The sequence below is a fragment of the Electrona antarctica genome (assembly GCF_951216825.1).
Source record: "Electrona antarctica genome assembly, chromosome: 9".
NCBI classification, from domain to species: domain Eukaryota; kingdom Metazoa; phylum Chordata; class Actinopteri; order Myctophiformes; family Myctophidae; genus Electrona; species Electrona antarctica.
Window position 1 is genome coordinate 11395455 of NC_136790.1, and position 144179 is coordinate 11539633.

Here is a 144179-nt window from a genome sequence, read left to right on the forward strand (position 1 = left end):
TATCAACCGAATGAGAGAGAGGGACACAGAGGAGAGCGGTGTCATTTTAAAACAAACCCATCATTGACTGGATGTGTTGAACCAAGAAAAGGCAGAATAATTTCATTGCTGTATATCTGTTGTAATTTAAAATAGATTACATTAAATTATATAGATCACGTGCTTGGAAACAAACTACTGTGTACTGGAGTAAAGCATACGCGATTAGCAACGATGGATATCAGCTTTCGACAGTCTTAAAGGTAGGCGTTTTTTTTTTTTACAGTGCTTCACTGATGATGAGCAGGTTATATGCTGTCACAATCACAACGAACAGGGGCAAGTGACGGCAGCCGACCTGATCACAACTTGACCATAACATGTTTCGCGTCTTGTTCTAAAATATAACGACTTAGCGGAAATATTTGCGGTTGTACGAACTAATGTTGACGGAGAATAATACTGCACCACACGGAGGTTCGATGAGAGCCACCGTTACGCACGATTAAAGCCCCCCATCCATCCATATCCATCCATCCATCCATCCATCCATCCCGTCCATCGTACATTCACAATGCACTGGCCTGTGACGGACCACCGCAGCCTCCCTGCATTTCGGCAGCTGATGCCCCTTTTACTAAAGTGAGGGGTTGACAAGATTATTAGGAGTCAAAATCAGTCGCATGTGGATGATATATGCTTATTTATTCCTGACTACAGACAAACAGATGTGTCTCAGCTCAGCTGTGAAGATCTTTTTTATATAATTAGCATCGCTCTTCGATCCAGACATTAAGCTTTGGATGTTTGTGAATTACCACAAACATCCTTTGAAATTTAGACTAGTATCGTATACCTCTGCTCAGACTGTATAAAATGTCCATTGTCCACAATGGAGACTATGCATCTTGCTATAGGGGCTATATAAGTATATAAGTATATAAGTTAAATCAATTCTGACTATTTTGCAGTGTCACAAGGTGTTTCTGTTGTGTCCAGCAGTATAGCCTACGTATAATATGTGTGTCCAACAGTGCTCAGGACCTATATGTCTAAGTTGACATTCAGGATGATAAAATAATAAGATACAGTATACAGTAGTTAGTACCATAGTGAGTGTGTGTGTGTGTGTGTGTGTGTGTGTGTGTGTGTGTGTGTGTGTGTGTGCGCGTGTGTGCGCGCGCGCGCGCGTGTGTGGGGTGCATGCTTGTGCGTGGTAACTGTGACTGGATATCATCACTTTGGAATGTACTTTGGAATTGTATACCATGATGATACTTATTCTACATATTAGGTAAACACCTCGCCCTGCCTACCGTAGTAGGCTAGGTTGTTATTATCATAGTGATAGTGAAGGTGTGGGTGGAAACATGTCACTGGAGTCTATACCATGAATATTCCTTTTCTGATCCTTGGAGAAATATCAGTCTTTGAAGATGCTTTGCAGCTCTCCCTCATTATTTTAACACCAACTCTTCATCTCATCCCCATTAACATAGCAGCTATATTCTATCACAGATATTGGATAGGAGATAAAGGATTGTGGCATAATTTGTGCCAAGTGAATGTCCTACTGGTGTTGTGATGTTATGTCTGGAATGTTCTGCAAAGCAGAATATTTTGAGGGATAATTTGATTCATTCACTGTGATGTTGTGCTGCCCACGGAGACAGTTGAGTTGATTTGATGGAGTTAATATGTAAACCGAGGTCTTCTCATAATTTATTTGTAATCCAATACTCTCATTCTATATACACTCTGGGCAGTAGCTTTGGTTTGATATCTCCAGCCACACAAAGATGTATTACCTTATCTCCAAAACTCAGTTGCAGAGTAGAGGCTATACATACAGTATGTAGAATGCCATCTACTCTTATTGTCATTACAGAATTCTGTAGACATGGCATAATTTGTGAACTGACCACAAAGCAATAACATTAATAAACACTAATACTCATGATAGTGCCAAATAATAATTACCTACCTTGTATTAAACTATATTAAAAAACAGAGCACTACTTTGCCTTGGCAGCATTTTCAAAATGTGTAGCTGGGTGAGACACAAATTATAAATGTCTCTTAGGAGAGACTGAATGTGCAACTTGTAATGAACTAGGTTTCCTTTTGATATTTCTATTAAAGAGTGCCCCTCTCCACAGAGGCCAGAAGACAAAACCTTACGTTACCAACTACCAAACCAACCTGACATCTGATTAGCAGGAAAATAATATGCAGCTGACAACAATTCCAAATACATGTCCAGAAAATGTAAGGTGGCACACTCTAACCAACTGCATCAATTGTATAGTTAAAAATGTTCTACTGTGAAATTAATTATAACCACGTGAAAGCTCACTACATCACATGATATAGTGATTAGTGAGCTTCCACATGGTAATAATTAAGATTGTCATCTTTTATATGGCTCTCATAATGCTCTCTCTCTCTCTCTCTCTCTCTCTCTCTTTCTCTGCTTGGCCATGTCAAGGCTCTTATAGTTCCTGGCTTGTTCCAATGACTGCAGCCCCCCATCATGGCACTGATCCTGCACGAATCCCGCGCCCCCTCTCCCTCCCTCTCCGCCTTCAACTCGCCACTCTCCGAGTCGCCTGCCTTTAGACGGGCCGAGACGCCCTGCACCCCGGACATGGACCTGACCCCCACCCAGTGTGTCATACGCAACATCCTCTCTATAGCTGGTGCGGTGGTGGAGCCGGAGGGTGGAGGCGGAGGAGGAGGAGAAGGTGGAGGTGGAGGAGGAGGTGGAGGAGGAGGGCACACCTGTGGACACAGCCCCACGCCAAGCGAGGAGCAGCAGGAGCAGTTCACCAACACCGTGCTGAAGCTCCACGAGAATGACGGCGGCAGCTCGGGGAGGACAGAGGGGGAGGGGAACGGCGGCGGCGGGGAGTGCAGCGCGGTCAGGAGCCAGGCGGGCGACGCCAGGCTACAGTGCCAGTCCACCGGAGGGGGAGGAGGCTTCCTGGAGGGACTGTTTGGGTGTCTGAGGCCTGTCTGGACTATGATTGGAAAAGCCTACTCCACCGAGCACAAACACAACCTGGAGGGTAAGAAGACGAGTTGACACACCGACGAACGCCCACAGACAGACAAGCACCACTTCCACCATTACATGCACACACACACACACACACCCACATACTGTACACACACAGATACACACACTCACACGTGTGTGTGTACGCGCACACACAGTGGAACTAATGATTGCTTTTACTTTAGCCTATATTAGCACCCCAAGAAAAGCAACCACCAGCTCGCCTTTAATTCCAGGCTGAAGCTTTGATATGGTAATTACGTGATTCTATCCTCCAATTTAATTACATTAACCAGTTGGTAGAGAAATTACTCCCACAAAAGCCATGTTGTAAACAAGCACTCTCTCTGACAGGAGAGACACACACACACACACACACACAGACGCACACACACGCACACACACACACAGAGAGAGAGAGAACACCTACTATTATTTTGCTCCCATCCTCTTCCCTGCCCCCACACTCTCCCTAGTGAAACCAGCTTGCCCGTGACGCTGTGTTGTTTATGTCTGCAGTCACTACAATGGTGCAGAGCTCCCCTGGGACCCCTCTGCCAAATCTGCTTCATGCATAATGTATGGCCACGCGCTGACCTGCGCACCTCTCATCTCTATTAACACAAACCTGGCACATGCGTGTGCGCACGCACGCGCACACACACTCACACTCACACATACACACACAGAGAGCTGAGGACACGCACGTATGCGACCGTGGCGCTAACGAGCATTGTACGCAACCACATAGATGTGCACTAGCAGGCCATGCATACACGCACGCATGCACACACACACACACACACTCACACTCACACACACACACACACACACACACACACACACACACACACACACACACACACACACACACACACACACACACACACACACACACACAGAGCATCACGTCGAGGAGGGTGGTGGCTGTTTCATACCTCTCTCTCTCTCTCGGCTGCTATTCCTCTGACGTTTTATCACCCAATTGACTCCAGCAGCAACCCCCCTCCCCTCCCCCTGCTCCATCTATATCTCCTTGTCGCCTTTCCCCTGCCTTTCATCCCTTCCCATTATCGCTCCGAGCCCATCTGCACCCGTGCTGTCTCTCAGACAGTCCCACTATTAGCATGGGCATGGCATTATAGTATGGAGTGTAAATAAACAAGGGGCTTTTAATGGAACATGTACACAGTAAAACCCTCCTCTGTGTTACAGTAATTTATCCATTTTGTGACGCAGAGACGGTAACCAAATCCATTTGGTTACAGTAGTACAGTCTCTGACGGTCTCCCACATCAGTGGAGAACTACCTTAATTAACACTGAGGGAGAGATAGACCTTTATTCTTTTCAGCTGTTATCGTGACAGGATCACACAGTTATGAAATACCGGACAATTACAGAAAAATATATACAAAATTATAATGACAATAGAAAGAGTAAACAGGTAGTACTAGTAACGCACAGGAATAAACAGTCCAAGTGCCTATCGCACTTGGACTGCCTGGGATTTGGCTGTTGTGGGCTACATTCAAAAGTAGTTAAAATGCACGAACAGTATATCAAGTATAGTATGAACAGTAGCATTCAGAGGTATAAATACAGGCATGGTGTACATAAACAAGCTATCTCCTGCGTGTGTGGGTAAACATGAATAGTCATTCCACAGTGGATAATGAGGAATATACAAAAGGATTGTACTGTGTAGACCGGAGCAGGATTCAGCTGCTCCGTTCGCCTTTCATTATTGATTCTAAAAAAAGAAAATGCAGGAGCTCTGTTTCTGTTAAATGTCTTAAAATGATTCCCGTTTATCGGATCAAAGACGACAGACGTGGGGAGGATGCTAGGGGTTTACATATCTGATGTATCTGATATAGCCTGATAGAACGCTTTATGGGCTCATTAGAGGCACAAAACACAATCAATCGCCAGAGATCATTAATCATTCATATCGCCCTGATTAATATGATGGATGCATTTCTATCTCCCCTCCCGTGGTGCAGGACAGCAGTGGTGCGTCTGCCCTCTGCCCTGGCCCGTGCTTCCTGCCTGTCTGTCTGTCTGTCTGTCTGTCTGTCTGTCTGTCTGTCTGTCTGTCTGTCTGTCTGTCTGTCTGTCTGTCTGTCTGTCTGTCTGTCTGTCTGTCTGTCTGTCTGTCTGTCTGTCTGTCTGTCTGTCTGTCTGTCTGCCTGTCTGTCTGTCTGTCTGTCTGCCCGCCCGCCTGTCTGCCTGTCTGCCTGTCTGTCTGCCTGTCTGCCTGTCTGTCTGTCTGCCCGCCCGCCCCCAAGCCTCACAGAACCCTGGTTGAGCTGTGGGGAATCTCCCTCTTGGCCCCTTCCCTTAACCACTTTAACACTGGCGTCATAATTGTGTTGTTTTCATACATATCAAATCTAGCAGATCTACAAGCTCACAACGCGTGGCAATATGGGCACATTGTGCGCTTGCAGATTGGCTATTATCGCCATGCGGCTACGTGTTTTGACAATTATTTGGGGGCCACTTACAATACCCTCCCGGCCCACCAGTGGGCCCCGGACCACAGGTTGAGAACCACTGCTCTAGTCTACACAGTACCATTTCTTCCATATACACCTAACGTTGGGCTCTCAAATCCCTTCTCCCACCTCAGTCCTTCCGCCCCCCTGCTGAGTGTTGGAATCATGTTTTGTGGCAGCCCCACAATGGTGCTAAGCAGGATTTAGGGGACTGAGCGAGTATTATCCACTGCAGATTAGAGCTCCCTGTCTGTCTGCACGCACGCGCGCACACACACACACACACACACACACACACACACACACACACACACACACACACACACACACACACACACACACACACACACACACACACACACACACACACACACACACCCATGTCTCAGGTTGAGGTGCAGCTAGGGTTCAAGTACAGAACAGGGGGGTCACACACGTGGTGTGTGTGTGTGTGTGTGTGTGTGTGTGTGTGTGTGTGTGTGTGTGTGTGTGTGTGTGTGACTGAGTTCATCCTGTAATTGCTTTACTGTACTGCACTGTTTTTAGCTATGACCACACACAACTAAGCCACTATCAGACAGTCCGTCTAAAATGTCAAGCACAAACCAAGAACTGGTTCAAAGCTGATCATGAAGCTTGTTTGTAAATCTATCTGCCTCCGAGACTTGTTTTAATGTATAAAACATTAATTTAACCACTAGAATCCTATATTTTTTGGTGACCGGGGTCCCTCAGGGGTCTGTACTTATTATTTTTCTCATAAGATTTTGTGTTAAAACTGTTATGAAGGGGTAGCATTAGCTTCTTACTTCTCCTTTTCGAACACATTATGATGTATTGTTCATTGACATAGTTGGATTGTTTTTAATATATTTTGTATTTTTACTAAACAAATAAAAAGAAAGGAAGAAATATGATTATGTTTATGCGGTCCACATGCAGTTCCAATATGATTATTTTGTGCGGTCCCCAGTTCAAATATGATTATTTTAGGCATCCCCAGTTCAAATACGATTGTTTTGGGGGGTCCCCAGTTCAAATACGATTGTTTTGGGGGGTCCCCAGTTCAAATACGATTATTTTGGGAGTCCCCAGTTCAAATACGATTGTTTTGGGGGGTCCCCAGTTCAAATACGATTATTTTGGGGGTTCACAGTTCAAATACGATTGTTTTGGGGGGGTCCCCAGTTCAAATACTATTATTTTGGGGGGTCCCCAGTTCAAATACGATTCTTTTGGGGGGTCCCCAGTTCAAATACGATTATTTTGGGGGGTCCCCAGTTCAAATACGATTGTTTTGGGGGGTCCCCAGTTCAAATACGATTGTTTTGGGAGGTCCCCAGTTCAAATATGATTGTTTTGGGAGGTCCCCAGTTCAAATATGATTGTTTTGGGAGGTCCCCAGTTCAAATATGATTGTTTTGGGGGGTCCCCAGTTCAAATATGAATATTGTGAAAGGTTGAGATCCACTGGGGTAGGACAGTGGCTGCTTGGCAGTGATAATAAAGTTATTTTAAGCAGACAGCATGGATTGGACACTAGATGCGCCGCCATCTTTATTGTAGGTCTGACATCGTTGAAATTAGCTCTCTCCGTCGGGAGAGACATAAAACCTACGGATTGTAACTGTAATGTATTTTTACAGCGTTGTGCCGAAGGGACCGGGCTGTCTAGAACAGGCTTTATCCCTATGCTTCTTAAGTCCACTGTTGCCAGATTTTGTGAGAGAAATAAGCGGACTGGTCTATGAAAGCAAGCCCAGGCTGCTTGGTCTCACACACACATAGGGGATCCCCAGTGTGTGTGAGGGTCTCACACACACATAGGGGGTCCCCAGTGTGTGGGGGGTCCCCAGCAAAATGACTTAATATAGCATCAAATTCAGCCACTCTAACCCTATATACAATACATCGATCGTCTATTTGAATAAGATCACTGCCATTCATTCCACTGTTATTTTGAAAAGAATCTTGGAAAAATAAACGGGGTATATTTTATAACAACACAAAACGTATGTACTTTTGCCGTATGTTAGCCTAACATGCGCAGAATAGGGATGCTAGGGTTCAAGTGATTTAGTAGTAGTAGTAGTAGTAGGCTATTAACGGGATTCTAGTTATCCAGATAATTGCTAATTGATTTTGCGAAATGTCTGAATTGTCTCAGTTTTACAGGGAAGCCACACTATTTTAGGATCACTTTTTTGCCAGCTGTTTACCCATCTCTCTAAATCGAGTGGCAAAGTTAGTTTAACGTTGTTTAATGCAATCAGACTTTTCTGCTTGGATGTACGGGCTGTCAAGGCCAGATTTATTAATTTATTTGCCACTCAGTAGGCGTTCCCGCATAACTTGTTCTGGGTATGATGATGATATCACGTGCAATGTGCATACCATCTATACCCCCTGCTAGCTCTCTCTCCTCTCTATATGCTGCGCACACACACACACACACGCACACGCACACACACACACACACACACACACACACACACACACACACACACACACACACACACACACACACACACACACACACACACACACACACACCCCATGTCTCAGGTTGAGGTGCAGCTAGGGTTCAAGTACAGAACAGGGGGGTCACACACGTGGTGTGTGTGTGTGTGTGTGTGTGTGTGTGTGTGTGTGTGTGTGTGTGTGTGTGACTGAGTTCATCCTGTAATTGCTTTACTGTACTGCACTGTTTTTAGCTATGACCACACACAACTAAGCCACTATCAGACAGTCCGTCTAAAATGTCAAGCACAAACCAAGAACTGGTTCAAAGCTGATCATGAAGCTTGTTTGTAAATCTATCTGCCTCCGAGACTTGTTTTAATGTATAAAACATTAATTTAACCACTAGAATCCTATATTTTTTGGTGACCGGGGTCCCTCAGGGGTCTGTACTTATTATTTTTCTCATAAGATTTTGTGTTAAAACTGTTATGAAGGGGTAGCATTAGCTTCTTACTTCTCCTTTTCGAACACATTATGATGTATTGTTCATTGACATAGTTGGATTGTTTTTAATATATTTTGTATTTTTACTAAACAAATAAAAAGAAAGGAAGAAATATGATTATGTTTATGCGGTCCACATGCAGTTCCAATATGATTATTTTGTGCGGTCCCCAGTTCAAATATGATTATTTTAGGCATCCCCAGTTCAAATACGATTGTTTTGGGGGGTCCCCAGTTCAAATACGATTGTTTTGGGGGGTCCCCAGTTCAAATACGATTATTTTGGGAGTCCCCAGTTCAAATACGATTGTTTTGGGGGGTCCCCAGTTCAAATACGATTATTTTGGGGGTTCACAGTTCAAATACGATTGTTTTGGGGGGGTCCCCAGTTCAAATACTATTATTTTGGGGGGTCCCCAGTTCAAATACGATTCTTTTGGGGGGTCCCCAGTTCAAATACGATTATTTTGGGGGGTCCCCAGTTCAAATACGATTGTTTTGGGGGGTCCCCAGTTCAAATACGATTGTTTTGGGAGGTCCCCAGTTCAAATATGATTGTTTTGGGAGGTCCCCAGTTCAAATATGATTGTTTTGGGAGGTCCCCAGTTCAAATATGATTGTTTTGGGGGGTCCCCAGTTCAAATATGAATATTGTGAAAGGTTGAGATCCACTGGGGTAGGACAGTGGCTGCTTGGCAGTGATAATAAAGTTATTTTAAGCAGACAGCATGGATTGGACACTAGATGCGCCGCCATCTTTATTGTAGGTCTGACATCGTTGAAATTAGCTCTCTCCGTCGGGAGAGACATAAAACCTACGGATTGTAACTGTAATGTATTTTTACAGCGTTGTGCCGAAGGGACCGGGCTGTCTAGAACAGGCTTTATCCCTATGCTTCTTAAGTCCACTGTTGCCAGATTTTGTGAGAGAAATAAGCGGACTGGTCTATGAAAGCAAGCCCAGGCTGCTTGGTCTCACACACACATAGGGGATCCCCAGTGTGTGTGAGGGTCTCACACACACATAGGGGGTCCCCAGTGTGTGGGGGGTCCCCAGCAAAATGACTTAATATAGCATCAAATTCAGCCACTCTAACCCTATATACAATACATCGATCGTCTATTTGAATAAGATCACTGCCATTCATTCCACTGTTATTTTGAAAAGAATCTTGGAAAAATAAACGGGGTATATTTTATAACAACACAAAACGTATGTACTTTTGCCGTATGTTAGCCTAACATGCGCAGAATAGGGATGCTAGGGTTCAAGTGATTTAGTAGTAGTAGTAGTAGTAGGCTATTAACGGGATTCTAGTTATCCAGATAATTGCTAATTGATTTTGCGAAATGTCTGAATTGTCTCAGTTTTACAGGGAAGCCACACTATTTTAGGATCACTTTTTTGCCAGCTGTTTACCCATCTCTCTAAATCGAGTGGCAAAGTTAGTTTAACGTTGTTTAATGCAATCAGACTTTTCTGCTTGGATGTACGGGCTGTCAAGGCCAGATTTATTAATTTATTTGCCACTCAGTAGGCGTTCCCGCATAACTTGTTCTGGGTATGATGATGATATCACGTGCAATGTGCATACCATCTATACCCCCTGCTAGCTCTCTCTCCTCTCTATATGCTGCGCACACACACACACACACACACACACGCACACGCACACGCACACGCACACACACACACACACACACACACACACACACACACACACACACACACACACACACACACACACACACACACACACACACACACTAACCTCTCTACCACCCCTGTCTTCTCTCCACGTCTCAGAGCTGTGGGAGGTGCCGTTTGAGGAGATCTCAGACCTGCAGTGGGTGGGCAGCGGGGCCCAGGGGGCCGTCTTCCTGGGCAAGCTGCACGGCAAGGAGGTGGCTGTGAAGAAAGTCAGAGACATCAAAGAGACAGACATCAAGCACTTACGCAAGCTCAAACACCCCAACATCATCACGTTCAAGTGAGTGCAGGATAGTCAGAGATCGATGCTAACTTTTTGTGTCCCTGTCCGCCTATAGGTTGTTACGCCACAAATACTTCATTTGTAATTAACGCTTCTGCACGTTATTGACTAGACATGTATGTGAACAACTCAGAGTTATTGGTGTGCCAAGTCTATATAGCCTTGCCTGGCTAGGTCTGCTGCTTGCTATGCATTTAAATCAAAGTAATTTATAACTTTGCACCATTGAGCCAGCTCTCTTGCTCTCTCTCTCTCTCTCTCTCTCTCTCTCTCTCTCTCTCTCTCTCTCTCTCTCTCTCTCTCTCTCTCTGCTGGCGTTCTCTTGGGTGTGTGTGTGTGTGCGTGCGTGCGTGTGCGGACAGGTCCACTATGCTACTATAAAGAGGAGCGATTTGAAAATTGGAATCACTTGCCAATCAATTAACTCTGGCACTGCTCCCCTGAATCACTTCCCCCCATCTCCACTCACAGCAGAGGCCAAATCACAAACCTACCACAGTCACCCGACAACCAACCGACAACCATATAAATCATATGGCGCGTCCCATCCGCCTGAGTTATGGGACCGCAACCACAACTACAGATCCCATAGCCTGGTGCAAAAATGCTTTTATGCTTTTATAGCACTTTTGTGTATGATGAAGTAGTGCATTAAAACTTGCATTTTTTTCAACATAAAAAAAGCCCCTCCCTTCCGTTCCCCTCCAAAAGCGGGAGGCATAATTTTCCATTCTTACCTCACGCTGGTCACGCTAAGGTCTCTCTAGAAGCGTTAATATTCCAAACGAGAGGCATGCTGAAGTCAGAAAATGAAGACAGAACATGGTACTTACTTACTTACTTACTGCCCTTTATGCCGGCTGGCATGTAGGGCAGCAACAAAGGATCTCCACTTCAGTCTGTCCTGGGCCAGCGTCTTTATAAATTATTATTATATTCCAAACGAGAGGCATGCTGAAGTCAGAAAATGAAGACAGAACATTGTACTTACTTACTTACTTACTGCCCTTTATGCCGGCTGGCATGTAGGGCAGCAACAAAGGATCTCCACTTCAGTCTGTCCAGGGCCAGCGTCTTTATAAATCCCCAGGTGTGATGCAGGGTCTTCAACTCTCCCTCCACTGTCCTACGCCAGGTGACAGAACATTGTCCTTCTGGTCAAAACCATGGAGAGCTCCCTAGATTAGGAGTTATGAGCCATTCTTTTGGAGCCGTAAACAAGGAAGTGAACGGCAGTGTGCATGCGCGAAACAGCAAGGAGTATGGTGCAGAAGGAGAGGCCAACCAAAAAATTATAACAATAAAAAAGACCTAAAGACGCCTACACGTCCAAGGCATAATTCGTGTTAATTTAGGAAAACACTTCAAAACTTGAAACATGGAGATAGTAGGTTTGTGCCTGTCAGTGGCGATATATGCTAATTAGGTCTGTGCAAAACTGTTGTCCCTCCCAGGTTTCAATACTGTTGTCCCTCCCAGGTTCAATACTGTTGTCCCTCCCAGGTTTCAATACTGTTGTCCCTCCCAGGTTCAATACTGTTGTCCCTCCCAGGTTCAATACTGTTGTCCCTCCCAGGTTCAATACTGTTGTCCCTCCCAGGTTCAATACTGTTGTCCCTCCCAGGTTCAATACTGTTGTCCCTCCCAGGTTCAATACTGTTGTCCCTCCCAGGTTCAATACTGTTGTCCCTCCCAGGATTCAATACTGTTGTCCCTCCCAGGTTAATACTGTTGTCCCTCCCAGGTTTCAATACTGTTGTCCCTCCCAGGTTTCCAGAAGGTGGCTGTTCTGGTCCAGTGTTCCATATAGATTTGTTTGATTGGCTCTGCAGCAGATTTAAACGGGAAACACAAATAATGATAATGATAATGAAATCTGCTGCTGAACTAATCAAATGAAGCTATGGGGAAATTAACTTCTGGAAACCTGGGACTCCCGCTATGCACAGAGCCTAGAGTTGATCGATTGGTCAAGGCACTGAGGACCAAAATCCATTTGAATGGATGAGGACGGGCAGATACATTGACAGTGACAGTCCACAAAAATGGCTATAAACAGCTTAAATTTGGGAAAAGTGAAAAATCTGCTTCCTCACATACAGTATGTCAATGACCATGTCCAAGTTCTCAGATCGGATGATCAACCCACTGAGGATAGAATTAAAATGAGTTTTCTAATAATAATAATAATAATAATAATAGCACTGAAGAGAGCTTTCAAAACACTGGCACACTGAAATGTCGGAAGAAAGCTTTTGAAATAAAACAATATTAATAAAACATTTGAAAGAAATTAAGCAGCTTTTTGAAACATTGATTTTATAACACTGTTCAGAAATTATTTGTCCACTTTGCACATATCTATTTTTAGGGGCAAAAGCGAGTGAAATATTCACACTGTAGAGCCCTGATGGTATTTACTTAAGAGTAAGAGTCTACCAATGAAACTGTATATCTCTGTATGCACTGATTGAATGATTGATTTATTTGAGAGAAAATAGAAAACATTTGACATGTTCATTGTACAATTTTTACTGTGATGGTTTTCGCTATGTTTTTGGCTGTGTATAGTATTCTGTAGCTCTGTTGTACTTTATTCTGTTCCACTCTTATCCCTGTGCTAAGCATTGTAGCATGCCAACTGCTGTACTAACATCCACTGTAACGCTCTGCTGTTTCAGGGGTATCTGTACCCAGGCTCCTTGTTACTGCATCATCATGGAATACTGTGCCCAGGGTCAACTGTACGAGGTGCTGAGGGCGGGCAGAAAGATCACCCCTGCCCTCTTGATGGAGTGGGCCATGGGTATCGCAGGGGGAATGAACTACCTGCACCTTCACAAGATTATCCACCGAGACCTCAAGTCACCCAAGTGAGTCTCTCATTGGCACTGGTGGAATAAGTCTATAACGGGCTGGGGGGGGGGGTTTGGGGGCACGGCCCCCCAAACAAACCCCCCCCACCCACTGTGCATTATGATGCAATATAATATATAAAACCCATCAAAGCTTGATGCTTTAAAACAAACACATCTGTGGGTCTTACAAGCTTTGGGTAATGCCGTTTTCTCTCACACACATTTTGAGACCATTTGAGAGTTAAGTGTTCAACACCACAGTGCAAGGCGGACCCACTTCAATTAATGAACTAAACTGTTTATAAGAATTGGCACGGCGGCCAAACAGTTCCAAGTACAAGAACTATTTAAGGGCATGATATAAGCAGGCTAAGTGAACTTCAATTTAATAACTGTTAATCACTTTCTTGTAGGCAGTGACAGTAACAGTACTGTACTGTAGCCTACCTGTTAATGCTTTTTTGGGCAGCTGTTGTTGATGATGATTTCACCAGCGTGAGCCACCATAAGACTTATACAATGAACTACTCACCTAATGCCACGGAGGTTCCATGTTTAATATACTTCCAAAGTGTGTACATTGTTTAAGTCACAGATGCAACCGAAACTGACTTCCTCTTCAAAATAAGAGCCACTTGTAATGAGTCTACTTACAGGATGTAGATAGACATTTGTAGCACCCTGAGATAATGCTTTGAATGGGCTCGCTGCCTGCTGCTGTGCCAAGAGGCAGGGCTTGCAAAGTGTGACCAAGTAAAGGTCTGTGACTGTGTCATCGTGATCATCTGACAGCTGGAAGGCCGATCCCCTGGAGTCCTGGGCCGGGGAAAGGCTGTACCCCCAGCTCCCACTGACGGAGGGGGGGCATATTTTTGGTCCAATGTACTAACATTCCGACACTACTTTGGTCCGTCGTCCTACCCCAAACCATAACTCTAACCGCACACGGAAGCCACGCATGTGTCTTAACCGGCCATGCATGTGTCATTAACCGGCCATGCATGTGTCCTAACCAGCCATGCATGTGTCCTAACCGGCCACGCATGTGTCTTAACCGGCCATGCATGTGTCCTAACCGGCCATGCATGTGTCATTAACCGGCCATGCATGTGTCCTAACCAGCCATGCATGTGTCCTAACCGGCCATGCATGTGTCCTAACCGGCCATGCATGTGTCTTAACCAGCCATGCATGTGTCCTAACCGGCCATGCATGTGTCCTAACCAGCCATGCATGTGTCATTAACCGGCCATGCATGTGTCCTAACCGGCCATGCATGTGTCCTAACCAGCCATGCATGTGTCATTAACCGGCCATGCATGTGTCCTAACCGGCCATGCATGTGTCATTAACCGGCCATGCATGTGTCCTAACCGGCCATGCATGTGTCCTAACCAGCCATGCATGTGTCATTAACCGGCCATGCATGTGTCCTAACCGGCCATGCATGTGTCCTAACCGGCCATGCATGTGTCATTAACCAGCCATGCATGTGTCCTAACCGGCCATGCATGTGTCCTAACCGGCCATGCATGTGTCTTAACCGGCCACGCATGTGTCTTAACCGGCCATGCATGTGTCTTAACCGGCCACGCATGTGTCTTAACCGGCCATGCATGTGTCTTAACCGGCCACGCATGTGTCTTAACCGGCCATGCATGTGTCATTAACCAGCCATGTACAGTATGTCGGGCGGTTGGCACGTCGGACTAATGTCTGCCCCCCCGACGGACCGCCCCTGCAAGGTGGACTAATGTCTGCCCCCCTGACGGACCGCCCCTGCAAGGTGGACCTGTGGTGATGTAGCTCCCACTGATACAACAAAGAGAAAAATGTTACACGAGTGATAACTAGACGATATAAGCCTCATCTATCAACCCAATCGCCAGAGAGGAAACGTTGCAGTATCACAACGAGTTGCAACTGCTAATTTCTGCAGAATATTGTGTTGTTCCATGCCCAGAATAGGGACACTAGGATCAAGCCCACTACTGCCGAGCGTGATTTGAGTTGCAGACGGACACATTTTCTTGGTTAATTTCTGAAGATCTGCCTTCTTCTGTGTGTAAGGATTGTATCTAGTGGCAGCATTAATGTATACTTATTGTAAAGATAAGTCAAAATGGCATTTATTTCATTTTAAATGTAGATGTTAAATAGATGAATAGATGTTTTAATATATCCATCCTTTACATTTGTCCATAGGTTGTTCTTTTGATCATACATCAGGTGTAAACTTCATGCATGTTTCTTTTTCTTTCAATTCTTTGCTTACAGCATGCTGATCACCTACGATGACGCAGTGAAGATCTCTGATTTCGGGACATCCAAGGAGCTTAGTGAAAGGAGCACCAAGATGTCCTTTGCTGGTACGGTGGCCTGGATGGCTCCAGAAGTCATACGCAATGAGCCTGTCTCAGAGAAGGTGGATATTTGGTAAGCACCCTTCTTGAATTACTTTCAACCTGCTGTCCCTATTGTGGGCCTATCATAATCTGCGAAATATTTATGATGTGACACGTGGGCTTGTAGATCTGATATTTTTGCTGTTGCTGTTGTCAAAATATTGATTTGCTATTTTATATGACAAAGTATAAATGTCGGTTTACATGGTAAGACTGCTTTTTTTCCCCTTCAAATTCTCTCCCCAAGATTAGTGTAATCTCTCATTAAATCAACATAGGATCCCATTAGTTATACTTTACTATACAGTTTGCTATCCTATTACCAGAAAAATCTATGTGGTATTATGTACAATATCTCATTACATGAAATCGTATAGGCCCACTACCCTATCAGATGGGTTGCCCTGAGTTTAGCACTAATCTCCTCTCTCTCTCTCTCTCTCTCTCTCTCTCTCTCTCTCTCTCTCTCTCTCTCTCTCTCTCGCGAAAGGAACGCTGGCTAATTTAATAATTGATTCACCAGATGCTGCAGTGCTCAGGAGAGGCTGGAGTAACCTTCCAAGCCTGCAGTGGGTTTGGCCACGGGCCAGCAGTGCATTAGCAGAGATGTGAAAATAGGATTAAAAAGCTTTTGATGTAGGAAAAGAAAATAAGAGAGGGTGTATAGAATTTAGTTTAATTTATGTAAATTACTGTACACAGCGTCAGAGAGAGGGAGAAAGAGAGAGAAAGAGGTTCTGGTTAGGTATTTTGTTGTACTGTATGTTGTTCATTTTATTTTGTACTAACATTCAACATGACAGCTCTACCAGAGTCCTGGATAATCCTGGAAAATAATGTATACAATAATTTATATCAATATGACATAACTCAATTATTTAAATGCAGTACAACATCCTGTAAGTTGACTATATGTAACCTTATTTTATTCAACCTAAAATAAAGCTAAAGCCTAGCTCAGTCGCACCCTCATAAACTGAATCGTACTTCCTCCTACTTCCTAATCTGTTTTCTGTTCTGGTGGCAGAATTGGCGAACTGGAAGTTATCATTCATTGAATGATACATTTCAATGTGAGCGCGTTTATCTTCCCAACTCACTAGCAAAGAACTTCCTTACTAAACGTAACTGTCGGTGCAATTACTGTACATAGACAGGTGACAGCTGACATTGCGCTTGAACTTGGTAAAAACATAGAGCGAGATTATATATATTTTGATTTGATATTATTTCCGGCGACACAATCATATACATTAGGTTAAGTCAGTCGGTCCATCAGTCGGTCAGGTCAGTACATCAGTTGGGACATTGACTATTCTAGTTGACCCCTGGGTCAGGTCAGGTCAGTACATCAGTTGGGACATTGACTATTCTAGTTGACCCCAGGGTCAGGTCAGGTCAGTATCAGTTGGGACATTGACTATTCTAGTTGACCCCAGGGTCAGGTCAGGTCAGTACATCAGTTGGGACATTGACTATTCTAGTTGACCCCAGGGTCAGGTCAGGTCAGTATCAGTTGGGACATTGACTATTCTAGTTGACCCCAGGGTCAGGTCAGTATCAGTTGGGACATTGACTATTCTAGTTGACCCCAGGGTCAGGTCAGGTCAGTACATCAGTTGGGACATTCACTATTCTAGTTGACCCCAGGGTCTGGAAACAAGAACCGTTTCTAAAGACTAAGTGGGGATCCTGGGACCCCTAAAAGGGTCCTTGTGGGGGTTACAAGGGCTCCCCAGCAAAATGAATAGCGGCACCAAAAAAAAAAAGAGAAAAAGGAAGAAAGAAAACATTGAAACATGTAAAAAAAAACATGACACAAATCTTCGGTGGGTCCCTGGGACAAGTTATTTTCAAATGGGCATCAACTCAGTGGCCTAATCAGTTCGGGGGTCCTTGACATGAAAGAGTTTGAGAACCACTGCAATACACAACAGTAAGATATACAACCAGCTAGTAGTGCCCACTTTATAGTATTTCCCAGCTCAGCACCAATAACTCAACTCTCCTGATTAAAAATTGAAGGACAAAATGAGCTGAGGCAGCAGAATGGGATCGGTGCGCCAATGAACATTCTCTCACTCTGTCATTCTGTAAGCCACATGCACTCCATTTCTCTCACATTAGACCAGTGCTGTCTGGGGACCCCCAGGGGTTCTTGAAGCGGTTCCAGGCGGTCCCCAGCAAAATGAGCTAATAGCATCAGTTTAACCACTTGAACCCTATTTTATGTTTGGCAATTACATTTTTTTTATATGAAATAATGTATACATTTTAAGTTCTGGGGTTCCCTGGCACAAAATCCTTTCTGGTGGGCGTCCGTGGCCAATTTGGGGGTCCTTGACATGAAAATGTTTGAGAACATTGCGCATATATTTCCAATGCAACCAACATCAAACCGATGCGAAATTAAATTACATGCATGGCTCTCTGTACTGTTAGAAAAGACCAAATCAATCGGAGTGAGTCACCAGTTAAATTATTGATGGATCCTTTACTGTACAGTGGTGGTGCAACATAATACCCATTAACAACCATCCATCATCTTTCTGACATCCATTAGGTCGTCTGCATACAGTAATAGATGTGGTACCGTACCACACAACCCCATGAAAACACAGAGGAAAGTTATGCCCCTCTATGAATGCTAAGCAAGGAGATGAAGAAACCGTAAACACGCACGTTAACACACGTTAACACACGTTCACACACACACACACACACACACACACACACACACACACACACACACACACACACACACACACACACACACACACACGTCCTCCATGCCGTGCAATGCTGTTGGCACCTATATGTGAGGTGGGTCACCATGGCGATTCATCAACAAGCCTTCCATAGTTACCGTCCCATGGGCCTGCAATGCATCACGGGTCCCCATGCAGACCAACAGTGATAGAGGCCATTTCAGGACATCTTCAGCCACCACACCTACTGTAGATGGAGTTGTGTTAACTGCTTGTTTACTGTAATGGCCTATTCATACTATTCATAGTTTTAGGTGATAGGGTGACCGGTTAGTAAAAACAGAGAGATGTGTTTGCGTGAGCGGTGACCACTGTGGCGTGAGCGGTGACCACTGTGGCGTGAGCGGTGACCACTGTGGCGTGAGCGGTGACCACTGTGGCGTGAGCGGTGACCACTGTGGTGTGACGTCAGATTAGTTTTCGGTGGTCACCTTCTCACCTAAAACTGGAGTATGAATAGGCCTTAAGAAGTGGAAGGGGAAATCACCTTATTTGGAGTAAACGACTATTGTAGATAGATACTATCTATTCTATTGTTCATTCTGTCGGGTAGATACTTTAGGTGACTATGAATTATGCATTATATCATGCGGCTTGTTATTGCAGTTCCAGCCTATATCCTTGTTATTGCAGTTCCAGCCTATATCCTTGTTATTGCAGTTCCAGCCTATATCCTTGTTATTGCCGTTCCAGCCTATATCCTTGTTATTGCAGTTCCAGCCTATATCCTTGTTATTGCAGTTCCAGCCTATATCCTTGTTATTGCAGTTCCAGCCTATATCCTTGTTATTGCAGTTCCAGCCTATATCCTTGTTATTGCAGTTCCAGCCTATATCCTTGTTATTGCAGTTCCAGCCTATATCCTTGGCACCAATCAGATCTCATACAGTAGCATAATTGCCTAAAGTCATTTTTGGCCAAATTCACATTTCTGCTTAAAGGGCTAGTTCAGATTTTTTGAACTTAAGTTGTATGAAATACTTGCCATTAATATAGTGGTTGCAACTGTATTAATTGATTGCCCGAGTCCTGTGGTGGGAGTTCTGCTCTGGTTTTGGTGAAATATCAAGTAGTTCCGGTCATTTTGTGGGGGGCACTGGGGGCCACGCAGTAAAAGTAAATTAATCCACAAAACTACTCATTTGTATTGTTGACCTATTTCTAAAATATTAGTGCAACTTCCGTTCTTTTTTTACCCCTCTATCACACAGAACTATGTTTTTTGTGTCCATATCACTACGCCCAAAAAATAGTTCCATGTGATAGAGGGGTCAAAGTTGAACGAAAGTCGCGCTAATATTTTAGAAATAGGTCAACAATACAAATTACGTTTAATTTACTTTTACTGCGTGGCCCCAGTGCCCCCCACAAAATGACCGGAACTACTTAATATTGACCAAAACCAGAGCAGAACTCCCACCATGGGACTCGGGCAATCAATTAATACAGTTGCAACCACTATATTAATGGCAAGTATTTCATACAACTTAAGTTCAAAAAATCTGAACTATCCCTTTAACTCTAATCTCTTAACGCTGCTGCTTCATTGTGCGTCATCGCCTACGTCCTTATCTTATCAGAACGCTTGTTACATTTTCAAAATGACTTATTCAGAAAGTGCTCTTAAATCAACTTTTTGAATGCAAGCATTCTGATAGGATGAGGACATATAGGCCTAGGGTGAATCAGCAGTGTTAGGACAGTAGAGTTAGGCAGAAATAAATAAAGGCAGACAAACATTACTAGTTTTTTGCTCATGATTGCCTAAGTCACCTAGATCAGTGGTTCCCAAACGTTTTGGCTCAAGACCCAAAAGAGAGTTTGACTTGCTTGGGACCCAAACTAGTACAAATAGCAGATCTACAAGCACACGACACATCACTTCGCGCCGCGAGCTTGTAGATCGTCTATTTTCCCTACTTAATTTTTTTTATTCATGGATTTCTTAGATTTGTTTTTGTTTTAAAATTCATTAAAAAAAAAACCTTTGAAATATATTTGTTCAAGTGTAGGAAAAGTCGTGACCCATAAAAATTGGTCCATGATGACCCACAAATTATTTTCATTTTTCATTTCTTCTATCCTGAAAACCTTAAAAATATGACTTAGGCAATTAAGCTAATGACATTACATTACATTACATTACAGTCATTTAGCAGACGCTTTTATCCAAAGCGACTTACAATAAGTGTATTCAACATAGGTAGGGAACAAAAACTACTAATCACCAGAAGTCTTTAGTGCATTTTCTGCAAAAATGCTAATGACAATCAAGTACCAGATATATAGTATGATGGTGTCGCACTCACTTGCCGAAAATGTGTTGCATCACGATGGAATGGAATACCCGCTCGCCAAAAATACATTTTCAGTGGAAAATAGATAAGAAGAAGGCATAATGTTAGCTTAACATGGTATGCATATGTTCGAAAAACAGCAACTGTCATGACCAGGTCAAAACTCTCTCTCCGCATTAAAAACAGGAGTAAAAGTTGAAAGGCTGCATTCCTGAGGCTGAGGTACTAAACTCTGGGACAAATATTCTACTGGTTCACAACTTTCTTCTCTGAACTTTTGAATCATGTTGTAGATTTTCTTTATATCTTATTCTAATGTCTTTATTGTATCTTATATAGGTAGAGGCCTCATATAAGCCCCTCCTTCTTGCCTTCTCCTGGCACTTTCCCTTTCTTTTTACTTTTTTGTATGCTTTATTGTATTGTTCTATACTGTGCTAAATAAAATCAAATAAAATCAAATGTCACGTCCGGCCAATTGGTTGTAAACGGCTAATGGTCCCCGGAACATCTCTGTGCAGGTCGTTTGGGGTGGTGCTGTGGGAGATGTTGACAGGAGAGGTGCCCTACAAAGATGTTGACTCATCGGCCATCATCTGGGGAGTGGGCAACAACAGCCTGTCCCTGCCTATCCCCGATAGCTGTCCAGATGGATTCAAGATCCTGCTACGACAATGCTGGTGAGTGGGAGGAGACAGAAGAATGGTGACTTAATGGGAAAAGGGAGCGAAAATGTCAGATCTGTGGCAAAAATAACAGGATCAATACAGAGAGACAAGAATGTCTTATAAAGTATACGGTATACATAATTATCGTTTTGTATATTACATACAAGTTTATAAATATTTTGTATACACGTTTTGTATTCATTATTTGTCTTTGGTTAGTATTTTTGTTATTTCCTTTTATGTGAATTATAAACAGTTTGACCTCGATTTGAAAAAAGAAACGTTTGACTTTGAGTTTGGGGTAGAGCGCAGTGAAATACATCCCTCCCCCTGTTCTGCATTCTGCATGTGTTACTTACTGACGACAACAAAAACACTTTTTCTGCCGACAGGAGCAGCAAACCCAGAAACAGACCCTCATTCCGACAGATTCTCTTACATTTGGACATTGCTGCTGCAGACATTATGTCCACGCCGCAAGAGACCTACTTCCATGCCCAGGTTGGTGACTCTATTTTCTGCCCAACGTTTCTTGCACATCACATCATAAAAGAATAGGGCAACATTCCCAAACATAACCACAGTCAACAAAGTATATAGGGGTTTAAGTGGTTAAGCAACATCTCCCGACAGGGACTGCTGTTATGGGCACATATTTGGCTCCATTTGGGGACCCCCAGAGGTCCTTGATGGAGTTCCAGGGGTCCCCCAGCGAAATGATAGTTTGGAACCAAATGGACCCTTATGGGTGTGTAACTCTGAGAGTGTACAAATGGAACCAAATGGACCCGGCAAATGGAACCAAATGGACCCGGGTCCATTTGGTTCCATTTGTACACTCTCAGAGTTAAAGTAACATTGATTTTACAATATAAATTGAGGGTCCCAGAGATAGAAATGCCATTAAATGAGGGTCCGTAGCCTAATGCATGTCAAACTGGGGGTCCTTGAAATTAAATGGGTTGAGAATCTCTGCTAGAGCTGTAAAAAAAATCTTCTCTTATCCTGACATATCTCTTCAAATGGTGGTCCGTGGGCTAATTAGTGTCAATTTGGGGGTCCTCGACATGAAAAGGTTTGGGAACCACTGGTCTAATGTATATCAAACTGGGGGTCCTTCAAATGAAAGAGAATCACAACTAACACACCCGTTGTGGTGTGTATATATAGCTCCCCCTCAACTCCAATCAGCCTGCTGTCTACCGCTACAAGATTTATCAGGCTAATAAAAGACTCACCGCTGAAGGACGAGGGCCTCGGAGATGTACATGTACATGTGGAGGACACGCATGTCATTACTCAGGCATCCATGTAGAACCACACATACGCACGCCCATTGCGATGCAGGGGCGACACATCATGCGCATGCTCACACACACGAAACGTACACATACGTATAATCAAGCTCACTTGCGCGCACGCTCACATGTACTGCAGACACCCGCGTGTAATACGCGTGTGCTACTACAAACTATCAGTGCGTCGTGCATTTCCTCTGCTTGCAGCAAAACCACTGTCCCTTCTTCACTTGATTATAGCTAATGACGCAAAACACAAATCATTCCTCCTCCCTCCCCTGTCTGCCGCGCAACCCTTCTACCCCATCCAATCCCTGTTCTCCTTGTGTAACCGACCCCCCCCCACCACACCACTTTTATTCCCTGCTCCCCCTATAATGGATTTTTCTTGTGACGTTAGTGAGAAGTATTTTCTGGGGAGAGGAGAGTATATTGATTATTTTAATGGTGGAGCGCAGAGGAACGAGAGACAGAAAGAGAAAGAGTGAGAGGAGGGGTAGAGGAAGACAGAGAGGGGGATAGGAGAGTGCTCACAAAGTCCATTAGCTTGATAAGAAGAGCAGAACACACACGCGCACACACACGCGCGCATGTGTACGCACGCACGCACACACACACACCTAAACCCCTTTATCCTTTGATTTGACAGCTAACAGCTAACGGCTGTCACGCTCCACTGTGTTCCACAAAATGCCCACACAGCACTTTTTGGTGTTTCTGTGTTGTGTCAGTTCAGCCAGTATCTCGGCTTGTCTTCCCAAAGCTATGATTTCTTTGGTCTGATTGACACACGCAGGCCTCATTTGCACAGCAGATGCATTTACCCAGGCGATTCTGAGGTGTATTGTACTACTGTCATCTGTCCTTTCTGAAGTGGAGCCCACTGCTATAAGGAGAATAGAAAATGTATATTAGTTTGTAGTATCAACCTACCAATTGCAGACCACCCTTATGGCTAATGTATATACTCCATCGGACAACGGTGTCCCGTTAGGGCTGGGCGATATGACCAAAATATCATATATACAGTATATCTCGATAACGACATACTGTACATCCAATCCAATCCAATCCAACTTTATTTATAGAGCACATTTAAAAACAACAGAGTTGACCAAAGTGCTTTACATAACATAACAAAAACACAAATAAAAGTGCACAAAATCGTCAAAGATAAAAAACATAGGCCTATTATAGAGATACAAATATACAACAGGGTGGGAAAAAAACAGTAAAACAAAAAATAACTCACTCTGGGTTAAAAGCTTGGGAATAAAAAAGTGTTTTAAGACGGGATTTAAAGATAGGGATAGAGGGGGACAGTTTTACAGAGAGGGGGGAGTTCATTCCAGAGTTTCGGGGCAGCTACAGAAAAGGCACGACCTCCCCTAAGTCTCAGCTTGGACTTCGGGACCTCCAGCAGGAGCTTGTCTGCCGATCTCAATGACCTTTCTGGGACGTACAATTTTAAAAGATCTGAAATATATGGAGGTGCTAGCCCATGAAATAGCACATTTTTAGTAAAGTCTGGCCAATTTTCTCAGGCCAAGTACAAGTAATTAATGTTGTTGTGTACTTGCCAATACAGAGGACAAAATAGGAAAAGAACACTTATGCCATATCACAATAGTACAATATCCCAAATCACAGACGAGATCAAGTCTAATGACATGGATATAATAATAATAGTGATGCACTGACCATGCACAGACAGGCATAATGGTCCCATGCCAAAAACAGCATAACATCTAAATTAGAAGCTCACAGCGCTTGTAAGCTTGTAGATCAACCATTTTCATACAGTCGGGACACACCAAGTACAAATCAGGATTCATAATCATCAACAACATGCAGAACAAATGCTAGTGTCGCTTGTATTTTTAAAATAATTTCCCCCTGAAACCTTTGAATATGATGTGCTGCTGGTTTGCTAGCTTTGTCTTGATGATGGCTATATGTGCTCTGATGGAGGCGTTGTGTGTTTTCACCATGCAGGCAGAGTGGAGAGAAGAGGTGAGGAGCCATTTTGAGAAGATTAAATCTGAGGGGACGTGCCTCCACAGGCTGGATGAGGAACTGATCATACGACGCAGAGAAGAACTCAGGTCAGGAACACAACTATCCAACCAGGGACCCATAAAGGGGACATAATAAAACATGAAGGGGGAGGATATAGGCCTACAGTCAAATCTGTGTTAACTTAAATCGACTCATAAGGTTAATTATGTTACACTTTCAGAGCCAATAAGTGTCTATGTGGCAAGATACTATAGGTTCTGTGTCCATTTCTCATTTTCTCAATAAAGTTGATATTTGTGGTTATTGTTTCTATAACACTGATATCATAAAAACACCCTAACTATATAAAATGCGTATACCATAATCTACTGTTTTGTCTACTTGCGCAAGCTAATTCATCATAACGTTATCAAATAATAGTGCTCTTGACCAAAGCGTTGCTCCGTGGTCCTTGGAACCAACATTCCCTGACATTTGTACACTAACAGGGGTCTAATTAACAGTGAGGATTTTACAGTGTAGACTGGGGTCCCAGAGATAACAAATTGTATCAAATGGGGCTAATGCATATTGAACTGGGGGTCCGTGAAAAAAGGTTTGAGAATCACTGGCATAAAGCATGAAAAACACAACTCGGAACAACGGAAAAAATGCATGTACTGACTACTGTACATATATGGGTGTGTGTTGACTGTACATGTCCTGTGCACGCAGACATGCGCTGGACATCCGGGAGCACTATGAGAGGAAGCTGGAGAGAGCCAACAACCTCTACATGGAACTGAATGCTGTCATGCTTCAGCTGGAACTCAAAGAGAAAGAACTGTTCAAGTATGGATGCTTTTAACTTAAAGCCTAAAGCCTGATTTATACTTATTTTCAGCACACAATGAGGTAGTGTGCAAAAAATTACACTTCATCATGACACCCCGTGAGCTTGTAGATATGCCACTTTCAGCGTGCTGCCCGGCCTGCCGTACGACAGTATAAATTCACTTGAAAATGTACAGTATTCTTTTCGACAAGCGAGACCGTCGCTCACTCCAGACTGGAAGTCAGTTTAAACCACAGCTCACTAACTATGTGAATAGAAGTCAGTAGAAATATGTGGACATGGCAGCCAAATTATCTCACCAAACTCATTTTCAAACTGCTTAGTTCTGTCCTTAAATACGAGAATATGAGGTAATGCAGTGGTGGCGCCAGTGGATTTTTATTGGGTGTGCTGAGGGGGAGCTTGAGTATTAATTGGGGTTGCTACAGAATTGGGGTTGACTTGACACACACACACACACACACACACACACACACACACACACACACACACACACACACACACACACACACACACACACACACACACACAAGGCACACACAATTATGTGTGACACCAAAATGCGTGTACGTGTGCACACCCCATATCTGCAGTAGGGCTGTCACACTTCCCCAAGAATAAAGTTCAAAATCTTTTATCCAAAGTTAAAGAGAAGTCGTTTGAAGTGAATCAATATTACGTATTGAATCTATCATATAAACAGGCATGGCAAGGCAAGGAAATTTTGTTTGTATACTTTTCAACATAAAGGGAATTCAAAGTGCTTTACACAAAACATCAAGCAAAGGACACACAATTATAAAATGACATTAAGATCCATAAAGAAATAAAAATACAATTACAGTGCAGAAGAAAAAGGAAAAATAACTCAATCAAAGGCAGCAGCAAACAGAAAGGTCTTAAGTTGTGATTTAAAAGAAATAAGAGTGGCAGCAGTACTGCAGTTTTGTTCCAGATATGTAGTGCATAAAAACTAAATGCTGCTTCCCCATGTCTTTTTATTTTAGCCAATTATTTTAATCAAGCAATCCCACAACAATTATTGTCATAATTAGGTAGTGTATTGCCACTGGAGCACCTGAGAGTGAAAAGGGGAAAGCGAGAGAGTGAGGTCAGGGAACATACCGTACCATGTCATATAAGAACTGTGTTAGGAGAAAATGTATTTATTTTCTTACTCTTTGGATAAATTACTAGTACTTTTTCATCATCAGGTGATGATGCTTCATATTCATATGAGTAAAATCACTGGGGTCATGTGTTTATTTTTGGAACACAGTTCTTATATGCCACAATGCTATTGAGACCCTCAAATATTTTCAATGACAAACATAAAGCCCAAACCACACCAATGGGTCGCCATGCAATTCCTTGCAACCAAACGGTTGCAAGTAGACCCATGATGTAGATGCATGTAGTTGCAAGCAACCATTGAATTGAACCAATTAAATCAGTTGCGTCGGCATGCGCCACCATGCGCCGACGCATTCGTTTGTTTAATTTGTTGTAGATGTAAACAAAGCGATCCAAGCACAGTTACTTAGAATAGAGGGTTTAAGTGGTTAAGTAAGTGTTGTCGGTGTGTTGTGTGTGTGTCTCTCAGGAGGGAGCAGTCTCTGGATAAGAAGTACCCCGGCTGCTTCAATAAGCACCAACACTCCCGACAGGGAGCCTCATCCAACTCCATGGAGAAACTCATGAAGAAACGCAACGTACCTCAGAAACTGCCATCACACAGTAAGAGGTGAGATGAGACGAAAGATTAGACTTTATTGTCACATCACAGGGTTTATGTGTAAAAAAAAAAAGTGTGTGAAATTCTACTTCTCTGTTGTACCAGCTCTGCTCATTATTTACGGTTTGAAAGTAGAAAGAAAGGGGTAAACAAGGAAAACAGGTCATAAAAGTATGTCAAATACGGTATCCTAATATAATAAGAGCAATTTCAGTATAAGGTGCATGGTTAAAAATAAAAAACGAGAGAGAGAGAGAGTTGTTGCAGAGCAAGGATAGAGAGAGGTAGGGAAAGTACAGGGAGAGGGAGCATCATCAAGGTTCTAGGAAAGCCACACTGTGGCCAGTAGTCTTAAGAGCCACCAAGCTGCGTTGAAAACACAATCAATCAGATTTATTGTCACTTCCACAATATACACTGGGCATACAGGGGAGCAAAATACCGTTCTCCACGGCTCACGATGCTTCACATTTAAAAACAATAGACACATTAAAAAGAGGCAAAGCCTTTTAAAAAAACATTAAACGGTAAAAGGAGCAGACAACATTTGGCAGAATAAAGTGCTGATGCATTCAAGTGGCGTATCACGGCTACAAAGCACAGGTGTGAACAGCACTTCCACTCTGCAAACGTCACAGTCACCTGACTCGGCGCACAAAGTTGTGCGCTCCATGGGCACAAATGAATTTGCAGTGTGGCCGTGGAATTCTCTCAATTGTAATAATAGATACTGTAGGTATCGCTTGCCTGACCATGACTGCAGCAGAAGCATTAAAATGATTTATTACAATGTATTAATCAGTGATTTTTGATGTTGTTTAATGTCTCTGTTTGTAAGGGTTAGGTTAACTTAGGTGTCACAGTAAACTTTGGTTGAACCTTTGATAGTGTTATGTCATCTTGACTATTGCTCTACGGTGTGGTTATCTGTTGTGACCTCAGGACACTCCAGGTTGTCCAGAACAGGGCAGCACGGTTGGTCCTGGGCTGCCCACTAAGGTCTAATGTGAGCCAGATGCATGCCAGCCTCTCCTGGCTTACAGTGGAGTCTAGAATAGGTTGTCTTTTAATACACTTGTACTGTTCAAGTCAGTCATAAGCAGTAAAACTCCTGTTTTTATTCATAGACAAATAGTTTGTAGTAATACTGTGCATGATCATAACACTAGAGGTTCCAGTAATGGACAGCTTGTATTACCTGGTCCCAAAAGCAATGCTTTAAAGAGATATTTTATTTATAGATCATTGTCTCGTTGGAATAACTTGCCTCGTAACCTCTGCTGCATTTACAGTAAATTCACTTTCAATTTCGCTTTTGTATTTTCGTTTTCTTTGCTTTTAACTTCCTGTAATCATGTAACTTCAGTTATTTTTATTTGTTAATTCAAGTTTTCTATTTTGTTTTGTTTGTTTTGAGTACTGACATTTAATAATTTTGTATTTTTAATTGTATTTGTATGTTTTGTATGTGGACCCCAGGAAGACTGCAATATAAACTACAAAAAAATCACACCTGTGTGAAGTGAGGGGCTCTAATATATTAAAGTCTAACTCATGTTGATTAGGTGATGTAATGGTGATGTAAAACAAACATTACATTCTCTTTATTGTCAATGGCAAACATTGAACTAAAAACAAACATTAAACCTGTATATAGGAGGGGCTAGCGCCCCTCCAAAAAGAGACATTCCACCAATGTTGAACCGAAATCTCATTGTTCTGATATGAGATCATATGTATAGTGTAGGGAAAATGGGATCAGAACAATCGGATTCAGGTAAAAAAATCAGCAAAAGTTCCCTTTAATGGCTACGCCCAATTGGTGTGCATCTCATATGTACTCACCCTTCTTGCATCGCTATCCAATCTCTTCTCATTCCAGGCCAGACTTACTGAAGTCAGAGGTCATCCTTCCCAAGCTGGACTCTTCCATGACCCAGGTCACCATCCCCACCAAGGGCTCCACGTCCCCCGGACGCTCACGGAGGGGGAAGCCACGCTACCGCAAGGCGGGCAAAGGCAGCAGCGGGGACTTGGCTCAGCTGAAAGCCACACTCTCCAATTCCTTAGCGCTGGTGAACACTACCTCCTCTGTCCCCACTCCCAGCAACAAGCAGCACCTGGACCCCAGCGCGGCCCTCCGCGGCTTGCAGCACGACCTCCTGCTCAAGAAGATGTCCTCATCCAGCCCCGACCTCATCTCCACCACCTTGGAGGCAGAGGGCCGCAGGAAGGGACAGGCCAGGCCAGGGCTGGAGAGGGGAGGTAGCCAGAGCGCGTCCGCGGGACTCGGGGCCTCCGGCACCGGAGGCCAAGGGACAGAGGAGGACGCGACAGACGTGGGCGTCGGGTGTGCCGACGATCTCACAGAGACTCCTCCGCGCAGTGACACGCCCAGCGAAGACGCGGCATCTATTCCGTTCTCCAGCAGCCCTGATTCGCCGTGCGGGAGGGGGGCGGCCGTGGGGAGGGGGTCGCTGCTGGGAACCCCCCGCGTGTCCCAGGATGGCGAGGAGAAGGAGGAAGCGACTGGGATCATGCGCTCGCCTAGAAGTCAACGCCTCACGCCCGCAGCGCTGCTCTACAGGGCCGCGGTCACACGCAGTCAGGTGACATTTCAGTTACTGTAAATCTGCTTTTAAGCCAGGTTCCCCAAAACAACTCAGTTCTTGGTTTCATACACGGGAGCAAACGATTATCTTCAAAGTAACATTTTGCTTGGATAAGCCAAATGCCTATAATATAGGCATTTGGCAGACACTCTTATCCAAGCAACATGTCAACCAATATTATTTACAATTGGTGTTTTTGGAAAGTTGTGTTGCCATTTAGTTGTCAGTACCAATTGGCTTACACACCAGTTATTTTGCTGGCAGAGTCCTGTCTGTATGCCGAGTGTTGTGGAGAAAACACAGTGATGGTTCTGAAAGCCTTAAGCTAACGTTTCTCCAAAGCATCAGAACATTATTATTGTTTAATGGAAAGGACGAACTATTACTGCGTTCAGGGGGTGTAATCACGGACTATCTAATGGGTGCATGTTGAAACTGATTGGTTGGTTCTCTGCAGAGGCGCGGCCTATCGTCAGAGGAGGAAGAAGGGGAAGTGGACAGCGAAGTGGAGTTGCCAAGGAGACGGTGAGTTCTGTTAACGATTCTACAAATGTATTCTAAATCCTGACAGTTTTCTGAATAAAAATAATTTTCAGGTTTTTCTTTTTTAATTCTTTATTTACCCAGGGAAGTAGCTGAGCACAGGTGCTCATTTTCAGCAACGCCCTGCACATTTAAAAAATAGCAGACCTACAATGTGTTTTCTGTTTAATAAAGAGCTGGAAAGACAGGAAGACCACTGTTATTGAACAAATACTCTGTCTATATGATTACCATCTCAGAATATAGGGCTGTAACGTGTTAACATAAATAATACCACAGCACCTTTGACTGTTTTGTGTTCCACCTCCTCCTCGTCCACCAGGCGTCCCGTGAGCATGACAAAGTGCCAGTCCCTGTCCACCTTCAGCTCAGAGAACCTGTCCGTCTCAGACGGCGAGGAGGGCAACACGACGGACCACTCCCACAGCGGCACACCCGACGTGGTCAGCACCAACACGGACGAGCGCCTGGACGACAAGAGTGACGACCTGCTCTCCCAGGGCTCCGAGATCCTCGCTGACCCCGCGGAGACGGCGCGGCTGGCCAACGACGGGCTCTCCGAGAAGGAGGCGGCCGTGCAGCAGGTCAAGACCCAGCTCAAAGACCCCGACCACAACAACTACGAGGTAGGGGTGGTCAATGAAGCCGACAGTAACCGCCACGTAGGTTAAGCAAATAATGGAGATGCAGGTTGATGATGTTTTATCGACAAATAGACACAAAAAGATTATAATAGATCTTTTTATAATCAGCGAACATAGTTGACACAACACATTGCGTTGTGGTGTGTTGAGCTTGTAGAATCTACAATGTAGATCGACTATTTTCGGTATAAATACATCGAGGCAAGGGTTTGAAATAATCGTGATATTGATTTGATCGGAGAAAGCCACCCATTTAACTGACAATCAGTAGTGGAAGAAGTAATCAGATTTTTACATAAAAAATACTCAAAGGTCCTGCATTCATGGCCTATATCACAATAATAATATTGGATTATAACGTAATCAATGGCTGATTTGAGTTACTTTGTGTTGCTAGGTAACTTGCCTCATAACAATCAGAACCTTAAAAGTGTATGTACTGTAGAGCTACGTAACACACAATCAATCTCCATGCTGTCTAACTCGTGGTTCTCAAAGTGGGGTGACCCTCGGGGGTTGCTTGAGGGGTTTCCAAATGGAACCTTACGGGAGTGTGTACAAATGGAACCGGGTCCATTTGTACACACTCAAAGTTATGGGAGTCTTTGAAATGAAAACGTTTGAGAGCCACTGCTCCACGTCAAACAAACCATAGTATTTCCTCTGAAACAGGGCCTGTATGATGATTCAGACTGCGACAGTGCTGAGCTGGATCACTCAGGCAGCGTAGAGGCCAGCCGTCTACCCAACAACTGGTGAGAACTCGACCCAAACCAGACCTACCAGAACCCCCCCAGTCTCCGACCATTGAATGGACCTCTCTATTTCACAGACATCGAAGCCCTTTACCGTGATGTGAAATGGAGGCACCAAATGAAGATCAACAGGAAAGAAAACCGGATTATTTTGATTTGAAGTTAGAGTGGGAGTGTTTAGGCCAAAAGCTTGAATCCCTGAGAAAATTACACAGAGAAAATCCCTTTCCTGGATAGGAATGCGTTAAGGGGATGTAAAACGGAACCCCCTTTAGTAGCCAGAGGGGCCAAGATCAACCTCCTTATTCTATGTCCCACTTTCCTGAACCCAGCTTTGCAAAAATGCATCACCCCAGCACACCTCACTGACAGACAGGAGGCCTCCGTTGAATCAGATCTCACCGTTCCTTCATTCATGTCACTTGTTTAACATACGTTTATCATTTCCTTGTTTCCCACGTGAAGAACGCGCGTATCGTTATTTCACGTCACATATTTGTGTAAAGATGTCTCCTTCAGTAGTGTTATGAAATCCTGTCAGCATTTCTGGGATGGCCCCTGATGTTGCTACTTCTGGGATGGCCCCTGATGTTGCTACTTCTGGGATGGCCCCTGATGTTGCTACTTGCACTTAGTGATTATTGTGTCATAGAGCATTTCCTACCAAAATGTTATGCACTGGCTCTTATTTATCATTAATTTATGAAGTTATTTTAGAGTATTAGAAACAAAAGCAGACACACACACACAGTTTACATTTTTGTTTTGGGTTTAAAGTTTACATTTATATTGTATTTATGTTTGCATCAGGGATTATGTTGTCATTTTTTTACAACCTGTGTTTTATTATCAGTGTAAATATCTGACATTGTAAAAGGAACATTTTTTTTTTTTTTAATGTGAGACTTTATAATTTTATGATGCTGATGTTATCGACTAGATGGCGCTACTGTATTTGACCACAAAGAGCTTATGGTACTAGAACTTAGCAGCTGTTCATGTTTAGGCATCAACATATAGGGGGGATGAGGAACAAATGTGAGCAATGAAAAAGCAATATGTCTGCTCTATCATGGATGCTCCGTTTTACTAACGGTGTATAATCCACAGCGGTCTGGTTTAGTTCAGGGCAGACTTGCTTTTGCTGGGTTTGCAGTGTTTACTGTATGAAGAGACTCAACACCAGTTTGTTGACCTCAACTGTGTACATCTGGAGGTGTACATAGAATCACACAAAGAAGCATGCCTGTAATTAAGATGTATGAGTAGTCCGTTGCGTACTTAATGACTCAAGTCATTGTCACCGTTTGTGACTCAGATCAAAGAGAAATATTAGCGCCATTCACGACACGAGAACAAATTCTACAGATCAAAAGAGATGCCTATAGTCTCTCACACTGAGTAGCCTAGAACTTGGGCAGATCTCGGTCAGCTGTTAAGCTCCTTCTGCAAACTTGAAGGCACATGGATGACAGGGAATGAAAACACAGGAAGACAGCCAAAAAGATCAAAACAACTTGGGTTTCCCAAAGTTACGAGAACACCTACCGGTATATCCTCACCAGTCTTTTCATGGAACACACTTTTGGCTAACATATAGGTGTAAATACATACATGTCTAGAACAAACGTCATACCTAGTGCAGGTATTACTGCATATTGTTGTTTTCGGTTGGAAACCCACATGCAAAACTGTTGCTTTTCAAAGTTCTAATTAAAAAATAGCACATCTACAAGCTCAAAATGTTTTGAGCTTGTAGAGTTAGTAGGGCATTAATGTAGGGCAAGAAACATAAAATATGGAAATAAGGTTTCTGCCTAACAGCAACAATATATAGACGGGGTTCAATTCATTGAAAATAAAATCTTAAACCAGCAAAACAGAGAAAATAGCTGATTTATAAGCTTGCAAGACTACAAGAGCTTGTAGAGCTGCTATTGAATTAAATAAAATATGTTACAAATATTGAGAATTTGCCCAATAGATCCTAGGGTTAACGTGGTTGAATAATTGAATGAATTTCATTACTTATATTATCAAACAAACATATCAAGTCTACATTTCCCAAGGAAATGCATGAATTCAATTCAATCTGACCAGAAGACCTATCTCTGCCGAAGTATGCGCAGAGGGGGGAATATCAAAAGCAGAGGCATGGTTTTTACACCCCACCCCAAGCAAATCGAACCCTTAACACAGTATAATGATGGCCTCGTTCAATTATCCAATGGGAAAGTATTGGTAGAACACGTACAACAAAATATGATGGAAAGGTTTTGGTGTTCATGTCCTTTTACCATATTAACTGATTCTTAAGGGCTTATACTGCATTGTGTCCATATCCCTTGACAGGTTTCCTTGTCGCAGAAGGCTCAACTATAGAGTTCTATAGAATGACTCAGCAGGTCAAACTCAATAAGCTAAAAATGGCAGCTTCTGTATTTTATAATGCTTCTGGTGTTCATTTTCAGATGAGTTTTAATTTCAAACAGCATTCAGGCCTGCTGTCTGCATTTGTCACAGCCCCAATTGAAAGATTATGAAATGTTGCCAAAAAGCAAGACTACTGCCCTCTAGTGTCTAAACTGTGGAGGCACTTGTATGTTACCCATTAAGCCGATTTAAGAGACACCTCCTTTAAACTGAACAATTCTTTTTTTCTTCTTCTTTTTTTATATATACAGTATATGGCATTATGTATTGTAACTGTGTACAATATATATATTTAAGAAAATTTAAAACAAAATGAAACAAATAAAATCTTTCAAAATCCAGAAATGTGCTTTTCAGTTTATTCTTTGGCAACTTAAAAGAGAATTCTCAGACGAAGTGTAGTTTGAGTATTTCACATCTTTATTTCTGTATTTCTTTTTTTTTTGTTTTTAACAATGTTGTGGCACCCAGGTCTACAGTCTCAAAAACGTGCATTTTGTTTTCCTGCAAATAATAAAAAATAAAATCTTGACTTGAGAAAAGCAAAGAGCAGGAAACTAGTGTTTAAGTCATATCTTTGTCTAGCTTTCAGAGCTTAATTATTCAGTTCTCAGCATCAACACATTTATACAGACCAGTCGATGTTCAGGAGTTGTTCCCCTTTTGTAGTAAAAAAAAATATTTCCTCCATTTAAAACAATATTTTGTTTTTTTTTTCTTCTTTTTTTTAAAGTAGTATATATATCAGTCTTTACAAAAGGTGCAGAGTACTCTCTGCTTTCTCAGCCAAAACCAACCCAAAAATCAAAATCAACAAATGATCACAGGGCAAAAATAGATGGTGGAAAATAAGGAATGACAAAGTGATAGAGTGGGAGGGGGCATTTGTTATACTGTACAGTAAAATCCTTTAACCACTTAAACCCTCTAGACTTAGTAAAACAGACCTGAGTTACACTATTTGGTGTTTTTTGTTTAAGTTATTTTTCTGTTCTGTTCTCCAAAAATAGCCAATCTACAAGGTCATTGTAGATGTTGGCGACTGCTCTACCCCATAATATGGATGCTGGGGTTCAAGTGGTTAATTTCACTGTAGTGTGTACAATTGCAACAATTTGTTCCATTTGTACACAAAGATCCATTTGGTTCCAACTAGTTACATTGATACTATGGATTTAATTGTTTTACTGTCGAGTACACCATTTAAATTATTTATAAGGAATTCAAACATGTGTTGGATCCATTTTTCATCATACGTCAAGATCAGTGACATACACCCCCCACTCCTCCAGTGACAAATGTGATGTGACTGAAATGAAGGGCTGATTGTGATTGGACAAGAGGGGGTTGTGGAATGAAGGGCTGATTGTGATTGGACAAGAGGGGGTTGTGGAATAAAGGTCTACGTGACTCATTATTGAAGGGATAAATTAGAGAGGGGGGGGGGGGGGGGGGGGGGGGGTAGAGGGATGGGGGGGACTAAATAACAATAAAGCAGTCAATTCTTATTTTTGATACTTTTTTAATTTTACATTTTTTTGTCTTTTCCTTTTTAAAGAAAAAAAAAAGCTGACTGTACAGAACTGAACCTATAATTTATGCCTATTTAAAGTTTTCCACCTCTATTCATCATGATAGCAAAGAAAGACAAAGGGTGAAGAGAGTTCCATCCAACGACAAAAAGAAAAGAACAAATGATTAAAAACTTTCAACTTGACTCAAGGGAATTAAAAACCAAATGGTTGTCTTTCTTTTTTAAACTAGAAATAAAAAACCCCAAATAAAAATAAATAAATGCAGCAGATCAAAACAATGGCAGTTGACATGGTTTCAACTGAGGAAGAGGCGGTGTCGTGTGTGTATATATATTTATATATAGATATATATATACTTATATATACACTTCTATATAAACTTATGTTGGATAGTTGCATTGACCGTTTATGGGAGCCGATGGTATACAAAGTGAGCTAATTTTTACTTTGTGGTAAGACAGTGTATCCCCGAAAATCGGTCATTTTCAGCGAACGACACCATCGCACAACAAAGTATAAACTAGGCTTTAGTGCAGATGCAGTGTCTTATCAGTTGGCCGTCAGTCCTGTCGCCTCAGAGGAAAGCCTGCAGAGAGACACATCGAGAAACCAGGGGAAAGAATAAGCCATGCAAATCAGACAATATTATCCCTTTCTTTACATTAGAATTATTTCATTTCACAGATACAGAGAAATTAACATGTTTCCCTGCTTTCAATGAGAACCTTTTAGTCGACTTAAAAAGAGTTGTGCAGCCCTCAAATTCATACCTTGGGTTTAGTAGGGGTGCAGGGGAACAGTGACCTGACTCCGCCAGATGGGGCAGCAGAGAGTACACCAGTGAACTCTCTGCTGCCCCATCTGGCGGAGTCAGGTTAGGGGAACAGTGACCTGACTCCGCCAGATGGGGCAGCAGACAGTACACTGGGTTCCCCCCACCTGCTCCCATCTGGGAACTCTCAGGCAGACTTGATGCCCGGCCACAAGACGGCCTGGCCAATCAGCGGCAGCTAGAGGCGGGATCAAGGCATACACAGTGCTGCCTTGATCCCGCCTCTAGCTGCCGCTGAGTGACAGCTCAACTAAAAGAGTGCCTGGTGTTTGGAGTACTTTGGGATTGAGACGATGAAAGCCCGAGTTAAACATAGTTGTGTACGGGTGACGCACACCAAAAACAGATGATCTATGAGCATGTAGATCAGCTATTTTTCAATAGCTAAAGCATCACATAATGCTAACACCAAAAGGGGTTCCCGCCCAAAATGGGTTAAACATAGTTGTGTACGGGTGACGCACACCAAAAACAGATGATCTATGAGCATGTAGATCAGCTATTTTTGGTGCAGGACACCATGCGCAAATAAGAGCCAGGCATAACAGGTCCGTTTTTTGGGGTCCCGATTTTTAATTATATATTCATTTTCTTTTTGCAGGTCTAACATCCAAAGGTAATTTGGTATAAACCTGAGGGCACTGGGCAGAATACTGATGCAGTCATCCTCGCTTGGGCAAAACTTGTGTATATAGTACTGTACATGTGTGTGTGTGTGTGTGTGTGTGTGTGTGTGTGTGTGTGTGTGTGTGTGTGTGTGTGTGTGTGTGTGTGTGTGTGTGTGTGTAAACAGACCGAGGTCTGTTTATTTTAACAGCTGACAATATTCACTAGGAAATTGGTTATCGAGGCGAGGTGTGTAATCCCAATTCCATGAACTGAATACAGCTTGACATCTTAAAGTGAGAGGCGCTACCTGAGCCGAACGTACACAAAGAGAACGAGAGCTATAGTAATTACTAGTCAATGTAGTCAAATAAATTATACCTGTGTCCATGCTTATTGAAGTATTAGTAGTCCCTTAAAAACACAATTAACTCATAATGCAGTCCTTTAGGAAGAGACAGGACAAACCAAGCGACCGGTTATTTACCCCAATAAATATGGCAGCAGCCATGTATTTCTGGTGGTGATGCAACCGTGTGTGTGTGTGTGTGTGTGTGTACGCGCAATAAATGAAGCATGGCACAGCCAGATACAAAAGCAAGTGCAGGTACAAGACAACAAGGGGCTATTGTCAGTACTTTTAGTATATGACTTTACATTTCCCAACATTAGTAAGGGGAGAGCCTTCGTCTTTTAGACTTGGACGTCAACTCGGGGACTATTTTTGGCTCGGGGGCCAGGGAGTGGGCGGGGTTATTGGCCCCGGTGCCGACAACATGGAGGGCCAGGAGGGGGAGGGGCTTGAGACTGAGCAGACTGGAGACACAGGCGGGAGAGGAGCCGGGGAGCGGGGATTCAGTGGAGGAAGAGTTAGAGGAGGAGGAGGGAGGAGGTGGAGGAGGCGGCCCTGGAGCCAACAAGGACAGAGGGATGGAGGCTGAGGGAGGCACCACACAGGAGGAAGAGGAGGAAGAGGAGGAAGGTGTAGCAGCGGAGGAGGAGGAGGTGGTGCTAGTAGTAGTGGTAGTAGTGGTGGTGGAGAGAGGGCACAGGCTGGTCTGTTCGGGGTTCAAGGAGGAGGGAGGAGGTTTAGAGGACTCTACACTGTAGAAGGAGAGAGGGAGACAAGGAGAGAGGGACACACAGTCGGGATGGGTTACAGGCCAGGGTAGGCTGGTGAGTGGGGGTGGGAGACGGGGGGGAGGGGGAGGAGGAATACACAACCACTCAAGGATGTGATTAGAACAACACAAAATAAGGAGGATAGTAGGAGTTAAGACTTACAACTGGGAACAAGGCAGTTAAAACGGCCCCAAATAAACAAACAATAGCGATGGATCAGCGCGCACGTGTGTGTGTGTGTGTGTGTGTGTGTGTGTGTGTGTGAACACGTGTGTCAAGAGGCGACATGTTCTCATCTCTATGGATCAAATTTTGCCACTTGCGATTGGGAAGGTATCTTTAGCATTCACATGCTGAGCATTGCTGACACACAAGGCAAGGCATCCTTTTGTGTATCATGTTGATGCCAAAGGAAGGCAGACCATTTGCAGATGGAAAGAGGACCATGTCAACTCAATATGCAATTCTAGATTAAGGTTAGGCACAGTTCAAAGGGTTTAGAGTAGGTGTCGGATTAGGAGTTAGGATTTGGGGAATGGTACAGTCCAAACGGACCATATTGAGACCTCATTGATAGGCCAATGGTCCACATTCTTCCAATGTTTAGCCACATGAACCCTAGCGTCTATCCTTATTCTCAGATAGTCTATTTTTGCAAATGGACGTATAACTATACCTGCCTAATATAGGGTTTAAGTGGTTAACACAGAATGCAAAAGGTTGCTGTCCGCAACAGCATGCAGGCACTGGGCAACAAAGACACCTACCTAAACAATAAATACGATGAGCAACAAAGAAAGGTAATATGTCTGACATAACATGGAAAGGATAACGAAGCATAGCTGTATGAAGTAAAACCAAAATGGCAGCCATAGTCAATTGGCAGGAGTAAATGGACCATTTTTATAGGAGACATTTTGATGGGTAAACATAGCGTAGGGTCATAATAATAACGTTTACACCAGTGACACACACTCAATTAACTTAATTACATTTAGCCGTGTGTACTGATGTGGAAATCATAGCGGAAGGCACGCTGCCACTCAAGTGACTATTGGCCAATCACAGCTCGTCTTTTCCGGGAGTTATCAATTCAATGGAGCTTTATTAGCATGAGAAAACAAACGTTTACATTGCCTCTGATTCAGGCCTACCGAACGTCCCCTTCTGTGAGGCACGTGGAAGCTTGCCCGAGATACAGACGCCCCAGAGCTGAAGGTCTATGGTGGATTTCTAATGAAATGACCATCATAGAACTGGAACCCAATTAACCAAGTAGTAGTTAATCCAGTGGTTCTCAAAGTGGGGTCCGGTGACGCCCAAGGGTCCTTGAGGTGGTTCCAGGGGGTCCCTGGCTAAATGACTTAATGGCGTCAAAATCATTTCAGCCAACCTAATAATTTCAACCAACCTATATACACACATCGACTTTTTGAAAATAGCCAATCTACAACGGCGTTGTGAGCTTCTCGGTCTGGTCTATATATATATATATATATATATATATATATATATATATAGCCGTTTTATTGTATTTCTCTAAACTCAATAGGAAGGCATGCTGAAGGCACGTCTGCTGAGGTAGAGTGTCTGGCAGAGATGAGGGGGGGAAGAAGTGACAGCCAAGCAGAGCAACACATGACCCAGGCCAGCAAGATGAAAATGGCCACATTTGGGGAATAAATAAATACAAAAAAAAAGTGTGGGTTAGGGCTAGTGAAGTCTGAAAATGAATAAAAGCACCTTGGGTAAGACAATGCTCTCCCAACATCTCACCTGGCATTGATGAGGTACTCGGCCAGGCTGATGCTGGCAGGGGAGCCAGTGATGGTGACCTGGCGGTCTGCAGATCCGTCCACCGGATTGGCGATCTTGATCTGGGCGCCCGACATCTGCCTAATCTCATTGATCTTGGCCCCCTGACGGCCGATGATGCAGCCAATCAGCTAGAGCGGAGGGATGAGCATTGTAAGGCACTGATTTACATAACCGTCATGTTAATAATATATTATTTATCAACCTCATGAATATATCTGCGAACTTGGAAGTCGTTTGCGCAACTGAACCCTATAACATATGTACAGTACAATCTATGATATTTGTGATCTAATCTATATGATTTGGACTACGACATCACATTCGCAAACTTCCGTATTTTGCTGTAAATATAAATATGCTGTATATAGACATATGATCACCTCAATGGGAACAATGGGATTTAGGTTCAAAATCTGTAATGTATTTGTGCCACGTTCAGCGTGACCACCAATATAAATATTTATTGCCATTAAACGTCACCCTATCATTTTTTTCCCTGATGCCAACAACTGGAATTAAAGTGTGCCAACATTGTGATTTTGTCAGAGGACTGAGCAGTCCTAAATGGTGCATACTTTTGCAAATACTTACATCATTTGGAATGGTCATCTCATGGGAACTGGTTTGGGCATTGGCGTCCATACCTGATAAGAAATGTACACCATTTTCTTTTTAAATCAAGTGTGAAGTGAAGTGTGCTCTTATCATCATACATCATCTCATTCTGGCCAATCACAATTTGCGTCCTCACTTTTGTCTTCAATGTTTGTGTTTACACAAACCCGTAAAGCTGGGCATAGCCTCAAAAATAATCACACCTGTGTGAAGTGAGGGGCGCTCTTATAATATAATATAATATAATATAATAATAATATCTAATTCTGGCCAATGACAAGTTGCATCCTCACTTTTGTCTCACAAACACTCAAAAAAAGGACATAGGAGCCCTCAATAACCCAGACCCATCAAAGACATCTTATCGATTCAGGCCATTGTCTTATGCATCACTCAATTCTGTAAAACTATAAATAGGGGTGGCAAGGACATGTCTAAAATGACAAAATAATATGTAATCAGTCTTCAAGGATGAGAGACTATTTTAAAGTATCCCATTCATTGGTATGGGATATGTCACAATATATGCTGATTTGTATCATTTGATTTGATTAATGTCACAATAATGCTGATCTACAAGCTTCTGTTGCAATCCAAATGTGATGCGGTGTGAGCTTTGTAGATTGGCTACTTTCAGTGTACGACAAAGTACAATTGGGCTTAAGCAGCCCAGCCACTCTGGTGCGTACCAGTGAATCCCTGGTTGCTGGCTGCAATGGGGAAGGGGCTCTGCTGCATAGCCAGCTGGTGAAGCTTGGTAAGCTGTGGAGAGATAGCAGCAGAGGAAGACTGTGAGAGCGAGAGGGGGGGGTGGGGCGGGGAGGAGTAGAAATGGAGGAAAAAACAAAGGAAGAGGAAAGATGGGAACAAGAACTGTAGTGAGTACAGATTAATGTAGAATACACAACACGGATTTTCAAACAAATCACACAATGATTTTGACGTTCTGTGCTCTCATCCTATCTGAAAGGTGCAACATTGCCGTGTTCTCCATGTTGGGTAATGGGTACCAGAGAGGTATTCCTCGAATGTGCAGGTTGCTTCCATTCATTAGGCCGTCTTGAAGTCTTCTGGCTCGGGCCGGAGCCACAAAGCACAACGTAGATTGGTATGCAGAGGACCTCCTACCCAACATCAATACAAGGTCCACAACATAACTGAAATGGTCAGTTAACATCACTCTATTGCAGTCAACAAAGCATAGGCAGGGGGTGTTTTGAGGAGGGGATGAGAGGGTATTTCATCAAAACACCATCCCCTAGATACATTAGGCCTGACCTCGTAGTCGAATACTCGATCGAGGGAGTCTTTGTTGACTATACCCATCTCTTGGTTGATTAGTCAATGTTTCTTATTTTTGCTTTGGCTGTACTTTGCTCAGCCAATCAAATCATTGCTATGGGGTGATCAGCCAATTACAAGCCAATGTTTGTGGTTAGACAAACCCGGAAAGCTGGGCATAGGAGGGGCTAGTGAACCTCAAACAATATCATGATTTATTGGGAGAAACCAAGCAATTAAATGTTAAATCAGACATTAAGCACCCCCCACAGGCCAAATGGAATGATCCTCTATTGAATAACATTTTTATGACTGATTTGACTGCCACTCTGTCATTATCACTTCCAATGCTGATGGAGGAAATTCTAATGCTCATTTAAAGAGAAAAGGATTAGGTGAAAACATGGGGCGAGAACAGGGAACATCATAATACTGAAGAGTTACCAGAGCAAAAGAGAAGGCTGCGTTTATCTGGGCTGCACTAGACGTTTCAAAAAGTATTTATTTAAAGACCTGTAAGCCTCAGACAAGGCCAACTCGGATCGTGACAAAACACAATTTTTGGGGCCGAACAAATAATTAGAAAGAAGAAGTTGTTTTTCTTCTTTGTAATCATTTGTTCGGCCCAAAATATTGTGTTTATTGTCATGATGTGTTTGACTTTGTCCAAGGCTTACAGATCTTTAAATAAATACTTTTTGAAACGTCTATGGGAAAAATGCATGGGAAATTCTTTTCCGGGCCCGTCGTCGTGAAAGGGGGCAGGACTGCGACGCTCTATATTTAATGACACACAAACAGAACCCCCCCCCAAAAAAAGGAGAGAAAGGCTAAGCAACAGAAACAGATTGTTATTTGGAAGGGTGGAGAGTAAATAGTTTTGAGCCATTACATTTTTGGCCAGAACATAGGAAATATTAAAACAAAAGATAAATAAGTACCACTATAGATGCATAAGGGTTCAAATATTTACAAGGGATACATCCAAGTCTTCAGACCCTTTCAGGTTTTCCACATTGTATATTCGTTAGTTTTGTCCCCTCATCAAGCTACACACGTTACTAAAACAAAATCAGTTGGTGTTTTGCTAAATAAAATATTCAAACCATTTGTCATGACACTCGCAAATGAGCTTTGGTTCATCCTACTACTTCTTTTAGAGGCTTCCTCAACTTGAGTGGAATCTACCGGTGCCTAAATGAATTCATTTGAAAATTGAAGACCCATGTAGAGATGTCTACCACACTTACATCTGGCTGTGGAATCGCGTGCTGTCCTTGTACGGCATACGCCTGAAACAAATGGAAACAAAGACTTTCATAGACCTCATGTCACTTAAATGTTCAATTCACGTTTTACAGGGAAACATTTTACTTTACGTCCCTTGATTAAAACATCCAGCATGCAGAATATCTATTGAATAATATGGTTTTGTCCAAAGTCTCCACATTATTAGAAGAGAGAAGTCAAAGTGAAATCAAGGAAAACCAGTAGAATGAAAGGAGATTTAGTAAGATAACAGAGTTGTGTTATCATAAACAGTACTAGAAAACTACTCTTTAGAATGTCAGTTTGGGTGAATAATGGACGTTGGGAAGTCGGTTGCCTAGATTCTGAACTTAATACATGAAACATAAAACCCAAACCTGGAGATGCACAAAGATAAAACAGCGCTCTGCTGCACAGAACCATTACAGCTATTGTTCTCTTTTAACACAAGTTGCACTGGGAGCATCTAAAATGAATACTAGCACCTGACAGTTAAGGTCTTTTGCAGTCAAATTCAAGGACAATACAGACATGTTTCTTATCCAAGTGTTCAGTCCATGCTGAAACATCTCATACATGCATTGTTTTCATGTTGATAGTGTTAAATAAACAGACCCATAAGGGTACCTGTATTGTCATTTGTACACTCTCAGAGATAAAGCAACACTGAAGATTTTACTGTGCAGAGCATGAGTATTCTCAAAGGTCTCTTGACCCACCACACTGCTGTTTAAGAATAAGTACCTGTCCGCCTGCGAAGATGACAGGAGATCCTGAAGGTTTGGGTCGGTAGGGGATGGTGACCCCCTTAGGGGGCGACTGTATAGCAGAGGAGAACAGATGGGCACATGGTCACATTACAACGAACAGATGTCTCCTCAAAGTACTGTATGCAATACTAGTAAGGTGACGGTTCTACCTTTTAGGCATCAAATAACATTCACAAATGTTACTTAGAGGAAAAGCATTCAACATGGCATATATTTAACTAATGTTATGCAATGCTTGAAGCTCAGTGGAAATAACTTGATAGTAACTAGTAAGTAGGACATAGTAACATTGTTTCCCCTTTGATCTCCTCAATTTAGTAATATGTTGATTCCTGATATCCCCATCCCCAGAAGCTTTAGTGATGTAGAACATCCTATTCCTCACAGCTCAACAACCCTGCTGACAGGCACCATTGACCGGCAAAATGTGTTCGTATGGATACCCGGACGAGCCCGATGCACTGCAAAGTATTCAAACCCCTAGAGCCCGATCTTGCATGCCGGACACAATCATTTTGCATGTCCGCATCAGACTTCATCCTACATTAAAAACAATAAAATCCATGTAGAAACACGATCAATTCGAAATGATAAAATACATGGGCGCTGCGTTGACCAAATTATTTTTGTTCTTCTTGTTTGAGTATAACAGCTACAGCTGAGCGAAGCATAGAGGAGCGAAGCGGGCAAGTAGCAGACCTCCCCTCTTTTCACTGAACACACACACACTTCTCTCTCACAGCTACAACAAACGTTGCTACAGAGGAGTCGCGGACAGACTTTCATTTGCGAGCCATGTGAGGTTCCAATCCAAACGGGGCTAGCGTTTGCCTACGATGTTTAGGCTATTCATTGTCGCGATGCAAACTGCGTTGGGTCTGTGAGTGCGAGGAATAAGACTTTAGCTTCTGTACAGTCAGTGTTACTCATTGATGCAAAAGAGCACATGCATCGTCGCCTAATATGCAATCTCTCCAAGGGTCAGAAAGTATGACAGACCAGTAAAACCACACAAGCCGGTCGGGACAAATAATATTTCTCTCTATATGGAAAAGGGGGACTGTGTGTGTGTGTGTGTGTCGTCTGTGAGTCTGTCGTCAGAGGAATACACCTAAAAATATTTATAACAGTGCAAAGTATAGACCAGCGGGTGGCGGATTTAGCCGCGGTTGCCGCGGGTGAACCGCAGTTTAGGGTGGATTAGGGTCAATTCAATATATTATAAATTAATATCGGATAAACCGCGGGTGAAATAATGCTGGAAATAAATTAATGGCATCTATCTATAGGCTTTATAACTTTTAAAACGGAAATAAATTAATGATATCTATCTATAGTCTTATAATATAGTTTTTAAAAGGCGCAAATCCTCGGCGTGCGTGCGTTAGTAGTATTTTAATATTTTTCATCAGGCACAAATTAGACGCCTAAGGAAGGACCACAACAACGGTGTAGAGCCTAGAGCGAGTGGTCTGCTAGCTGCTAGGCTAACAGGCAGCTGAGAGTGTGAAAGAAACTTACAACTAACTGAAACAAAAGGGAAGAATATAAATTTGGCGTGGGACTCGGTGCCATGGGATTGCATGGGGGCGAGGGTTGGACTTGGATATGCCACATGAAAAGACGTTCGTTGCGATGCGAGAACGTGCAACGGACGGCAGCCTTGTTGCCATGGAAATGGGAATATACAACCGTAACTGTCGGCAGTGGTGAGTGACACAACTTATAAATAGCCGATCTACAAGCTCACAACGCGTCGCAGTGAGCCAGCGACGCGTTGTGAGCTTGTAGATCGGCTATACTACTGTATACACTTTTGTATAGCAGCGGATTTCGGGTGGTTGCGGATATATAAATTGGATTAATTAATTAATTTGGGCAGATAACGGGCGGATTATAAATATGCACACTCGGATTCGGGTGACAAATAAGCTCGTCCGCTGTTCTCTAGTGCAAAGTATATATATTTTATAATTTGCACTGTTGTTTGCATAATACTTTGCAAATATTCAAGTTGTCAGATTTGGAATTGTGTATATTTTTTTCAGATAGGCTACAATATGAAATGGGAGTTAAATGCAATATATGGCTCGTAACGTTGTTGAAGTGGGACTCATAAAATGTCCCTGGATTGGAACCCATCTAAAACCCTATTTACATCACTGCAAGTCCATTGAAATTATTGTAGTCAGGAGTCCACGTACCTCAAGCATAACCACACAGATTTGCTTCACGCATTCTATGATGGACTGAGGAGTCCCGGCAATGGTGATGGCACGCTCCGTGGAATTAGGAAGCATGTCACCTGCTACTTGTACCTGAGCACCTGTTGACTTTAGTACACAAAAAGAGACGAGTGAGTGAGGGCACTACAAGACCCTAGTAATTATGCGCCCCAATTCCATAGGCAGCCAGTACAGTATCAACACTGAACAAAAACTTTTACACGCTCTACGTTGTCCTGCACTTTAACTACTTTCAACCTGGGATCACTATTTTGCACACGTAATTATAGGAAAAAAACTTTTCAAATAGCTGATCAACAAGCTCACAGCATATCGTTTGTGAGCTTGTAGATCGGCTATTTTCAGCTTGCGACACCATCATATGATGAAGTATAAAATAAGGCTTACATGGTACATACTGTAAGGTTAATGGCATCATCCTACATCAATTTAATTAGACATTTAGTATACCTCTCGAATTTCCTTGATTTTGCAGCCACCTTTCCCGATTAGGGACCCACACTGACTTGCAGGAACCACAATGCGCAGCGTCACTGGTGGCTTACTAGTAGCTGTGCTGTTTGTCATTGAGCTGCTAATATCCTGGGGGAAAAGATGGTGACAGAGATAAGTACATACTTTACACGGTTGGCTGGATTGTGTAATATGATCTCATCCCTTCCCTTTTCTAATTTGTAATACTATCTGACCAACAAAAAAAAATACTTTTGGGTAATCAAATTTTACCTGATTTAGGACACAAAATAAATAGTTAATGCCAACATGGGTTGGCCAAAAGAAAGAACCACCACAAGAAAAAAAAAAATCTGGTTCTGCACTAGTCTATGCCAGGGGTTCAACGTTTTTGGCTGGCCGTCATTACTAGTCAAACTTGCTCACGGTCAGGGAAATATTGCTGTTGCATGGCTCACAGTACTGAGGAATCTCAGCAATGACTGAAGATTTTGTTAGTGCCTGCATGGAACTGGGAGAAAACAGTGCGCTGAGTAATTGTCGGCCCAAGTGCACCTGTTCACCACCCTCAAACGAGTAGTGACCTTACGTTTTATTGCCTTTGTTGTCCGATACAAAGCAACCATAAAGAGTTCTACATCTTCTTTATTTCAGACTAGAGCCATGGTTAATCTATCCATAATGGGGCGAAGTAAGTAGTCCCTACCTCTTCCAACTTTTCAATGATCATGGAGAATGCTTTGAAGATGGCTGTGGTTGGTCCTGCCAGGGTGATGATCCTCTCAGGACAGTTTCCCTCAGAGATGTTGATACGAGCCCCACTCTGAAAGCAGGAAAAAAACATTATAATTTTGGCCCAGTTCGCTTGATGGCGTATGGTGGCACTGGGAACTTCATCAATGCTAACAGCCTCGTGGAGCTTGGATGTTTTTTCCTCTTCTTTGATGTTTGCTTTGATGCCTGACATCCAGCACCTGACCTAAATAATAGGCATTGAGATGTGCACAATCTTCTCTGTGAGGTATTTTATCATGAACATTTGTGAGGACCAATTATATGAAGATAGGTTGAAAAGTGGTGAAGTGGACCTTTAAGGCTACATGTCCGTTAGTGCAGTGTGTACTCTCGTGTGACTCGCTACATACTAAGCCAAAGTGAGGGAGATCACGGAGTTCAATAAAACGACGAAAGGATATGATCAGTCAAACTTTTCATACGGAAGACGTTACGATAAACCGTGTAGCACAACTAACATTCCATTAATTACAATGCAATGTAACAACTTTTGCCTTCAAATATTAGTAATGTAATAAAGTCTCACCTCTTCTCTCATCTTCTTCACAGATTCTCCTTTCTATAAGTAGAGTAAAGTCAGTTTCAGCTTTATTGATGGTGAATATAATTGTAGACATTACATTTAGCTTATTTGGAAGAACCCACCTTGCCGATAATGCTTCCAACTTCCTGAAATAAAGTAATGGAAAAGTGTGAATGTTAAAACCCTTTTTTATGATCATGTCATGAATTAATTTGCATTTCAAAACAGCTAACAGACTAAAATCTCCACATTGTTCATTAAAAGTCAGATGCCCTTTCTGTTATCAGTCATCTTAACACATTTTCCGCCAACAGCGCCATCTGGTGGATGGCTCAGGGCACCATCCAGTCATTTAATAGGCAAAGCATCTTATTCTGAAAGCCGTTTCACTCAGAAACCGAAAATCAGGAAGAAAACATCCGCTATGTAACATGTCCCGCAATTGTCATTTAATCCACCCACAACATAGTTGTAACCATATCGTTGAGAGAAATGAGCTGCAAATCAAGCTTGTTTTGACCTAAAAAAGAAGAATCTGCGAAATTAGGATTTTTTTTTTTTTTTATATATAATTTTTATCCCACGATTTTGTAACCCATTTTTCACCCGTGTCAATTATCTAATGTGATCCTGGGCTCTACACACCCTCCGCCAACCTGGGGAGAGCAACGGACTTGAACTCATGCTTCCTTCATGCATGAGTGTCCAAGTCGCTCCTTTACACCTGACATGGGGGAGTTTCCCTGGTGGGCGCGTGGAAGGAACACGTTATTCCAACCAGTTCGAAATTAGGATTTTAAAATCTGTGTCCCGCATAAGCCAGCGGAAATTTCATTTCCGTTTATTTCTTCATCGCACCCGAACCGGAGTCTTATGAGCACGTACAGGACACAGTTGTGAACCGTAGTCAATTCATATTAAAAAAGGCATGAAAAGGCATCAGCGTGGAAAAACATATGAAAGTAGGCACCAAAAGGCGCCGGGTGAGTTAAAGTTCTTTCAACACAAAAACTGCCTTAAAATCCCATAAACAATGTTTATTGAGTTAATATAGGCTGCAGCTGCTTCACGATCTTGGACAGCCAGTGGTTTGTATGTGAACCAATAAAATGATTGTGACTAATGTAAATTACAACCATATATTAGTCTGAATATTATACATGCTCTGTCTTACATCACGGCATCACAGACCAAAAATAGGCGATCTATAAGATCAACACAGTGCGGATGCGATGCATTCGGCTATTTATGGTCCATGACACCGCCGTGACAATGTATAAATCCGGCTCATGGAAGTGGGCACATCTGAGGCCTATTATAAAACACACCACTGTCTAACCATCTCATCACCCCAGCCACATGTAGGATCGTTCTAGCCTGGCTAATAAGCCAGACCGAATCAGCCGTTGGCAAAGAAAAAATTGCCTGCTGGCGGATTACGGTCTGGAGAGGCTCAATTGTACGCCCATTTCCTACACCAGAGAACTGGTGTGGCCAATCGGGACACGGTATGCAATATGGGCGGGCTTTGGTACAGTGACGTTCAATGCTTGAGACCTTTGACTGACAGTAGTTCTGACCAATTGCGTCAAAGAGAAAATGTTTGAACCCGCCCCCCCAGGAAACAAGATCCATACACAGCATCTCCAGACTCAAATACCGCACCAGTGTGATTTGAGTCTGGCTTATTAGCCAGGCTAGGATCGTTCATCTTTGCCATCACCAACTCAAGATTGTCATTCGTCATATAAAACTCTACCCTTGATAAGTGGCTTTCACTCAGTGATTCCATTTCCTAAATATGAAGTTGAAGATAATTTATGGCAGTGGTTTTCAACCCTTTTCATATCAAGGTCAATTATTTATTCAGCGTTTGAGCCACGGACCACCATATGCTGAGATCTAGCAGAATAAAACAGGATATGTTGTTGTGGTTGGATACGATTTTGTCCACAAATGCATGCTGTATTGATGTGGTACCATAGGAGAGATAATAGGCAAACATTGATCAAAATAACAATCTGCATTCTCCAATTGTGTTAAAAATCTAATAGGGGTCCATTTGGTTACCAATCATTTAGGTGGGGATCACCTGGAACCCCCTCAAGGACCACTGGTTGGGAACCAATGATTTATGGGCAACCTCACCTTGCCATGCATGAGCAGCCTGATGGTAAGAGTGACATTGAGTCCTCCTTCAATCACACCGGAGTCCATTTCGGTCACTGAATGGGGGCGTAGATGTCTGAGCAGAACTGGGGTCTTTGGTCACTGAGATGAATCTATGGAGGGAGGTTGATGAGCGAATATAGAAAAGGAAGGGTGGAGATGGTATGACAAAATTAAAAGGTGACTTGAGAGTAAAACACAATGGGACAGAGTAGACACAGGATGCCTGCTGATTTAAAACAATAAATATGGCTATACATTATTCAAACCACAAACTACTCAACAAACTACATGAACGTGCGTGACATTTAATTAAGCAATTCATGATAAATTGAAATGGGGATATAATTGAAATGGGGATATATTGTGCCCCTTTATTGTACGACTTACAATTAGTATCCCCTAGCCCAAGGTTTAGACTCTCGTAGCTAAACCTTGGGCTAAGTATCCCCCCTAAAATGAAAAATTATGTTCATGTTATTATAGTTAGATAATTAAGATAAACATTAAGATATAAACAGGAGTTAGTAGTTGCTGCGATCAGCATAACATACTGAGGCAAGTTGGAATAATATCAAATGGGTTTCGAGAGGCATTTTGAGATTTGAGGACTTCTGACGTTTGTTAAAGTGCTAGTGCTAGCCGGGGTTAGCATGAGGCTTGTTGGCTGCGCAAAAATGAATGGGCGAGCATGTGAGTTGCTAGTTAGTTAGCAACCTAGGCTAGCCCATAGGGCTTAGCCTAACTATGAATGACTAGCCAGTACAATCCCCCATGGCTGGGATAATTCTCTGTTTTCGCCTGGGCCTTCCAGCACATGTTTATATCAACATGGTCGCGGAAACTCCGGTAAAGTCAAAATAAAGTAAACAATAAATAAACCAAAACATTGTGGCGCACGCCTGCTGCTGGCATGCTCGTCAGTCGTCATGAAGGCCTAGCGGAGCTCACATGAAGCCTGTTAGCTACGGTTGCTAACCATTTAGCTTCTGGGCGCGATATCTTCGGCTTTACTTTTTGATCAGTAAAGCTCAGCGAAAAGGATGCGTGGATCTTACCTGATGTGTGCGTGGAGATGTGTCCGGGGGGAGGGTGGGGTTTGGGTAGAGAGGGGAAAGGTTTGGGAGGGTAGAAACCCAGGGGGAGTTTAGAAAGGACTCGGGGAAGAGGGAAGAGTGATGTGAGAGATCAGCTCCACTCCTTTACACAAAGACAACAACATTAGAACCCCTGAACTTTCCCCTTTCACCCATCACCAGCATCATCATCCCTCCCCCTCGTGTGCTCCTGTTCAGTTGCTCCTCCTATCCAGTGCAATATTATATACAAGCTCAAATTAAAACAAATTAAAATCATAAAGTGTCTTTCATGTCAATCTTTGTTTAAAAAAAATCTTCAAAACTAGTAAGATCTACAAAAATAGCACTGCACACTCACGTGTGACGATTCTTGTGAACTTGTAGATCGGCTATTTCCTGGCCTTGTTGAATTTCAACCTTAAGTAAGCCATATTACAATACAAATGTATAATGTTTGATTTGACATGTTGATACTGGTGTCTGGTGTGTAGAGCACATCCAAGCTTTCTACAAAAATGTACAAATTCCAATCTGGCTCCAGAACATCCCATTCCACTAATGCATACTTGCATAGGCTATGCCTTCTCTATTTGAATGACCACATTAACACGAGGTGGACGCAGGCAAATACTGAGGCATGGTCATGCTGAACCTCCAAAAGGGTTGTGACACCGTAAATCACTCCATACCGATTGATAAGCAAAAAGCAATTGGTTTTCATAGTACAAGTGAGCTGGATGCAATCCTATATAAGGGGAGAGAACAGATGGTGGAGGTGAATGGAACACAACACTCCCCCCCCCCCTCCCAGTGAGCTCTGGCGTTCCGCAAGGAAGCACTAGGGCCTTTACACCTAATCTACACAGGCAAGGAGCAAGCGTTCCGATGGCGATATCACATGAAAAACTGATAGCGACATGGAGCGTCTGTCATTGCGTTGCGACATTGCCTACACGCTACTATTTATTGGTTATTTGATTGGTTCATCAAATAACCAATAAATAGTAGTGTGTAGATCTCAACCAGTGTTTGGGGCCGCGAAACCTTACTCAAATACTCTGCGAGTGAACATAGGAGGGGTGGACGACATTGCTGCACAGCACGTTGTCGCTCGCGGTACGTCAGGAGAGTCTCATTGAAAAACATGTGATTCTATTGAGATTTCATTGTTCGCTCGCATCGCTGTCAGTGTAGATGAGGTGTTACTGTTCCTAATATATTCGTTGCTGTCGGGAGGAAACCTAACTCAATTTTTACATAAATCACAAATTGAACACCCTTTACATCTGTAAAAAACGCTTTGGACAAAACCTCTTCATTCCATTGGACCCTCAAACTGTCTGCTAAAGCAACTATAACTCCATCACCTCTCATGCAAGTAATTGACAATATATAAAGTCACACCACAACTTTGATGAGGCAGTATTGCTTTGTTTTCAAAATAAGGTTTTCTTCATTTCCTTAAACATGTATATTTTTAATTTCCTGAAAAATGAACATTTTGGAGTTAGGTGGTTTCTTCCCGACAGAAGAGATTTGTAAATGACATGACATCAGCCTGTGACTGCAATTTCTTCTTGTACAAAGGACAAATTAGAGGTTGAAAAAGGCCTCAGCTGAGTCAGCTCTGAACTCGGTAGAATCTGCAGCTGGCTCGCTGATAACATTAAAGCTGCTATAAGCAATATTTCTCAACATTTTAATGACATTTTTTTATTATTATGTTTTGGTATTCAGACAGCCAGCAATGAGTAAAACGCTCCCAAAAAGAGTCTGTGACACATCAGGCCACAATCTGCATTCAAAAATGTTCCTAGAAGCTTTGTCATTGGTCGAAAACAACCCGGTTGAAATGACTAACTAATCAGGAAGTAGACAGGCAAATCGACCAATGACAAAGGTTCTAAGAAAATCTTTGAATGCAGATTTTGGGAGCGTTTTACCCATTGCTGGCTGTCTTAAATACAAAAAAATAAATAAAGAAAAGGTCATTAAAATGTTGACATGTTATTACAAGAAAATATGAAATTACCTACCTGGGTTCCATCTTAGAGGCAAATCTTTCCAGTGATAAAATGGCAACTAATGTAATCTAAAGAGTTTTGTAATGTACACGATCTCCTCACTGCATGGTCACATTGGTCAGTAAGTGTAATTCGAAACTGGCCCCCGTAAATAAAGTCTGAGTCCCCCCCCCCCCCCCCACTTTCCCTTGTGTGTGTTTTTCCCTTTTCTACATTCTTTATATGATGAATTGAAAATGGTGGACCCTGTTGTAAACAAGTGTAATGCTTAATCATGGTGTCGTCCAAAGTAACAGTTTTTGTATTGACTTGTGCTTTCGTTTGAAATGTACCCATTCTGCATACTGTGAAATCAAAAATTCAATCAAGGTTTCTTCGACTATGCATGCACCTTCCTTCCTGCATGCACCATTGTACGTCATGGTACCATAGCACCACAAAGGCCCTAAAAACAAGGCTCCAGACATCCCAAAACAAACTGGTCAGGCTACTGCTTGGCCTTACTCCTACAACTCACCTTAACCCTGCTCATTTTGATAGATTGGGATGGCCTAGTAGATGACAATTACAGCAATTGGGCCTGGTTTACAAGATACGTGGTTACATCAATCACTTATCACATCACCAGAGGGATCTCGACAAATCACGTTCAACCCAGATTTGGCTCAAACAAGGGGTTAAATTAATTTCGCTCCTATGCCACAAAAATGTGTAACACCCTACCAACCGTCGTAAAGGAATGTGAATCCCTACTCACCGCTCTCAAAGTGCACTTACGGGTGGTTGCAATTCGAAACTGGCCCCAGTAAAAAGTTAAAGCCCCCCTGCCCCCTTTACTGTAGGCCTACATATAATTTCTAACCGTTTATATGTAGTTTTTGCATAAGTACTGTATATTTGTACAGTATGTCATTAAATGTTCAAATAAATGTAATATGAAGGGCCTCAATGGAAACAAGCCATAGTGCTTTCTTGGGTTATAAATCCTCTTAGCACACCTTGTATTGACTGTTTTATGGCCAATTTGTCAAATATTACACATTATATTATTAGCAAACTATCTCCACATGAATAACCCATTAAAATCTCAAAATATTTAAATAGATTTTAATAAGATATTTTACCCACATTAAAACTTTCACTTGAATTTGGTCAATAATGCAATAAGTGCAAAGTGAGCAGGTTAGATACATTTTTGCATAGTGATTGTGAATTATTATCATTTACAGTAGGACATATACACTTTTACTATTGCAAATGTTATCAAATAAAGTGTGTATACAAACAGGAAACAATCAAAAGGAAAACACACAGGAATGGCATTAATGCATCTTAAGGCATGGAAATGTTCACTTGCACACAATGTATTGCACAGATACTTACAGTGTTATATGCAATACTGTATTGTCATATACATCTTGTTAGGAGGTTATCAGTACTGTCTGTTCAATGTTAATAGCGGTATATGTAGCTCATTCAGCAGTTCTCATTACTTGGGAGTTGTATATTGGACCGACCAGCAGCCTCAGTCAGTCAGTCACTGCTACTGCTGCTGCTACTACTACTTGAGGACGACTGTGGAGAGTGAGTGAGAGAGAGAGAGTGAGAGAGAGAAAGAGAGAGAGAGATGATGGTTATCTTAACCCATTAAGACCTGAGGCCGATTCTGCAAATCATGCCTTCTAAATCGTAACAGTTTTCTGAAAAATGTATGTCAAGGACCCCCAAAATGATATCCCATCTCAAAATATATTGAAATAAATAAAATAAAATATTGAAATAAATAAAATAAAATGAAAAAACACACACCGAGCCCCTTCTAAACAGCTCTGTCACCTACAGAGCCAAGCTGTAATAAAAACAAACAAACACTCCATAATAGAAAATGACAATATCAGACATGGGTGGGTGTTCCCCCAATAAGAACAAGCAGAAAGAGTCAGGAGACTTTACTGCTTTCAAAGTCCAAATGCCCAGAGCCTCACCCCTTGTGCTGATTCTACGAATGCCTTCTAAACCAATAGTTATTTCAAGATCTTTCAAAAATGTTCACAAATAGCAGATGTACAAGCTTGCAGCGCGCCACAAATTATTCGATCTAAAAAATAACCAACAGAATAATCGCTAAGAAAATAATCAATTTGCAGCAGTAGTCTTAAATTCCAACTCACCTTGCCATGTTTATGGTGTCCATGCTTGTGCACCTTGTCACCCTTGTGTGCCTTCTTCATCTTCTTCTTCTTCATCTTTTTGTTGGCCTTATGTCCAACCACGCCCACGCCCATGCCCATCCCTGCCATTCCCGGCATAATTCCCGGCATCATTCCCGGCATCATCCCCGGCATCGTCCCTGGATGATGATGGTGACCCCCTTTTGGAGAGTGGGGGTATGGGCCAGGGTACGGGCCAGGGTAAGCGCCTGGTGGTGGGACAGCCGGTAAACCACCTGGAGGTGCATAGGGCATGTTCACCCCCGGGGGCATGTGCGGAGGCATGGCCGGGTTCATCCCACCAGGGTATGTTGGATACTGCTGGCCTGCTGCTGGGAATCCTTGGTTCGGAGGATGAGGGAATGATCCTTGGCCTGCTGCTGGGAATCCTTGGTTCGGAGGATGGGGGAATGATCCTTGGCCTGCTGCTGGGAATCCTTGGTTCGGAGGATGGGGGAATGATCCTTGGCCTGCTGCTGGGAATCCTTGGTTCGGAGGATGGGGGAATGATCCTGGAGGGGGTGCACCGGGGTATGCAGGGTTGTAGCCGGGAGGGTAGGCGGGGTTCGGTGGGCCACCCGGAGGAGGCGGACCTGTGATTACACACAACATAGTCCATTATACACACCTAGTCACCTACATAACTTAAGGCGTATTTATATACTTTGTCATACGATGAATAGTGAAAATAAACAATTTATTTTTTAAATCTTTGAACTTTAAAAAAATATATATTTCTTTTATATTTTCGCCTAAATGCTCAAAATAGGGATGCCAGGTTGAAAGTGGATAATTAGACACCTGTTAGTGTTTTTCTTACCTTGGTTAGGCCACATGATAATCTGTGTGTTCTGTGACAGGTGTCCTCAGAAGAAGGCCTGGAGAGAAGTGAAGCACATTCCCAGCAGCAACAAGGGAGGCAGTGATTTGCACATTTATACAGTATATCTGGTCCATAGCTCTGGACCAGCTAGCTAGCGCTCTCTCTCTCTCTCTCTCATATACACACACACACACACACACACACACACACACACACACACACACACACACACACACACACACACACACACACACACACACACACACACACACACACACACACACACACACACACACACACACACACACACACACACACACACACACACACACACACACACACACACACACACACAAATTATTTATTCATATGGCCATTGAACCTTGACATATTATAAGATGAACCCAGCCTTTCAAATTACAGGCTTTCATCTTCATCACTGGATAGAAACAGAACTTTATTGTGAGTTTTATTTTATTTTATTAAAAATATATATTTTATTTATCAATTCATGTAGGACAACCTAGAGTCCTAGAGAGATCCATTGGCACAAATGTCATTACATAAACTATGGCGTAGCAGTACGCCAAGTAGACAACTCCCATTGCAGATAGCCAGTTAGTACTTTCTCAATACTAGTTTTCTTCTTACATTTATTATGGCTATATTATAATTTCAGAAAGTCTGTGTTTCGAGGCATGAATTCTCAATTATGTATTCCATTATGGCGATCAGATTTCAAGAATCGTCATTCACAAGCTTACCTTGAGACCTCTTGATTGTTTGTCAACGTCAAGTTTGTCAGGAATGTGGGTGGTGCTGGTGCTGCTCCCTGCTCCAGTGTGTTTGTCTTCCGGCTTTGGACGCTGATTCGATATGTTTCGTCGTACGATGGTGTCGCGCGGCGCTGAATATCGCTCTACAAGCTCACAACGTGTCGCGATGTGACGCGTTGTGAGCTTGTAGATCGGCTAAATTCAGCGTGACACCCTCGTACGACGAGATAGGACTGCGTGAGTAGGAAGCAGGTTATGGAAATGAGTAACGACGAAGCCCCGCCCGTCCTTAAATTAATTTCTTTGCTACTGTACATGGAGAAGTATTTTCAAAGTTAATAATGGAATCGTAGGATGTCACGTGTCACCATGTCAATGACAATGAATGGTTATACTGTACAATATTAATATCTATTTAGGCTATATTATATTCATTTTATCCCCCTTTTTAAGGAAAGAATAGGCTCAGACTCATCAGAGCGCGCGCCAATCGTGCGCCAATAATAAGTAGCCTACGGTAAGGATGAAATGAAATGAAATGATTACTATATTTACCCAGGGTATCTGGGCTAAGCTCAAGAACTTGTTTCCAGCCAGGCCCTGCTCATAGAACACATTTCATCGTAGTGGTTCAATGCCTTGTTCAAGGGCACTTCAGCGGTGGTAATTTTAACGTGTCGGACCGCTGATTCGAACTGGCGACCTTCCGGTATCAAGACCGATCCGCTATCCGTTCGGCCACCGCTGCCACCAATTACTATGGGCGCGTTCGGAAATACCCCACCGGAGGCCGGTGCATTGCACAGTGCGCTCAGTGCGCATTTTTCCGAACGCGCCCTGTGCGTAATAGCCAGCGGAACCTTAGAGTAGGCCTAATGAACACGCATGCTCTCCTGCGGAGGGGTGTCATTGCGACTTTGTCACTGCATTAAAAGTGGTAGCAATTGTACCCAATAATTAACTTGGGGTCAGCTAATTGCTCTAGTTTCATATCATTTGACATTTAATAGCAGAAAACGTGCATTTAAAATGTAAAATAATGTAAAATATCTCCGCTGATTAAGACAGACTTCTCTCCTCCAGTGAGCGCACGCACACACACACACACACACACACACACACACACACACACACACACACACACACACACACACACACACACACACACACACACACACACACAGTGTCACACACACACACACACACACACACACACACACACACACACACACACACACACAAAATAAATGCAAAAGGATAAAGCATGGGGGAATTAGTACTTTAGAAACAAAGGCAAACAATGAAAACAAATTGAAATAACTAGGCCTATACAGGTATAAGCAGCAAAATGCAAGTATATGAAGTCCTCAGAAAATACTGTGCCACAACAATATAACAAATTTAAAACTAAGATAGGCTACAATGTATTATAAGATATATAATTTTAATAGATAAAATGTATCCTGTAAAACCAAAAAGTAACTCACAATAGAAACCATAATTACTAATTGGGATCCTGCTGCATCTCCTGAGTTAATACCTGAAAAGTGTTCACCTGAACTGTAGATTTAACACAGTGGAATGATCCAAGTCATTTCAGTATACCAAAGTAACAAAACTAGTCGGCAACACAATTGTCTTTCAGTGATCAATATTTAAAATTAAGCATTTACATACTACTACTGAATAGCATATAACTATGCAAGCATTTGTAAGTGAGAAAGCTTAATATAAAGGCAAACTCTTATCCAAAACTTACTTCAATGAACAACTCAACCTTGTTGAATACAGTACATTCCTAGATTACAAAGTGGCTATTTGAAAACAATATCATACAATAGTAACTATAGTTGAACTGAAGGGGGTGGTATGGGTAAAGAGGCCTGGATCTGAGAATCAGAGAGTCACAGGTCTGTCCATGTTAAATCTCTGGGGTCTGGTATTTTGTTTTAAAATACAAAATGACCATCCTTTTTCTCCGGGACTGACATCTCCGACTCCAGAGGATTAAGAGAGAGTAATCTGTTCACCACACATTGAGCTTGCAGCCGGGCTTGTGGTTCGTGATCCCAACAGTCTGTCATTATTTCCTGCAGTGCAAATCCCTGAAAATAACATTCAGTTGGACATTAGTTCTAGTTAACACATGGGTCTATACATTGTTTTATTTATTCAATATCCACTACATTTACACATAGGCTATATATTTTGTTTATGTTATCAAGGTTATATTAATTTCATTTGTTTGGTACACTTTTACACTCTCTGAGCTGAGCTAAATTAACACACACATATATGTGTATATATATATATATATATATATATATATATATATATATATATATTGCAATTAGTGGAATTATACCTGGTGACTCTCTTTCCAGTGTGGGGGTATGGAGGGCCTCTGTCGCATCTCATACACATACTGGATGAATTGCATTCCACTGGGTCCAAGCTCAGCTTCATAAGGCATGTAATGCTGTGGCACTGGGCTACCTGCAGATGGAGACATTTCATCAAAAAGGAATGGACAGTTAACTGCATTGACCACACAGACAAAAAACAAAACATTAAACAAAAACGTAATATACCTTGTTGATTGTATCAAAGTCAGAATACTCTTATTTCAATCAGTGTTAAATTCTAAGTCAAAGTTCTTCCCAAGTACTTCTCCATCACTGGAGAGGGTGGTTATGGCTGCCTGGGGCAGGCAAGGCCTAGGCTACTATCTGCATTACACAAGCAAGATCAGGTGTAGACTAGATAGATAAAGTGCCCCTCTGGGCACAGGTCTCCACCAGGGCATCAGATTGTGGCCTCCTGGTGGCGCTATAATAGGCCAATGTGGAAAAAAGGGTGTCATTACTGGGTGTTCTTACTCCTTGGATGGCAATTGGATGATTTGAGGCATTTTGTTCCAAAAATGTGTTTTGCAAAAATCCACCTGTTGGTGGCGTTATAACAGGCCAATGTGAAAACGGTGGGATATATTCCTGCCTAGAAGGAAAGTCTGTGAAAGATTTCACGGAAATTGCACGCTGCGTTCATGATTTGAGGCTTTTTGTTCAAAACGGGCCAATCCTGCAAACTTTGAAAGCCAATGCCACACACACACACACACACACACACGGACGAACTCACACACACACACACACACACACACACACACACACACACACGCACGCACGTGCACACACACACACACACACACACACACACACACACACACACACACACACACACACACACACACACACACACACACACACACACACACACACACACACACACACACACACACACACACACACAGGGGGGGGGGGACAATAATGGTATAACTGCAAATCTTCATCTACAGTGACGTCTTTTAGAATAGACCAGTGGTTCTCAAAGTGGGTCTTCTAGGGACTTTCCCCGGCTAAATATGTTAATATGGCATTAGTTTAGTTTAATGCCTATAACCAGAGTTTATATGGCCAAAATGTTTTACCATCAAACATGTCTGAGCAGCGCATCCAGATCTCCCAGAGCAGCAGACCCAGAGCATACATATCCGCCTCCAGGAAACAGTACCCACGGTCAAGGTGCACAGAGCCATCCAGCATCTCCGGCGCCATGTAACGCAATGTACCAACTCGATGAAGCTGGAGATCGATAGAGAATTGACAATAGTAGCTCTGTATTAGATACAATGTACAATAAATAAAGTCTACATCATTATTATTATTGTTATTATTATAAAAACAATACATGTCCTTGGTTGGAGCAACAGTCTCTAATCTGTACAAGCTAAGGAACTATTAAGTGTACAACTAAAGGAAACACATCATTGTGAACAATCCAATGAAACTACAAATTTCAACTGTTGCGATTTTGGTATGATCAGATCAAATGCTATGTCGTGACCCCAAGTAAATCTGAGGCTGGGGAAAAAAAGCTTTGAGTTTTTTGGACCCTAGTCATAGAATGATCTACAGACCAAACTTAAACTGCCATTTGTAATACCCCTAGTGAGTTTTAACCAGTCATTGCTCCTGCTTTGACGTATAGCAAACAGTGTTTCTCTAGTTTTATGTATGTATTAGCAAACCTCATTGCTTTTATATATTAGCCTTTATTGGTCGTGTTATTAGACTTTCCTGTTTTTCCTGAGCTTCTTAGGATGTGGGTACTGTATTTATGATTTGTATATGTCTGTCCCTGTTTTTGTTTTGTATTTATTGTTACTGGCATAGCTGTGTTACATTATTTCTCTTGGCCAGTTCACACTTGTAAAAGAGAATTCAGTCTCAATGTTTTTTTACTGGTTAAATAAAAACATAAAAAAACGAACTAGATTGAATAGAATAGAATTTATTTCCCCTGGGTAAACCCCGCAACTCTTATCATTCCATGATGTACTGTTGCCTCATACCATCAGTACAGAAAAGAACATAACAATGGCTGCACGTGGATGTGGAGCTTACCTGATGTCCGGTGGATGGGCCAATGACGGTGGAAAAGCCAAAGTCACACAGGGCACAGGAGCCATCTGCTCTCACAATCACATTGGCACTGCTGAGGTCTCTGTGGGCCACTGCAGGTTTGTGCACACCTGCATGGTGTGTGTGTGTGTGTGTGTGTGTGTGTGTGTGTGTGTGTGTACAACAACAATACAATTATATACTGTATATCCACACACAGACACACATGCATGCATATACTGATGATCTGGATTTCTTGGCGTACCTATTTTGGGCACGTCATTATTGGCACATATTTTTCACACATTCTCAAAATGTTACAAGCTAATAAAGTGTCACTGCAATCCAATGTGAGCTTAGATCTTCTATTTTTTCTACCCGCTGTACAACGAAGTATATGCATTAAGTCATTAACAGTTTTTACTACCACCACACGCACGCACGCACACACACCACGGTTGTTCTATGGTCTATTACCCTGTCTGTGAAAGTCAGAATGAAGGTAGGCCAGTCCCTGTGACAGAGACAGGGACAACTTCAGTGATGACACCCAGTCACTTGTCGTCTTAGAAAGAAAGGAATGGAGGGAACCCTATAATGAACAAGACACCAACAGATAATGTGAACACACATGCAGCCAGCAGGATAATTACAGTATAGCTAACTAAAACGAATGACTAAAACTGTAATTGGGGAAAAGATTTAATAAAAACCTAAATAATAATAAAAATTAGTCTTTATATTACAAAACAATATATAACTATTGTTATAGATTGAAACTGTATTGTGTGTTTACAAAACTATAACTAAAACGAACTCGAATAATAGAGAAAATGGCAATGGTTTTAGTCTTTGTCAGTAGGCCTATCCGATATTCTTCTTAGTAAATAGGGAAAATAGCCAATATAAAAGTTTACAACAAAAGTTCAAATTTCAATGTGTTGTGAGCTTGTAGATCGCCTATCTTCACTATTCTTCTGAGCTTTTTGAATCTCGCCCCATGGCCCTGACTGCCGCATATTTCAATAAAATTCTTAAACTAACACTAAAACTAATAAAAACTAAACCAAAACTAAGCATCTTCAAAAAGAAAAAAAGAAAAGGCAAACCCACTTTAAAAAGTGAAATTTAAACAGAAATGGGAAACTAAAAAGTTTAAACAAAATATTACAAATACAATCAAATGAATGTATAATAACCTTGGCAGCCAGTTCCAGAACAATCATCCACTCTCCACCCTGCAGTCCCCTCCCAGCACCCAGGAAGTGGACAATCCCAGGGTGATTCAGCAGTGGCAGTTCATAAACCAGCTTCTCCGAGGTGAACTCGCGCTTTCTAGCTGCAGGGAACACCTTCACTGCCACCAAAGCTCCCTGATACTTCCCCTGCCATACTGTTGCAAAATAGCCACGACCCACAATCTAAAAAAGGATATGAATAGAACCGAACAGGTTTATAGATAACACATGAGATACCCGATACTTCAGAGCAAAAGTTCAACCTAAGCACTGTCTTACTGTAAAAGATGGAATCATCAAAACCCTGCTATAACATTATACTTGAAGACTATTGAACGTGGAATACAAATCAGCCTTTCTCCTACCTGTTGCAGCTCTATGTCGAAGCAGTCAATCTTTGGCGATTCCAGTGATATAATAGGATCATGGTGAAGATCTGAGATCATAAAAGTGATTGTGAGCAAATTAATTGCTAGAGAAAATACAACTATGGATGATGTATTTCATTCATTCATTTTAAGCGAATCCTGGTTGGAAACTAGAAAAGTGCTGGAGTAGTCCGGCAGCCGAGGTGGACGGGTGGGAAATCTGGTCTTTTTTAAAGCATAAGGAAAGTTTGACATTTTTGACAATTTTGCCTGCCATAGGATGTTAATGGTAGGGTCACAAGAAACCTACTATAAAAAAATTGCTCAATACTGACAGCCGGTCAGCAAGTGGATTCATAAATGTATGTATATAAATATAGACGATATTTTAGGTAGGCCAATAAAAAAGACTATATGCCAAATGTCCCACTTTAAACAAAAGAAGCCTGTCGGCTGCCAGACTAGAGTGATACTTCAAAGTAACAAATAAGTGGATATAAAGGGAGTGTTGTGTACCAAGGTCAGCTCACAGGAGAAACGAGTGAAGATGTGCCAAGGTTAAAGATGTGGGAAAATATGTCTTAAAGGTGTTTGAGCAAACATCCCCCCTTTCCTCACTAATTCATTTTATACAGCCCTTCTGATAAGAACGTATGACCAAGTCATTCTGCGTTGAGATAGTCATTCGGTACGTTGCTTTGTCTGTAGCAGTGGTGGAAAACATTTTGTACTTAAGTAAAAGTCTACAATGTAACTAAAGTTTTCATAAAGTACAATATTTGCCTCTGAGATGTAGTGGAGTAAAGTAAAAGTACTGAAAATTGGAAATACTCACTTAATCCATTGAGACCTGGAACGCATCCATGTCACGTTAGCGTTTAACCACATTAACCATTAACCCATTTTGGGGCGGGAACCCCTTTTGGTGTTTTAAACATTGTTATAATTTAGCTATTGAAAAATAGCAGATCTACAAGCTCATAGCGCGCCACCGAGTGGCGCGCTATGAACTTGTAGATCTGCTATTTTTGAAAAATCGTTAAAATGTGCCTCAAATCTTTGCGAAAATTGTCATGATTTAGAAAATTTCGACGTCAGGCCTGAATGGGTTAAAGTAAAAGAAAATACCTCAAAATTGTACTTAAGTACAACACTTGAGTAAATGAGTAAATGCTTTACATCACTGATCTGTAGAAGATGATTGAGAAAAGAATGGGAGTGACAGTAGTGGGTTGCTATCAAAATCTGAAGAATCAAGACAACAGACTCTTCTGTGTGTATGTCCATCCCACACTTGTAATCATCAGCTGCAATCTCACACTGGTAGCCTTGGACACTGGTTCTCAACATGGGGTCCAGGGACCCCCAGGGGTCCTTGAGGAGTGCCAGGAGGTCTCCAGCTAAAGGACTGACCAAATGGACACTTATGGGTCTACAGCTCAGTGTACAAATGGAACCTCATTTGGACCGCAATGGAAACAAGCTAAGCTTTTTTTCTTTATCCTTTTGAATATGGTGGGTCAGATGTATATTACATCATGTGACATGTTTTATTTCATGATCAACCAATCAATTGTACGCTTTTCTTTTGGTTAAAAAAGTTAAATAAGTTTCTATATTCTCATAGTACTGCTAGTATTGCTAAAATAGTGTTTGCTCCATAACAGGGGTCACCAATGTCTCTCCAGATCAGTAAAAAGAAAATCTTAAAAAAAAAGAAAATACAATTTAAGCTTATACTGTAATTGGGTTATCTCTCGTGATTGGATGAAATTTGCCACCCTCCTGAAAATCAATGTTCTCTTTGTTAAAGAGCTGGCGAGATGAGGAGTCAGATGAACTGACTTTTTGTTTTAAAAATATATCACTTAATTAATCTTCAAAATCTTTAACACTGAGAATTGTACAGAAAACAAATCATATGAAATGGGCGTCTGTGGCCAAAACAGTAGCAATGTTGGTGCTGGGCAGCTTCAAGACACGTACTGTTATTATGAAGGAAGGGCATACACAAACATTTACTGCAAAGATGGGAATAATATACCAGAATGCGTTTAAACCATGAAGGATCCTACTGTTACCCTTAACACTACAACGATGTCTCCACTTGACAGCCACGATGCACAGGACCAGAAAGGTTCCAACAGGAATAACAATGAAAGCAACTGTCAAAGAAAAAGAGAGAAGAAAATGTAAAAAAAGACAGACAACACTAAATAAACAAATAAAGCCTGATCACACTGAGCTTGCAGATCTTCTATTTTCAGTGTCGAACACATGATATGATGAAGTATAAATCTTAATGGGAACGGAGTCAACAGACTCTACTCAGCTGTTTCAAGAGTGTGTAGGTACCTACACAACATAGGTACTGCCCTTTTAGTTTGATTAATCTAATAAGGCAGGACGTACGCTTATCTGAATGGCTAGAGACACACTGAATGTCTCATATGGAGGAGACATAAATAAATCTGCATACAAGAATATCAAAGAACAACAAAAAAACAATATATGTGGCTCACATTCTTAATAGGCCAAAATAAAACATTTGACAGAATGATAATACACAATTACAATGATCTATCTATGCGCTACGTGTATTTAAAAATGAAAAACTGGAACGAGCAATTGGATACATTATAATACCTTTAGAATATGAATCAAGCTGTTTGTCAGGCTCTTCGTCATCTCGGCTCCATGTCAGCTGTGCATTACAGAGGTCTACGTTGCACTCACACACAACCATAATACCACGGCGAATGGAGCCCTGGCAGGTTGCAGTTGGACAAGACTCCTGAACTATAGAACAAGCTGTAACAGACAAACAAAAGCTGCTCCTTAACGGCGGGAACCCCTTTTGGTGTTTTAAACATTATGTTATAATTTAGCTATTGAAAAATAGCAGATATGCAAGCTCATAGCCTCAGAGCTTGTAGGTCTGCTATTTTTGAAAAATCGTGAAAATATTTATTTCAGAAAAATGGAGGCTTTAGAAGATTTTTTTTTAATTTCGACGTCAGGCCTAAATGGGTTAAGCCCCATATGATCAGTGGTGGACAAAGTGCTCAAATGTTTTACTTAGTAAAAGTATCAATACTGCAATATAGAACTACTTTGTTACAAGTAAAAGTTCATAATTCAAAATTTAGTATTTAAAGTATAAAATTTACAATTTACAATTTAGGCATTTAGCAGACGCTCTTAATCCAGAGCGACTTACATTAGGCAAGAACACAAGTATGGGAATACATCACATATATAAAATGCATTTATCAAGAAACATGCGTAAGCTAAGAACGTAACTAGATCTATATAATGACGCTATACATATTAACTATACATATATACTATACTATGCTATACAAATGTACTATGATGTGCTATGACTACATACAATGCAATTATTGTGCTGTCTACATGACATGCTATAAGTCTGTTTCAAATGCTATCTAAGTCTAAAAAGTGCTATCTAAGGGGGTAGGATAAGTGCTATGGGCCACGATGGAGTCTGAAAAGGTGGGTCTTCAGACTACGGCGGAAGATTGGGAGTGATGCTGCAGTTCTGATTGCAACGGGGAGTGCATTCCACAGTTTTGGGGCCAGAAGGGAGAAGAGTTTGGGACGTGTGGAGCATTGTCCCGGTGTTTTTAGTGAGGGTACTTCCAGCTTTCCTGCGTTGGCTGATCTGAGTGCGCAGTATAAAAGTATTGGTATCAAAATGTACTTAAAGTACCAAAAGTAGAACGTACTCACTATGCATGCAGAAGGTCTCATTTCAAGTTTTCAAATGTATAAAAATCTTTTGAAAATCTGCCACGCATTGTGAGCTTGTAGATCGACTATTTTCAAATGGCAAAAATGTGTATAGGGCTGAAGTTGTTAATGTGTGTTTTGTAATAATATTCAAAATCTACAAGGTACATTTTTTCAAATAATTGTAGTGGAGTAAAAGTACAAATTTTGGACCTGAAATGTAGTGGAGTGGAAGTAAAAGTATTGGAAATTAGAAATACTCAAGTAAAGTACAGATACCTAAAAAGTGTACTTAAGTACAGTACTTACAGTAAGTAAATATACTTAGATACTTTCTACCACTGCCCATGATCAATCAACGCTTTAGTCAGCGTTGCACGCCTAAAATAACAACTCTGCAAACTCACAATGTGCCGCATGCACGTCACTGTGAGCAGTGAGATTGTAGATCTGACATTTCAGGCTTACGACAGCGCATAGATTTTTCATTTATGTGCAAGATCCACTTATTTTGCCTACACCCAGTAAAATCCTTTATTTTAATTTCAATTTGAGAGTGCAAAAATGCTCCAGTAACGTCCATTTTTATATTTGGTTGCACTCGGTTGTTGCGCTCTAAAAAATAGCAGATCTACAAGCTCACAACGCATCTGTAGATCTGCTATTTTCAACATACAACGTATATATATATATATATATTCTTATTTACTAAAATAATAAAATGACTAAAACTAAATTAAATTGTATTCAAACGACTGTGACTAAACTTTAAACTAAATCAAATTTTGCTGTCAAAATCAACACCGGTGCCAGGGTTGAGTATACTTTGTCCACCACAGCTTACCCATCAGGTCGAGTACAGGCTGGTCATCGACCAGAACGTAGTAGACCACAGCTTACCCATCAGGTCGAGTACAGGCTGGTCATCGACCAGAACGTAGTAGGCCGCACAGCAGTCTGTGTGTGCACAGCTTACCCATCAGGTCGAGTACAGGCTGGTCATCGACCAGAACGTAGTAGGCCGCACAGCAGTCTGTGTGTGTGCAGGTCTGCTCTGAGCCGCTCACATTGCCAGCCTGGATGGATGACATGTGCGGCTTCGTCCTGTTGATCTTAAATGCACAGCGTCTCCCCTGAGCACGCTCTACCATACACCAAAAGATGCAGCCTGCACAATCAAATTACTCAGTGTTAATTTAACTCTGAGAGAGATTAAATAACTCTGAGATTTGGTCCATCATAAGAATATATTATATGATGATTATTTAACTATGAGAGTCGGGTCAACCGGGTCAACCATAAGACAGCCATACAACAAAAAAATGCATCCTGCACAGTCAAATTCTCAGAGTTAATTTAATTTAACTCTGTAGCCAAACATAACCAGACAAAACTGCCAGAGCTAAAACATATATAGTCTGGCCATGCCAGCTATGTGGGCACCTCAATGTTAAATTGGCATTTTTTCCCCAAAAAGTAAAAAAGAAACATACTGTGTGTGTGTGTGTGTGTGTGTGTGTGTGTGTGTGTGTGTGTGTGTATATATATATATATATATATATATATATATATATATATATATATATATACACACACACATATATATATATACACACACACACACAATTATATATATATAATTATTTATTTATTTTCCAAAAAGAGAAGTAAACCTTCCAAGGGACTGCACACTACAGGGAATAGAGACCAACTTACGGCATTATCAACTTATTTATTAGCATGACGCGTGCTATGACATATATAAAGAATTTGGAAAATGGTCTGACCGTTTGAAATTCAAGGCCAAATATTTTCTAAAATAGTTACAAATTGCTACAAAACCTGTGGCTACTAGCTAGCCAGCCAGTAGCCAGTAGCCAGCCAGTAGCCAACAAGAAGTTAAATGTAGGCCTGATAATGATGTAGCCTACCATGCATCTACAAAACTCCATCTTCACATTACTTCAGACCATTTTCAAAACTAATTATTTTACATTTTGGAAACAATAGGTGCCCATAGTGTAGGCTACTTTTCCTGTATACTGTAACTCTGAGAGTTAAATGGATGGACATTTCCATCCAGAGAAGAAGCGAAATGGTGTGTGGTGTAAATAAAATAATTTAAAATATTTAAATAACTTGGATAGTTTTTCCTCCCCTGACATTTTGTTATTATTGTAAAATATGGTGCAGTAATAAACACATCTACATGCCCAATATACAATATACTATGACAATACATACTGTATAAGTATATGTATTATTATGTAGTATATTGTATAGAAATGTCTTATCTCGATATATTTTTTTCAATGTATGCCCTGTTTAAATAGCGAAAATAGCTGACATTGAAAATGTAAGTGTTAAGCATGTGTGTGTGTGTGTGTGTGTGTGTGTGTGTGTGTGTGTGTGTGTGTGTGTGTGTTTAGAATTATTGAACCAAGAAAAAGTATCAAGAGCATAACAGTAATAAGATCTTGTGACCAAATGATGACTACATTGGATCCATTGAAACACAGTTCTAAACACAGTTCTAAAAGTGGGGCTGAGGGGTTTCCAGGGGAGTCAAAATTATTGATAATTTCACTACTAAATTATAATCAACTCTCTCCATTGTTATCTATCCATCTACAGTACAGACAGTTGTATAAGTCTGTACTAAATGTATAATAATCTTCTCTCGTGGGAGAACGTATTGTCAAATGGAAACGCCAAGTATTCACTCTAACCCAGCTTCCATTTAAATAGCATGTGTTTCCAGTCATAATATACAGTATTCAATGTGAACCAGACAATGCGTTGATACACTTTTGCACCTTATGTCTAACCTCATGTAAATAGCTGTACCTGCTGGTGTTTGCTATGTGTATAGATGTAGATATTAGACTTTTTCCCCTCCTTGACATGTTTTTCTTTATAGTTAGATTGTTCTTCCTTGCTCTCCCTGACCGCCCCACCTCTTAATTTCTCTTTCTGAAAACCACAAAGATGATAGAGCTTTCACAAAAAACTTATTTCACCCACTTCTTTACAACACTAAACCTGTGATGGGACAATAAAGTTGATCCTGATTCTGAGTACAAAATTAACAATAAGACCACACAGCATGTGCAATTTGAAATGATGGTCATGTCTAACAGCACAGAGAAAAGCATAGTCTACTGTACTTACCGACGGCTGCAAACAGCGTCCATCGATGCAGGTTCATGGTCAATCTGAACGCACACTGGCCAGGGAGTGTCCATATCAGCCATGGGAAAGAGGGGAGTCAAACTTTTCTCACGTCACTCCCACTATGACACAGTTGCGCCCATACTTGCGCGCACGCGCACACACACACACACACACACACACACACACACACACACACACACACACACACACACACACACACACACACACACACACACACACACACACACACACACACACACACACAGAGAGACAGACAGACAGGCAGGCAGGCAGGCAGGCAGGCAGGCAGGCAGACAGACAGACAGACAGACAGACAGACAGACAGACAGACAGACAGACAGACAGACAGACACACACACATTTTAACTATTTATTTATGTACAAAGGATATGCATACAAGAACACAAATATTATAGGTGCATTAGAGTTACATCTGCAAAATCATGGCATGTGTTTGCATGATACACAAACACATTACAGAACAAATGGAACAGTTATGGGGGTCTGTGGCCTAATGTATACCAAACTTGGGGTCCTTGAAATAAAACATGTTTTAATTAGAACCACTGCTCAAGACCACATTTTGGTTAGTCAAGTGTGGGTCTCACTCTCACCTCCTGACCGGACTGCATGAGGCCGGGCTCAATGTTAGCCTTATGGACCAGCACACACAGTCAATGTTAGCCTTATGGACCAGCACACACAGTCAATGTTAGCCTTATGGACCAGCACACACAGTCAATGTTAGCCTTATGGACCAGCACACACAGTCAATGTTAGCCTTATGGACCAGCACACACAGTCAATGTTAGCCTTATGGACCAGCACACACAGTCAATGTTAGCCTTATGGACCAGCACAGTGAGGCCGGGCTCAATGTTAGCCTTATGGACCAGCACACACAGTCAATGTTAGCCTTATGGACCAGCACAGTGAGGCCGGGCTCAATGTTAGCCTTATGGACCAGCACACACAGTCAATGTTAGCCTTATGGACCAGCACACACAGTCAATGTTAGCCTTATGGACCAGCACACACAGTGAGGCCGGGCTCAATGTTAGCCTTATGGACCAGCACACACAGTCAATGTGTGTATGTTTAAGTTTGCTTTGGGGTTACATTTTAATCCCAAGAAAATGGAAATGTACTTTCAAATGGCGTGAAGAGATTCTTCTGTGCAGTCAATTCTATAATTTATTTCAACCAGTCAATCTTCTATCCTCCTTTTTATCCCCCTAAGCCTGTCACTCTCACCCCACATATATAATGTTATTGCTATTCACTTTTTTCTTTTGGGCTCTATTGTTATCAGTATGTGAATTCCACAATAAACACAGTAACCGGAAATCACCCCATAACACAATTAGGAATACGTTTACTGAGGTTATTGTGACCGATTACTATGAAAAACCTGTCAGTGACTCCGTCACGCCACCATATGGCCGTCAGTCCGTCACGCCTCTTGAGTCGTGACACGTCAAGCCATATGGTCGTCAGTCCGTCATGCCTCGTGACACTCTCCATATATGACCATCTCCAAATATGAAGATCACACTGACACTGACCTCATCAAACCTTGGATAGCCATACATGGAGAAGACTGGATCATCACCTAGATCTGCATATATAGAGCCTGTTCTGACATTCCATATGTTGAGCGTACCGTGGCGTACCCCACCCGTCCTTCCTCTTCGATGTCTCCATTTTGACTGATACCTGTCCATTCAAACTCTAGACGGGCCCGCCCTAAAGTTATTAGTCAAGCCGCGACCGGCAGCCGGGTGAAAACCAGAGTTCTCAACAGGCCCAAAAATTAGCTGCAGGGCCCTCATCAAACCCTGTACACTCAAGACACTGCCCCCACCACCACCCTTAGATCTCCATATATGGAGCTGACATGTTCTGACATTCTATATGTTGATCTGACCACATCAAACCCTGTACACTCAAGACACTGCCCCCACCACCACCCTTAGATCTCCATATATGGAGCTGACATGTTCTGACATTCCATAATGTCGATCTGACCTGATCAAACCCTGTACACTCAAGACACGCTCCATATTATGGCCAGTACATAATTCATTCCATATGATCTGACCCCCCATGCCAAAGCGCCAGCGCTCTCCCAGCAGTCTGCCGTATGGGGCAAGGTCGCTTCTCGCCCTCAGGGCGTCTTACTGGTGTTTAGGAATACCAGATAAAGATCCTAAACACCAGTAAGACACCCTGAGGGCGAGAAGCGACCTTGCCCTATACAACACCCATTGTAGAGCTAGGCCTACCCTATTTCATCATACTTTCAAAGCAAATATAAAGTTGGCATTACAATTTTAAGATTAGAAGATCTTAGAACCAATTGGTTCTAAAACATTTTCATGTCAAACTGATTTGGCTGTGGACCCCCATCTGAAAAGGTTTTGTGCCATGGGACCACCCCATAAGATATTAGGCCTATTTACACATTTTTGTATTGCTCTTTTCAAAATCTTGGTAACTTGTAAACGTATTCAATTGTTTACTTACTAGACATAGCTTTGTGGGCACTGGCAGTTAGGACATTCTAACCAGAAATACCTACCTACAACACGTTTGTTTACAAACGTTCTGGTAATGGCAACAGTGCCGTATGACTCCACTAGGGGTGCAGTTCAGTTCAGTGGTGCATTCGTTTTCAAATTAGATAATTATACCTATCCAATAATGATCTAGGTAGAAGGCGGGTCTAAATCTTAGGTCTAAATACATACATCACGTGACATCAGCTCAACTTGCTGCAGTTTGGACAAGAGCTCGTGAAGCTACCAACATCAATAATTATGGTAATGTAACTTGTCCTACTTCTTCTTTTTGAATGAATTCAAATTCATGTTGTATTTTTTGTGGACGTTTGAGTGAAATATCTTGGATTGATTCAAATGATGTCCCTTCAGGAGAGTGTTTTAGTCCTCACCAAAGAGCTGGCTGATGTCTTTGCAGAGGAGTCTGAAACCGATGGAGCATTTTACGGGTTTTCTGACCATGAAAAGGTCGACTTGAACGTGCGTATGCTGTAGAAATGTGTCTTTGACTCAAGTTCGACTGAAATTATAGCAGTTTTTGCTCCATTGAGTGCTTAAATTATATTATAACAGTAGGCTGCCGCTTTTCACCCCGAAGCCATTGTGAAACTTGGCTGTCATTCACCCACTCACTCTCTCAACTAGTGTGTGACACAATCAAATCACCGAAAAAAAATCATTTTCGATCTCTATAACTTATATCGGGACATAACTGTAAATTGAGGATCCTGAGGTCACATGGTGATGACTGATGAGCCATATGATGGGCCTATGACAGTATGACTCATCATCAAGTTGTAGTTTATTTGTAAAATGATTCGCCAGTGGTTCTCAAACGTTTTCATTTCAAGGACCCCCCCCCCCCCAACCCCCCAGAGTGTATGGAACCAAATCAACAAGGAAACCTGAGAGTCCACAGAACCCACTTTGAGAACCACTGTCTAACAAACCAATGGGAAGGCTGAATTAAATTCTGAGGCGCTTTTTAAACTGCACTATTATACTATATACAGTATATATATTCCTATTGTCTATCTACTTGGCCTGCTCTAGCCATGGTTCACAACATGATGTTTCAGGGATAGGTCCTTTATTCCCTGTACACCAACCATTGTTTCCCAAAATAGCCAATCTACAAGCTCTCTTGTTGTTGAGCATGTTGTTGGCTATTTTTGCCAAATGTTCGGGTATGTTTGCTGTGTTTGTCTTTCAGAATGCAGATAATGAAAATGGATTTGAAACCAAGTCAGAGCCCAACCTTCAAAAGAAAAGGCCTTCATCTAAACGACAAGATACTCAAACGTTCAAGCTGAGGATCGTACTTCGTTCACGAACTTCTACTGAAGAGTATGCCTGTCACAAACCTTACATATTTATCAAAATAGTACTATACTTAAATACTATATTTAAGTTATTTGTCATATCTGCCCTGTGCATTTTGTGTTTACCAAGCCTAAAAAGCAAATGGAAATGTAATGTGTTCCAATGAAAGAATGTGCAATGCACATTAAATACCGGTACACAATATTAATTTAATGTGCAATGCACATTAAATACACAATACACTTAAATAATTAATCACAATTATGTGCAATGACAAACAGTTAAATCATTAATCGTTTGTATGACAATGTATAATAAATGTTAACAAAAATGTCATGATCATGACAGCCCTACTGAAGAGGAGAGTGGTGAGGAGAGGGAAGTGGAGGATGAGAGAAAGTCAAAGAAGAGGAAGCATGTCCGATTTGAGGAGGAGACGGCAGTGGCCCAACCATCTCCATTCAAAGACTGTGGCTCTAATCTACATGATGAATCAAGAAAGTCAAAGAAGGCAAAAAGGGGAAAACCTGTTAAATTTGAAGAGGAGGAGACTGCAGTGGCCCAACCATCTCCATTCAAAGACTCCAAAGCTAATCTACAAGTTGAATTAAGAAAGTCAAAAAGGGGAAAACCTGTTAAATTTGAAGAGGAGGAGACTGCAGTGGCCCAACCATCTCCATCCAAACACTCTGAATCTAATCTACAAGATGAATCAAGAAAGTCAAAGAAGGCTAAAAGGGGAAAGCATGTTAAATTTGAAGAGGAGAGAGCAGTTGCCCGTCCATCTCCATCCAAAGACTCTGACTCGAACCCAGAAGATGAATCTTTTCTTGCCAAGAGGGCTCAGAACATCAAGGCAAATAAAGCAATGGTAAGCCTGGCCAAACAAAACACTTATTTTTTTAACAGGAGCTTTTTGTGAAAGCATCATTCATTCTGTTTTCGGTACGTTTTGTAATATTGCCTTCAGCAAGGTTGGAGTTAGAAAAATGTGTGTGGTATGAGAAATTGCAATGCAGAAATACTGTACTGTACTGTTGCCCATCTACACCGCCTCCAACATACAGTATTGTCATGGCAAAGCCTGAGATTCTTTAACAATTTTGAATCATCTGCAACAGTTGGCTCAGCTGATGGCAGACCTGCAGAAGATGCCAGGTGGTGCAGGGTTACTGAAGAAACGGGCAGCCAAACAGCCAAAACAGAAAAGCGTGGTGAGTGTTTTGTGCACTGCAACAAACACACACTTTATACTTGGTTCAGTTGGTTGACCATGGTGTCCCAGGGTTCTAGCGTTGACCCAGGGCCCTATTTTCACCCGTGCCTTACTCCTTATCCCTAAACTTCTTTGCTTATTTTGAAAAACATTTTAAAATGCTTCCAAAAGCCGATCTACTTCAACACGTTGTGAGCTTGTAGACTGGCTATTTCAACTATTTAAAAATGTTTTTCAAAATGGTAAAAAAGGCAAAGAAGTTCAGGGATGAGGGATAAGACACTGGCAAATAGGGCCCAAATCTCTTGGTCAAAAAAGCCAATACACACAATCTGTTTTTAAAGGGTTTTTTTAGGGCGTTTCTGCCATTATTTGATAGTACAGTAAACTGGTGGAGAGTCTGGGAGTGACATGCATAACATCTGCCGCTGGGCTCGGGAATCAAACCTGGGACTCTGTGTGAAGCATCAGAACACAATGTGGTACTACGCACCATAAGCATCTACCGCCGGTACCCCCAGATCTACAAGCTTGTAGATCAGCCATTTTTGCAGAATATAGGGAAGCTAGGGTTCAATAATGTATACGGTCAAATCACCCACAGTGTCTTGAATAAATGACAGAAAAGAAAACATGACTTTTGTTGTAAAGCTGATGAAGCCAGTCAGATGGAGGTTTCTCTTGCTTGCAGTGTCCCCCGCGCAGTGCAGGAGAGTCCAGGAAGAACCCTGAGCGTGTGGCTCGGCGTCAGACGCGCTCCATGGGGTCGTGTGACTCCCCCGCTCCCCAGGAGACAGAGCTGGAGCTCAGCTTGGAGGAGGAGCTCTGTGAGGTTAGCCGTTTTTTCTATTGATTTCTCATAAGCTGCATGGCCACAGCTGGCTGACGGCTAGCCCATGTGGGAGCATTTCCAGGAAAAGGGGAAACTCAAACTCAAGTCATCATGGGCTTGAGTCTGTTTTGACAAATCATTTTCAATAGTCTACTTTCCTCACTCATTCAATTACACTTGCGTTGTAAATGGTCAGAAAAAAACGTTTTATGACGGTAATATTATGTGGAAGCTTCTAGGGCTGCCTGCAACTATCAGGTAGTTTCTGATTATTCTATCAGTTACTTATCAATTGAAGAGTTATAAACAACTAAATCAATGGTCTGATTAACCACCCTTTTTTATACTTCACCATACGTGGCACGTAACACAACGTTGTTGTGCACAAATAAGAGATCTACAAGCTGAGCTTATAGCTCTCTGCTGGTAGAGGTGCTATTTCCACTATTTTTGAAAATATTATCCAAGTCTTTTTTTTAAATAACTGATTTTAAACAATAGTTCTTTAAACAGAACTGTTGCATCCTTGTGAATCGATTAAATATTACATGGAATGCTCAGTCCAGAGTTGTGTTCCAGGTACGCCGCGCCCCACGGAGTCGTGGCGCTCCGCGGCCCAATCAGAGCAAACCTCACGTCATCCGTCCAGTGAGCGATATAACGGAGCATGAGCTGCAGCGGGTGGCAGATGTGACCACTGTGAAGGTCTACAACAGTGCCACGGTTCGTTCTTAACTCCAGTTTGGTTCACAGACAAGTTCATTGCACCAGTAGTTCTCAAAAGTGGGGCATTTGATGAGGTCTTACCTTAACCCTATTTAAAGTTCGACTATATATCGACTATTTTCGAAACATTTAAGGTGGCCTTACACTAGCCGATTTTTTCAATCTGATAGCACCACACACTACAGGATAATCGGAGCGGGGCAGAGCAAATATCACCCCCCGAGCGTCAAAAATCCCCGATTATCGGCTAGTGTAAGGCCACCTTTAGAAATCTAAACGACAACAGTTTGTAGGGTAGCTATTTGGGGGGGGAAAGAAATCTTGAAAATGTGGAAATAAATATCTTGTAACTGAAGAACATAAGATCAAGCCATTATCACTAGCCAGTAATTTTAGGAATATACCGTACAGTAGGTGTAGGACGGAACACCCTATGGACAACAAATCATTTTATGAAATGCATCCGTTAGCTGTTTATTTTAGACTAAAGGTTGGAGAAAAACTTGCCTAATTAGAATGAAACGAGTCAACCCCACACTTGGGCTCGGCACTGTATTGATATTATGTCCATATCTTGATATGAAACTAAATATCTGGGATTTTGGATATCATGACATGGCTTTTCCTGATTTCAATCACTTATGACTTATTTTATACATTGAAACATTTTCCAACAATATATTTTTTTCTTCCAAGGGCTCTACTTGCCACCAGTGCAGACAGAAGACCATTGACACAAAGACGTGCTGCCGCAGTGAGGATTGTCGTGGGATTCAAGGCCAGTTCTGTGGACCGTGCCTGAGGAACAGATACGGAGAGGATGTCAAGACCGCACTTCTTGATCCGGTTGGTTAGCTTCTGTGGTGGACAGTAACAAAAGTACTCACAGCGACGGGTTGTGAGCTTGTAGATCTAAACTAAGCCTTACAAAACTAAACCAGCCAACCCACATTAAAAACCACTTAAAACAGAAATTGAAAACTTGTCAAAATAAAAACTAATGAAAAACTCTAATCATGTACTGCGTTCATGGTCACTGCAGCTGTGCATTCTCTGTAGAGGATGCCAAGACCGCATTTCTTCTTGATACAGTCGCTTATCTTTGTCTCAACTATCTCATTCTGCACCATTATAGCCTCGTTATCGGAGGTACGATGTGCACCACTGTTTCCCAAACATTGGGCCAGGACACATTTTTAAGGGTCATGACACAATCCTTATTTGTTTCCTATATATTTTTTTTTTAAATGTCCATTTTATTTAAAATCCAACTTCTTCTGAAATAATTATCTTATTGAAGTTTTATATTTAAAGAAACCAGTGATTTTCACTGTTAAATTCTTAAATGTGATGTATTTTTGGGGTCTCGAGCTTGGGAAACACTGCTATAAGACTACATTCTGGTAAGAATGAAAGATGTAAATACTAACTCGTGTTCTGTTCAGCAGCTGAACCTGGCCTGTCTCAAAATCAATCTGTCAAAAAAAACAGGGGTACCCAAACTTTTCCGTACCAAGCACCCCCAAATAGCCATAGCTTCTAGCTGTGCGCATCCTCATTGTGGAAAGTAAAGTGGTACCCAAACTTTTCCGTACCAAGCACCCCCAAATAGCCATAGCTTCTAGCTGTGAAATGGATTAAAGTGTAAAAACAAATGTATTGTCTTTGATCATTATTTCTCTTTCAGGAGTGGCAGTGCCCTCCTTGTCGTGGTATTTGCAACTGCAGTTTCTGCCGGGCGCGTGAGGGACGCTGTCCTACTGGCATTCTGCTTCCTCTGGCACAGTACCACGGTTTTTCTGATGTCCACTCCTACCTCACCAGGTAAGTTCACACGGACTGGTCCACTGTCATATGTACGTACTGTAACCTATAGGTTCTTCTGTTTCTTCCATTAAATCTTTGATCAGTTCACATGCAGGTTGGGTTGGAGTAGATTCAAAACGCACTTAGGGGTTTGTCTTGTTCATTTTACTTAAATATTCTCAGATGGTCCAGTTTGTTAAGAAAATTATATATTTTACAACTAAACTCATTCGTTTTCTTCCTTGTCTAGCCTCCGCAACAAACTGAATGGAGAGGAAGCTGAGGATTCATGAATGCAAGCCACTAGATGGTGCAATTGTTCATGTTGCTTTTAAGTTCTTTATGCAAGTTCCATTTTTAATATCTGAATCTTTATGCAAGTTTCTAATATCTGAATAAAATTTTAGTCAAATTGTTTTTCTGAACATGAGATGAGACCATGTCATTGTATAACTTTAATCCAGCGGTTGGCATTTGTGGTTGTATACATATAAAAACAAACTCCCTTATTTAAAATAAAAACCCCACAATGCTTAAGGGCACTTGTAGTCCAATGAACTAAGGATAACGGGTTGAAAGATACATTTAAACAATGCAATGATGACATACGCCCTTCCTTCCCCAAATAAAGATTATGAACTTAAAGCAGAGTTATATTAAATTCATACATAGCCAGAAGTATAAATGGTATGTATTAATACATTTCAGAAAACCCCTGAATGTTGCAAAAATGTGCAACTTACATTTGGACATCTGAGCTTTATCAATTTGCTTTCCAGTTAGTACACATGCCAGCATTACCAGCATTACAAAAGCCAACACTTGTACGGACAAAATTAAATGGAATTTGAACCTTTGGTTTGCACTTACATATTTTTTTGCTGTCTGGACGTAAAGACTAAACAAGTTTTCACTTTGACCGAACTAAAAATGTAAAGTAACCAGGAGGAAGAAAATTTCAACTCAAAAGACCGCTAGACAAAGTATTGATCTGTATTCCACAAGAGGAACAAGAGTACTTGGAAGAACTTGACTGTATAGAATACAAAATCTATAACAGAGAAGACTCAGTTTATAAACATAACCTACATTTATATCAGCAATAACAATAGTTTTAAGATTGATTGTATGCAAGGCTCACAAAACTGCAATCTCTTGACACCATGCAAGTTGCTCCTTCCTATAGTAAGATTTGTTTTAGCCTTTACACCTTAGAAAATATATACATATATAAAAGAAATTAATCAATGTTTTTACTATGATACTTATCACAGCATGGCCTGAATGTGTGTACCTATGAAGAAACATTCGCATTTCCATGTCCTTATATAATTTACTTCCCCAGAATGATTCAGACTGGTATGACCTAATATAATTCAACCCTCTTCCTTTACAACCTGGCCTTTATAAAGTGAAAAATCGCCCTTGAATTCACTTTATACTCATTAATCCTGCAACAGTTCATCTACCGTTGAACATGGGAACAGGGTGGGGAGACCAAATTCTGACTGAGCTGCCCAAGATCAAGCAAATCATTTTCTTTGTGTGTGGAATTTGGCATTTAACCACTTACACCCCAGAATTGTTATTGCAGGGAAATAGATTCACATTGTAAGCTTGTCAAACAGCTATTTTCAGCAAAAGCTTTCCCCACAACAGAAAACTGAAGAGACACTGGAATTGACTATTGAGCCCTGAGGGACTCCGGTTACCCATATGGGATTTAAGTACTTAAACCCTCCACACTGAGTTCCCCATGAGTCTATACTTGGGCTCCCTCCCTTTTTTCGGCAAATTTAGCCTATTAGGACACGTCCATAATAGGGACGGTAGGGTTTATTTGGTTAAGGGCCATTGCAGACCGATTGGAACTGTGGTGGTAAATAAGCCCATCGGATATAACATCAGACCAGTCTAAGAGGGTAGAAAACACCTGAGATGTAGGGAAAACAAGGGAAGCGCTCAAACTCGATGCTCAAGAGGAGCCAGGGTAGGGCTTTGTGTGCAGGTAGTATCAGGTCTTTACTGTCCGTTTTCCTGCAGTCCCCATTAATGAGATGGACATCGTATTGTTAACAATTATCAAGGTAGTGCCACTTCCCTTCATAATAGCCATGCTTTAATTGATTTTGTGTTGATTTGAATGTTTGATTCCATGATCGGTGATCCATAAATGCCACAGTTGGCAAAAATACAGGACAGATCTGTCTCCCTGACTCAGCTCTTGAAAGCAATTAAACCTACTCTGTTTTAATTCGTCAACACATCTGCACGTCTGTAGCCCTTTGGGGTTGTGAGTCTGAAGTCAGACGTGCCCTTCTTAAACCCTTAAATGTTCATATATGCAGTGTCTGCCAATGTCCTCTGCAACTCTCAAGGTCTAGTCATACTCCAGTTTTAGGTGATAAGGTGACCACCGAAAATACATGACACCACACCGTCGTGATAAGCAACTCACTGTTCAACCGACCGCATCTCAGTTTTTACAGAGATGGCGTTTTTACTGAGATAAGGTGGTCACCATATCACTAAAAACTGGAGTATGTGTGGGCCTTCAGTAGCTGCTGCCGTTCATTTGGGTAAGGTCCACCTGCATCACGTTGATGCCGCTGTTAGCTAACCGCGCTATGCTTTCTGCGGTCAGGGTTTCCATGGTGACAAGGGTGGGCTGCTCGTTGTTCAACCCGGTTCCAGCCTCTGTCATAGGAGGGGACGTGGCACCGACTGAAACTGTGGCGCTGGCCACTGCCTTTTTGTTCACGTGGGTCTTGATATGCTTGGAGAGGTGGTCGCTGCGCATGAAGCGCTTTGGACACTCCGGACAGATGAATTTCTTCTCACCTGCACAGACATTTGTTTAAAGAAAAGCAATGTTAGAACGGTGTGGCAAGGAGTAACATAGTTTAATACAATGCTATGCCAATTTATAGTAGGTTGTGTGCCGTGTCGCACAGCAAAAATAGACGTTCCATTTTAGAGCTGCTATTTTCAGTGCAACCAAGTATAATTCAGGCTTTCTTTACTAGACCATAACACACATGCTTGGCTAAAACATGCTGAGTCGGGCCCATGTCCATGCATATGAGGAACTATATCTAACTACAATGCCAAAACTGTTGTGTACATAGTACACAACAGCCATACCAGTGTGGACTGTGGAGTGAAGCTTGAAAAGAGGAACCTCCAATACGGGTCAGTGAGATGAAGACTGCAGCCAAAATGTTCTAGCAAAGTTCAACACTGATTTGAAAAGAATGGATTCTATTATGCATGCACACTTCTCCAGGAAGTCAGGGTATCTGCAAGTATCAGCAGACCTCTTTAATATCACTGAGTGGAAATGTAAGACTAATTTGACATCAAAACGAGTCCTTGTTAAATGTCATTGGCAATCCGCATCAAGTCACAGGCTCACAGCAATGCCAATGCAAGGTTGCCAACAGTCAAGTATTGGCTGGAGGAGACTACGGCTGCACAAATACTGCATATATGTAAACATTTGTTGACCAGGTCATACATAGCAAGTCAAAAGTGTTTATCATCATTTAACATTACTGGATATTACTAGTGACTATGTGTCACATAGGTTTGTGTCCATCTTGGTGTGATCTAAATGGACTGTTCCTTTCCTTGTCCGTCTGCATCCTCGCTGCTTTTTTCATTATTTTGCTTGGCTGTCTTCTCACAATCACCATCACTCGACTCCTATTCTGCTTCTGAATCCATTAATCCTCATTTCCGTAGATCTTGAATAAGCTGCCCTTTGTGTACCTTCTCCATCACTGTCAGTCTCTCTTTTCTCCTAATCTCTTCCTCTGCCCTCTAGAACTTTAATAATCAACCACTCTTTCACAGTATGGTCAACAACACACCGACACAAACTATATACAGTATTACTATTTGTACTAGCTTGGTCTTTCCCTAGTGGGTCTGATCGAGGGTAGCTACTGGGATGTAAATCGGGACTTGATCACCCCGGCTGGGTCACCCGAGTGAGGGGTGTGATGTTCGCGAGACCCGAAACCCTGATGACCTTGGGATACATCACTGAGGATACGTCCCAGTTGCATCTATGCAATGTATTTCCGTTCGTTCTATATTACTATTTGTACTAGCTTATTTTTGTACTAGCTGCATTTTAACAGAGGATTAACAATGATCTTGTTGTTCTTCTGATTATTTTAACAAGTGAAATGGATTAAGATTGCCAACAACACTAGCACCGCATTTGGGCTTGTGAAGGCAGCAACACAGGAGAGAACACTTGTTTTCTCCAAGGCTATCACAAGTGGGTTGTGGGTTGGGGGATATTCACAATGCAGTCCATAAACACAGTCCTGTCCTTAACTAAGAGGACTAAAACGAACAACCCCAGTTACCAAAATATATGGTGCAAGAGGGAATGAGGTTGGCATCCTGTACCAAAAATTGTACACCATGCTTAAATGCTCCAGCAGAGGTACATGTTATAACTGAAATAAGGTGGGTAAATGGTCCTCCACTACACAAAATTGCTTTAATTGTATTAAAGACTTTAATAACCCCCATAAAACCCTGCAAGGAAACATCACCTGTGTGTGTCCTCTTATGACGCTGCAGTTCATCCGAGCGAGTGAAGCGTTTTCCGCAGAACGACCAACCGCAGACGAAGGGTCTCTCTCCTGTGTGCCAACGGAGGTGGGCCCTGAGGTGGGACGTCTTGCCGTAGATCTTCCCACAGCCAGGGATGTGACAAATGTGCTGCTTCTTTTTACTTGGATCACTGTTGAAGAGAGATGTTTGTGAGCATAGTTTTACTGCTAAAGAGATGTTTGTGAGCATAGTTTTACTGCTAAAGAGAGATGTTTGTGAGCATAGTTTTACTGCTAAAGAGAGATGTTTGTGAGCATAGTTTTACTGCTAAAGAGAGATGTTTGTGAGCATAGTTTTACTGCTAAAGAGATGTTTGTGAGCATAGTTTTACTGCTAAAGGTTTGTAAGCATAGTTTTAAGTCTTACAGGGTGACCTAAATCCTATTGTGAAGAGGACGTGTGAAAATCCAACCAAACACGCATCACAATGCATTCTAGGTCTCAATAGATCGCTTTCTGCGCAAAACTTTTACATAGACTGGCGAAGATTTTCCATTACAGAGAATGATCTAAAGACAGAGCTTATTTTGGAAGTATTATTTCCAATTGTCATATCCTTTCCACAATAGAATAATAGGATACCGTTAAGTTAAGAATATAACAAAGCTATTTCACTTTCGAACACATTTGTGTCATTTTAACATCTACTCTGGCTTTTGTGAACGCCCCAGATAGTTTTGAAGTTGCTTGATTCTTTCAGTATTTAGATTTTTGATATTTATTTTAGCAGCCGCTTTTACATTATTTTAGTTTCCCCATAAAATGTATGGAAAAAAAGACCCCTCATGCATTAGACGGTCAATATCAGTCACCAGAATGACAGGTGTTTACAATGAATCTATCATGATTAAAATAGAGTTTGAAGTTAATGGGTTTGTATAGTAAAGGGTTTGTGCAACTAAAATGCACATCAAATATCTAAATACTGAATTAAGCAACTTAAAAACTGTCTGGGGTGTTCACAAAAGCCTGAGTAGACGATAAAATGACAGCAAACATGTTTGAAAGTGAAATATTCCTTTAACTTTCCCCAATGAGCAGATTGGTGCCTAGCATGGTTTCCTTTGTCCTTTGTATGTGAATGCATGCGTGAAAGGGTGAATGTACATTGTAAACTTGCTTTGGATAAAGTCGCTACATAACTGCCCCATTTACACTTTCTTTCCTATTGTTTTGAATGCCTGGTCACAGTTCACCAATGTTGAATTCCATGCTTCAGAAGCACTGAAAGCGTTGTCAAAATGCCATACCCCCATGATCCCATAGAATGAAAGTGAACAGGGAGGCTGATGCTTCTGAAGCTTATGTATGACCCTGCCCTAAATGTCAGTACAATCACTTCTATCCGTTTGTTGTCTTGCACTAGACTGAGGCTAGGTAATACAGACTGCCCTTGCGTGACTGCCTGGGGGTTCCTAAAAACCGACTTGAACAGGGTCATAGTTTTAGGCAATTATACCTTACAAAAATGGCCACTACTGTAGTCATTCAAATAACGTACCGTGCTTCTCCATCCTTGCAGAATGGACACGTACAGGCTTCTCTCCGGTTGCGTCGTCCTTGAGGCTGTGGGCTGATGTTCTCGTCATCAATGGCTGTGCTGTCGTCCAAACTTTCTCCAGCTGTATGCAACCCCTGATCACCTACAGTGATGAAGGAGTGAGTGAAATTCAAATAGAGTTGCAGGAAGTAAAAACTTTTGGCTTTGCACCATGTTTTTTTAAGACGACTTGAATGCGAATTATGTAATCACAAATAGTAGTACAATACTACTGATTAATCTATGGTCATTGTTGGGTTATTATTTGGGTGAAGTGTATATAAATAGCACTGCAGGCAGAGTACAGACTAGACAGGTAGTGGAACCATGCCTGTGGTTACACTGGGGAAGGCTTCAGGCTTGATAAGTCAAACGATGGGCAGGGTCAGGTTACACCCCTTAAGACAGGAATACTGTAGCCAACTCCCGAATACTAATGAAAATCAATAGGAATAAATTTGATGTCACACACAACTCTACTTCAACAACGCTACTTGACAGGAGGATTTTTGTATACTTGGTGCTATTGTAATGGCGTAACTGGTCAAACCAGTATAGTGTAGCTGTAGTGGAGACACTAAGTGGATAGGAGATCAGTTGCATAGATAAGTGCTTTGCATTTAACAGCAAATAATGGATGCAGAATTCATTGCAATTCAATTGTACACACTTTGCAAGCAGAATATGACCCATGCCAATGATGCCACATATGTCTGACACAAATGCAGCACAATATGGATATTGTATTCAATAAGTAAATCTCTAGTAGTAGCCTACTACATGTTAAATCTGACCTGGCAGTCATTTGATTACAATTATTTAACATAATGAAAAATCTGTTATACCACAATTTGATTCAATAAAGGTTATTTTACAATGGTAGCCTAATGTATAATCAGCTTTTAATATTTGAGAATTCACAAATTTGACAGAGGGACAAATTGACCATGGAAAATAGTAATTTTATACGGCCAAACAATGACTGGAATCAATTCAAACATTAAGTTAAATTGCCACTTTAAGACTGATGCAATAAAATTGTTTACCCCCCTTAACAATAAGCCAAAAAGTTGCATACAATTAAACTGTGGACTCTTCCAACATTGAGATACTGACTGACCTGTGGTGTTGGCGATGGTGATGGGGACCCCTTGCAGCTGGTGCATCTGCAGTCCTGAGTTGGCAAGTGTGTTGATGTTGATGGTCTGCAGGCCTGGGATCTGCAATGTCCCCTGACCTTGGCCCAGCTGGGGTAGAGACTGCATAGGGGCCAAGGTGATCTGAGCTCCACCCGGGCTCTGAAGCTGGATGGTCTGCCAGCTCACCTGGCCATTGGGGCCCACCGTGCGGAGGAGGATGGGGCCTGCGTTTGGCATGATCTGGAGGTTTTGGAGCCCTTCCTGGGTGAGCGTCGGTGTGGCAAATACCTGACCTCCAGCTGCTGTGGCCTGGATGGTTTGCAGGTGGGTCCCGCCGTGGAGTAACTGCTGGGGCTGGATGAGGATCTGCTGTGGCTGTTGTTGCTGCTGCTGACCATCTCTGTTGTCTGGCTGTATGGGAACACCCGCTGTGTTCTGCTGGAATGTCCCTGACATTACTAGTCCGTTGCTGTTCTGCGTCTGGCTCATTCCATAAGAAGTAGGGGTCTGAGTGGTGATTGTTGTCGCACCACTGAGGTAACAGGTCCCGCTGGAAGACACTGGCTGATGTTGTATAAGCTGACCAACCCCTGCATCCCCACTTCCATCGCCCCCTGCAGCGCTCACTGGTAACAAAGTGATATTCCCGTTCAGGGACAAGGGCATGTTAGCCAGAAACTGGTGCTGGTTTTGCAACACACCGTTACCTAAGCCTAGATTCTGTATGGGGATGGCTCCCTGTAAGAGACTGGGCATAGTTATGATGTTTCCCGCGCCGCCTGCTCGGTTAGTGGTTGTTATGATCTGCTGGCCATTGGGAGAAGACACGATCTGGAATTGCTGCCCACCGGAAGCAGAGGGATCCTGTTGAGCGAACTGCAGCTGATGTCCATCCACTGTTTGGAACTGGGGAATCACCTGATACTGAATGTTGGGCATCATGCTTGATAAGATGGTTTGCACCTGCTGTCCTTGCAGGGTTGGAGCTTGGGTCACCACAAACTGCTGCTGCTGTCCCTGAACTGAAATAGATGTTGTTGGTGACAGCACCTGTCTGTTCTTGCCTGAGTCACCTCCTGCCATCACCGCTAAGGAGTCAGTAGTGACCGTGCTGGTGCCTGAGGAAGTCTGGATGCCGACGGGGATGACTTGCCAGCCGTTGGCGGTGGAAGTCAAAACGCCTTGGGTCAGCTCCAACTGTTGATGCTGTTGATGGTGGTCGTTAGGTGAATCGCTCTCTCCCGGGGTGTCTATCCGACTACAGGTGGCCGCCAACAAAGCAAGTGGAGATGGTTGTTGGGAGTCCTGGGGAAGGCAGGGGCGAAACAAATAACACACATTTTAAAAAGAAAAGGGGGAAGGAAATTGGAGACAATACAGAAGCAGGTTAGATGTCAAAGAAATGATGTTGCCATGTTGAAAAAGCCTTTAACAGTTGTAAATTAACCAACATTTACTTTGTTGTGCGACAAATTGAAATACCCAATCTACAAACTCACAGATCAGAACACATTGTGAGCTTTTGTATTATTTTAGACATTTTTTTTAGACATTTTTGACAATAACTATTTTGACATGCTCAAAATAGGGAAGACAGGTTGGGTCAATCTGTGGCTTTTACATAGATAGACCATAATAGAGAAGTCACAACAAATAGCATATGCCAAGTTGTATATAAAAAGTAAACACATTATCTCTGAATTTAAACAAAATATATTCCCACAAATTTTTAATTTCAATGTCCCCAAATTACTGCACCTTCTTGGTTTTGAATTATTACACTGACTGTTCTGGCTGGGGGGGGTGACAGAACATAGTGGGAGAATGGGTGGGACCACATTTTTTCGAGAGCAGCGGCGGGCTTGGCTTCCCCTCCCCCAACCCACCCATCTCCCTCCCACACTTTATTTTGCCCTATAAACTGACTCAGTGTGTGGAGGCCACCCCCTCCAAGGGCAGCCAAATGGGCTGAGCGAGATGCACATGAAGTGCGGGGCTTGATGGGAACACCCCATGTGGGCGAATTTTACCTGCCCATTCCCCCACCCCGCCGCCGGTGACATGTGCTCCTGACAAAAATACAACAACATACATCCACAAGACTAACGCCTTCCTTTTCAAAGTCACGGATTATCATCATCACACAGACCCTGCGATTCATGAACACGTGATTATTGTGCATTAAACGGGTCTCGCTGCGCGAGTGGGGATCAAATCACTGACTGACAATCCAGTACAAATCGATCACGGATCAAACATACTTGTGTGTTTGTGTTTCGCTTTTGGTTGTAGTCTCCGTCGCTCTCCAAAGCGGCCATTTCATCTTGCTGCTGGTCTGCAGGAAGGAAGGGGACTTTATTCATACCACTGATCTCAACACTAATGCAAAGGATCGTCCCATTTTATCGGAATAAAAAATACACAGCAGAGTCGAGCTGACACAAATGTACAGTTCTAGTCAGCATGTGAGCAGTTGGTGGGCTAGTAAACTTCAGCAATCGAGCCGCAAGTCTTCTCCTGCGGGCCAGCTAGCCGTTTGGCTAAGCTAGCGTTAACACTAAAGTGCAACAAGTAAACATAATTACATTGTTAACATCAGAACTGACTCAAACATGAACCACGAACTGTAGCTGACTGTCTAAAACATCATATACACAGGTCAATCAAATTAACATTATGAGCAAATGCCATTAATAAAAACCTAATATACACCACCTAGCAAAAAAAGTTTACGTTCCAGTTAGCTTAGTTGGCTAGCGATATGTTAGCTACCAAGAAGTGGTGTTAGTTTTAAATATGGATGGGAAAAAACTGAACGTAAAAACTTACAACCTCATATTCAATACATCCTATAAGATCCCCAAAACGTTATGCTTCGTATTCAGTTTAACAATGTTTTCAAACGTTATCTTCACTCAGTGCGCGAACAGAACTACAGTTGTAAAAAGTTGACTTACTGCTCATCATTTCAAGACGGGAGGAGTTTCTCTCAGAAGCCTTTTCTGCTTGACAACTTTTCCACCAACGCGTCACACAAACTTGCTAATGAAGGAGGCCAAAACCGGGCGCGCTCGTTTTGCAATCCGTGAGGGTGACGTGACTGTGGACGAAGAAAGTGTTAGTAGCCTTCTACTTTGTACTCAGTTCTGAAAACACCTAGCCTGGATCCAGCCCAAAGACCCCGCCCACTCTCTGAGTGGACTGCATCTCTTCAAGAAAGCTACAGTCTGATAATCAGGCTAGAAAACACCCGATCTACAAGTACAAGCTCATTTCGGTCGGCTATTTTCTATTTTATTTTATTAAGCAAGTGGAAGTTAAACAAATACCCACAAGGCTGTGTGGCAGCTAGCTACTGACAAATGCGGATGGTGATGATATATTTTCATTATGCTATTTTAGTATATAAAAAAACGTTTTTTTCCTCACTTTTTTTCTCCTTTTCCTCACTTATTATTAGTAGTAGTATTCTCAAAATGAGCTTCAAAGTCCCGCATCAAAAACATTACATTCCAATCCAGTCAAAACGAACCCACCCGGGCTCAAACAAGTTGAAACTCGTGAGTTTCGAGTTGCGTTAGAATTATATCACTTCAAACTTGCGCTAGCCGGAATCCGGGATGTGAGCGTCTTTATCTGTGGCGAGTTCCGTGTGACATGACTGCGGAGTACAAAACACGCGCACCCTTTGACACGCTATCAATAAACGAACGTTACTTTGGTCCAATGGGAATTGTTATTGTTGTCAAAGCACACGGGACAACCAATGTCGTTTGAGCGTGGGGCGGGTCTTTGGATTGAGAGAATGCAAACTAGGTTGTCCTCCCTCTTTAGTCTGATTGACATGACGTTGACAAGTTGTACTTTTTCTCCCGAAAAGCGCATTGAAAGTGTGTATAAATTAAACTTTTAATACATTCGATTGTTCCCACTCACGTGTGTCTCATAATAATTATTAACAGACCGCTGTTCCATAAAGTATAAATATATATATTTAAACCTAGTATGTTGTGGACAGTGTCAGTGGGAGAAAAGTCAGGGAGTTTACATTCCTTAATAAAATATAACTATACATATATACATAGATAAAATATAACAAGCTAACAACGCGACGATACGTGTTAACTTATATCTGCTCTTTTTTTTGCAAGCGGCATTCATTCTCAAAACTTGCGGTGACTCCATGCATGGCCACTCCCTTGGTGGCATTTTGTGGGCTGGGGGGAAGTGGGGAACGCCCTGGGGGGAGGAATGAGGGTGGAGATGAGTGTCGCGTTGAAAAAACTCTTATCTCCAAAACTGTTTCAGCCAAGAAAAGAAAAGGCAGATCATTGGTTTAATATTTATTTATATAAAACAACAGACTTATTCACTTTCACTAGTTTATTTAGGCCTATTTATTTATTAAATATGGCATTATTAAAAAAGCATTACAAGTTGGAATGTGGAGATACTAGGTTTCGGACCGACAGCAACGAGATGATTGTTTGTGGGTGGGAGGTTTTTTGTTTTATCATGGAGATGTGGAGGGGGGTGTCAATGGAACGCACATGTGTCATGTAAACAAGAAGATGTCACACTACGCCTGGTGACGCGAGGTTAATGTCACCCCAACCCCCCCAGCAGACCGCAGGCTAGGGTGGAGACTGGAGAGGAGAGTTCGAAAATCACGCAAATGTTTATATCCAAATGAATGCAAAAACATTGAAATACTGCTGTCAACAAAGTAGGCATATAACACATCTCCTAAGTAACTAGCTCTGACAGAAAATGCACAATCTGTATTTTCACAAGATAAGATAAGATAAGTTTTATCTTGATGCCAATAAAGCTCAATTGAATTTAATTGAATTGAAACATATTGCATATTGACACAAATACAAACGCCGATATTGTGTTTTAAATAACTAAACATCTCCATTGCATTTAGCAGTGGTGATGGTGACAGATGGACGCCCATAAATATTTTCGGGAACAAAATTATGACATGCAAATATTATGAAATACTGTGGTATGTATGTCTAGTTGTCTACGTGTACACCAGATAGGGGGCCCGCCTGTACTAGAGACAGTGTGTCGCACGCACACACGCACGCACGCACACACGCACCCACTCTCTCTCACACACACATACGCGCGCGCATGCACGCACGCGCACACACACACACACACACACACACACTAGTGCCGGAGGATGAACTGTGAACAGGTGGGAGGTGGTTCATCAGGCCTGTCAGCTTCTGTTATCTCACACACGATGTGGCGCAACGGAAACCGAGGCACCCTTTCCACCGACCGACGCAGCATCACTCGTCTGCGCGCTATTTCATCCCAGACGCCAAACGGGCTGCGGTCAGTGCGGTGGGACTGTGGAATGAATGGATAATGGATGGATGCGTGTTCTTTATGTTTATTAATTCATCAGTGAACATTATTTTCGGAACAAACATGAGTTGCTTAACTTACTGAGCCTATATCTGAGAACAGGAAACGACAAGAACACCACAGATCGAAACCTGTATAGGCAGCTAGGCTACGGTAAGGGTCGTCTGACAAGTCTCTCTACTGTTCAAATCTTTCATATAGTTTTCATTAAACGGTTGGCCACTTGGCCTGCAGTACTGTTGAGTAGTACAATTTGTTTATTTTTATATATTATATTTACAGTATATTGCTGGGTGTGCAAAGCTGACACCAACTTTCTCCCCCCCTTTTTTATTTTATTGTTTTACTGCTTCTATCACATTCTCATCAGATGGTGCATGACTGCATGTGGTGGAATTCATATAACCTATGTGGGTTTTTCTGTGGGGGATTCCACTATGTCACCTTTCAGCGAAGATTTTTTTTATTTTGTCCAGTCTGTATGTAGGGTGTATGTGTGTGTGTAACACTATATGTTAACACTATATGTAAAAATATGATTTACAGGCTTACACAATTGGGGTACGTTGTTAAATTTGGTCTCCCTGCTGTATCCTGTGGTCTGGTTTAACCACTACTGGTTGACAAGTTCAATTCAAATTCAATTTCTCCCCTGAGCAGGCAGGCAGGCTGTCAACTGACTCAGTGGTAAAAATGTCAGGTTCAAATACCACGTGGGACATGAAAGAGTGTCAGTTAGGTGTACCGTGTGTCAGTTACACCCGTGGTTCTCAAAGTGGGGTGTGGCCCCAGTGATCCTTATGGGGGTTCCAGGGGCTCCCCAGCTAAATGATTGATAGTTCATCTTCACCATACAACTTGCAAATGTGCAATTACCTTGTGCACATTTAACTCCTGTTTTCATCTCCTAGATGTTTTTCAGGCCAATTTTGAAAGAAACCAGTGTTACACAAGTCATCCTTTCATGGATGGTGTCAGCAGGCATTCCACATGTCTGTGGCAGAGCAGCAGAATGAGAACTTTCCCATTATTTGTTCTAAATTTGGGTGATATACGAGATCATGGTCACTCCCTCTAGTGTTGTGACTGTGGGTGTTAAAAGATCATGGTCACTCCCTCTAGTGTTGTAGCTGTGGGTGGTGGGTGGGTGACACTCACTTCGGAGAAGTAGTTTGACAGGTATGAGGGCATTGAGGGCACTGTCTCTTTGTCACTCACTTTGGAGAAGTAATTTGACAGGTATGAGGGTATTGAGGGCACTGTCTCTTTGACCTTAAATACCAATCCAATCCCAGTGATGTTTGCTTAACCCTGTCTTCTACCCTGATCCATCCTAGTATCCTGAGCCCTATAAGACTATATAGACTATAGACTATGTTCAACTAAACGATTCTCTTCGGCTTGTCAGTAGGCAAACTATCTGTGAGGCGAGCAGATGGAGAACCCCTCTTCCACAGTGAGGCGTACAGCCTGGATACAGAGCAGCAGACAACGGCTTACCCTGGAGGACCCATCTGACCTCCCTTCTACCTCCCAGGCCTTCATTGCTGATGATGATGTTTTCGCAGATGGTCAGTTCAAACAAAGGATTTTGTAGAGATCTTGGACCAGTAACTGTCTAATGCCTGGTACTCTAGGTGCAGGGAATTGTTTATTGTCTCCATCAGGGAGTCTCTATAGTCATGTGATCAACACGGATCTGTCCGATTCATCCCGATTGGCTAAGATAAGTTTGCACGATTTGGACCGTTTTGAACATGCCTAAACACCTGGGCTACTGGTGATTGAAGTCATTGTAACGTGTCTACTGCTAAATGTCTGCCTACAATGCTGTGTGTCTAATAATAATTATCAAATGATCCTCCTTTGAAAAGTCTTGCAGGGTTTAAATACTTATGGGAGAGGGAATCTTGAAAAGACAAGAAAGTGGCCGCACACGCCAATAGCCAGAGTGCCAATACTTTATTTAGGACGCAGCCGGTTAAGACATCATGAATCCAACGTTTCGGCGGTTAAGCCTTCATCAAGGATGATATAATACTTATACTTATACTTATGGCCCATAGAATAATTAATATATAGAAAATAAGTTCCCTTCTTCGGTCTTCCATAGATTCAGCATACCCGATCACACTTGTTGCCGGGGTAGATACAGACAAATTCAGTGGATTGAACAGAGATGATGCACTGCAACATTTAATTTAACTAAGAGTGTTAAACTAAGAATGGTACATTTTTATATATACTGTATATACTACAATATATTTAGATACCGGTACTTTATATTCTATAGATATCGTTTGGGTGTGGGTGTGCTTATTTTTGTGCATGTTTCTGTTTTATACGGTTTCCACAGGATGCTGTTCAGGAAAGATTGAGAACTGGCTCTTGCACTGCGGGTGAGTCTATGTGTACACTTTTGGTTTGTCAAGATGACGATTTTCGAGAAATTACTCTGTGACATTCTACACTACAGGGTTAAGGTCAGTATCAGTGGGTGGAATGTTGCCTGACAAACAACCCCTTCTAGACTAGAGAACGGAAACTCTGAAGTCAGGTGTACTCCAGGAAGGAAAAACAAACAAGTTTAGGCAATTTACAGGAAACAAATTTGTGTTTCAGAGATTTAAATTTAGACAGCTTATTAACCATTTAAACCTTATATACTTACGGGAACCCCTTTTGGTGTTAGCATTATGTTATGCTTTAGCTATTGAAAAATAGCAGATCTACAAGCTTGTAGGTCTGCTATTTTTGAAAAATCGAAGAATGACATAAACAACATAGCTTTTTCAGAAAACTGTCAGGATGTAGAAGACATTTTTAGAATCTGATCTCAGGTCAAAATGGGTTAATTGACCTGGGTCCCCTAGGTCTCTACTCTCTATATTAAGCCCACTCATTTTATCCCTCTTATTTTACACCAAACTCTTCCCCCACTATAGGGAAGCTAAAGTTCAACTGGTTAAAGAATGACACGCATGTTTTTTTGTTTGTTTTTTCCACATTTGGTTCCATAGACGTAATGTAGCAATGTCAAACATGGACAAAACAATTGACATTGCCCACAGATCCGCAGCTCTGTCTATTAGGGGACAGAACTGCTGTCCCTGTCATATCTAAAAATTATTTCACTATTATAAAGGTTCGACTTGTTACCGCTGCCAGAATACTGTTGCGTCATTGGAAGGTCCCCAGAACACCTGGGCTTAAAGAATGGAATGAAGAAATGATCAAAATAACATCATATGAATTGTTGGGCAGGGTAGATGCAGAAAGCAAAATGAAAGAGACATGGGATGAGTTCTGGATGTATATGAACCTTAAATGATTTCCTTTGTTGTTATTTTTCTTCTTTTTTATTTTTCTTTTAACTGTTATGTTTCTTGGACTGGCTATCTGTAAGGTATGTTGTAATGTTTGTAATGCTGCTTTGTACTGAACCTAGATTTTGTTCGATTTTGGAAGAAAAAAAATTGAATTATAAAAAAAAACAATTCCATCCATGTATTCGGTAGTGTGAAACTTGCTAGCAGTAATAAGTAACAAAGTATGCAAATATATGCAGTCAAATATTTGTCTCTAATCTTTACTTGAACAATAATGGTTTACTGCTAATGGAGCCAAATTACTATTTTCTGGAACCCACCAAGGTTATAATGGCTGTCATCAGGGGATCAGGGGTTCTCAACCCGTGGGTCGCGACCCCTCGGGGGGGTCGCCAAATTATTTTGGGGAGTCCCCAAATTATTTTCAGAAAAAAAAGAAAAAAATATATATTTTTTAAAATTTTATTTTCACGATTTTTCAAAAATAGCAGACCTACAAGCTCGTAGCGCGCCACTCGGTGGCGCGCTATGAGCTTGTAGATTTGCTATTTTTCAATAGCTAAATTATAACAATGCTTAACACACCAAAAGGGGTTCCCGCCCAAAATGGTTTAAGGTTATTGTAGCAGTCAATTTATATTGGGGGTCGGGAGGGGGCGGGGCGGGGGTCCCGAGACGTTGCCAAAGCATTTTCGGGGGTCCCCGGCCAAAAACGTTGAGAACCCCTGGTCTAGATGGTACTCAAGGCATTTTCTTCAGCAACATCAATGTTCTTTTCTGCCACTGACTGTACAAACAAATGAACAATAGATAAAAATAGAGAAGCACATTTATAGATAACCATTTACAACCTTCTCTACGTTTTGTAGTACAAGTATTGTTCTCTAGAATGTTTTAAAGCATTTGTGACAAAGCTGACATTCATGTTGCTCTCATACATGCCCATGACCATTTCCACAAGAGGAAGTTGCTGATAAGGAAATAGAGTGAGATTGTCCAAAAACATGTTGTTACGGTTGAATCGCAACTGTGTTGTTTGTTGTTTTGAATAACTGTGTGAATACTTATAGTACATAGCTTATATTTTTTACATATCTCTCATAGGTTGGAGGGATGCTCAGAGAACTATAGTCACCTGACTGCTGGTAAGCCTGAACTAAAATAATTTCAGAAAATTATTTAACATAGGATCTTTATACTGTACATTTCTACAAGTAAGACTTAAGAATAATTAAGAATTCGAGAGAGCATTGCAACAAGGCAAGCAATTTCTGTAAATGAATGGGTGAAACGTGCTTGCCTGGTCATGAACTAACAAATAGCCTAAATTGGATGGAGTTTGAATCACCATGTACTATATATGTAATAAATAAAACACAGTGGTACCATATCCAGAGTATTTTTAGTTTGAATATGATGTTTTCTTCTATGCTGACAGCCAGCAACAGCTTTGAAGATGACCTGAGTCTTGGTGCTGATGGTGAGTATAGTAACATAGTAACATAGACATCATTCGTCCTGGGGCAACTGTATCTCGAGAGGAGGCAAGCTTCTGTGACAAAGCTCATTTTAATTGAATTTCAATTGAATTGAAGTTCCTGCTCTATGTACAACTCAATCTGGGATCCAATTAACAAAACAAAGGAAAAACAGCCCCTCTTCAACAGTCTGTCTCAAGAGACAATGTACGACTAAATGCATGCATGGCGTGTGCGTGTGCACGTGCACACACACACACACACACACACACACACGTGTGCACGTGTGCGGCGCGTGTGTGTACAATATGTGAGAGAAAGACAGGTAGACACCACAGACAATGAACAATACCATTGCAACCTTTAGTCTGCATGCATGTTCATAGTACTTTATCATCACATTTACCACTTTCTGTGCAAATGTGTTGCCGGACACATTTGTTGATATATGCATAGAGTGCATAGAGCCATATACAAAGCAAAGCTGAGTTGACAAGCAACCATCGTGAATGTTTAGATGTTGACCACTCAAAGCTTTTCAGAAATGTGCTCCAGTTTCTTTAAATGATTATTTTTTAAAACCTTGTCCATCCCCTTTGTGAGCTTCTAGATCAACTATTATTGAAGAAGTAGGGAAGTCAACATTAAAGTAAGGGCAATTCCAGCCCAAAATATCCGATTGGCTATTCTCAGTGCCCAATATGCTATTTTTGGCACACTAAATTCACATGCACATGTGCTGTGCACACAGCCATGCAAAACACCCACGAACCTGCAACTTAAGGACTCATGAACTGTGCGCGCGCACATACATATGCACATGCACTCACGCTAGGGCATTCACTTCTAGTCATTTTTACTAGTTGACTAGTTGCCTAGTTTACTAACTACCGATTATGTAAAATATAAATATTTGTACATTTAAAAACTGTGTATATTGGTGAATATAACTATAATCTACCTGATCTTGAGGCCTACAAAATCGGGGAAAAAAGAAATAAAATAAAAACTTTTTTTTTCTTATCAACTAGTCAACTAGTACCAACAAGGTCGACTAGTGGATTTACTAGTCGACTAGTAAACTAGTCGACTAGTTGCTTAATGCCCTAACTCACGCACGCGTGCGCACGCACGCACACACACAGTACGTAATATGAAAGTGTGAAAAAACGGATTCATAAAATTAGTAACAGACTCACACTGATGTATGTTTTTACAGCTTCTGTACTCAATGTGGAAGAGTTTATGCCAGAGGAGAGGTAAGTTGTGATCATTTTGCTACACGTCACCAATAATAGAAATGGGGAAAAAAATACGTATTATGTTAATATAAATATTAAATTGTAATGGTAATCATTGCTAGAATGTTGACTAATATACTGGAGTATATCAGGAGAGAGAACTCATACAGGATACAAAATAAAAGTACTGGAAAAACAAACAAGAGTATCTGGGAGACCCCTGTTACTGAACAAACTATAGTAACCATCATGGTTACTAACACCCAGAAAAGAAAACTCATCTCACAGTGATGTTAATGAAAGAGCATACTTCATCATAATGACATGTTTCTAGCTCTAGACTCTGAAGAAACCTGACTTCCTGAATTGTGTAAATACAACTAAAGTATGTCTCTCCATGAGCCAAACTAGTGAAAATAGCAGATCTACAACCTCCCAATATGTAGATCTGCTATTTTCTTTAAAAAAATGGTTGACCTTTTTATTGACTGAGAAAGGAGAGAGGCCGCACAGCTCGTATAGTCACGATGCCATCAAATTTGTATTTTTCCAACGTTTCGGCAACAAGTTGCCTTCTTCAGGGAATGACCTTTTTATTAAAAATAAATTGTGATTGTTTAAACACAGGAACAAAACAAGTTCTCGTGACCCATAAAAACGTTTGGGGATCACTTTATTGAGATCACTGTGTTTTTGTTTCGTCCCTCTGCCGTATGGCATTTGACCATGAAGACTCCCACTGCTGCTGCCTCCTCCGGCCAAGTCACGAAACAACTGCAGCAGGCTCCAGACCAGAAACAACTGCAGCTCCAGGTCAGTGAGAAACCAATCTGGGAACCCATCGGCAAAAAACAAACAAACCCCCTGATTTTATGACAAATCCACTGAGAAAACAAATCTCCGCTCTACACGGTCACACAGGTTCTGGAAATGAATCAACCCCTATTTTAAAAAATGGCAAAAATAGCTGATCTACAAGCTTTTTGATTTATTGATTGAATACTTCATTAGTCAGAAATGTAAACAGCACATGGTACAGTCAGTAAGTAAGACATTAAGGCTAAAAGGATGGCACAAAAAAGTCATGGGGACTTGAGTTGTCATCACAAATACATACAAAAGAGATTGAAAATTTACATTTACAGTACCTCCCCTTGAAATAGGGGAGAGATGTGTTTTCAGGTCAATTTTGGAAAGAAATCAGTGTTAAACATCCTTGGATGGTGTCAGAGGGGCATTCAACATTTTGGTGGCAGAGTAGTACAATGAGAGTTTTCCCATGTTCGTTTAAATTTGGGTGTTACCAGATCATGGTCGCTCCCTCTAGTGTTGTGGCTGTGGGTGTCAGTAGTTTGACAGGTATGAGGGTATTGAGGGCACTGTCTCTTTGACTATAAATCCCAGTGATGTTTGCTGAACCCTGTCCCAACACGTTGCATTTTACAGTTGAGTGTGTTTAAAAGCAAGTACCTTGAAATACTTTGTTCGCCACTGGTATCCGTCATTTAACTGGGGATCCCCTGGAACCCCATCAAGGAGCCATGGGGGTGCCTGCATCCCACATTAAGAACCAGTGGTCTCAGACACAGCTCAGGAAGCTACAATGTGGCATTTAATAATCCAATTGTTTTGTTTGGGGCCGCAGCTCCTCTGGACAGCATGGCCCACCCATCCTGCCGGTAATGTGACATGCTTTACAAGCCAGGGATAATGTACACCAGGAGCAAATCAGTTATCAGAAGAAAAGGACAACAGAACAAAGCTATTTAATGTACCTCCCTAGAAGTGCGGAATTGCTCACCGTACATTATCCATGACCATGGCTAGTGCGTCTATAATAAACAAAAATATTTTCATGTATAATTTGTATGCATCATTTTCCCTTCGTCGTGTGTTTTAAATGTCTTTAAAATGTCTTCTGTGAAGCACATTTGAATTGCACATGTATGAATTGTGCTGTATAAATAAGGCTTGATTGTAGAGATGCACGATATGATCGGTAGTGTATCGGAATCGGCCATAATACCACCATATCGGCCATAATACCACCATATCAGCCATAATACCACCATATCGGCCATAATACCACCATATCGGTATCGGGTCGGTCTCAAAATAATGCAGATTATTTTCACTGATATTTATGAGTTATGACGCAATAACAATGTGACCGTCACTGGCTACATTCTACATTTAATTTGTGTACTCATCTCATTCAGGAAAAATAGTATATTTATTGATTGATTGAATAATTGAATAACAGGCCCTATAGGGCTTACAGACTTGTTTCCATTGTATAATATCGGAATCAGTCAGAATCTGTATCAGCAGATATGACCCTGCAAATAATCAGAGATCGGTCATCATTTCATAATCATGCACCCCTACTTGATTGATTGAGAAATATCAAATGTTACATTGGACTGTGATTCTAACTCGTCTTTACCTTTTATTTAAGGTAGCAATTGTTTTTGTCACCAGGTGTCACTAATTATGAATTGGACTCTATACTCCATAGACTTCCATGGAGAAGAAGTACATTGTACATAATGATTTTTCGTGTCACGTCTGTTAGCAGTGTTGTAAAAATTAATGCAACCCCACGTGATATGTCTAAGCCTATCAGAATGGTGTTATTTGCCCTATTTTTCTATGCCATGGTATAAGAACTTTTAAGTGTGTCTTTTGCAGTACCCCTCACCAGAAACTCAGCCTGCCGTTACTGAACCTGGGCCACAGCATGGCTTCCAGTTACCTCTCCTCAGCCACTTCAAGGTAAGGCCTCAACATAAAGTGTAGCATAATGTTTCTGTGTTGCTGCCCTGAGGGCGAGAAACGACCTCACCCTTTCTGAAACAACGGAGCTTCTTAATACAGCACAGTTGAGAAGCAGGAGTTAAACTATTAATCTGGTGTCAGTGAGGTCAGATGTAGAGTTGCTGGCCGGCTCCATATATTCAGAGCTAGTATGTCAAACCATGTATATCCAGGGCTTGATGAGGTCAGTGTCGTGATCTTCATATATGGAGATCCAGGTGATGATAGTCAGCTCCAATCTCCATTGATGATGTGTGTTGAGGGGGATTATTTGGCTGGCATGCAGGATGATGTGTGACCCCTGAGTCCCTAATAAAAGACACAGATTGATCTATGACATGCGGCCGTCCTTCCTCTGCTATGAACACTTCTTGGTACGGCTAAATATTCCCATCACATCCTCTCGACTGCTTTCAACTGCTTTCCCTTTGTCCCACGTCAGTGTGGAAGAGGTCCTGCAGATGTGTGCGGAGGATCCTGAGGAGACACTGTACCAGCTGGGTTTCGGCTGTGATGAGCCGCGGGTCACCTCTCGTATCCCCCCCCGCTTCTTTACCTTCGACTCCCAGCTGCGGGGCATCAACTTCCGCCTCTTCCTGGAGTCCCAGCTACAGCGTATACGGGACGAGGACCCAAACCTCTGTCTTGCCAGTAAGAAAGTGGTTATCCAACATTTTAAGGTCCAGAACCCCCAAATTGATGCATACATGTATTAGACCACAGACCCCCATTTGAAAAGGTTTTGTGCCAGGGAACACAAGGTTTTAAACTCTTCCACATATCACTGGGTGGGGACCCCCTCGAACCCGCTCAAGGACCAGCCACTTTGAGCAAGTGTCTGTCCTGTGTGTCCATTTGTTCTGTTGAGATACATGTATGTCGCCTTTCTGTGTGGAGTTTGCATGTTCTCCCCGTGTCCCCTAGGGTAGGTACCCTCACAAAAAACATGCAGTAATCCTGGTCTCTAAAGTCTAAACTACCTCCCCATGGCCAGCCGGGGCGCCTGATGGAGGGGAAAGGAACTGGTCGGAATAACGTGTTCCTTCCACACGTTACGTCCGGCCGGAGAAACTCCCCCCTGTCAGGTGAAAAGAAGCAGCTTGGACTCCTCATGCATACTAAGGAAGCATGAGGTCAGTCCACTGCACCCCCAGGTTGGCAGAGGAAGTGTAGCGCCCAGGATTACATTAGATAATTGACACTGGGTGAAAAAATGGGTTGCAAAATCATGGGATAAAAAATAAAAGAAAAAAGAGATACATGTATGTCTATGATAATGAGGTTGTCGTCAAGTGAAGAAATGTTCTTTGAGTACTCACATTGTTAGATGTGGAATGTGATTAAAAATGACAAATTAATTTTTGAGAACCAAATTGTCAATTTGAATCAACCCTCGACTCACCCCAATCTAGATGTTGTTCCCCTCTTTGCGCTTATTTGAGCCATCTGAGTAGCCATCTACTGGGAAAATACAGAAAAGTAATTACCCCTCCCCCCATTAAATACTCCCTTGACCCCCTTTCCTGTGCCAACTGAACCTTTTCAGCTGTACTACTTTTTGGTCCTTCACAGGTCGTTTCAGACAAGTGGAAGTGCTGACTGCCATGGCCAATACATTCTACTCCCTCTACTCGCACGTGTCCAGGACCCCTCTTCAGAAACTGTCCGCGCCAGAGTTCTGCTTCTCTCCCACTGAGAAGATTGGGCGCTTTAGGAGCAGCATTCGCAGTGAGCCACGTTCTCCCGTGGAGAGGCTGAAGGACACAGTCTCCAAGATGTGTCTCTACACGGGCTCTCCTCGTGGATCAGATCCACAGCCCTCACTCGGCAAGCAGTCAAGCCTCCAAGATGTTGTGGGGATAGTTCAGGAAACTGCCAAGACAACAGGCCAAGGGGCCGCCAAGAAACTGGATTTGGGAGAAAGTAATGGGATTAACGCACCTGTCGATATTGGTAAAGTGGTGGACAGTGAAAAAACCTGCAGCAGAGCGCAGGAGATGCAAAGGCAGCTGGCTGAAGCGAACATAAGCACATTCCAGAATAGTGATATCAGTGAGGCTGAACCAACATGCCTTGAAAGTGGTAGGAGTGCCAGCCTAAAGACATCTCAATCATCATCTTTGTCAGGGCAAACAGTGACAAGAACAGATCAGTGGTGTGCTTTGAGTCAGACAGAGCTGGATCTCGGCCTGATGTCGACATTGGTTTGTGATGAAAGCACAAGGTCAGATGACTCTGTCCCAGTCACCAAGGTTGCCTATGATATATTAAGCCCACAGATTGCAGAGAGTGTACAACAGAGAGCCTACTCCTGTCAAGAGAAGACGCATAGTGCTGAGCCTCCTATCTCCTCCCAAATAGACATTAGTGTTGACGGAACATATTCTGGGGGCCAGTTAGGGAGCGAGACTCCTGAAGTCCTAACTAGCACATGTAAAGCTGAAGAGGACTCCTGCTCAAGTTTAGCAAGGGAAGCTGGACATTTGGACTCTGCCACATCGCTTCCTCATCCGAACCCTAAAAGCAGACAATGCCTGTGCCACATCACAGTGACTGGCTGGGAGAGTGATAATGTCACTTCCTGTTCCTCAAACACACTCGATTCCGTTCACAGTTGCTCCACCCCTAGAGCAAATCCACATGAGCAGATCAGTGAGCAGTCACCTGCCCAGGGGAAAAGACAGTACCTCAGTCCACTTAAACATCAAACCCTGGAACATATTTCCAGCAACCTCAGACACGCACATTCCTTTGAGCTGGAAGAGGTAAGGAAGAATCACATGAATCCTAGTGTCCCTATTCTGCGCATGTCATAATAAGCAAACATATATGCAAAAATCACACCCGTGTGAACTGAGTGGTGTAAGGTTTTATATAGCATGATCAGCTGTGGTCTGACGTAATGTCTGACGTAATGAAATAAGGTAAGGTATTATGTAGCCTGATCAGCTCTGATCTGACGTAATGAAATCACACCCGGATGTGATTTCACAACTGGCTTTTTCTGTGCAGAGAAAATGACCACGGTTGCTACGGTCATCCAGTTCACCCGGGTGTGATTTAATTACGTCATAAATTATTTTGAACATAGCAACCATGGTCATTTTTTTATGCACACAAAAGCCAGTTGTAGGAGTGGTTTACACCACTCAAAAATAGGTGAATGTACAGTACAGCAAGAATAAAAGATCTACAAGCTCACAGCACGTCATTGTGAGCTTGTAGACTAGGCTATTCTTGTTTAATTATTTGACATACTGTACGAGGTATGATTTCAGAGGAAGATTATTCTTTTCCCCCTGCATTAATGGAATGTATTCCTCTAATATCCATAATGCTAACACAATTCCCACCCATGTTCCCCATATTTACTGCATGGGGGAGTGCTCTAATAATCTAAATTCACGTTTCTCAATAGGTGTACAGTGCAGGAGAAGACGACTTGGGACAATCAGATACCTTACTGTTGGCCACGAGACGAGAATGCAAAGGTGAAGAGAGCGTTTATTATGAGAATATGTTCCCATCGCCTTTGTATTTCTTTAACAGCAGCTCAGTAGCAATTGGTTGAATTGTGAACATTCAGGTCAGCTTGCATTAGATTATATCTACACTTCGTTGCCATGTAGGTGTCCTACGCTGAACAGGCAGATCTACAAGCTCACAGAGCTTGCTGATCGACTATTTGATACGCAACATCTGCACGCAACTAACTAGAACTCAGACTTTACACTCAGACAGCCTGAGACAGGTTGATTTTGACAGCAAATTTTATTTTTTTAATAAAATTCTGTTATGTTTTAGTCACCTAAAATGTTTTACTTTTAGTCTAGATTTAGTTGACTAAATATCATACGATTTTAAGTCTACTAAAACTAAGTCTACGATTTAGTCGACTAGTAAAAGACTGGCCTTGATGGCATCGTAATGCCTGATTTTACAGTTGGTTGCATGCTGGAAATTGTTGAGCTTGTAGATCTGCAATTTTCAGAGCACAACACCCGAGAGCAACCAAACATAAACTGACTTGTCCTTTAGTTCTACTCTTTTCCACTAGTCCCTCCCTAACATTGTAGTCTAGTTATTTGACTAAATTCTCAGTATACTAGTCATAATTTAGTTTTAATCATCATTGCTTAGTTTTCCTCAGTGAAAAAAGGCAGTCGACAAACATTTATCGTCATAGTTTTAAGTCAACAATATCAACACTGCATTGTAGGCTGGTGCTGACTGAATGTGTCATTTGTCTTGTGTAGGTACGGTGGTACGGGACAACAGTGTGCAGTCGGACAGCAGCGGCTATGCAGACGAAGAAGTCAGTCCTCCCCCAGACAGTCTTGGGAGTTGACAGAAAACAGATCAAAGATTTGACTGAAAGGTTAAGATGTGGATAATAAGGATCAATGAAAATGTCAATTTTCAACTTTTGCATTGTGCATATAAATACATTAATGTTAACCTATTTATTTAAATAAATATTTAAATCAATCAAAAAGGAATTGTCACAATGTCAATTCAATTACACAGTAGTTTCCACTGAAATGTCAAAAACAAAAAAACACTTATTGGAAAAGTCAATATTTAATTTTACATTAGAGGTAGAGTAGTCCACATATTTCAGTTTTTTTTCTTTTTAAAATATTAGGTGACATTTTCACATGAACAAGACCAACTCAGTTCTTTGTTATCCGAGCTCCTGATTCCACTGTTGCCAGGCAGTAAAGCCACAATAGGGCCCCTAGACACAATGGACAGCATCAACAGACAAGTTATTATTTCCTTATCATCGGATTTAAAATAATCTAAAAACAGCATGCTTAACGAACGTTCAATCTCATATGGGATGATCACATCGGAAATACAGGTCACGGTTACACAAAACATGTACTGTAAGTGTATACCAGTAGAGGTAGATCTAAAGAAACTAGTTCAGCCAGCACCGTGTAGCCTAAAGGGTAGTCAACATGTAAGGTAGGGCAAACTCTAGGTTTCAACACTTTCACGACTCGATTCACTTCGGTTTTGATTTGACCAACAAGTGCAATAGCAGAAGTGGTGTTAATATGCACGTTCGTTCTAAAACCTCTAAACAGGGACTTGCAAGTGAAAATGTTTGAAATTCAATAACCTCATTGAAAAATGTGCCAAGCATGACAACAGCAATCAAACCGATTATGAAGATGAAACTATGATTAAAATTGACTTGATATCAAGCACTGATCAGAAACAAAAGTGCATTAGAAGTCAGATTTCTATCCCATTAGAGATAACACAAATATCCTCTTCTATTCAAATATTACAATATTGTATTATTAGTGGGCTCTTCAATCAAAGACAGGTGAAATGAAGGTGAATGAATAAAGAATGGTTCCATGATGATGTATTGCTGAGAAATACTGTAAAATTATCTACATTTTGAGCCCTTGGATGGAATCTTAACTTTTCGATTGCCTTTTTGTTCAACCTGAATATGCTCAAAAGTGAGCAAAAATGGGTTTTTGAATTTTGAAAATGCAGTCTATTCTTTGGTCTTTTAAGCTTATGCATTGCCAATATATAATCAGCTACAGTTGGAGGCCATCGATATTGTCCTTTTCTTTTTGCTGAGGTTTGCGTGATCTGCGCAAAAGGACAGTTAACCCATTTTGGGCGGGAACCCCTTTTGGTGTTTTAAACATTATGTTATAATTTAGCTATTGAAAAATAGCAGATCTATAAGCTCATAGCGCGCCACCGAGTGGCGCGCTACGAGCTTGTAGGTCTGCTATTTTTGAAAAATCGTGAAAATATTTATTTCAGAAAACTGGAGGATTTAGAAGGATTTTTTAAAATTTTGAGGTCAGGCCTAAATGGGTCAAATGATAAGGGACAATATCGGTGGCACCCAACTGTATATGCCTAAAGTATTTTCAAACCAGTCTGCATGATCTAGTTATGAATTCAAACCAGTCTGCATGATCTAGTTATCAATCCAGTCTGCATGATCTAGTTATGAATTCCTGGAATTCTAAAGTGTCAACTTTAGTTACCAGTTCTTCTTGCCAACAGCTAGAACATTTATGGGCCAAGCCGACAAAGTCAATCCGATCATGACATGAAATCTATTAAACAAAGGAAAAAGGGATAGAAGAGGTTCATTTAATTTCCTACGGGAAAATATGTAAGGCGCTCAGCTCCTAAAGAGACAACACATTTAAGAAGCCAAAAAGAGTCCGAAATCCAATCTTTTGTGGCCAACATCAGGAAAAAGGACAATAAGGAATATGGGCTGTTTTTAGGGTTGACAACCATTAGAGCCGCAATCGAGGTCGTCCTCTTTAGACCAACCCATTCAGGGTCAACTATAAAAGGGGCAGTCTTTCAAATGTATCTTCTGCAGTCTTTTGTCTCTCCACACATTTTGGGCAGCATGGCACATGCTGATCTTTGTTGACGTCCAAGTGAACGAAGCTTGGGGGAAGAATCCAGGGTCATGGATACAACAGTCACTCAATAGTATCACCCTGCTACACCTTCTGTCTTTTCTGTTATGCTACTAAATTTGTTCACACTGCTTTTATTGGGGGACTCGATGCAACCAAAAACGGGGACAGGGTCGTATTTGAGCACCTACAACTTTGTCAGCTACAATAATAAAATAAAAAAATCAGTGGGAGCTACTTAAAAAAAGGGACCATTGGGCTCATTTTGTGATGCAAAGAAGTCTTAACATCCCCACCTGGAATAATTCAGCGCTATTCCAAGTGTAAAAAAAGAAGAAAATCGCAAGTGTAAGAAGAGCCATTTCGGTGATGACCATATGAAGTGCTTCCATCCTCTGAAGTGGAGTATCTGCCGTGGCATGGTGAAGACAGTGGGTTTCTGCCTGGCAGAGTGACGACAAGGGATCACTTCCCTCCGGCCATGATTTTGAGGTACTGCAGGGCATTGTGGGCCGCGTTGGCACGGGCGGCATCCGTGCTCTGAGCAAAGCCATGGCACACGGTGGTTGGCTGTGTGGACAGCTCCACTAGACACTGGCACAGACCACTCAGGCTTCGCTCGTCTGGAATGAAAACAGAGCAACCACATTAACTTGTTTCCTGCCGTCATGTCTTTGACGTCCTTTTTCCTAATGGCGCTCACTGTCGATGACTTATTTGACGTCTTTTTGGGGGTTTAGCTGATATCCACCGTCTAGCAGCGCCCCCGTCACTAGGCAACACTCTGCTCTGGTCCGTCTATGAAATGATTCCCCTCGTCCACCGCCATTACAACCGCAATATACTGTCTGTCTATCATTTTGTTTCTCAAATACTTTTTTCCTCTCCCCATTCACTTTCATCATCTTAAAATCATACTTCTTAACATAGCAGTTGCATAGCTTACAGAATGTGAAATGGCTATAATAACCCACAAGCCCAATGTTTACACTTCGCCCTACCACTGTCTCGTTGTTTCACTACTTCTGTTAACCATACACACAAGGCGTGTCATTCCCTTCACCTCCAGCAGAGAATGGGAGGGGGACTTCATTCCATTTCTGTGATAGTGTGCATGAACCCACCTAGATCCAGGTAGCTGACATCAAAGCGCTGCTCCTCAGACAGGTCGCAGAGCAGGGAGCAGAAGTTGGAGTCGGAAGGCATGCCCAGAGGGTGGCTGCGGAGCTGTAAGATCTTCTCTCCTGCAGAGTTACGCAAAGAGTCCCATGTGCAGCCGAAGCCTTTACACTTGCCTGTCTCTGCTCTGTTTCCCGGCATATGCTGTGTGACAAGGAGGGCAGGTTCATAACAAGACTTGACAACATGTGATTATTTTTGCAGGATCTTACCCATGCCTTTTCTGTTTATATACTAATATATATCTATCTATCTATATATTTTTTTTTTCTTTCTTTTTTTCCCTCTTTAAATATTTTTTAAGAACAAGTAATACATTATTATACAATTGGTACAGTATACATTCTTTTTGGTTTTCTTATGAAAAGGAAAAGGAAAGAAAAAACAGAAAAAAGAAAACCCTCAATCCCTCCCACCCATACTGGTCATTGACATCGCATAGAATAAAGTAGTAAAGATGATGAGAGATACTGTCATGGAAAACAACATCAGCAATGATGATAGACAGTCAACCATATCAGTGGTATCCTGTCCATTAGGTGCTTCTACTCAAATAACGGACAAGGGGAAACCTTATCAAATTGTCTCCCTTTGTTTTTTAAGAAGCGTTTTATATATTTTTGAGTGGTGTAAACCACTCCTACGACTGGCTTTGTTAGTTTACGTGTTGTCTGTCTGTCTGTTCGTACCAAATGAGCATGGTTGCTACGGTCACCCAGTTCACCCGGGTGTGATTTCATTACGTCAGACATTACGTCAGACCACAGCTGATCAGTCTATATAAGACCTTACACCACTCAGTTCACACGGGTGTGATTTTTTTAAATACAAATGTATGGTCAAAGTAAAGGAGCACTGATTGGACTAGACCTAGAATGCCTGTGATCATTTAATTAACTTCGTAAATTTTCATGTATCAGAGGCATAGAACGGTCGCTACTGTCCCTGGTTGAATTCAATTGTGTGCGGCCTGAATGTGATAAATGCTCCGTTTGTACTCACCCATTAAATAATTCCAAAAACGTGGAGGGAAATATGGTCCTCTAGTTTTATATCCATGTGAAAGTTCTGGCACAAAACGTGTATTTAGTAAATTATCTCCACTTTTTCAAGAGATGCACACGGACGTCTTTCTCTCCGGGCGAGGGGGGACTGGAATGATCGATGAACTGATTTTAGACGTCATCACCAATTGACAAGGGAAACACAAAAGTTTGGGTCACACAATTGGCAGGTGGTGTGATTAATTACCCAGCACCTATCGCAAGGCACCTGCCAATTGTGTGACCCAAACTTTTGTGTTTCCCTTGTCAATTGGTGATGACGTCTAAAATCAGTTCATCGATCATTCCAGTCCCCCCTCGCCCGGAGAGAAAGACGTCCGTGTGCATCTCTTGAAAAAGTGGAGATAATTTACTAAATACACGTTTTGTGCCAGAACTTTCACATGGATATAAAACTAGAGGACCATATTTCCCTCCACGTTTTTGGAATGATTTAATGGGTGAGTACAAACGGAGCATTTATCACATTCAGGCCGCACACAATTGAATTCAACCAGGGACAGTAGCGACCGTTCTATGCCTATGATACATGAAAATTTACGAAGTTAATTATATGATCACAGGCATTCTAGGTCTATGATTGGACGTACGTCATAGATACGGCTGACCGCATGACCCGAGATCCACATAAAGCCTGAGTGGCCATTTCCATGTGGATCTCAACTTCCATACAATTGGAATTAATTTGTATGCCTTTCATAATTTACAGAGAAGGAATGAAATGTTGTAACAACAGTTGTAACACATGTCTGGTGTTCCCATTTCAAATCAATGATTGTGTTTGTGACCGCTAGTATACAAGCATTATGCAATGTTCCATATAATTGTAGGGGATATATCACAAGAATTCATGATTTTAAGATTATTTGGAGAAATTAGGATTGCAGCGGTACAATTTGTGTCTGGGGATCCCCAAGGGTCCTTGATAGGGTTCCAAGTTGATTGATAGTCAAGAACCAAATGGACCGTTACAGGTCCAACTCCTGAGACTGTACAAATAAAACCAAATAAGACTTTTACGAGTCCATTTGGTTCCTTTTGGACACTCCGTTATGGGGTTTCATGAAATTAAAACACGTGAGAACCACTGCTTTAAGGTTATGAATACTTGATGCGTTTGAATGTGTGTGGAGCATTCTCTCCCCTACTGAGGAGCAATGATGTTATCAAATCTCCTTTGATTGTGTACATATTAAGACCAGTAGAAGAACTTTCTCAAGCTCCTTCTGTTCTCACCATGTTGAAGGTATCGTCTTCCACCTCTACTTCATTGTTATTCCTCAGGTCTACCGGGACATCATGGATGCGGGATAACATCTTAGCTGCTGCGTTCCTCTTGGCAAGCTTCTTGGACGTACCACTTCCTGGAGAGGACAATATATAAGGACAATACTCGACAATATATAAGATGAATATAAATGAATAGACCTCAACATAAAGGAGAACTCCGTTTGTTCAATGTCAGAAGAAAAGGTTCCATAAACAGAAGAGTGTGCCCTTTACCAATTTCCACAAATCTCTCCACTCTGCACGTCATGGTGAACTCTTTGCGGTGTGCTGGTCCAGACTCCTGCGTGACCGTGTATTCTGGCAAACGCCAGCCTTTCTGCACCACCAGCTCCTGGATTGAAGGAATACACAGGCACACACATTCATTGACGCAAGTTCCCACACAAACGCATGTGTGCACACACAAACAAACACAGGCATGGCTGCAAACACACATTGGATATGCAAAAACACACAATGGCATCGAGGGAATGGCTTTCCCTTTCAATTACACATTATAGACATAATAAAATAATGAAAAAGATATGGTCAATCATCTTTTACGCTCCCACCTGCAATGCTCCCACAGGGTTACATTCGGACTGCTGAGAGCCTGAGGTGGTGGACTTCATCTCTGGTTGGGGGCTGTATAATCAAATAATACATCACAGTCAACTGATCAGTATAGACAGAGAAATATGTAACTACTAGTCAGCGTTAAAATATAAATTTCCATGTAGAGATGGGTACAACCCTGAAACATCCTAGAATGCAATATCGCAATTTTAATTTGGCAAACAACAGATGGGTAGTGACTAGTGAGAGGGCTTCGGTGAGACTACAACTGGGTGACAATCCTAAGGGCCCAAGCTGGAATTCTTAATGAGCGTGTCCACTGTCCACATAAATATAGCTTAGTATTTAAAACATAAATGTACAGTTTTTGGAAGAACGAGGATCAATAGAGGTGCACATCCATATGTCATTTATTAGCACAACATTCGAGCACACTTTCTCTTATTCAGCCTCCATTTTTGGAAGACAGTAATGTGAGTTAGAATATTGTAATCACTCTTGTCTTCTCTATGTTTGTGTTTGCGACTGTCTGTCAACAAAGTAAGTACCTATACTTCTATAGCTTTTAACCTTTTGCTGTTTTGTAAAGCGATTTGAGTATTCAGAAAGGCGCTAATAAATTGTATGTATTATTATTATGGTAAAATCATTGGTCAATCTGACTCAACCAACGTGTTGCATCGCAAGAGATGCTGGTGTGTGCAGGCCTTATCCCAGGTGTTTCATGTTGTAACCATAAGAGTTGAAAATGTTATTCTGTGAAAGCTAGGGGGGGTCATTCGTTGTTAATAAAATCTGCAATATACCAATTATAACAGGTTGTAACAATGTATGCCAGTGCTCCATAGTTACTTCTTTATATATTCTGCCGATTTGCTAAATATGGATGGAACCTTAAAGTTCAAACCATACAAATACACTATAGTGTACTAGTGTATACAACCAAACATAACAGGACAGGACTAGCCTGGGCAGCATCCCATTTCGGGTTTATGATCCGGTCGGGAGCGGATGGTAACTTTCGTCATGTTGTAGTCAATGATTTGTAGTCATCTGGCAGGAAACCACAAGGCTGGAATCAGTACTATGAATGGGTACTTCTTATTCCGCCTTGTGGTTTCCTGCCTGATGACTACAAAACAAGACTACAACATGACATGAAATTTAAATTGCCATCCGCTCCAGACCGGTTCACACAGCGATTTTGGAACACAGACCAGGCTTTCCTCAGAGGTGGAAAGCCTGGTGACGCGAGGTTAGGACAGGACAGAGGAAATGCTATCATGTAAGTATAGTGGCCTGTGTCAAAAGGAAATGTGTTCCTGTCATTTTGTGCAGCCGAAACGAGATGCTGGGACAAAAAGAGAAAAACGAATACCACGAATCATTCTACTGACCCGTCTCCATCAACAGGAACGTCAACCGCAATGAAACCCTCTACTCCAATGCAAACAGGACCCCCAAGGACTCCCTTGAGCATCTTCAGAGCAGCCTCTGCTGCCTTGTGCTTGGCGGCCTTCTTGCTGGGCCCTTGTCCAGTGCAGCTGATCTCTCCGACGGAGACACGGAACGTGAAGTTAGGCTGGTGGGCCTGTCCTTCGGCCTTCAGCAGGTCGTACACTGGGGTTTTGCCTATCCGCGTTCCATACTCCTGCAACAGACTGATGGGCGTCTTGCCGGGATTCACAGCCAGCATTTGCTCAATACTAGATGAAGAGACAAGAAAACAACAGTTGCTCTAGCCTAGCTGAAAGGCCCTTAAACCACTTAAGTGCTATTTCATATATACAGATATAGATATATAGATAGATAGATAGATAGATATAATTGAAAAGGGCCAAGCTTTGCATGACTGACAGTTGGCTCCCCAGTCCCCACAGGACAGGACAACGCATATCTTATCAATTAACTATGTATGAGGTGACGTCTTACTATCATGTGATTTTGGGAAGGCTTTAGAGAAGTGTGTGAGTTTAAGTGGTTCTCATCTCAGCAGTAAAGCTAGTGGATAAGCACCCGCCACGATCACAAAAGTCACTCAATGCAAATGTGCTAGTGATGATCAAAACAATCAGTCACAGGCAGATCAATAGATGTATTGTAATCACATTCATTGATGAACGATTTGCCTGAAATGTTAGCTAACTTATCTCGCACAGACCACAGAGGTTCTCATCTCAAAGTGGGGTCCTGCAGGGGACCCTCTGGATTCCTTGAGGGGGTTCCAACCAAGTAACTTCCAAGTGGACCCTACAGGTCTGTACCTCTGAGTGTACAAAATAGAACCAATGGGGTCCATTTTTCGTTCCATTTTACACTCACAGTTATGGCCCGGGGCATGATTGAAAAACGGTGTGAGATTCACTACTGAGTTAGCAAACATGCTAATGCTAGCAGTGTGTGCTGTGCTGTGCAGCATCATCCCAGCTGTACCTGGAGCACCCAGAGTTTGTGTTGCAGTCCGGTGCTGTCTCGTCGTTCATTCCCTATTTCACACAGATATAGAGCCAGTCTGTTTCGGATGGCAAATCCCCCCAGACAAAAGAAACAGACACTTGTTTTCATTAGGTTTGTTTTCAGAAGACGGATGAAGATGATGAGACAGCGACAAGAAGACCCTCCTCTCGCCGTCCCCACCGGAGAAATGTGACGAATGCGGAACCTTTATCAACTCGGCTGCTCATTGGTCCGCCAGGGGCTTTGGGTCACTTAGTTTTGTAGCGCGGGGAGTCCCGTGTGATTGTGTGTGTGTGCGTGTGCGTGTGCGTGCGCGCGTGCGTGTTTTTGATTTGATTGAAGAACAGTTTGCATAATGGGTACATTTCACATGAATGCACAACTCAATACAAAGTCTGTTACTGTGGACGACACAGAAAGCATTACACTTGTTTACAACAGGGTCCACCTTTTTCAATTAATCAGAATCAGTGTGTGTGTGTGTGTGTGTATGTAGTGTGTCACTTTTGAGTGTTGATAGAGTTCAGGTAGAGGAGAACGAGAGCCACTGAGTCAGTGAAACCTCGGTAATAAGTAATTTATCGGTACTGTATGTGAGTCTTGGTTGGTACAATGTGGTTATACAATTGAATAAATGTTTGTGTGACTGTCACAGCAGGACATGTAAAGTAAACGTTTTAGAATACGAATATGTTTACATTGTATACACAACCTAAAAGTGCCAGGCTACGTTTTAGGAAACCAATTGCTTTGGTCAACTTATAGGACAAAATAACATAAGCACCCAAACAAGTTTCTTGACATCAATTTTATTTTATAATAACCAAAATGTTAAAACAACTGGGCTGAATATTACATAAAGAAATCACACCTGTGTGAAGTGAGGGGCGCTCTTGTGCTATGATTAGGTGATGTAATGATGATGTAAAACAATCGGTAACAAAACAAACATTAAATTCTCTTTATTGTCAATAGTGTTTTTAAAACAAACTAAACACAAACATTAAACCTGCGCCCCTCAAAAATATACAATCAACAAAGCCTCACAAAACAATAAACACAAAATAATGTGAGGATATTCCGTTGAAAATAAAATGTGACTTGTGAAATATTTCTGTAATCTCTGAAAGCTTCAGTTCAGTTAGCCTAGATAGCTGGCCATTTACAAAGGAGACAGTGCACCCTAGTGGTAAGAGAGACTGTAATATTGTGATAAAGGTGGCTACAGGTCTCTAATTTAAGTTTTATTTAAAGTAGTTGTGCATCATGTTGCGCACCTAAAATGTCAGACTGAAGCATTATGCCTTCAGTCTGATACCAGGCTACTAAATGGCAAGCAACTGAAGTTGAAATACCTCTATGACAATAGGACGTGTGTTTGTGTTTTTGTGTTTCCAACTTTAAACACTGGGAACAGAACCAGTTTACTGAAACTGGTGGTGAATGAGTACAGGAGCTTTGCAAGATTTGAATATAAACCATACATAGACAGGATTCCAGACTCATAGTCTAGATATATTCCAAACAGGGTATAGCTTTCATTTTGAGGGTATTTAATTTTAAATGTACTTCCTGCAGAACATACCACAATATTTTTATCCACTATCTCAACACACCAACTCGTGTTGTCACTTTGCATCCCAAAATGAGCCGGGTAGGTGGGAAATCGCACCCTCCAGTAGTGCCTTCCTCCTGTGAAGGATTGCGAAGCCCTCACATGAAAACTACTTAACCTGTCTAGGTGTTCTTCACCTGGTTGGAGTATGGGGTATGAATTCCTGGCCATGGTCTTATCAGGAGACACCCAGATGTAGCGGCCGGCAGTCGTCAGATCAAAGGTGAGAGACTCTTTAACTGTGGAATAAGAATTAGAAAATGTGTAATTTGTCCGACATATTTTTATTTTATTTCTAAAACGTTTATTATCAGAGGTTTACTTACATCTGTCCATTGTAGACAGTAAAACCAAATTGCTTGTACAATCAATGTCCAGGGCTTTTGCAATGACAGGGCCTTGTTCTATTAACAGACAAAATGGAAATCAGAGGAATATAGCACATGTCGTCATGCTTTGCGTACAGGGTGACCGTTCAATAGAAGTGTGACCTGGTTGTTAGACTGGTCTCAGCTTTAACCACGTAACCCATTTAGGCCTGACGTCGAAATAAAAAAAAAGTCTTCTGAAAGAATATTCAAATATGTGTGCCGCATTTTCAAGATTTTTCAAAAATAGAAGACCTTTATTATAGAGCGTCGCAGTCCCTTTATTATAGAGCGTCGCAGTCCCGCGACGAGCGGCCTGGAAGAGAATTTCTCATTTTTCCCATAGAAGTTTCAGAAAGTATTTATTTAAAGACCTGTAAGCCTCGGACAAAGCCAACTTGGATGGTGACAAATCATGACAATAAACAAAAAAAATTGGGCCGAACAAATAATTAGAAAGAAGAAAAACAACAAAAAAAGTGTTGTACCCTGCCCTTTTTTTCGTCTAATTATTTGTTCGGCCCAAAAGAAATTGTGTTTATTGTTATGAGTTGTCATCATCCGAGAGGCTTACAGGTCTTTAACCCATTTAGACCTGGGAAAAGATACTACAAAGGCCTTCTAAATCCTGACAGTTTTCTGATGTTTCTATGTCAGTGGTTCTCAAACTATTTCATGTCAAGGACCCCCAGAAATATATGTAATTGGCCCCGGACCCCAATCTCAAAATAAATATGTTGTTCCACGCACCCCCCAGAAGCAAAGATTTGAGTTAAAAGCGCTCGCTCTGAGAGAATATCTATTCAAAGATTTGCGCCACATTTTCACGATTTTTCAAAAAATAGCAGATCTACAAGCTCGTAGCGTAGGTCATCAGGACCCACGACATTAGTTTATTCCAAAGGGAAGAAAATAATTGTAGCATGTTTGCTGAGGTTTCTGGAGACAGAATATTGTGTCATTGATGATGATGATGATGCTGCTTACCCTTCCATATAGCTGTGACAGCCTTCACTAGCTGTTCTCTGATGTCTCTGGATTCTGTTAGTTTCTCATCAGGGTCTAAGGCTGAATCATCAGAGGACTGGATTTTTGATGCTTGGTTTAAGCTACTTTGCAGTGAAGAATACACCTGAAATATCCATAAACATTGTGGGTCAATAACAGGTTTGAAGAACTATTTGGTTCACCTCTTTCTATTCAATGGTGACAAAAGGTGTCCAACGTGTTCACATGTTTCCTCTGAAAAGCTGTGTTTTCACTACAGGCCAGTATTTTACCTGCATAACATTATTATTATTCCTGGAGAAATTGGCTTGGAAATCCTTTCTACTGATTTGTGGCTACTAAAAATGCGATTGCCAGCCAGGCAATCAGCTGGTGTGTGTGGGTGTCATATGCGGTAAAGAACAATGCACAAGTGTTGGAGGAATTACTGTAGAAACATGATTTGTACTTCGTCGGTACGATGGTGTCGCACAGTGAACTTAGCAAATTTACAAGCCTACAATGCGTCGCATCCTTTGGACTTGAGGGCTTTTATGAGCTGACCTGTTGTTATTGAGAGTTAAATAGAAGACCATCACAGCACAGAACTATGTGAAATGAATGCCATGTGTTGAAAGAAAGAAAAAAAAACGGTGTAAAAATCTACTTTTTAAGAATTCTATATACATCATATTCATTTTCTATTTGTCTTGTGCTGCGAGTTTGTGCAGTTTGCGCAGTGGCATTGCATGAATACCAATGAAGTCGCCCTTTTACCAACTCGCACCGGGTGTACAGTAAAACTATGCCCAACTCTAAACATATTTCTAACCTTATTCTCATTCTGCGTCCCAGGGGAGATTCATTTGTGTCCGACTTTGGGGTGCCTTAGCCTCGAGCCCTACTGTAATTATATTTTATTCTTCAACTGAAATATTACTATTGATACTGTTCTTTTTCTCTCTCTCTCTTCCTGTATGTGCTCTGCGTTTCTTACTGCTGTACTGCCATTGGCAACTGAAATTCCCCTGCACGATCATTAAAGGTCTGTCTGTCATCATGTACACCATATTTCCTCCTTTTAAATGTTTGTTTTGTTACTACCAAACACACCAATTACGAAAACATCCTGGTGTTGTGAAATCCCACCTGGAGCACTGTGCAGGGATCAGTGCTTTTCAGACCGGCATCAATGTTGGACACCTTATCCTCAAGGCTTTTGCAGGTGGCTTCCATCGTTGCAACCTTGCTCTCAGTTTTCTGCAATAGCTTTTTCTCCTTTTCATCCATGAAAGTCATCAGTCGTCCCTTCACATCATTGATGGTAGATATCAGTCTGGAGAAATCCGCTACCAGCTCCTCCTTCTGAAACTTAGAAGATTCCTAACAAAGCAATAGATGGGAGTCAAATAATTATTCATTTGTATTATAATAACATTTTTACCAAATTACTGACTTTTGACTATAGACTCCTGAATTTACTCTGCACTTGCACTTTGCTGAACTTTGACACTGTGCTTAAATTCACTTGTATTCATTGTTAATAGACTTTTGATACTGTACAAAATATTCATCCAGATACAGTTGGACTGTTTATGTTGATAGACCTACTTAATTTGCTATAGCCATATATTATAGTCAATTTACATAATTAACTAATTCAGAGTGTGACCATATAGAGTATAGACTAGAGCTAGTTTGCATTTTTTCTTTGTGTTTCCTCCCCACTATGAAAACCATGATGGGAGGGGATTACCTTAAATGTCTCCATGTTCATCTGCGCTTTAAGGATGTCCATCTTTACATTGTGTGCGCTGTTTATTGTCGGGATCTTCTCATTTCGTAGCATTTTCTATTTAAGTACAAGTGACAACAGACCGTAAACTCAACAGAAATAACTTGTTTACATCAGGGGTTCCCAAAGTGGGGTCCGGGGACCCCTAGGGGTCCTTGAGGGAGTTCCAGGTAAATTATATAGTTTGGAACCAAATGGACCCTTATGGGTCTGTAACTCTGAGAGTGTACCCTAACGGGTCCATTTGTACACTCTCAGAGTTAAATTAATATTGATTTTACAATATGAATTGGGGTCCCAGAGATAGAAATGCCATTAAATGGGGGACCGTAGCATAATTCAGGTCAAAAACTGGGGGTCCTTGAAATGAAATTGGTTGAAAATCACTGCTAGAGCCGCACAAATCTTCTCTTATGGGGGTCTTTGGGAGATATTTTCAAATGGGGGGTCACAGGCTAATGAGTATCATTTTGGGGGTCCTTGACATGACAAAGTTTGGGAACCACTGGTTTACATTACATTCTGAAGAAACGAAACTGAAACTAACAGAACAGAACAGCAGAACAGCGTGTTTGCCCAACGAGTCACTCACATCACAATACCATTTATGATTTTATGACATGATGTGCAGCAGCCACTGCTTCCCTTTCTTACCTTTATTTGAGGGATCTGCTCAACTGCTGGCACCGTTTTGTGTGTCTTATGACGTGCTGCAACACATTTTTCACATATAAGCGCGTTATCTTGGAGAAAAAAATGATTCATCTCGTCTTCGTTATGTTGAGAACACATGACTTTGTTCTGTTTGGGGGTCTGGGTGACCTCTTCATCAGGCTGCAGCAGAAGACCTTTCTCTTTCTGCGGATCGTCTTGCCCTGCGGGTGGTTCGTCAGAGCGCAGGCCGCTGGCCAGCGACTCCATGATGAGGTTGACAGACAGAGCAGGTCTCTGAGGGAATCGTGTCAAACAGAGAGGACAGCTGATGTCCCCTTTGTCCCAGTAGGTCTGGATGCAGCTCCGGCAGAAGTTGTGCGCGCAGGGAAGGGTGGCCGGACTGCAGAACACCTCCAAACAGATGGAACAAGTCAGCTCCTCCACTGGAACACCGACTGTGGCTGTCGCCATTCCTTTAGAGAAGTGAAGAAGTCAAGAGAATCGAAACTCAGGAAGCAGCCAGGAATGGGTGGGGCAATATTATTATCTTGATAGCCCGCCCCGTATAAAATAGGACTGTTGTCTTCGGTCACAGGCCCAATCCCAATTGTCTCCCTCAAGCCCTGAGCCCTGAACCCTCATTGACTTTAGGGGGGCAGCCTTTTGTCCGACGACTCATAGGTCCGACGGGGCATAGGCCATAGGACAACTTTTGTTTTTTTCAGCCAAGTTTCATGTTTTAGGTTGTTATTAGAGAAAGTAAAAGATGAGTGTTAATTTTTTTTCTTTTGCTGCTTTCTTTCGTTTTAGGGATTTTAGCTGTTTTTGACAGGGGGGCGGGGGCATTCGAGCATGGGGCTAAATATGTATTTCTTTACAATTTTTTATTATTATTTACTATAGTCCTACTAGACCGCAAGAAATTACATCTGGCCACAAAAGATCACAGGATCTACTGAATGTGAAGGTAGCCTACTGGGGGGAAGCCACACTGTGTGTCATAGGCTCAATATGTCAGTTTGACACATTTGGTAGATCCGGTGATCTTTTGTGGCCAGATGTAATTTCTTGCGGTCTATAGTAGGACTATAGTAAATAATAAAAAAATAAATCGCTATAAAATGGTGTAAAAAAAAATACATATTTAGCCCCATGCTCGAATGCCCCCGCCCCCTGTCAAAAACAGCTAAAATCCCTAAAACGAAAGAAAGCAGCAAATGAAAAAAAAATTACACTCACCTTTTACTTTCTCTAATAACAACCTAAAACATGAACCTTTGTTGAAAAAAACTAAAGTTGTCCTTTAAGCCAAATTCAGATGCTATGATCGATTTGACCCTCAAGAGGGCGACAGTCAGTCATTGACTTACTCTAGGGGCCTTTTATTCTTTTGGGGCCTCAGTTCCTCTTGGGCCTCAAGGGTTCCTGGTATTTGTGATTTACGCCAGAACTGAAATGGTTACAGGAACAGGATGGTCTTAATCATTTTGTTAGCTGCCCATTATAGTTATAAGGGTTAATATTTGGACCTAGACTTGTGTTTTTATGCTTTGGTGGGGATTACCATTCTTTACATGGCATCATTTGAGATAGGTTCATTAGAGATGAAGAGATGAAATTATGACCAAGGTATTGTATCATGTATTATAGGCTCTAAATCAGTACTTTCATAAAAGTGAAAGAGATGAAAACACATCAAATGTACAGGCCTAGGCTACTTAATTTAATTAGGTTATTCTATTTCAGCCCTAAAGCACCTGTCAACATCTTGTCGCCTATTTTATTTTATTTTATTTTGTATTGTTATTTACATTTACACAGATACTGGGTCTGTTGTTGACCTGGTATCCTTGTTACTTTGTAGCAATTCATAGTTTTCTTGGCACTTTACAGTACCATTTACCATGTTTGGTGTGTATGTAATGTATTGCTTATTTTTCAGTCCAATGACATGGGCCAAGTTTTGTGGAATATCTTGCTCCATTAGCATGAGACATTTCTGATGTGAAATGGCATGAGGGACCCCCACAAAAAGAGCAGCCCAAAAATCGGCAAGCTGTGCACACACACATGTGCCCTTTTCTGGGGTTTGGGCACCCCATGCCCCCTCAGTGCTCTCTGCACGGCCCTGCAGGAATGTCTGTTAAATTATAAAATTATAAATTGTACTACAGATCAAGGACATTTAATTATGACTCTTTTGCCTCATAGAGAGTTTGTGTTGTCGTCGTCCCCCAGTGAAAATCTTAAGGAAAGTGGATCTTATTATGAGTCCTGAGAGTTAGCCGATCTCCCTGCTCCCTGCGATGCATTATGAGCTTGTATATTTTTGATTTCTGCCAAGATATTTAGTGACCTTTGGAATCAACTAAGCCCTAACTAGCCCTTGGGAATCCGGTCCAAAAATACTTAATCCATGCAAAAAACATGAATGAAAGGCACACTGCTGCGTTTTGGGGTTTTTTAGCTGCTTTTTTCCGCCGTTTTTTCCAAAAAACGGATCCAGTCTGCAAGGGCTTTTATTTAATATGATATTCCTTATATTTTGAAAGGAGCTACTCTTTCCCTCAAGATAATTGTCTGATCCAGACCAGTGGTTCTCAACCTGTTATGTGGGTCAGGACCCTCCAGGGGTGTGCCCACATGATTTGGGGGGTGTCCCCGACTCCCCAAAAGTGACAATTTAAGGACTTTTAAGGCATTTTTAATAGCCTACCTAAAAAAAAAAAGAATAAAAAGAAATGAAAGACCATTACTGCACCCCAGTTCAAGTATGATTATTTTGGGGTGTCACGACCTGAAAAGGTTGAGAACCCCTGCTCTATACCCTTTTTAATGTACTCATTTAAATTAACGTGGCAGTAATTGTACAAAATAATTATATTTCAACCTTTCCATAATTATTATTCTTTGCTCCTGTGGTTGATGAATTAATCTCATGACTGTTTGCTCATGTTCATGAACCGCTACTGTTGAAACAGAGCTAGAACAAATGCCACACATGCATTCACTGGAAACTGTGTCAGTGCGGATTAACATCTTTGGCCAAACGTAACACAAAGCAGTGGTGGAAACGGCAAAGTACATTTACGCAAGTAGGCCTACTGTGTACTTACATAAAAGTGTGGGTTCCATCTCTCAATACTTTGTACTTCTGCTCAACTACACATCAGAGGCAAATATTGTTTATTTTAGTTACAAGTAACTTTGGATTTTTAGATTTAGAATCCCCTCATTTATTTTTTCAAAGTTTTGACAAAATTAAAAACTAAAAACATTCTGCATAATGATTACTTTTACTCTCATACTGTAGGCCTACTGTTTTTTGATAGTACTTTAGAACTTTTACTGAGGTGAAATTGTGAATGTAGGCCTTTTACTCGAGTATTGGTACTTTTACTTATACGGTAAGTAAATAACATCAGAGTACTTCTTCCACTGACACAAAGTAAAAAGGCCTTGACAATGAGTAAAGTTACATTTCCCAAGTCAAACTCCCAAACCTCCCATCACCAGGGCAGGATTTATTTGTGACAAGGGCATACCCCTGCTACTCATTATTCAAACCTTCAGTGCTAATTTGCTTTGTCTGCCAGAGTAGTAACATGTGCAGAGTTGCAGACTGAAGGCCCTAATTTATTGACCTTTAATGTGATCATGTACATTTGTGTGTTTTCCCCCCCTGTGCTAGTGTTAAATTACTACCAAAATGTGCACGTGCAGTCATGTTGAACACATGCGTGTGTGCAGAAGATTCATTCATGCGTGTGCGTCCCACACACACACACACACACACACACACACACACACACACACACACACACGCACACACACACGCACACGCGCACACACACACACACTCATTCCCTTCCTCCATTTTTCCCCATCTTGGCTCAGTGTGAGTATGTGTGGTTCCTTCGTTGCCAAAATCATCAGTAGATATCTTCAAGCATGGAGCTATATGAATGCTCTTTTCCCTCCCTCCCCCAATATGATGTGTTTCCTTTTTTGTGTGTGTTTTGATCCGTCTCTTGCGGCCAGGCTGCGCTGTGGTGAGGCGCGGGTTCGAGTGGCGCTCCTGTGTTATTTTTGGCGGCAGCAGTGGTTGGTGGCTGTTGAGGAGAGAGGAGACAGAAGGGGGGGTAGCATGGAGTCCAAAACCAAGGCTGTTTAAGGGATTTCTGTCTGAAAGAATTGCTCTGTAATGATCAGAGAGTCATTATGGGCCCGCATGCGCACACATAAAGCATGCATGCGTACATATAGGGACATCCATGCATGCACGTATACCACACGCAAACACTATACACATATGTATAGCCTACCGGATGCGGCTTGCAAGCACATTTTCTCAAACACCCTACAAACACCTCCTTCCTTCACACCCACTGGCTGCCCAATCTCAGTCAGTACAGGGGTTCCCAAACGTTGACATGCCAAGACCCACCCCCGGCGTGTGATATCATCATCATCATACCAAAAGTCCTATCTGATTGCAGTAAACGACGTTAAACGACATTAAACTCACTTTACCACTCGATTTGCCACTCACTTTATGCATACCCATACCCTATTGCGGAATGGCTTAGAATATATATCTTTACAATAAATGCACGTATGCACCAGTCTCTGTAAGTGTGTGTACTGTACGTACGTGTGTACGTCTGTAATCCACGGAACTTCGAGAACCGTTCGTCCCACCGACTTCAAATTTGACACACATGTTCCACACCACCACTAGGGAGTGCAGTGCCCAGCCTTGAGTCGGTCGCATACACGTACGGTTGTCCAGAACCACCCCACAAAGCTCAGGTTCTGCCAGTGGACCTAATGAGCCTGCCTAAGTCCCCTCACCGTATAATTCCCAGCCTCTGCCTTAGCCAATTGATTTCCATGGCAACCCCACACCTGCCATTTCATTACTTAACCAGTCAGTTTGCACTCTTCAGACACAGACAGACAGACACATACAGAGATCTCCATATATGGGCACAAAGGGGACACAGACGGTTAACACGGGTGCTATGACAATGGATATTGCATACAAGTAGGCTGGTGGCCGACGGGCACAGGTCTAATATATTGAAATTTGCGAAGATAGCTTGCAACTTAACATAATTGGTGCTTATAGACCTGCTATGTAGTTTGTTTTTTTACATTTTTGAAAATATTTGAAAAATGTTGAATATTTTTGACATCATTGAAAACCACTGCTCTAGTGTAATCTCCATGGGTTCATTGTGAAAGATCGATCTTCATAATTTCCAGGCTGCTAAACATAACGAAATGCTTTATCTTTCACATGGCATGGGAAATATAAATCCATTCCTCTGTTTACCCATATACATAACGCATTATGTAAATATTCAAGACTACCTCGGCAATGAAATATGTAGTCTTAATTTTTCCACATTGACACTGTTTACTTGCTGTCACATGGGAGGTGTTTGTTGTTTGCTGAGTGCTTTGTGTGAGACGTATTGCTGCCTGTTTAGGCTCCATGCAGCCTCAGCCCTTCACTCTCTCCTACCAGGCCTCTGAAAACACAGAAAAGAGAATGATTTTCTCTCTCTATTCTTGGCTGCCGATCAAGAGAATATTAGTATTCTACTTTATTTATTTATATTTGGTGGTGGCAGTAATGGCTGTGTGTGTGTGTGTGTGTGTGTGTGTGTGTGTGTGTGTGTGTGTGTGTGTGTGTGTGTGTGTGTGTGTGTGTGTGTGTGTGTGTGTGTGTGTGCGTGCGCGTGTGCGCGTGCGAGCGTGCGTGTGCGTGCGTGTGCGTGTCTCACACACGCGTGCACACACATACACGTAACTGTGTATATGTGCGTTAACCCACAAAGATATTTCAATTTCTTCTGAATATTAAATAAACATGCAACGGCAGCAGCAGCAGCAGCAGTGAAGCGCTGCCTGCCAGTGGGTTTGGGGTTGGATGGGTGGTGATGCTGGCGGTGAGGGGGGGGGGGGAGGAGGGGTTTGTGGCCGTGGCTCCGGGGGGGTGAGGCAGCTCATGGTCAGGGCCCCCGCCGGACACACTGGCGCCTCGCGCTGGAGGACTTCTGAACCACCACACTCCTCCACCGAAAACCCTGCCAACCCCGACTCTGTGCTCCCGCTTCCAACCCAAATCACTCACTCCTCTAACTTCATTTTAACTCTCTCTCTCTCTCTCTCTCTCTCTCTCTCTCTCTCTCTCTCTCTCTCTCTCTCTCTCTCTCTCTCTCTCTATTGCTCTCTTAAAGTCTCTTTCCCTATTTCTCTCCCTCTCTCTATCACCCTCTCTCTCTGTCTATCTATACATCTGTGTGTCTCTCTCTGTGTTTACATCTCTCACTCTCTCTCTCTCTCTCTCTCTCTCTCTCTCTCTCTCTCTCTCTCTCTCTCTCTCTCAGTAACTTCCTCTGTTTCCTTGTTCAATTTACACAAATCCTAATCCCTTGTTTTGTTTTGTTGGTGGTGTACAGTAGAATTCTGAGTTTTCATTAGACCCGGAAAGTGCAAAGAATTGGTCTTTTTTACACTTCCTGAGTTAAATCAATACTCCAGATTTGTCTGTGTTCTCATTGGCCACTGTGCTCTTATAGCGTTGTGTTTTCTCTACCATTTATTTTTATTTAGCTGAGAGGTTTGTGTTTCTTTCTTCCCTCCCCTCACTGTTCTGTCTCTCTTAAATCCCTTCCCTTTAAATGTTCCAAGGAAGTATTTAGTGGCTTGAGCTGAAAAAAGAAAAACAAGGATGGTTTGGGCTTTATGTCAATCAGAATACCATCAGGATAGTAAGCATTTTCAAAAGGAAAGAACAGTTTATGGGTGCTCTATATATTTGTAAGGGTATTAGGTTGTAATGGGCACCAATCTTCTAAGTGTTTTTCCAAGAGCTATTTGCTCTGTGCCGTCACAGTGTATAAACCTATGTCTCTTGTCAATGAATAAGATTTTCCATTGAGGTTGAAATTAAATAAACCATACCAGCCTCCTGTGCTCCTACTATAGATCCCCTCATGTAACCTTGCATATTCCATCCTCTGGGTTTAACCACTGTCAACCTGGTGTCCCTATTTTGGGCATCTCATTATACAGTAGGTGAAAGATGTTAACATTTAACAAAACTGTTTACTTTTTATTTATTTATATCAAAAATGGCAATAATAGGAGGCTTACATCAGCTATTTTCTCTATTCGATATATGACTAATTATAGGACTTAAAGTGGTTATCTTCAGTTGGGAAATGTGTGTTGTCATTGCATTGAAATGATGATCTATTGAAAGCATTGCATTGAATGCAAGAAAGCATTGTGCCCTCTGACATTGTCATGGAAGTTATACCAGGAATTCTTTAAATGATTGCCTCAGGAGCAAAGTGGAATTCTTTCTCAGTGCACCTATGACCTAGGTTGTGCGTACATGAATTATAGATGTCAAAGAACTTGGGTCTGGGTGAATATGTGTCACACTCACACATCCAATTTTCTTAACTTCATTTTCCCCTGGAAGCAATTTGTCATCCGGACGCCATTAAATGGGAAGCATATTATCTTTTTTAAAGGGGCACAGAGGCACCCACAACCCTCCCACAGTTCCTATAAACAAAATGGTCTCATTTAGTGGTGCATTTGGTGCATCTTGCAGTAAGAGGAGTGCCATTAAAAATAGTGCTAGCAGTATAAGTGACCATAACTACAAATAGCACTGAAGCACTGTTGAATATGAATGGCAATACAGGGTACAGCAATATTAAACATTGGCAGAGAGAATCAGAACTGTACAAGCAGAAAGGACAACAGCTAGGCATATCTTCTGTATAGGCATAGTTTTATTTTTGAGATAGCACAATGAAGACATGAAGAAGAGAGTCGGTAACTTTTATTGGCCAAAGAATTTGACTTGATGACATGTGGGATTATAGCCTGCACCAGATTCAAACCCGCACCTAATTGCTGAGGCACACCCCATTATACTTAACAATAATGTACAGTAGACATTTGACTGCATTTGAACCGTTCCGGCTAAGTGACGGCAAATATAAAGGATATCTATGCTACACAAACCTGCTAGCTACAGGAGAGCTTAACCTTTTCACCCCACTTCTCCTGAATGTCTTCCTTTATATCCCCTGTTCTTTATCTCGGTTGACCTCTACTGACCTCCAGGTTACATTGAGGTTCACTTAAGTCCAGCTTCTCCCCCTCTCCACCTTATCTTGATTTTCTTTTTTGCCGCAGAGCCTCCAGGCACACTGAACATTCTCTTTCCTTCTTCCCCCACCCGGCCACAGAGCCCCAGTCACACCTGCGGACACCTGTGCCTTTGTCCTGCCTTTAAAGCCTTCCCTTCAGTCCTATTTCACCTCAGGGTTGTGGGGAAGAAGGCACCCATGCCTGTGGCCGTGACAGACCGCTCCATTGTGGTGGTTCGTTTAGGAGCAGATAATGGCAGGAAAAAGGATATTCATTAGTGTTTGTTTTAACACATCCCGATGTGTGCCTCTCTCTCATCTAGTTCTCTCTCTCTCTCTCTCTCTCACTCTCATTTTGTGGCCTTTGAGAGCGCCGGGCCGATGTGGAGCCAGATCTGAGTGTCTCAGCAAGTTCATAACCTCTGAGGTCATTTGTTAACGAAAAGCATAAGTTTGTGTTACTCATCAAGTGTTAGCGGGGCTTAAACCAAACAGTTCTTGATTGAATGTTTTGTAATATAGCCTGTGTTTGTTGGTGTGGAAATGGGCTGTGTGATGGATTTAACAGGTTGCTTTTGGAATTACCTTCCTTATCCGGGCCTTCAACAGCTCTGCGTACAGCTCTGTACTGTACATGCAGGGCATGAGCAAACATTTCTGTAATTTATAATCAAGCAACAAGGCAAAACATATTTTTACCTGGGTAATTACAAAATATATGCCTAAAGTAAGACACTCATTACAGTCAGTCTGCACATTTATTGTAGGGCTGACAGTGATGTTTAGACTATCGTCTTCTTCAAGTCAAGCACACGTCCCATTTTCCCAGTCTCTAAATGTTGGACGCGAGTGGTCAAACCATATGGAACCGATTGTCCAGATTCTGGTTTTGTTCCTATGTGTCACAGTATGTGTATATTTATCTTTATATGACCTTATTTGAAGCAACACTTAATGTTTCCTGGCTTTCTAAATAAAAAAGTAAAAATAAAGTTAAGGTTACACCACGACTGAGGCAGGCATAAAATGGGCAGCAAAATACCAGTAGCAGGAGAGGTTTTAAAAGCCACTGACCGTCCCTTTACCCCCCACCCTCACTCACAAGCCTGACACGCCCTAGCCATACCCCATTCCCCCCGTTTGCCTTTTATGTTGTGGACTCGACCGCGCGCCCACTTCAGACTACCGTAAACATGTCAGTCCATGATGACAGAGTCGGCCCCGGGACGTTTTATATAAATTGACCTCAACTACAGCTCATTAGAAGCCCTAAATTGGAACCATGCAGCCTGGGAAGTGTAAATGTTACGACAGGAGAGGCAGTAGCTCTAGGGGGGTTCCTTGAAGTACAGGTCTACCGTGATGTCAGTGCTTCTAAGGGGAATCTCTCTCTCTCTCTCTCCCTCACTCTTTATAGATATATATTTTTTCAACCTGGCATGCCTATCTTGGGCATTATACGGTAGGTGCATTTAAAAAGAAATGTCTACATTTTTCAAATTTTCACTAAATATATAAGGCTTTAAGTGGTTAAATATAGGTAGAATTGGTATTAGAAATATAATTATACAAATTATTAGTCACACTACACCATGTATTTTCACCAAATAACATCCTGGGTGGGTATGCCTCTTAATTATTGAAGTAAGGTTACCATACTAAAGTGAACAGTCTTTTAGATTCCTCTTTAATATTGTTCTTTGTCTGGTCCTCTTATAGTACAACACCTCCATTACAATATCCCCCCCCCCCCCCCCACACACACACACCCACACACACCCATAGAAACCGACTCGACAGTATAAATATTATTGTAATTTGTACTATATTCTAAACAGTAAACTAATCTGGGTTGAAATACATCTAACAGTGTTGCACCTGTTGGGATTCAAACTCATAAACATAATATGTGTACTACGTGCCAAAGCTGAGAGTTAACTTCAAAGAAAAGCCCTTCTGTCAGAATGTAAAGTCTGCCTGCTGGCCACAGCTCAGCGTCTCCTCTGCTTATTAGTACATCAGGTCTTTGGTCCAGTATCTTGCCTTAATTGGGACCCTTTGTTTGACCGCCTCCCTCAATAAACAATACAAGCGCTTCTCCCCTCACCTAATCCCCTCTTCTCTCCTCCACTGACTCTGCTGGAGCATCGGTCGCAATAATTACCCCTCTCAAGCTGGAGAGCGGAGTAATTGTCTGGAGTGTAACTACAGTGGCTCTCTGAAAGGGGTCATTGTGTGGAACCAAGAGTTCACCTCAGCGGATGGCTTTGTTTGTGCCGCAAAAGATAATGAAGGTATTTGGCAGGCCATGAGGTGGAAATGCAGTGAGATATGAAGAAGAGTGAGTGAGTGAGTGAGTGAGTGAGTGAGTGAGTGAGTGTCGAGTGGTTGGGATTCAACTTTAGTGGTGAAACAACTGCTTTAGATTTTCTGTGGCGTCTTCGAGTGGAACTGCTCTCTTGTGTAAAAGATTATCTCTCGGGCCTCAGATATTAACCAAATTAACCCTAGCCTCCCTATGCTGGGGTTAACATCCGGCCAAGGTACTTCACCTACAAGCAGGCGTATTAGGGAAAAAGGCCTTGGTAGATCTGTGTGTACAATAAGAGGATAAAAATAACACCTGACTGTGGAGATAATGTTCTAAAAAGACCACAAATGGTTGATTCCACTCCATGACACTCAAACATCAAATCCATCTTTACCAAGTTCATGCTTTATCACTATTTACAGTTTGTTGTACACGCATTTCACATCCAGCAAAACAGTTGAGATTAAACAAGAACAGCAACATACCTGTACCACGTTTTACTTATCTGTGATCTCTCTTATAAAATGAAACACTTATTTGCTGCAATTATTGCTATCTTCCCTTCATTGTTGAGCATTATACAGGCTTCTAAAAATAGAATACACACCAAAAAAAGTAGAAAAATAACACACCTAACAACATCTCAATCTTTGGAAATGTTTAGTTTGTACAAAATAAGGGAAGCCCTTATTAACCATTACTTTGCCAGGTGTGGAAAATTCACAATTAAAAGGTTATATAGAAATAGTTTACAGACACATCTAACTTCAAGCTCTATAAATAAATCTCCAAAAACTATAGCACCAACTTCAACGTATAATCAATAAATAGATTAAACAAAGTCTTAATTTAATGAATTATTTATGGCCAGCTTCGACTATCTTGCAGTTTGTCAGGTAATATTTCCTGTGTGAAGTAAGATAATCTTCATGTGTATAATTTAAGACATAAATTAATTATTTTATGTAAATATGAAATTAAATTAGACATAGGAAGAAGCAAACAGGCACAAAAGGGTAAAGCAAAAACATGTAACTTAAATTTCTTTGCAAAAAGAAACAGTTTTCAAGACTGTTCATTGACAAGAATAATGGTAAAAAGTACAGTTGTAAATCAGAATTTTCTCAAATCATGCAATGCTCCGTCTACTCCATCATACTAACCATAACTCTTTGCTTTTAAACCTACTTTCCTCTTGCGGCTTCAGAGCTCTTTCCTCCTGCCTCTGCAGATTAAATTTCCCCAGTGGTTTGTCTCATTTGAAATGCAGAAAAATGTGTGTAGCCTGCTATATGTGTGCTATACTGTATGTATGCAAGAGTGTTTACTTTTCAGCATGTTTGTGTGTGTGTGTGTGTGTGTGTGTGTGTGTGTGTGTGTGTGTGTGTGTGTGTGTGTGTGTGTGTGTGTGTGTGTGTGTGTGCGTACACGCGCGTGCACGTGTGTCTGTGCTTGCTTGCATGCATGCATGCATGCATGCATGTATACGAGCATGCACTTGTGTATGCTTGCAAGTTTGAAAAGTTAACACTCGTGTGCATGTGTGGCCCACAGATTGTAAACTGATTGCTACCTGCAACATGCTCAGTTAGTAATTATAAAGGTTATCTCAAATGTTGTCCTTTTTGCTCCCTCTGGAAGTCAAAACCAAATATTGTCTCTTGTACTTCATTTTACAGGGTGAACGTATCCCCACAGCAAACCCTATATGGCAACACATCAGGTCAACACATCAGGTCAACACATCAGGCCACATCAATGCCTGAAGTCAGATCTCCAACAGTCCACTGTTGTTCTCCACGCCGTTAGTTGTGCCAGTCTTCTCGTCTCCGTTGGTGATCGGGTCAGAATTAGAGGGCACGGCGGCGTTGTTAAGGTCTGCGGTCTCCTCGTTCCTGGGGTCCCCCTCGCCCTCTATAGCCACACCCTTCGCTTGCAGCGCGGCCTCCGAGTGGGTCTTCTGATGCTTGGAGAGGTGGTCGCTGCGCGTGAAACGCTTGTTGCACAGCAGGCAGGTGAACTTCTTCTCCCGCGTGTGCGTGCGCACGTGCCGCTCCAGCTCGTCCGACCGAGTGAAGCGCTTCCCGCAGAACAGCCAGTTGCAGACGAAGGGCCGCTCGCCGGTATGCCAGCGCAGGTGGGCTTTGAGGTGGGAGGCCTTGCCGTAAACCTTCCCGCACCCGGGGATGTGGCAGCTGTGCACCGGCTTCTTCCTCAGGGACGCGGCCGAAGCCCCCAGGCGCTCCAGCTCCTGGCAGTTGGGGCAGTCACAGGAAGACCTGGTAGGGGTCCCGCCTCCACCGTAACCCCTTGCAGGCTTCAAGCCCATAGGGCTCTCTATCAGCCCGCCGCCGGTCACAGGCTTGGGCTTGTACATATCCTGAGGCAGCATGTGCTGTGAGGGCTGGAGGAGATGGGAGGAAGAGCCCAGGCCCACGGAGGGGTAAGGGGCCGGGTTTAGGGGGGTGAAGTCGGTGCTGTAGTTGGACAGCTGGGGGCTGAGCGAGGCCTGGGAGACGACAGGCTGAAGGGAGGCCTGAAGACCCCCGTCTGCCTGGGACTGTGTTGCCGACAGCCAGTTAGAGTTGGGGTGCACGTCCCACCATGATGCCGTGGAGTTGACGGGGGCAGCGGTGATACCAGGGTGGATACCAGCCTTGTACCAGGAGCCATACGGGTGTGTCATGTCCAGGGAAGTGTAGACGCTAGTAAGGCAGTCAGCCGTGGCGTGGGCCTTGGACACCAGGAGAGAAGGGTCCTGGGAGACGGAGGTCTGGAAGGAGTGAGAGAAAGGGTTGTACTCGGAGGTGTAGCATCCGGAGGAAGGAGGGGGGGTTCCGGTGGGGGTGAGGAGCCCCCCTCCGCCGCCTCCTCCTCCTCCTGCTGTGGTAAAGGAACCGCTGTAGGAGTCTGTCAGGCCATCGGCGGTCCGCCCGTTCTTGGCGGACTGAAGTTCAGAGGTCATGGCGTAAGGCTTCTTGGCTGGAGTGGTGCTGCCGGTTTTTCCAGGTGTGGCTGAATCCCTGACGGGGCTAGTGCTGCCAAACTTGTTACAGGTAGCCGTCAACATAGCCAGAGGACTGGAGCCATAGCGCGCGTCTTCCTGGGGGGGTGGGGGTGGGGGGGGGGGAGAGGAGAGGGGAGAGAGAGAGAGAACATTAGACTGTCTGCAGGAAATGGCTCCTGGTCGCCGCCGCCGCCGCTGTCAGTGTCAACTCTAATAAAAAACGTATGTCTCACTGCCACCGCCGGCTTTTCTCCTGCTCTCTCCATTTTCTAAGTGGTCAGGGCAATTTAGAGCTGTGTGTGTTTACGCTTGTGAGAAGTTCTGCTCTGCTCAGCAAAGGAGGAATCTGCATGGGATTCTGTTTCACTGAAACCACCGTCTATTGTTTGTACTCTTTATTTTTTGCAGATCGAGATTCCAGTGTTTGCTTAACCACTTAAACCCTATATACTCCAATGGGACGAATAGCAAAAATAGAACATTTTAGATTTTGTTAAAAAGCTACATGTTGTAGATCTGCTTTTTTCACTTAAAAAATATATTTAAAACTATCTCATACGCATGTTTGGGGCAACATGTGACTGCATCCATCTAGCGTTGAAGGATTGTGTATTGTAACAAGCTGCTCACAGCATCAGCAATTGTGTCAGATATACTAGGCTACAGCTTGCCAGACTTGTTTTGTTGCTGGTGGTCACCATGGCATTGCAGATGGTTCGGCATGCTAAGTTTATGCCCTGCCACAATGGCACACTGTGTTATAACTGTCTAGCCATTGTCTTATTCTTTTTTCCCACAACGATTTTGATGTTAAAGTATTTCTGTCAGTCACCATGTTGGTCAAATTACGGGATGTTTTATATCTTGTAAACATCCACACAACTGACAGTCTCTAATTGGTAGCCTGTTCAGGAGTTCAGTTGTATGCAGATGGGCGCTTTTGAGTAAATATAGAAATGTGTTTCTTTATATGAAAAACGTAGGCCTAAGTTTGATCAGGAAGATAAATGCTATGTATTAGGCACATCTATTTTATATATATATATATATATATATATATATATATATATATATATATATATATATATTTGGCCTGTCAATCTCTGACACTGTGACATTTATGTTCTAAATTAAGTATACACAGGCAGCCTCTTGTGCGAAGATGGCTTCAGTTGAGACAAAGGCACAGAACCATAAAGTTCCCATGCAGGTCACATGGGCAGATGACCTGCTCTGTGCTGAACAGCCTCAATTACCTGCAGCCGGCTGGCTGGAGGCGCGTGGAATTTACAATAAAGCAAAGGTAGTAAGCGCCCGAGGTCAACTCGGCCTGTCTCCTGTTGTTGTAACTCCTATAAGCTGGTTAATTACGTTTAATCAGAGTCTGAGAGCTAACGATGTATAGCGACCACAGTGGCAATGCGTGCTGTGGACTCTTACGGCGCCTACCCTAATCGAATGGATGGCTAATAGTGCACTCCAAAGTGTAGGCTAACCTGTGGACATTAGGACTCAGGGAGGCAACCTGTTAGCTCAGCTGGATCCGAGATGTGCGAAACAGTGGTAAGTTCAATTCATGTATTGTAAACTGAACAGACTCCGAGTATTCTAAACTGTTTAGCCTACATGTCGGTAGATTTAAATACGTATCACGCGAACCATAAAGCATTTCTCATAATCATGCCTATAGATAATGATTTTAAATCATTCCATAGGCTACGCAGCAGACAGTGGCACATTAAAATGCACATTCCAAAACGCATAATATAACGCCGCATTACAACAGCGAAACTTTTGTTAATTCAATAACAACAACACAATCGTGTCACAGAAGAATGTTTGAGATGTAAAAAATAGAAAGGTCACTTACAAATATATTCCCTACCTCCAGAATAGATGCAGCCATCCCTGAGAAACAAAATCCTAAATGAAACGAAGTGGAGACGCAGCGCAGCACTCAGTCCCGGGACACTTTGGAAGAACTTACTTGGGTAGGAGCGCGGGGAAGTGTTTTGAGAGACGGGGATCCCGCCCCCTAATTATAGGGTAGGGGCTCTTTGAAGATTCCCTAAGAGGCAATAAAAAATGAGAGAGGGAGGCGAATGGATGGAGATTGGTGGGTGAAAGAAAGAGGACATCCCACCACCTCCCCCGAGTTGAAGGAGTCGGATCGTTTTATCAAGCTAATGTTGTATGAATGGATTCCTCATCAATCACCATTTTGGCCATCATTTCAGCTTCACTGGCAGTGCCCAGTGAATATACGAATGCCAGTTTGGCACCATTCCACATGGTGTGATTAAGAGCTCGACATTTATCGTCGTTTTGATGATGATGTATAGGGGATATCGGATTATGTTTACTGTTTCCGCTTCTCATTAAATCTGCCTGGGTGTGAGGCCTAGACCTTAAGACTATACTATAACTTGGCTACTCAAACCTGCGCAGCATCCCCTCAAATGCCCTTGAAGTTATAGGCTTACTGCCTAAATAAAATTGCTAGCGATAAAACGGAGAGAGCTCTGCGTTTTCCTCCAAAAGACGGAAAAAACAAAAAAAGCGAGTACGCCACATAAATCAGGAAATTAAGCTGCCTGAGTCTGTGGTTTTCATTTGAGATTTTATTGTTCTGGTTTCAACCCGCTCTCTGTTTTCAATATTCTTAAATGCAGTTAACTGCCTTTTCAGACATTAACTGATGGTTAAAAAGACTGAACTACAGAGACAAGCGAAGAATGAAAGGACCAAGTCATTAAATAAAATAAAGAAAAGATTATCACATCAAATAAAATGAATTAAAATGGGTTATATACAGGGGGAAGTTGCAAGATTGTTTCCTCCATGAAGGAAATGGCAAATGAACAATGAAAACTAATAGTTTTTTAATTAAATATAAGTATAACAACATATCAAATACAACTACCAACACATCTTAGTGCTCTCATGAATGTGGGGTCAAACTAAAATTAAAGTTGTAATTGGAATGTTCCTGTTTTTTCTTCTTTTTTCTCATGTCAAATGTCTGTAAATAGGTCAGTTTTATGAGCTGTTTGTAATGCATCTTAGTCTTTTTATAATAAGACCAATATCTTTGATACTTCCACTATATGACACTGTTAATTGAACTCATGCAATGATACAGCCTCTCAGAGTTAATCTAGCATTGAAGATGAGACTTCGATATACGACTCAATATTTGCAGACGTGAACTGGACTTACATTTCTCCATGCATGAAGTAGGGCTCACAAAATCTGAGTCTGATCTTATTTTCATTCTATTTCTTATGTGAAACACTAAATAAACACACAGTATACATATACATACATATATCTGTCGATATTGTAGACTATAGATCGCTGGAATAATCACATAATATGTGTTGATAATGCATTATATTTAACTCAAGATCCAAAACAGACTTGCAATAACTCTCAATATTGCTGTGTCTGCTGTATATTTTCTGCAATGCAGTTTCTTCATAACAGTCAAATTACTGCCCATAGGGCAACTGGTTGTTTTTATCTGAAATTAAGCTGCATGTATCATCTCTCAATGTTTGCTATTAATTTAGACTTTGAAGTTTGAATCAGATTTATTAGGCTGGAGCCCATATCTGATACATTTTATTTATTGAATCGGGGAGAGCAGAACCCCCTTCAGCCTACATTCTTCTGTGAGATTGATTCTCAGCCTTTTGTGGGCGTCTCTTTTTCAGTAGGAGAGCAGAGAAGATTAAAATTGTTGTCAAAAATAAACATATAATTTCTGTCCTTATTTTCTCCTCAATTACAGGGCATGGTCAGAGCCAGGCTTGTCGTTCGGCATGGAGTCTGGCCCTCACATGAACACAGAGACTATATTTGGCAGTCTGCTCTCCGACTGACCTTCATCGCTTTATTTTCTTATTCCAAAGGGGTGTGAGTGGAAGAACAAAGACTGCTACATGCACATAGTTGACACTCTCGCACACTCCTACGGGACTGCACTGTACTCACAGTCACAGCTGTAAGCTTCACCTCAGACCGAGGGCAATGTGTCACCGATGAGATGACTCACTGCAAGAAATTCACAGTCAATGTATTGATTTACCTGATGTTAAGATTTACAGATATACATTACATGCTTATTTCCTCACACAGTAAAATCCTCCATGTCGATTTAACTTTGAGTGTAAAGATTGACCCAAATAGGCCCTTATGAGTTCATTTGCAGACATTATAGGGTACATTTTTAGAGTGGGTGGATTTTTACGTAACACTCTCTTTTACACAGTTAAATGAAGACATGTACTGTGTAAATAATATATAATTGAAGCAGCTTTATTAAAATATATACATACATACAGTATACCCGAAGAGGTATTTATGAACACATCAAATATCTCTTAATCAGAGCTATACAATAAGATATCTTGTTGAACATGAAGTGCCAGAGTCCTCATCCTCATCCACACGAGTATACGGTATATTTGTCATACGTGGCAAGTTCTTGACACATTCTGAGGCATTTCCTTCCTCTCTCATTTGGCACATGCTCTCTTAGTGGTGGACGCCTTTAAGTTAAGATTTCCTTTTCTTCTCAGCGTTTATTAATGCTCCATGTTTTACATTAAAGTAAAATGATAGGGGAAGTAAAAGCTCCTGTACTAGTGTAAGTGACGCTAAATGGTCCACATGGGCTGGTTCTCCTAGTTTTATATGAGTTTTAGTAATCTAAATCCTTGGCATGTTCCCATTTACAGTTGTCTTCAAAAGAACGCGGGTGAGATCTATAATTAGAGATTGTGTTAAGCGCTTAACAGCCCCTTCAAAAAGCTTTCTCTCCTCTATTTGCTATTTTCTGTCCTTTGGGGTTTGGGAGTTTTGGGTAGGTATGGTAGAAGTAAGACTGATTGGGGCGGTGGGTGGGCATAATTAAGCTCTACAGAGCTGATTACTGTATGTGCCAGTTCATATGGACCTTTACCTCCCATATGTCAGATTGTGATGGATTGGATGAATGCATAGAGTTAATGCTTAATTTGTATGACAAAGTATAAATCATCAATTTATCTAGCGAGTGAAAAGTCCTTGAGCCGAGCAGTTGCCTCCTGGTCTGCTGTATGAGGGATGACCATTCGTCCTTAGTTTTTGAGAGTGTAAACCTGAATGATGTGTGCCATTGTTTGCTCCTCTTCAAAAGCACACAGTGGGCCTTGGGCTGACCCAGTTAGGAAGTCTGGCCAAGCAGGGGCTGTGACGTGAGCGGTCCTAAAGAGTGTTGACCACTGTCTCCTTGGGAGGTTGGTGCCAGGGACCTGTTGAGTGGGGTCTGACACCGGATGCTTGCACATCCTTGGACTCCCATTCCTTTTCCCAAGATGATTGGGTTATGAAATCAGTATTCTTCCAAATTGTCATTTAAATGGAAGACAGGCAGTAATATGTATGATGATGATGGTTTGGTAGACAGGGGGAGTTTAAAAAAAAAATTGTTATTATTATTATTGTAAGTACATAAAATGTATCCCTTTGGAGATTATTGGCATGTACTTACATGCTTACTAAACTGAACATGTGTTAGCAAAATCTATCAAAGAGTTGAATGTAACTATTAGGAGTTTTCTTTTATAGAAGAACACACCCAAACATCAGCACACAGTAACAGTGTTTGTTTACTTCAAGATGGTGTATTTAAAACAGAACGCCTACTTACTTTGGAGCACTCTGATTGCTACATCATAATCTGATGTCTGTTGGGCTCATGGGTGCTGCAAAGAATTCTTGAAGCATTTGATGAGTTGTGATACTGATCCAGTCTTATTGAATTATTGAAGTAATTGTAATTGTAATCTTTCATTAGTAAATTAACTTTTTTTTCTTTTTGTCTCCACCAGGCTGAAGGCATGGGGAGAGAGTATGTTTTGCACTCTGTCCGTGTGTGTGTGGGTCCGTGTGTGTCCGTCCGTCCGTCTGTGAACAGCTAATCTCCGGCACCGTTAACGTTAACCCAGTTGATGCCAATTTTTTCACACACACTCCCTGGATGCCAACGATGAACCTCTGCCCCAACTTTTCCAGAACGGCCTGTTGTAGAGCCACCAGGAGGCCGACTTTTGAAAAACACATTTGTTGATATTACTCCAGATTCTGTCCAAAAATCCCGCAAATCGTTACAGTCATGTGTTCAAGCCGGATCTGTCTGATATTTCATATTCCATCCTAATTGGCTAACATTGGCTTTCAAAGTTTGCAGGATTGGCCTCAAATCATGAACGCAGCATGCAATTTACGTGAAATCTTTCACAGACTTTCCTACTAGGCTGAGGAATATATCCCACCCTTTTCACATTGGCCTGTTATAGCACCACCAACAGGTGGATTTTTGCAAAACACATTTTTGGAACAAAATGCCTCAAATCATGAACACAGCATGACATTTACATGAAATCTTTCACAGACTTTCCTACTAGGCTGAGGAATATATCCCACCCTTTTCACATTGGCCTGTTATAGCGCCACCAACAGGTGGATTTTTGCAAAACACATTTTTGGAACAAAATGCCTCAAATCATCCAATTGCCATCCAAGGCGTAAGAAGAAATGGTATTTATTATTCTAGAGTATCATGGCCATTGGCCAATATTTAAGGTGCAGGTGACATGCTTTATTCATCAACAATATTTTCCACTCACAATTGTCAAGAGCTGTTACATTAGTCTCAGATTGCTATAAAATCAAAGTCGTGTGAGATGTTTCTTTTCTGTGGAGTGGACAGAGTTTATATTTTTAGAGCCTTACTTACTCTTTGGTTTACCTCGTAAAGCTTTGACCACTTGGCGCAGCATTTTGGGCAAATGTGGTGATGAATCATGGGGGGCCTGAGTTAATATTGCCATGGAAAATAAGGAATGATCATATCCCATTGTCTGGTGGGTTGCTTTGTGTTGGGCAGAATTCCCAGTGGTGCCACTGTATTCAGTAAGGAGGCTGCCAGTTTGCCCACCATTATGTCTATTGTTGTATTTTGCAAACAGTTCCTCTCAGTGGTGAATTGAACACACAGCGGCAGTGTTAGCAAATATGTGAAAATTGCTAATCCTTAGATGGTTACAATTCTTGCACATACACTGCATGCTTATTGGTTTTAAATGCATCTTTCATTCGGGGGTGAATTAAATGGCTTTCTGTTTTCTGCATTGGTTTTAAATTGGTCTTTCAGTATCATTAAGACGTTACAGCAGCCAAGTCAGAGTGAGTGTGTATAATGAAGGATCAATGGAATATCTCCCCATAATGCATTTCCCTTCACATTCCTCTCTGGGCTACAACCCTCAGAAAATTAACAATGTTAATAATACTGCGACGGAGGGGGAAAATTGAAATGATTAGATGTGTTTTACTTCACTGGTGATGGAAATGTGGTGAGAGGGAATCAGGGTCAGGCATAGACTTGCCTTGCAGCATGACTCCGTGCTATTTTTCCAGGCTGTGTGGTCAAAGATTCAGAGCGCTTGTCAACGGAAAATGAGCGAGCAAGAAGAGTGGGGGAGTAGAGAGAGAGAGAGAGTATAATAGAGAGAGAAACAGAGAGATAGAGATATGGATCATATAATATAATATGCCCATGTTAATCTGTATTTCTGTTGATGCTGGTGATTACGGCAACACATCGCCCGTGACTCATTTGGTTCATTTTAACTTTGGCATGAGAAGTGACAACACGCTGGTAATAAAATGACCTGACTGGCTACAGTCAGAGGGTCTGTCTCTACTTTGGGGCATGTCGGTGGCTTTGAGTAATTCAACCACCAACATGCAGCATTTTAACCAGTGGACAGAACAGAACATCGTCATCTAGCAGACATGTTGGTAGTCACAGAATAGCAATAGGATTAATAGTACTGTGATGACATTTCTTTTTCCAATTCACATAATGCATGACAAGACTGGTCTGCCACGTTTTTATGGCATAACTCTGTAGGCTAGTTGTCTATAAGAGGTCAATCTGGAAGTCTTTGTGTCTGTGTGATTGTCTGGAACTAAAATCTCGCAAACCGTTGTACCGATCAGCGGCAAACTTAATTATACACATTGTCAATAGGCTAACTTAGTGCCTCCGTACATTTTGTGTTTTATATACTGAAATATTTAACTTTAATTTCATAATGGTAGTCAGTGGGGCTCTGATCGGGCTGAAACCTTGCCCAAATTTGGAGTCATAATATTTATAGTGTGTCATAGATGACGTCATAGGCTGCAGGTCACATGGAATCTGAGATCCACAGTGGAGCCACGTCATTACAATATGGATCCTGAGAACCGAATGATTCGATTTTGTAGTGTAAATGCTAATATAAACATGACGGAAATTGTGTTCATTTAATTCTAGAATAATGGATTGCATTTTTATATAACGCTTTTCTATACACTACATGCTTACTCAAAGCGCTTTACAATGGTCCATTCATTCATACATTTGGATATGTATGGGATATGTTATGTATGTCTATAAGCATGGAACACTTTTAATTAAGCCTAATTATACTTTCATGTTCAACCGTGATAGAATATTCTACATGAAGGAGGCCTTAGCCGACCTCCGACCTCCAAAGGTCTAAGTCTGGTGACATAATCAGGGACCAGACACACAGGGCAATACTTAACCATGGAACTGATGAGAATCTAGAATATTTATTTATTTTATTTCTCTCATATGTATTATACTAACTAGCAAACTACCTTATGTTGCGCAACATGCTTAATCGGTTGTTTATTATGCCGTTTTATTACATGCAAGTATCAGTTCTAGAAACTCAGAAGTCCGTCCACCCCCAAACAAAACTGCGTCCAACGCCTTCTCGGTGTATACAAGCTGAGAGCCGGCCTGTAATCTGCCTGTCTGGCTAGGAGACCTGCGGCTGCCTAATGGGCCATACAGGCGTCATGCATATAATTGCCCGGGATGGTGCAATGATGGTTTCTTTCAATATCTTTTTATGTATGATCTGTGAGATAAAGTGTTTTGTTGGGACACGGCAGGTTCTCTGAGAATTAAAAATATTTTCAGTACAGCAATATTGCATGCTTAATTCATTGGTCCTCAGTATAAGAACAACACAGGTACATCTATGATTTCAACCACTTAGCCCTGTACTGTGAGCTTGTCAATCTGTTATTTGTGATACTTTTGAAGATTAAAATAAATTGACAAAATGTGAAAGTTTGAAAGTGTTTGACAATGTGCCCAAAATACGTAGGTACAGGCCGACACCCGAACTCTAGATGTGAGGGTCGCTCTAGTGTACAAAATTACTAATATGAGAATGGTCTGGCTGTTACTTTTTTTCCCCTTCTCCTTCTTCTTCTTCTTCCTTCTCCTTCTTCTTCTCCTTCTCCTTCTTCTTCTTCTTCTTCTTCTTCTTCTTCTTCTTCTTCTTCTCCTTCTCCTTCTCCTTCTCCTTCTCCTTCTCCTTCTTCTTCTTCTTCTCCTTCTCCTTCTCCTTCTCCTTCTCCTTCTCCTTCTTCTTCTCCTTCTCCTTCTCCTTCTCCTTCTCCTTCTCCTTCTCCTTCTCCTTCTTCTTCTTCTTCTTCTTCTTTCTTTACTTCTGGTGATAAAATATCGTGATGTTGGTTCAAATGTGAATTATTTCACAACCATTGAAAAGAATAGAATTTCACAAGCCAGGGCCAAATGTTACCAAATTGGGCTACATTGTATGATGATGTCTAAAACACATGGCACTCCTCCTAGCTTGTCACTTTGTAAAGAATATTCAACATTGTAGGCCACATGTGCAGCCATATAGAACGCACAGTGAAATACCACAATAAAAAGACCTGTTTCATTTGATTGAGCCAAGAGTGGTTGAGTCAAGGGGGTCGGCATTGACTCAGTGCCAATGTGTGCCAAACAGTGTGTGCATGTGAGTGTGTGAGAGAGTATGCATATGCATATGCAGCTGTGTAACTGTCAGTGTGTGTGTGTGCGCATTATGTTCCTGTGCGCTCGTGTGTGTGTGTGTGTGTGTGTGTGTGTGTGTGTGTGTGTGTGTGTGTGTGTGTGTGTGTGTGTGTGTGTGTGTGTGTGTGTGTGTGTGTGTTGTGCGTGCGTGCATGCGTGTGTGTGTGTGTGTGTGTGTGTGTGTGTGTGCTCACACATGCTTAGTGAGGAAGCATTCGATTCTTTCATCTGAGTCATTATCACTTTAATCCCTTTGAGCAATTAGCTGCCACTTGATCTTTCATGTTGACCCTATTATTGGATTCTAAGAAGGCCCCCTTGTCAGATGGGGGGGGGGGGGGGGGGGGACGACGACAGCCCACCTTCTCCTCTCCCCCGTGGATCATACATATTTAGCTGATGCCCCCCAGACCCCCACAGCTGGTTCTGAGGTTTGGGCAGGAGCTCATTACTCCCTGGCGGAGCCCTGCCAAAAGGAGGGGAGGGGTTTTAGGGGAGTTAATTGAGGTTTTCTTTTTTTGGTTACTTTATTTGGTACGGTCAAATCCGACTCCATGCGTTGTGTGATCTGTTCCATGTGTTCTGTGTGCCACCATGGCAGCCATCTTGGGTCCCCTCGCCCCTGGAAATAACTTCCGTTCTGCTTGGTTTGGTCACCCCCCCCCCCGGATTTGCGCGTTTCACTGAAGCAATCAGCATTTTGGTTGCCATGCATATCCTCCATAAAAAGTGACTTTGTCATTTTGAGGAATGCATTTTAGAAATCATGTCTGATACAGGTTTCCACAGCATATGAAACCCTCAGAGCATGAAATTGCCCCGAGTGCCTTGTTAAAAGTTGTTATAGTCAATGGATCCGTACAGCTTGGGGCTTTCTCTGCCAATGTGCTCCCGGTGCCAAGCGTGTCCGTACGAAGATGGGGAGACTCTTGAGTAGGATAAGTAGTTCGGGCCTTCATTGAAACCACAGCAGTCTTGATTACTTATTAGAATAATACTGTTTATTTTTTCATGTCTTACTCGAACCTTTACTTAATGTATTCGAGAAAGAGAACATTTCACGACGCTATGGGCCTGTAACACTTCGCATCATATATAGCTGTGGTTGGTTTCTGTCTGTATAGAACTTTTCTCCCCTTTCATGAGCTCCAGCACAGCACAGCTCAGCTCTGTGGTCTCCAATTCACAGGACAAAGTCTCCATCTTTCCAGCTCCCTAACAGGGGATTGTTCAACGTTCTACATCTGATGTCCTGCTGCCATAACGATGTGGTTTGGGGGATTGGAACTGTCGTTTATTTATGGGAGACTTATTGCTCCGCAGGAGGGATAATATCTTCAAGCAGGTCAAAAGTGTGCGTTCATCTCTATGTTGGTGGAGGGTGACCGGCGGTATCAGATGTCTGAGTGATTGTGTTGAACAGGAGTTCCTGACTTGTATTTCCTCTCTTGGAGGAAGAGACTGATGTGGAGACTTCCTGGAGATAGTGATCGAGAAGAAAGAGAGATGAAGAAGGACAAGGAGAGAGAGAGAGAGAGAAAGAGAGAGAGAGAGAGAGAAGGATGAAGAGCGAGAGAGAGAGATTAAGACCAGACCAGGTTTACCCACATGAACCCTAGCATCCATACTGAGCAACATTAGGTGAACATTAGCCAAAAATTTCAGATGTAAAAGGCTACAAGCTCACGACATGACGCAATGTGACGTGTTAAAGAGATTTGGTGCAGAGGGAAAAAAGGAGGGGGTATCGACCCCTGGGAGACCAAGGTCAACTAAGTATATAGGGTTTAAGTCGTTAAGACTAGAACAAGCTGCTGAAATACTGGATAATAGAAGCTGAGCTTGAGTTTGCATGAGGGTGAAACTGGAAAAAGACTTTGAGCAGCCAGTGAAAGGCCTTGAGACAGAGAGTGGTGGGAAGGTTATACAATTCAGAAATAGAATGACATTATAGGTAGATAAAATAAGCATGTTCTACCTAAAGGCAACTTTA

At 42.0% G+C, this 144179-nt stretch overlaps 10 protein-coding genes across 15 annotated transcripts; 3 read left to right on the forward strand and 7 right to left on the reverse strand.

The window, feature by feature from the left end:
• Positions 1-2512: 2512 nt before the first annotated feature.
• On the forward strand, positions 2513-31939 carry LOC306929716 (mitogen-activated protein kinase kinase kinase 12-like; the record flags this gene model as incomplete). The annotated part of the gene is made up of 13 exons (XM_079510356.1): positions 2513-3047; positions 10312-10495; positions 13180-13371; positions 15634-15792; positions 21348-21506; positions 21887-21995; positions 24788-24897; positions 25526-25642; positions 27250-27390; positions 29264-29990; positions 30451-30518; positions 30859-31162; positions 31853-31939. The coding sequence occupies 13 exons, from the start codon at positions 2513-2515 to the stop codon at positions 31937-31939; spliced, it is 2892 nt and encodes a 963-aa protein (XP_079366482.1).
• Positions 31940-34765: 2826 nt separating this feature from the next.
• LOC306929730 (poly(rC)-binding protein 2-like) lies at positions 34766-51684 on the reverse strand (the record flags this gene model as incomplete). Of its 3 annotated transcripts, none has more annotated exons than XM_079510376.1 (13): positions 51461-51684; positions 50382-50515; positions 48356-48379; positions 48237-48269; positions 47622-47738; positions 46913-47044; positions 46421-46549; positions 44191-44265; positions 43428-43469; positions 41586-41658; positions 40873-40925; positions 40240-40409; positions 34766-36489 (listed from the first exon to the last, which is right to left on the reverse strand). In XM_079510376.1, the coding sequence occupies exons 2-13, from the start codon at positions 50448-50450 to the stop codon at positions 36453-36455; spliced, it is 954 nt and encodes a 317-aa protein (XP_079366502.1). In that variant the 5' UTR covers positions 50451-50515; positions 51461-51684. The 3 variants fall into 3 exon arrangements, with proteins under 3 accessions (XP_079366502.1, XP_079366501.1, XP_079366503.1); XM_079510375.1 differs by having other exon boundaries at positions 41586-41685; XM_079510377.1 differs by lacking the exon at positions 34766-36489 and having other exon boundaries at positions 40236-40409; positions 41586-41685.
• A 2912-nt stretch (positions 51685-54596) lies between these two features.
• On the reverse strand, positions 54597-57407 carry prr13 (proline rich 13). 2 transcript variants are annotated; one of them, XM_079510380.1, is made up of 5 exons: positions 57303-57407; positions 56536-56593; positions 56186-56308; positions 55677-56041; positions 54597-55080 (listed from the first exon to the last, which is right to left on the reverse strand). In XM_079510380.1, the coding sequence occupies exons 2-5, from the start codon at positions 56549-56551 to the stop codon at positions 55039-55041; spliced, it is 546 nt and encodes a 181-aa protein (XP_079366506.1). In that variant the 5' UTR covers positions 56552-56593; positions 57303-57407; the 3' UTR covers positions 54597-55038. The 2 variants fall into 2 exon arrangements, with proteins under 2 accessions (XP_079366506.1, XP_079366505.1); XM_079510379.1 differs by having other exon boundaries at positions 55677-56308; positions 57303-57406.
• Positions 57408-58587: 1180 nt separating this feature from the next.
• LOC306929306 (anti-Muellerian hormone type-2 receptor-like) lies at positions 58588-66129 on the reverse strand (the record flags this gene model as incomplete). The annotated part of the gene is made up of 9 exons (XM_079509747.1): positions 58588-59419; positions 59680-59810; positions 60805-60958; positions 61781-61908; positions 62255-62369; positions 62977-63198; positions 63381-63451; positions 65465-65548; positions 66030-66129. 9 exons carry the CDS (start codon positions 66127-66129, stop codon positions 59264-59266), a joined length of 1161 nt encoding a protein of 386 aa, XP_079365873.1. The 3' UTR covers positions 58588-59263.
• A 6920-nt stretch (positions 66130-73049) lies between these two features.
• LOC306929722 (uncharacterized protein) lies at positions 73050-79225 on the forward strand. The gene is made up of 10 exons (XM_079510366.1): positions 73050-73153; positions 73265-73372; positions 74106-74239; positions 74564-75086; positions 75337-75429; positions 76123-76263; positions 76843-76986; positions 77686-77835; positions 78677-78813; positions 79046-79225. Exons 1-10 carry the CDS (start codon positions 73151-73153, stop codon positions 79086-79088), a joined length of 1476 nt encoding a protein of 491 aa, XP_079366492.1. The 5' UTR covers positions 73050-73150; the 3' UTR covers positions 79089-79225.
• A 5-nt stretch (positions 79226-79230) lies between these two features.
• Positions 79231-89757, reverse strand: sp1 (sp1 transcription factor). 2 transcript variants are annotated; one of them, XM_079510359.1, is made up of 7 exons: positions 89536-89757; positions 89064-89206; positions 88368-88441; positions 86088-87411; positions 84929-85070; positions 83367-83557; positions 79231-81636 (listed from the first exon to the last, which is right to left on the reverse strand). In XM_079510359.1, the coding sequence occupies exons 2-7, from the start codon at positions 89071-89073 to the stop codon at positions 81350-81352; spliced, it is 2028 nt and encodes a 675-aa protein (XP_079366485.1). In that variant the 5' UTR covers positions 89074-89206; positions 89536-89757; the 3' UTR covers positions 79231-81349. The 2 variants fall into 2 exon arrangements, with proteins under 2 accessions (XP_079366485.1, XP_079366486.1); XM_079510360.1 differs by lacking the exons at positions 89064-89206; positions 89536-89757 and adding an exon at positions 88939-89052.
• Positions 89758-91292: 1535 nt separating this feature from the next.
• Positions 91293-105280, forward strand: tespa1 (thymocyte expressed, positive selection associated 1). Its single transcript, XM_079510358.1, has 12 exons — positions 91293-91644; positions 92900-93062; positions 93848-93890; positions 95925-95965; positions 96259-96300; positions 97518-97557; positions 98272-98352; positions 100231-100314; positions 100799-101007; positions 101929-103121; positions 103775-103847; positions 104613-105280. The coding sequence occupies exons 2-12, from the start codon at positions 92927-92929 to the stop codon at positions 104702-104704; spliced, it is 2034 nt and encodes a 677-aa protein (XP_079366484.1). The 5' UTR covers positions 91293-91644; positions 92900-92926; the 3' UTR covers positions 104705-105280.
• tarbp2 (TAR (HIV) RNA binding protein 2) lies at positions 104903-113526 on the reverse strand. 2 transcript variants are annotated; one of them, XM_079510371.1, is made up of 7 exons: positions 113300-113526; positions 112264-112572; positions 110863-110935; positions 110525-110642; positions 110258-110385; positions 107903-108101; positions 104903-107401 (listed from the first exon to the last, which is right to left on the reverse strand). In XM_079510371.1, exons 1-7 carry the CDS (start codon positions 113347-113349, stop codon positions 107244-107246), a joined length of 1035 nt encoding a protein of 344 aa, XP_079366497.1. In that variant the 5' UTR covers positions 113350-113526; the 3' UTR covers positions 104903-107243. The 2 variants fall into 2 exon arrangements, with proteins under 2 accessions (XP_079366497.1, XP_079366498.1); XM_079510372.1 differs by having other exon boundaries at positions 113189-113323.
• Positions 113527-114124: 598 nt separating this feature from the next.
• Positions 114125-119213, reverse strand: LOC306929307 (E3 ubiquitin-protein ligase TRIM17-like; the record flags this gene model as incomplete). The annotated part of the gene is made up of 6 exons (XM_079509748.1): positions 114125-115177; positions 115265-115342; positions 116294-116438; positions 117443-117676; positions 118050-118145; positions 118743-119213. 6 exons carry the CDS (start codon positions 119211-119213, stop codon positions 114681-114683), a joined length of 1521 nt encoding a protein of 506 aa, XP_079365874.1. The 3' UTR covers positions 114125-114680.
• Positions 119214-130682: 11469 nt separating this feature from the next.
• On the reverse strand, positions 130683-134209 carry sp7 (Sp7 transcription factor). The gene is made up of 2 exons (XM_079510368.1): positions 134114-134209; positions 130683-132339 (listed from the first exon to the last, which is right to left on the reverse strand). The coding sequence occupies exons 1-2, from the start codon at positions 134147-134149 to the stop codon at positions 131005-131007; spliced, it is 1371 nt and encodes a 456-aa protein (XP_079366494.1). The 5' UTR covers positions 134150-134209; the 3' UTR covers positions 130683-131004.
• Positions 134210-144179: the final 9970 nt, after the last annotated feature.

Excerpts from the sequence above, each read along its gene's own strand:
- prr13 (XM_079510379.1), bottom strand. Across the intron at positions 55,081-55,676 it reads GACACCATAAACATGGCAAG|TCGTCCTCAAGTAGTAGTAG; the intron begins GTGAGTTGGAAT and ends CACTCTCCACAG.
- LOC306929722 (XM_079510366.1), top strand. Across the intron at positions 73,373-74,105 it reads ATGAAAAGGTCGACTTGAAC|AATGCAGATAATGAAAATGG; the intron begins GTGCGTATGCTG and ends TTTGTCTTTCAG. Across the intron at positions 75,087-75,336 it reads TCAAGGCAAATAAAGCAATG|TTGGCTCAGCTGATGGCAGA; the intron begins GTAAGCCTGGCC and ends CATCTGCAACAG.
- sp1 (XM_079510359.1), bottom strand. Across the intron at positions 85,071-86,087 it reads CACCATCGCCAACACCACAG|GTGATCAGGGGTTGCATACA; the intron begins GTCAGTCAGTAT and ends TCATCACTGTAG. Across the intron at positions 81,637-83,366 it reads TCATAAGAGGACACACACAG|GTGAGAAGAAATTCATCTGT; the intron begins GTGATGTTTCCT and ends ATGTCTGTGCAG.
- tespa1 (XM_079510358.1), top strand. The coding sequence starts at position 92,927 with ATGGAGAACCCCTCTTCCACAGTGAGGCGTACAGCCTGGATACAGAGC. Across the intron at positions 93,063-93,847 it reads TGATGATGTTTTCGCAGATG|GATGCTGTTCAGGAAAGATT; the intron begins GTCAGTTCAAAC and ends CGGTTTCCACAG. Across the intron at positions 100,315-100,798 it reads CTCTCCTCAGCCACTTCAAG|TGTGGAAGAGGTCCTGCAGA; the intron begins GTAAGGCCTCAA and ends GTCCCACGTCAG.
- tarbp2 (XM_079510371.1), bottom strand. The coding sequence starts at position 113,349 with ATGAACGACGAGACAGCACCGGACTGCAACACAAACTCTGGGTGCTCC. Across the intron at positions 110,643-110,862 it reads ACCCTGTGGGAGCATTGCAG|GAGCTGGTGGTGCAGAAAGG; the intron begins GTGGGAGCGTAA and ends CCTTCAATCCAG. Across the intron at positions 107,402-107,902 it reads TGTCAGCTACCTGGATCTAG|ACGAGCGAAGCCTGAGTGGT; the intron begins GTGGGTTCATGC and ends TTTTCATTCCAG.
- sp7 (XM_079510368.1), bottom strand. The coding sequence starts at position 134,149 with ATGGCTGCATCTATTCTGGAGGTAGGGAATATATTT. Across the intron at positions 132,340-134,113 it reads TGGAGGTAGGGAATATATTT|GAAGACGCGCGCTATGGCTC; the intron begins GTAAGTGACCTT and ends CCACCCCCCCAG.